Here is a 123,018-nt window from a genome sequence, read left to right as displayed (position 1 = left end):
TATATATAGGTATGTAAATATAATGCCAGAATACCATCTCAATATCACAGATTACTATCGAAGCTCAGCAATATTTTTTTTACAAATGCCCAGCCCACCTGTAGACCAAACTTAGTCCCACATTGATATTGCTTTATCATGCACACAGTGAATCTATATGTGCCTGAGCCTTGTGCTCAGGCTTCTGGAAGAGCTGTACAGTTGTTACAGAGAGTTGTTACAGTCAGGACGTACCGTTCATTTTGACTTGTCCGCGATGTACTGATCTGCCTTTTTAGAGCAAAGTATTTGTGTTATGCAGGATGAACTTTTTAGGCCGATTTTTCCCAGCCCACCTGCAAACCAAAGTTAGTCCCACATTGATACTGCTTTATCATGCACACAATGAATCTATATCTGCCTGGAGCCTTGTGCTCAGGCTTCTGGAAGAGCTGTATTGTTATTACAGGGTCAGGATACGCTGTTTATTTTGACCTGTCTGTGATGTACTGATCTGCTTTTTTAGAGCGAAGTATTGGGTTATGCAGGATGACCTTTTTAGGCCAATTTTTCCAAGGTCCCAAGACTGTCAGAGCACTCCATATTCTGACCTCAGGAGTCTAGTGTTGGTAAAATACTAGCGTGAACTGTGAGATATGGTGTTTACTATTCATGGCGCGTTGGTATTTCTGTTGCTTGCCAAAGATCTTATGGGAACCTGGAGCTGGTATTGACAGAAAAACAAGGGAATCTGGGAGCTGAAGCCAGGTGGTTACAAAATAACTGATGGAAAGCAAGATGCAGGTCTTGTGTTGTCAAAGAAACTGTGGGAACCAAGATCCAGGGTGTTGTTTTGTGCAAGAACCAATGGGAACCAGGATGCAGCATAATGCTTTGTCAAAAGATCCATTGGGGACCAGGATCTAGGGTTCTGGTTTTGTCGAAAGAACCAGTGAGAACCAGAATCCAGGGTCTTGTTTTGTTGAAAGAACTAGTGAGAACCAAGATCCAGGGTCTTGTTTTGTCCAAAGAACCAATGGAAGCCAAGATCCAGGGTTTTACTTTGTCGAAAGATCCAGTGGGAACCAGGATTCAGGGTCTTGTTTTATCAAAAGAACCAGTGGGACCAAGATCCAGCATCTTTATTTGTCAAAAGATCCAGTGGGAACCAGGATCCAGCGTCTTGTTTTGCGGAAAGAACCAGTGAGAACCAGGATCCAGCATCTTATTTTGTCGAAAGAACCATTGGGAACCTGGAACCAATGTTAGGAACCAGGCACATGTCTGGGATCTATGATATTTTACTTCAAGTAGCCAGGCCGTCTCTGCTGTCTTGCTGAAAGGCGTTGATGATAGCAGCAGCGGCCCGGTTCGAGCCAGCGTAGCTGTCAACCGTTAAAGCGGGGTTAGTCAGATCGTTGACGTTATGATCTACAGTGACAGTGGTCTCAACCGGAACGAACAGTCGGCGCCGTCGCCACCTTCTACCATGTACGGAACCGGGTAGGAATCCGTGCTCTCGGCTGACTCGCCAGCGCTGAGACCACTTGGTACCGGAGCAGGCTCGGGGTCAGCACTAGCAGCCAGCACTGGCTCAGCAGGCGGCGCAGGCCCAGCAGTCGGCGGGGAAGGCGACTCAGGTTTAGCAGCAGACACCGCCTCACTGGCATCCGAGCCACTGACGCCCCTGGAGTTGTCTGGCCATCCTGCGCACCACGCGAGCCTCCCTAGTCACAATCGCATCCCGGTCAAATGACCCCAGGGTGAGCTTTCGGTGCTTGCACTGGTCCTTCATGGCAACCCCCTCCTGATACACTGTGCGGATAACTGGGTATGGAAAGCTGCACTGAGGCTTGCACTTGCATTTCGCGACATAAAGAAGCTGGAATTTCGCCGGCGGCGGCGTTGCTGTGTCACTCTCTTCCTTGGTTTCTTGCTGATAACTCTGTTGGGGTGATATCAATCCCTCTCGATCAATTTTGTCACGTATTTGAGATCATGAACAGGGATCACTTCGTTGGCCCACAGTACCCTGATTTCTACCGCCGCGGTCTTGAAGATGGCATTCGTGCGATTCCTCTTCGACTCGCTCAGCCACCTGATGTACCTCAATGCTTTCCCGTAGTTGGCAGTTGGTGGTGGACAGTAGAGCCTGGTGGCCTATCGCAAGATGTTTGTGCGACCGTGTAGCCGTCGGCATGCTTACGCTAGTAATTGTTCGAAAGGAATGTTTCAGTACCAGTAAAACTAAAGCATAACCCACATCTTCCACGCAAAAAAGCGCAGTAAATTGCAAATCAACATAACAATGATGCGTTAGCAATAACAAACTTGAACCCGACCCGGTCTGTCATGGAGCATTCTCATGGACTGCACAGCTTTGGGCTGCACCAAAACTAATGTTCTTTACTAAAAAGTCAGCTTAAAAGCTGTTTGGCAATGTTTTGCTGGTGCTCTTCATGATATCTCTTTCATACTTAATCCACCAAGTACCAGTAGTGTGGAAAGTGGCTGCTTTAGAGGCTTGTTGGAGGATGATCCCAGTGCTTAAAATAGGTGGCGTTAGTATCGAAAACGGTTTTCTTGGCCTATGAAAGAAAAGCTGCTATCGCCTCACGAATATCAGCATTGGTGCGATGCGACAGAACTGGAAGTTTATCATTAATCCGTGTGCCAAGGAAAAACTTTGTCTCAGATGATTCCAAGAGATCCACCCCCGCGATGACACACCCTGTTGTGCATGTTAACAGCAGTTTTTACGTGCGCAGTAACCTTTCACAAGGCAGAACAGCTCATTCAAAAAGCTTAAGTCACCCCTATCCACTGTAATTTTGCGGGTGACTACGGAAACCGGTCATGTCAGCGTGCCTCTCACTGACACGCACCGCTGCTGACTTTGGCGCCTGGCCGCGTGCTGCCAGAACATTAAACGCCACTTCAGCCCGATGCCGACCGACGACGCGACTCGCATGCGGCAACCGCACACCACTGACATGCATGCGCACTTCACTGATCACTGCCTAGGTTCACTTGTGAACACATTTTCAACGTTCTCACGACATTTTGGGCATGTTGTTCCGTGGCAACTGCTGTCTCCGATCACAACGGCGGTGCTGTACACGATGTTTACTGTCGTCGGTGGTGTCAGCGAGGTCCGCGGGCTCACAAATCGCTTGTGACCTTGAGTCCACGGCCTTTGACCTAGCGAGCCTGCCCACATTGCAGGCCACCATGAGCACGAGAGCCGCCGCTGCCATCTACGTCGAGCGCTGTGCCCTCTCCGCCCGATCAAAGCCCTCGACGACCGTGCTGATCACGAAATCGATGGTCAGCTTATAGATGTTGTCCATATTGTCCGTATAGGCATCGCCAAGCGTGACCTTCACTGCTTCTAAGAACGGGTTCTTGATTTTCTGGAACAATATGGTTAAACTGAAGTCTGCAACAGCATGGTGTTCCGTTGGGCGGAAAAGCAGGCTGTCGACGAAAACACATTGGAAATATTGGAAATCAAAGACAGGTGAACTGTACACGGCAAATAATGTCATTGTATACTACCAGTTTTGCGACAGCCTGATGCGCTCAACTTGGGAAATATGTCCCCTACAACAGTGGGTTGATCCTCCTTACAAGGTATCCTTGCACACAATTCCCGAACATACATAACATGCTGATAAATTTCACGCACAATACCTTCACGGAAATGGATACTGTTCCAGGCGCATTGAAATAAACACTGCAAACCTAACATAAAAGCCCATGACAGAAAAACAAAACACTGAGCCTGTGGCCACTCACCCAGAAGAACTCCTTCTTGAAGCCGGGCACCTTAGTGTGAGCGCCGCCTATCTGATGCAGGAGCGTGAAGAAGTAGTCCATGTCCTCAAGCGCCTTGATGCCCTCGTCCAGCGAGTTCATGACGATAGAGGCGTGCTCGGCCAGCTCCAGGCTCTCGGCCTGCGCGTCGCGATTACGCAGCTCTCGAAACTTCTCGAAGAAGTTGATGAGCTCGGCGTGGTCCTCGAACAGTCTGCGGGAGACGGGAGGGAGGGGGTGTGGGGGGGGGGGGGGCAGCAGGAGAATGGAAAGTCGTACTAGCATCTACACAAAAGTCACACACAAAAGGTCGCACTACCGACTTATACAGCGTGCGTAGGAGCCCGACATGCCGCTGTTGTTTCAACAAGCGCTCTCGCGCATGCGCAAAAATCGCCTGTTGGCGGCAAGGCGCAGAGTATGGAAGGCTCCTGCGCAGCAGGCACTATATGTGGTCTTGATATTGTTAGAAGCGACTGGATTTGAGTGATGCGGAATCAACGGCCGCATTCAGTTCTCGGAAAGGGTCAAAGATACCAACTGTTGACATTCAGCTCGAGACGCTGACAGTTCTTTAGGCCGGTACGTTGAGAGTCCGTGAATCCTTTCCGCTCATTACTCTATCACTGAAATACTCCCTGACGGTCGCGAGAGCCGGGTCTGGGATCCAATACCGCATCTTGAGCCTAGCGCACTTGGCAGAGTAAGTCAGACCGGTGTAAAAGCTGCACGAACCCGGGTGTGCTGCCGCTATAGCCACACCCTTTCCCAACGCTCGACACTTGGAGCTAAGATATTGTTACTCTGGCTCAGACTAGCATTTGCATATTTTCGCCCAAGGCCCACAACAAAGGCAAACTCTTCACTCATTGAACTCCTCCACAAGAAATACAAGGGTGGAACAGAATGCAATGTTTGGAACTTAGTTTGCATTGGTTGTCTTACGGAAATGTCGTGGTCTATCCCGTCCAGATAACGCTATACGCCTGAGAAGAGCGCAGAAGGCCGACGCGGGGAGATCGATGCGGTGATTGTCCGTTAGTACCGCGCCTCTGACTGCACAGCCCGCACGGCCTGCGCCATCCTGCCTCTGCGCGAGTTATCGGTGACATGATTTAATCAAACCAATGGTTGGATGGAAGGGTGAGGATGAAGTTTGCATTTTGAAAATAAGGGCAACCGACGGATGTTGTTTTTTAGCCTGCCCGGGCGAGCGGGGCGAAGACACTTCGAAAGCAGCCCGACCTGTTGCTGGAAATGGTTATATGCCATGTCGTCAAGTACGCTCAACATTTATATTAGGTGGGCTTGAGCATGTCTGCTATTTTCTACAACGGTCGTTTATTTGCATTCACCGGCATGGAATCCAGGGCATGCCCGACCTATTAAATAAATCCTATTTGCTTATCGTGAGTGCGGAAGAGAAGATCGCTCCTAAGACCGGGGCCACGAAAAAGTGGAGGTTTGTGCGGGCGATGGGTTCGGATCGATGATGGGCAGTGATTTGTGATGCAGCAGAGCCACGGATCGCAAAGGTCAGTGCTAAAAATTCTGGTGTGGGGAAGTCTGGCTTCAAACGCTCCTTTAAGCTTTCATTCCATCCAGCGGTCAATAGCAGCATCGCCAACAGGTTCTCCTCTGGCGTACCTGTGGCCAGTTAAGTGGAATGCCCCACATCTGAAAATATTGAAGAGAGCATTCGATATGATGAAAAAAGCTCACTGAGAACTATTGATATATTTTTAAGTGAAACAGACTGCTTTAGACAACACAACTGTATGTTTAGTAAACATGCTCCTCAGTACGTCACTGTTTGAATGCTTCGTCGTACCTAGCACAACATAAATTGAGAGTCAGTTGACGGCTCGTACATCTGGTGGTGGTGTTCATGAACGCCAGACATGAACGACTTGACAAATATATATTTTAGCATTGATCGGTGCATACCCCGTGGAATGGCAGGATTTAAATGGCGTTATTATGGCGGCAGGGATGCGTGGGTGACCTTAAAGTAGTCTCCCCGAAAAATATGCACATCTTCGCGCGCGTGTAGCTAAGAAACCAGAGAGGTTAAGGACTTGAGAAGGGTAGGCCTCCGAACTGCACCGAATGGCCTTCAAGATGGCTATTTCGGTTCAAAACCCCATACAAATGTGGAAATCTCCCTTCCAAGGAAATATTCTTCACGTGAAGAGCAAACTGTCTGAAGCAAAGCAGGAAGCAAACATAAAGAAGCGTGCTTATTTTCATCATTTGGCATACTTTTGAGTGGAGAAGACTACATTAAACAGACAAATTCATCTAGTTGGTAAACATGCTTCTCAATATGGCGCCGCTTGATTTTAACCAGAAACATTTTTTATGATGTTGATGCGCTGCCAAACTAGCCGTGCGAAATTGCTACCCTAACAGTTATTGTGGTACTTCTCGCCAAGAGATTATAGTGGTGGTGTGGGAAGTGTTGGCTGCGCCAAATATCGTTATGTGCTCATTTTTGGCACTTCTCATGGTGTTCTCGCATATTACTCAGTGAGTCTAAGGTGTTTGCTTGTATTCGCATACTCGGCTACGGCGTTATTCTTACATTATTTGATTGCAAGTCTTGTTTTCGTGATAACTAGCAAGTGAAGAAACGACGCCCAGCTTCTAATATAATGTAGCACAACAACTGATTCGTGGTTTAATTTCCCACAGTTTTCTCAACCTTGTTTGAGAGCCAGCTGACGTCAACCATGTTTGAAAATTGCTCTCACGGACGCCAGACCTGAACGGCTGGATGATGACATTCTTCCTGGCTTTGAACGTCGTCTGGCCCATGGGGTGAGATAATTTAAATGATGTTGCCATGGCGTCATGCATGCATAACTGGTCTTGAAATAGTCTACACGAAATAGTCTGCACATCTTAACGGGCGTGTAGCTCAAAAGCTAGAGAATGTTAGGTCTTAAAAAGGGCGGGGCTGTGAAGTGCATGGAATGATCTTCAAAATGACTAATTGAGCTAAAACGCTATACAAATTTGGAACACTCCCTTTCACGCTCATCTTTTTGACGACATTCTTGAACCTCAGCTTGATGAGCAGATAATTGTGTTTCAAATTCAGGTTGTTGAATTGAGCCAATAAACACAAAGAAGATCCCCCACTGGCGAAGATGTCATTCATCATGTGCAAAGTTGTTATCCCACAACTTAACTCTTAAAGCTTCCAAGGCCTTGAATTGTTCCATTGGTGCAGACAAATCTCCAGCCATGATGCAAGAATCTAGTCTGAAATGCCATGCTATAAAATGAATCGGACGTAATCTAAAAGACCTCGAAAGAAGACCACTTTAGCCAGGCCTACTGCAGCTTCACTTGTGCCACCAAATGGAGCAGTTTCGGAAGCGGGCATCGGAAGTCGTTGAGCACTCATCCAGCTGCGTTTTTGCTGACAAGCGGGTCTTGTTAAAAGCACGCCGGCCTTAGTAACAGGGCTGGAAATTATTCGAGGAACTGTTGCGATGCATAAGATTACACTGTTGTTCAACGACGTTCCAAAGAGCTGCGTGGGCAAGAGCAGTCTCGGATTCATTCTTGTCGTACTACGCCATAGACTTAATGGCAACGGCGAAAGTTTTGCAAAGCTGATGAAGCAAGGGGGCGCATTCGCGGCTGCACCAGCTCCTTACCAACTCACTCACGGTCACCCGGCGGAGTTAAGTCTTCATCGCGGGTCGCGTCAGTGCACCCACTGCGCCCAGTCACGTACTTGACGAACATGTAGACGCCGGTGGGCTCCATGGCGCGGCTGATGCCCTTCCAGGACTTGACAATGTTGAACTTCTGGCGGATGGTGAGCGGCATGCGGGGGTCCTTGGGCAGCGGCGGTGGCGGCGGCGCCAGAATGGAGCGTCGCCTCCAGGCCGGTGGCCTCTTCCGGCTCGCCCCGGCTCCCATGCCGGCGGCTCGGGCCCGGCCGCGTGGATCGGCGGGGCTGCAAGACGGGGGCTAAGCCAGTGGAGGTCGGCCATAGAGGCACCGATCGGGACTGGCCGGGTCAAGCCAAGGGGGAGTCAGCCAGCGGCAGCACCGGTGACCAATCTGATAGGAGTTCGTATCAGGAACGTCAGGCTTAAGTGACATGTATTGAGCAGAAGATGACATACAGCAGCACGCATGCGCGGCATCGACGTGGGCCATGGACACCAGGTCCCAGCGGCGCATCACAGACCGACAGGCAGCGATGATGACACGGCCAGTAGACCTCGGTAATGTGCAGACTCCAGTAGACCCCAGCTACACTGGAACAATAACTCACCTCGGAAAATATCATAGCAGCATGCCACGCACAGACCAACCGCGTGACACGAGCAACAGGTAGCATTTCGACGCCAGAGACAAACATATCGGCGGGGCTGTAGATTGCAGTTAAGTGTAACAACCGCATGTCATAGACGTGCAGTGATACGTCCCAGAGGACAACTCCTACTCTATAACACTGTAAACGAACCATGTAAGTCGTGGCACGACTCAGGACAGGACACAGTTCACTGTTATAAAGAACCACCGCGATGCAGACGACATTTAACGGAAGGTAAACAGACCACCGAGCCAGAGGCCGCAGGGCGCCCGCGTTAAGTGAGCAAACGGACTGAACTTAGTTACATCAAACTGGCAGGCTGTCTGTCAGTGTCACGTAAAACGCACCTCGGCCGCGATTAAACTAGTGACGAGTCGGCGCCGCTTGTGTCCTTCTTCAACATAAACAGCGAGAAACGCCAGCAACACACGAGGGAAGCCCAGTTGCCGCACACCCCTCGACCCCCGTAACGCAGCCGGGCATGGACACTGTCGCTCGCAGCTCTCTGGTGTGACAGCCCGCCACTTGAGCCCACGTCACTGGGCAGTAGCCTTCTCCGATCATCCCGCCGCACCCAATACTGACCTGCTCCACGGACTGAGTACGTTTCCGGCTCTGTCGGCTCTGCTTATGTAGAGTGCCAGGAGGCTTAACGGGCGGGGACGGCAGGAGTGTGACTTCTGTGACGTTTGCCTCTGTATTTTCAACCGTGGGTCTTTGGACCGAGCGCGGCAAAATCAACATGTTGACATGTTTTGGATGACTCAAAAATGGCGAAGCACGAGGCCAAATACCCATGCATGTTCGAACAACAGATAACAGTCAATCGCCTAAACCATGGACTTGTCCAAGAACAAATCCGATTATCTTCCAACCCCATTTTGTCTGCCATGTTATCGTCCCAATGTGTAAGAATGTAAAAGGAAGACATTTATCTGAATGGAGACATCCGAAATTGCCGACCAAAACTTTTGAAGTTATGACTTCACATTGGCGCAAAGGCTTTATGAATCATTGGAAGCACTCAGAGGCTTAGCTGGCTTAATATAAGTTGACTCCTATGTCACTACTTGGAGTAAGATGTCATTCTTAAGCGTAAGCCATCTCAAAATGACGCCGATTATATGCATACGTTTTATATATATATATATATATATATATATATATATATATATATATATATATATATATATATATATATATACATGCATGTATGTTTGTGTGTTGGTATATGTGTGTGTGTGCGTATGTGTGTATATATTTATACACATATCCCGGTAAAAACTGTCGTTTATCAAGGGAACGGCAATGTGAGGGATTTCCGAAACGAATTCACGTGTCGTCGGGTCAGAAACAGATGGGCGCCGTTTACACACCTACGGAAAATCTGATAATGGTACTTGTGATCATTCAGAGAGCTGCAGTTAAAGGAATGCGGCAAACTGTTGTGGTTGAGAGAGTAATGTCACCCTCACGGTAATGACACAAGTAGTTCACAGCTCTCCCGGAAAAACTACGGAGCCAAGATATGACTTCACCTTCGTCGAAAAGTCTAAGTGCTGAAGATTTCACAATATTTGGTGATAAAATATAGCATAATATCGGGAAGTACATTAGAGTTTGAAGTCAACCGTGCATTGTCTTTTTTACTGTTCCACGAAATCTGGCTGAAAGCATGCTAGTGTGGGCAACAACACGTAACGAATTTTTGCCCTTGGATGGCGCCATGGACAACCCGGCTTGTGAACAGGTCCTGCAAAGTGATGGATGACACGATGCTGGGGCGGCTCTCAAGCCGCGTGTAGCGCCTCCCTCCGTGAGCAGCTTCACTTGTCCTGTTCGATCGGTGTTCGGCGACTGCCGAGATCGGAATTTTGATTATGGGCGAGTTTTGATTGGGTTAACCGCCCAGGAGCCTCATTCTGTCAAAAATAGAAAGCCATTTAGTAGATGTGTGGGTTTGCTTCACCGGACTCCCAATTCATCGTTAAATCTTGGTGAACGTTTGCTCTTCTCGGAAGCAGAAAAAAACCACTGGTATTTGCGGGAAAATCGGCCATGGTACACGCGTGGCAGTTGAACATTTTGTTAAGCTGTGCGCCTGGGAGACCTGAGATACGGACTTCGATTTCCTGCGGTACCCGCCCTTCCTGCCAGGACGGGAGGCAGGTAACGCCATATAGCCTCAGTAACAGAGTGTGTCGTGATGATGATTGGGTTTTTTAGGGCGCGTCGACTTCTAGGGTCATTTTGCGCCCATCAGAGTGCGTCGTACAGCCCCTATGACACACACATACACACACACGCACACACGCACATACACACACACACACACACACACACACACACACACACACACACACACACACACACACACACACACACACACACACACACACACACACACACACACACACACACAAACACACACACACACACACACACACACACACACACACACACACACACACACACACACACACACACAACAATCATCATCGCCGATGATGACGCCATGGCCCGAGCTGCAGGCTGTGGAGCTTCGTGAATGACAGCATATTGCAGTGGTAATCATCGTTAAATGTACGTCAGTTGACGTGGGGCCTCGATGTTATATCACGTTTGGTGAAAAGCTGAATGACGGTCATTCCTTCTATCATAACCTTTGGCTTAATAACCTTAACCTTTAATCTGGATATTCCTGGCGACACCTTTAGCCACGGTGACGTACCATGATGAAACCCCATCTGAAGCAATTCAAACGTGAGTTCAATATTTTCCTAATTTGAGGCATTATCTTGGCATTGCTTTTGTTCTGGAATGGCATTTGGCCGTGTCTAAAATAGTTTAATAAGCGTTGGCACGTTGACAACAAACTGTCTTGGGCTTTGAGTATTACCGACAAGTCATGCCAGTGACAGGAGCAGCGCGGCCATGGCTGTGGGATGCTTGGCAATTTCTGTTCCCTGATGCGTCTTAGTGGCTTTGATTACATTGATTTCAATATTCTCAAAGGGAATGTATTGCTAGCGACAACAATTTTCGGACAACACAAGAGAGGACACTTTGTCTACCGAGCATGCGAGCGAAACCCTACGCACGCCATGCGGAACTCGATCTTTAGAGAATTTTTAGAAGTTGAACACCTGATCACATGAAGTAGCCGGATATAGAAAAGTACATTGAAGACAGACTCCTTCTGCACCATTTTTGGTCGAATGAAACGGACGTTCTGAAATGGTAAAGCAAGAAATATTGGAAGTGCTATGTTCTTTGAGCGGCAAAGAGCTTTCTTTGAAAACTCTTTGCCGCTATCAATTTGATGTGGAGACTGCGAACCTTCGACAAAACTAGTCAATTGTCCAGGTTGTTTAGTCGGTAATGAAGTTTGCATATATCTTGTAATTATCCTAATATATAGTCTGAAATATACTCAATATATGTGGCCGTGGTGAAAACATATAATGCTTGGTCCATGGGAAAGAGCGAATCGCTGTGGGTTTTTTTAGACTTTCTGTGAAGCATGAGTTATTTTATTCAGTTGTATGTGATTAGATTCAACTGTCAAATGTGCCGAATTTAGAACAGCAGGTGTTCCATTGAAATAGTGAGATATAATATTGTATCCCTGCCCTAGAATGGAAACTTGAGCTTGGAGATGGTTTATCTCGGTGGCTGTTTCAAACAGACAGATCAGACCGTTACCAATATCACCGATGAGCCCCTGACTTGGCCGTCAAGTATATGGTTTCTGTGTAAGCTGAGGAAAAGTGTCATAGGAGTAAATGGTTTCATCATGTAGTCCTGGAGTGGCCTTCGTGAGGCGTGTTATCGCATGATCCACTAGTTCTCCGGCTTTACCGACTAATTGATGATTAAGGTAGTTCGCTAGGCCCTTTAGGACTTAAGTATCTCTCTCAACTGGATAAGATGGTATCTTAATCAACGACATATTTATGGAAAGAGTGATTGCCCACGAACTGTAGCTTGAGTTCATCTCCCCCATGGGTAGAAAGAAGTTACTGGGGTCGCCAGAGGTTAGAGGTAAGGAATAACACATAGTACATGGCACCAGGATGATCGTCGACTGCCAGGGTATCTTGTAAAAGCCAGAACCTTCTTAGGAAATGAGGATAAACGACACCACCAGATATATCGCGAAGAGTGCAGAGCTTTGCAGTTTTTGCAGGCCAAAAATTGGTGTCTGAGCACTGGTCCTCATATGACCAGCGTCAGGGTCGTTTTTCAACTAAACGCCATAAATTTGAGGCTTGTTGCCCGCGTGAGGGATCATTAGGTGGCGGGCTGCTCATATCTCTTCGTTTGCGACCAGCTAGACAGGTCCAGAAACCATCTTCATGTTGTCTCGCAGGTATCTGCGATCGCAATGCGTAGCCGTGTGAGTGCACAGGATTGCTGTCTTCTCCGTCCGGTAACATTGCAGCTATCTGGTCAGTAGTCTGTTCCTCATAGGCTGCTTCTACGTGAACAATCATATTTTGATGCATATCGAATGATTCGTCAGTATAATCGTCACTTGCCTGTGGTAAGACTGTAACATGTGCGGCTTATCCGCGTGTAACTGTCGGTAAGTGACCGTCGTCGAGAAAAGCTGATTTCGTAGTCTAGGAGGTTGGGGACGAAACGGTTTGTTTCTGGCTTTACGCAAATTTTTATATGATGTTTTGCGGTTATAGCTTCCGTTTCATGCGTCGTTGATGTCCTTTATTATGAATGTTCTAGATATCTTCTGAATGTACTAGTTTCGTCCCATGTGTTGTAATATTTTTGATGATATAGTTCTCCTCTCCGATTTTAATTAGAGTACGAAAATATGGTTTTCAATGCAAAGTAAGTTTGTATGAAAAACCGATCTTAATTGTAGGGCTGTTGTCAATTATATATAGCTCGATAGGATCGTCCATTGGAAATGAGGATGCGAGTGCGCCTTTATCAACTAACCTTTTGCTGTGACCTCGTCTTTGTTGGATGTTTTCTGTCACGTGTTTAAGTACGTCGAAAAGGCTTTCAGATATTTGAGGGACGTACTCTTCACCAGAGTTTTAACAACGGGGTAGCATCGAATTGTCCACTGGTAAAACTGGGTCTCGACTCTTCATTGGGAAGTACGTTAAGTACCTAGACTTTTCATTTTGCTTACCCTCTGTGCCGCCAAACATGATTGAAGTATTTTTCCCATTTCGTGCAATCCTCATTCACCTTTTTGTGATCAGTTCATTAAACACCTGGTGAAATTTTTTTCGTTTTCTATTGGTCTGAGCATTATAGCTACTAGTACGCCCCCTAGCAATTCTTAACGCCTTGCTGACGGCGTCAGTGAGGGCATTGCAGAATTCGGTTCCTTGATCACTCAGGATTGATCGAGGACATTCTGGGCGTCGTATCACTCCGTTAAAACGCATTTGAGCCATTGCGTTCGTTTTTATGGGAATTTGAATAACTTTCTGGCCATTCAGAGAATAGACAAACTATGTTACAAATTTAGGGTTTTGCTTTTGGGAAAACTAGACCAGATTCGGTCAAATCAATGTCGAGATCGGTCATAGGGGCAGTAAGCATTGACATTTCTTGCAACGGGCGTCTTCCTTTTTCGAGCCTTTCAGATAACATTTTTTACAAGTTTGAACATACGTGTCTATCTCTTTTAACATATCTAGCCAAAAAATGGTTTTAAAACCGCGTCAGTGGTCTTTTCAATGCCTAGGTGTCTTCCTAAGCATTCATCATGCGCCTCGCCTTAGCATGGCGCGTTTGAACTTACAAGAATCACTAGTTAAGCAAGGGTTAGCGGACGTTTTTGAGTTCCCGAGGCCACGTGGTACAGCATGTCTTCTTACAAGTAATGTTCTTTCGCTTTCGTTTCAAATACGCTTATCAAGTGCAAAGGTTTTTTCTAACTAGAAATCTTGTTTTTGTGCCTCCCCAAGCTCAGGTTCTGTCAATGCCATAGTAATACGTTCGGTATATATGACATCCTTTGTGGTCTTGCTTTGTGATAGTTGTGAGCTCTCGTCACATTATTTTCTTAAGTACAAGCCTGCTGGTCACGCCAATATAACCGTTCGCCAGTTGATATATTTGAACTTGTTACTATCTCGAAAGTTTTGATAAAAGAGCTGCAGTTACGTTTTTTGCAGCACCAATGCATCAGTATTGCAGCATATATTATATGCTGCAATATTGACACATCACCAATATTGCAGCCACGCTCATTCATCACAATACCCATCTTCGGAAAAGGATTTTGGATTTCATCAGCGTAAATACGTTGTAGGGGCTTATGATCCGTATACGCTCTGAGCTTTGGTCCTGGAATATTGGACAAAGTTTTTCTACGCTGTACACGATAACAAACGCCTTCGTGTTCGATATTCGGCCATCCCTTCGCGCGTCCGTAAATTGATGCGACACGCTTTGCATCACTCTTTCTTGATCGTCCTGTTCTTTTTCATGAGAAATGAGAGCAAAGCGCATTGTGAAGCGTCTGTACACAGCGATGATGTTCGAGTAACGCCTGGCATGGCCAAAATTGAGACTCCTACCAATCGTGTGTTGACAGCTTCACAGGCACGTTGTGTCTCATCGCTTCATTCAGATTTCGCGCTTGTTCTCGTATGTACCATTAATGGTCTAGTTATATCATTGAACTTAAGTGTATATTACCGATAGCATGCCATTAAAAAAACAAGCACTCCTCTGAGATTTCGAGGCGGTTGCACATTGTTTATGACTTTGACTTTGCTTGGGTCCACGCTGATGCCTATAATAGATGCTATGTGCCCTAATTTGTTCAATTTATCCTTAGAAAATTAACGCTTTAATATTTTGAGTTGGAGGTTAGCGCATCATAATTGTTTAAAGACAGTCCAAGGTGTTGCACGTGCTCCTCGAAAGCGCGTACTCCTTAAAACTAGTCGTTTTCGTTTATGCTATTTTTTATAGCAACTTGGCAAAATTCAGCCTTCAAGTTCAAACAGATCTGGAACGTGGATATTTTAACGACTGAAGAATGTCTTAAGCGTTTGGAATGCTGAGAGTGGGCACAACTGTGGTGACGTTTCATTTTCTAAAGTTAACTCAGGCACGATGAGAGTCCTTTTTTGTGCACCAGAACCATGGGAATCAGCCAAGGGGTGTTACTCCAACGGATGATACCTGCTTTAGGCATATCATCCACATGCTTGCTCACGATCGCTTTTTGTGTCAGAGGGATCTCATACGGCTTTTGTTTAACAGGTGGATTGTTTTGTGTGTTCATAAACATTTTAGTGGTGTGGGTAGTCGTTAGCTCGGAGCTTTTACTATAATTAAATCAATGTTCCTGCCTAACGCATGTTCTAGAAGCATGTGCCGTTCACCCAAAATATGAGCTTAGATTGAACATTTTCAATTTTTCATTCGACTCTGATGGCCACTCCAGTTACTCGGTTACGTTGTTAATTTCAATCTATTGTTATTTTTGTTTTTTAAAAGAGAAATGCTTTAGCCGGGAATGTAACGCTTTCTAAAAAGTGTCTGCCTGTCTCGCTAACCAATGCCCAATGAACGCACTTGTTTCCAACATTTGAACTACCGCGTTGTGTAAAAGATTACCATGTTCATCTTTAAAGCATGGGATGACGTCATTTGTGTTGAAATGAATTGATTTCCAGCAAACTTAATTTTTGACAGTTGGCATTTAATTTGGGCCGATAATCTAGGGGTCAGGTGAATGTTTTCTGATAGCTGCACTAGGTGTTGTTCCTCGTATCGACAGTTTTGCATTTGTTTTTGCAGGAACAACAGCTTACCTAATTTCAGTAAATGGTTATCATGTCTGGAAGAAATTGTCTTTCATAAAGAGAGTCAACACCTAAGATTATGTCGTGGCATAGTCCCGTGGCTGCATAGGCTGAAAGATACATTTGAATTTTGCCAAGCGTGATGCGAATGTTCACTCTTCTTGTGCCTTTCAGTCTACGGCCCGGAGGAAATATCAATATTACGTTTTGTTGACTCGCTTCTTTTACTGAAGCACCGTCACGTAAATTCAGAGTTTTTTCCAGCCAAAACTGAACTACACTATCCAAAAGAGCACAACATCTTTTTACTTACGCAAACGTTTGTAAATGGACACTTCTTGTTGATGTCATAATATCATATCATAAATTTCATAAATCATAATATCATATATCTTATAAAACCATACATATCATAAATTTCACCTGCTCGACTAGATGGAGGTCCTACTAGGTTCCCGAACGGTCAATTTTACCTGTGCCTTGGTTTCGTTTGCGTAGCTGTGCTGTAGTTTTGCGGCACACGCGCTAAATGTGACCTGGAATATGACAGAAGTGGCAAGTGGGTCTGTGATCTTCTGTAAATGATTTAGGTCAACATCGTTCTCACCAGGTAGCCCGTGTCGAGTGCTCGGGTGATCAAAGCTTTCAACGTTATAGCGGTCAGCCGTCAAGGTCGAATCCAAGATAATAATGATAAACTCCACAGTAATTTAACAAATCAAAATAGAAAACCTTAAGTGCAGCCATGCAGATCAGTTGTTACAGTGTGAGCAGCCCTGGCGAAAATAGCGCTAATCAATGCACTTAAATGCTGTTTTGATCCAGACGAATGTAAGGAAAGTTTTTAGTTCTACGCATACCTGATATTTTGTTCACTGATCTGTTCTTTGACCCTGAATCAGACGCTGAGGGTCAACTGCCATCACGACGAAAACTGTCATCACTTTTGAGCTTGACGCGACCTATTTGGTAATAGTGGGTTTGTCCCCAAACACCAGTGAGTTTTGGCGTTGTGGTGTTCGCTGTCGTTTGAGCCTGAATTTGACCTTGAGGTTCGATGTCCGTATGTAAGCAAACCTCACTCGTCTCTGGAGTTGGATGTTGGTTATTTTTATACCAATTTCACTTTCTTGCGTCGGTAAGTTTGGACGTCACAACGTCCCTCGCTGTGTGACCTTGGGTTGACCTTGCATTTCAATGTTCATAAGCACGAAGACGCTACCGCCCTCACGTTTGACACGTTTTACCATTTAAGTTCAGTTTTGCTCCATGTCATTGGCAATTTTGGGCGGGGTGACGTTCCCTGTCATTTGATCTTGAATTTGACCTTGAAGGACAACCACTGTAGCAAAGAACCCCACATTGATGATGAGCTCGGCGAGAACTATCCCTGAGCACATTTTTGGCGACATAGTCGGTGTACTTGAATCCGAATACGCTTTCACGGCCCGACAGGGTGGCCGTGGACAGACTGCAGCGACAAATCAAGTCGTGGTTACCGTGTAAGGGCCACAGTGGTATGTCACGCCAGGGTTGTCATGAGCTCAAGGTGACAGGTCACGCCAAGGTTGTCATGAGGTCAAGATGACAGGTCACACCATGTCATGAGCTCAAGGTGACAGGTCACGTCATGGTTGTCATGAGCTCAAGATGACAGGTCACACCATGTCATGAGCTCAAGGTGACAGGTCACGTCATGGTTGTCATGAGCTCAAGGTGGCAGGTCACGTCATGGTTGTCATGAGCTCAAGGTGACAGGTCACGCCAGGGTTGTCATGAGCTCAAGGTGACAGGTCACGCCAGGGTTGTCATGACCCCAAGGTGACAGGTCACGCCAGGGTTGTCATGAGCTCAAGGTGACAGGTCACGCCAGGGTTGTTATGACCTCAAGGTGACAGGTCACGCCAGGGTTGCCGTGAACAGACAGCAGTGACTTGGACCACGACAGAGCAACCATAAACAGACCACAACGATGCGTCACGGTCACCATCACGGTGTCACCGTAGAAAGGCCAGTGAAAGACCACTGCAGGGCTCCCTTGAACACATCAGCGTGACAGGCCACGGCAGGGTCAGAGACAGGTCACGGCGGCGTTACCTGAGACGGTCGGGCGGCCGTCGGGTCGGCGTGGCTCGGCGCCGACTGGCCGACTGAGCGGGTCCGGGCGCCGCCCGTGGCGCCGTCTGCCGACGCGAGACCACCGCTAGGTCGCTGGACAGCGGGGCGGGCCAGCCAGCGATCGGCGGGATCGGGGATCCCATTGATTGATCAGCACGTGGGCTGTACTAAACGCCTGCCAGAGAGACCGTGCCACTGAATCGAGATCAGCGTAGCGTCCAGCAGCGTCCGAGGCCCTCGAGAAGCGCCAAGGGCTCGTGAGTACTGAAAGAGCGTTCGTGGGCGCTGAAGTTTGAGCGTTTTTAGGTGGTGATATAGTCACTGTAAGATCTCGGTGCTCCGAAGGAAAGCTGCGCTGGCCTCGTCAGAGGGGCCACGTGACAGCCCACTGCCGCTCATCATGCTTTTGAGTGGAATGCTCATTCAGCATATCGCCGGCGATGAATCCTTGAGAAGTTTATTATATTTTAGTGTCTGGAGGAGGGAAAATAGGTGCAAAAGGGTTAAAAATGAAAAGTATCCTCTCGCCGGGCAAGGCGCCATACGTATGCCGCAACATGCCCATCAGCCAGGATTGTTAGTATAGGCGACAGAACACTGGTGATCTGCAGAGAGTCTGGTGACGGGATATTTCAGTCATTAGTGATGAAGGTGCTTCAACTCGGCTTCTTGCGCATGAAAGCCAATAGAGAATTACCGGAAAGTTGCTTTCGCGGCTAAAGCCTTGCTTCGTGAGCACATGCTGAAAGAGTAATTTCTCATTACCTTCCACTTAAACGAATGAAATTTATGCGTAACTTTGCTCGCATAAAATCTCCATTAACGTCGTTTGAATCAATGCGTTCGCTGAGTGACAGCTTGTTGGCCGAGTTGCTTTATCCGCTAAATGGTCTGAACCGGGGTGACTTCGCCCACCCAAGATAAGCATCATGCCACCACTGGAACGACAGCGACGTGATGCGTGTGGCTTGTCGTGCCAGTGTTATCCTCCCTGTCAGAGGAAGCTTCATGCCCTGGGTGAGAATCATAGTCACGTGATCAGCGTAGTTGCCATACCTTGCCCTCAGAAAAGCAGTTAACATTATTTTGTCCGTTTTGAATCAAGCACATCATTTTGTTCCAAAGCTCTCCGTCTGCTGATCCACTGCCACTGGTCCGTACGTCGCCATTTTGTTGTACTGCTCCAGCCCTCCCCCAAAGTGGAGTAGTGAGCACATATTAACGTTAAAGCTGTTCAGGGTTCTTTACAACTTAAAACGAGCTACTACGCAGAAATTGAACCTTACTGCTTAACACAGGCGGGGTCCAGTCGGCCCCAAACCTTGAGCACCGTGTATGCCAATCGGTGGAAAACCTCCGATCGCCGGCGTCCGCAGCAAAAGACCCAATCGGCGGAGAACCTCCGATCGCCGGCGTCCGCAGCCAAAGGCCCAATCGGTGGAGAACCTCCGATCGCCGGCATCCGCAGCCAGGGACCCAATCGGTGGAGAACCTCCGATCGCCGGCGTCCGCAGCCAAGGACCCAATCGGTGGAGAACCTCCGATCGCCGGCGTCCGCAGCCAAGGACCCAATCAGTGGAAAACCTCCGATCGCCGGCGTCCGCAGCCAAGGACCCAATCGGTGGAGAACCTCCGATCGCCGGCGTCCGCAGCCAAGGACCCAACGGTGGAGAACCTCCGATCGCCGGCAGTCCGCAGCCAAGGACCCAATCAGTGGAGAACCTCCGATCGCCGGCGTCCGCAGCCAAGGACCCAATCGGCGGAGAACCTCGATCGCCGGCGTCCGCAGCCAAAGGCCCAATCGGAGAACCTCCGATCGCCGGCGTCCGCAGCCAAGGACCCAATCAGTGGAGAACCTCCGATCGCCGGCGTCCGCAGCCAAGGACCCAATCGGTGGAGAACCTCCGATCGCCGGCGTCCGCAGCCAAGGACCCAATCGGTGGAGAACCTCCGATCGCCGGCGTCCGCAGCCAAGGACCCAATCAGTGGAGAACCTCCGATCGCCGGCGTCTGCAGCCAAGGACCCAATCAGTGGAAAACCTCCGATCGCCGGCATCCGCAGCGAAGGATCCAACCTTGGGGTGCGCCAGATGCTGATGTTGCTGTGGTACCTCTGGTATGAGGCGCAGCGGTAGCCGGAAACACTACACCCGCTGAGATCGAACCCTACGATCCAGCCATCCTGACTTTACGCTGACAGGCTGATGATCCTGCTCCCTCACACACATTTCTCCCGCACCATCGCGAGCGAGGAATCGTAGCAGAATGAACTAACGTTTATCTGTCCTTCGCCGAAAACGGGTGACGTCCGTAGTCACAAGGAAGGCCTTGTTGAGACGCTTCAACATTGTTAAAGCCCTTGTTACAAGTTCCCGGTTTTTCGGGATGAGAAAGATAATGCGCAGGGCACTAAAAACCTCGAAAATGTTAGCACACGTACGCATGCTGTTGATACCAATGTATAATTGATACTAATCTAATTGCTGTTGTACCATATCTGTTCACATAGCGCAAGTCATTTTGCCAACAACTGTGCGGCCAGTGTCGAATAAGCGATTTCCGATAAACTTTTCGAAAATCTGGTGCTTTTCGGTGATGAGGTGGCGATGCGGACCGAGCCTGACAGGAATAACGCCAACATTTGAGGCAACGAAACCACACACTTATGATACATACTGACTTTCAACGTAATCCAAATAACTCGCGTCAAATAATAAGATTGTATTTATCTTATATGTTCATCAAATATACACGCATAGCACAAGGGTATAAACAGAGAATATTGACGCCATTTTGCAAAGCAAGCACAACCATGGAAGTCTACACCTACCGACGTAGACAGAGCACGCATAGTTCACTAGGAAATTGTGGCAGTCGGATACCTGTCTCAGTAGCCCGGTCACCACGGCTGACCCTGGCAACGCTCTTCCCACGCTAACCCCAGCACAGCTCATCGAACCTCGCGCGGTTCGAAGAGACACGGTGCAGATCTCTCCCGCTTGAATATTCTGCAGTTGGCAGTCACGAATAGCGAGCACACGGCGGGGCGGCCCCTTAGCACATCATCCCATCGGTGACCGCGGTGAAGGTTTGCCGCGAACACACGGGTGCACAGTCTCGAAAAGTTCGGCAAAGCGTTAAAAACAGCCTCCCAACTGCGGAAGACCAGGCGCCAGGATCTGCGATCCGTACGTGATTGGCGGCAGAAATCCGAGCAGAATGGCGAATTACTGTTCGAAGCGACAACTTTTAAATCGAATAATTCTTAGCATCAATTAAGTTGAAAAGATGACGCCATTATCAACTATAGTGACCAGCTAGTGGCTGACAACGCAAAGTTTTCAGTCCCAGATATTTACTATGTTTTTGTCCATTAAGTAACCCGTTTGTGCGGGGCCTGCAACGCACATTCAGATGGTCTATAATAAGCCGCACTTTTTAGATAGGCCAATCGAGCTAAATATGTCAAACTATTGAGAAAAACAAAACACCAAAAACGCTTTCCGTACTCAGCTGCGGTACAATCAATAGAAATCATAATGCGCATCGACAATACCCAAATCCAAAATTTATAAGCAGGTCAGATGCTTGGACAGCAAAGGTCGCGCAGTCACAGGAGTGGCTGCCAAAGCCGGGTCCGTCAATAGGCGTCCACGGTTGGGGCTGGTCACTTACGGTTTATGGCTGAAGCTTTATGGCTGAAGGCGACCATATTCTCACTTTTCGGTTAACCCAAAGCCGAGCAACAGTGTCTTCGCGGCACAGTTCAGACATCGGGCGCACACATGTGGACAACGAAATGGCGTTCGCAATGTGCGAAAATCAAGGCGGAAAAACGAGGGTAAACAACCTTCCCTATCAACATAAATTTAACTACCGAATGTTGGTTTTCCTGTATTAAAAACAAGACATCACTAGTAAAATTCGGCAAGTATCAAACGAGCGTCATTGGTCCCAAGACAGTACGGGAATGCAAAGAAAGATGACTGTTAAACATAACAAAACGGTTCCTGTTGTGATTTCTTGAGCTCGTGTACCGGTTACGTCATTCATTGTGATTTCTTCAGCTTCTACATGAGGAATCGAGCCCTTGCACGGATGGTGCTTCGCCAGTTATTTCCAAAAAATAAAATGTCCGAAAGCACAAGTTATATATAATGCCCTCCGCACAACTGATGCGAACCAGGCCAACGCAAACTTCATCAGCGATCTGCAGTACGTGAAAACCAGTCAAGTACCATCCAGTTGTGCTAATGAGTACGCCGTCTTCTACAACCTCATTTGCTGAATAAAAGAAAACAAGCCATTCGTTTACGCAAGGAAGACCGACATTTTCTTCGCTGAGCGAAACCTATCCACGAGATCCGTCGTTGCCAGACAACAAGAGCACACAAGCTGTCCTATAAATACAAACACTGAGTACTGAGCAACAGTGGACCACTGCAGAAGCATTGGTCACCGAACGACTCCCGGACAGTGCGAGCGAAGTCGCAAACACAGGTCAAAGATGAAATGCAAGCAGCACACAGTCACAGGAGCGCCGACGCCGCAGCGCGCCCCACCAGGTCACACTGACGGGCACACCGGCGCCACACAAGCCAATCTCATCTGGCAACGCCATGGAATCTCCCATCTAGCATTCATAATGACTAGGTGATATTATCATAGATTTGTTTCGCTGCTGGCGGCGGCGACTGGCGGCCTCCACGCTGAGCGTGCGGCCGTGCTCTCGTCCAAAGTGCCTCTACCTAGGGTCGTTCCACCCAGCTGAGGAGCGGGCCACCACCCCTACACCGGTCGCCCCGTCCCTCGAGCCCGCCGTGCTCGCGCGGCCGGGGCGCGGCACCGCCCGCGGCCGAGCCACCCCTGACCGCGGTGCCGGCGCCGGACGGGTCTATCTGAGTGCGCCGTCGCCGACCGGCGGCGCCGGCCGCTGCAGGATGCTCATGGGCCGGGCGGCGGCGCCCGCGCCCGCCCGCAGTGACGCCTGCTCCCGACACTCAGGCTGCAGCCGCTCCTTGATCAGCTGCGTGTAGTCCTTCACCAGGTTGGCGATCATGAACGCCTGCCGAGGCAGGGCGGAGGGTCAGCGTCCGTGATCTCGGCGGATCGAAGGGTCAGCAGCCGTGACCTCGGCGTGTCTAGGGGTCAACGGCCGTGACCTCTGCAGGTCGGAGCGTCAGCAGCCGTGACCTCGGCGAGTCTAAGGGTCAACGTCCGTGATCTCGGCGGATCGAAGGGTCAGCGGCCGTGACCTCGGCGTGTCTAAGGGTCAGCGGCCGTGACCTCGGCACGTCGGAGCGTCAGCAACCGTGACCTCGGCGAGTCTAAGGATCAGCGGCCGTGACCTCGGCGTGTCTAAGGGTCAGCGGCCGTGACCTCGGCAGGTCGGAGCGTCAGCAGCCGTGACGTCGGCGAGTCTAAGGGTCAGCGGCCGTGACGTCGGCGGGTCGGCGGCGGGAGAGGACGGGGAAGGGCTGAACGCGACCGGCAGACGCGTGGGTCGGAACTGGGCAAAGGAAGCCATTCTGACTGACTGAAGCCAGTCTGACATGAACGAGATGATTGCAAGCCATGACTGATGCAATTTAAAACGTGAACAATGATACTGCCAAGAAATGACAGCTTTACTTGCATATTGCGTCAAAGAGGGGCTGATTACAGGACGTTAAGTGAGGAATCTCCCTAATCCAACCAGGTCAACTTCTGCCGTTCACGTGGTTTGAAGTGCAGAAAAGATGACATGAACAACGGATACCAAAGACATTCCTCGGGCTTGGTGCCTGTCATCCTCAAGCATCCGCACTGTCAAAAAAAAAAAACGTAGCACCGAAAGAAACAAGCCCAAACACATTCCTCCTCCCATTTTCCACAATTCCACAGCCCTTTTCCAAGAAACCCGCCATATTCAGCCACATACTTCTCTGCCCGCTGAAGACCCCTACCTGGCCTCCACCCCAGCACGTGCGGCCAGCCGTCGATCCTGCCCCACCAGCAAGCAGCGCCTCACCTGCCCCGTGTTGAGGATGATCTTGCTCTGCTTGCGCGTGCTGCCGGTGATGATCATCAGTGAGTTGATGGCCGGGCTGTAGTTGACGATGTAGTCGTACTCGTACGTGCAGAGCACGTTGCGGCTGCGGAAGTCCAGCAGGTGCACACCATGCTCGTCCACGGCCAGCCAGAGCATCTTGGGCCAGTTGGACGTGAAGGATTGCTGCCGCGCACACACAGGGACTGATGTTAACAAGATGGACGGAGGACGGTGAGTGGCCCAGCCCGGGACAATGCGCCGGGTAGTCAGGGCATTACCTGTCATGACGAAATGCGAAAAGGTTTACTTCGCGCAGACAGTGCTGTAACGACCGGCTGACATTGCCACAATCGCCTGGTATTGGCCTTGGTCAACGGCATTGGTTACGTAGCGTTGACGATGGGGAAAATTCGACAGCTGGCGAGTGGTGCCCATCTAACGTTAAGTGCAGCGTAATAGACTCCAGACACGCACTCAAAGTGTAATAAAGCCTATTAACCAACTAGGCCGACCCATAGTGTAATTGTTTTCTTGAGGCCTTCTGTGACGCACAACGTCGTGGCGAAACCCAATGACTGCGATGCTGATGATCAAGTCAGCAAGACGCGCCGCCTCAACGCAGTGTCCGGGTGGCGGCTGTGATATCGCAGATTTGAGAACAGCCGCCAGTGGCGCCTGGATCGTCTTGCCCTCGTGACCCGACGGAATTTGACGCTAAGACTACAGCGCTTCAAGCACTACCAATTAGGAGAATCTATAGACGCCCGCTGCTTCCTTGCGGCCAACAAGGCTAAACAGAGGCAGCCCTGCTGATCACGGCAGCGACCCCTCCCTCCCCTTCCGCCCAACGATCTCCATACTCACCACGACCTCGAAGATGCTGGCGCGATAGAAGGGCCACGACTGGATGAGGTTGAGAAAGGCCTGCTTGGCCTGGTCGGACGACATGCCCTCCAGGCTCTGGTGGTGCACGGTTACGGTGTGCACCGAGGCGACGGACGCCACGCGCGGGGGCAGTGTGTACGCCATCACCTGCTGATAATCGATCGCGGCCAGATTGTAGTCGCCCAGCTCTATCTGCGCCCGCAGCGCGGTCAGCATCACCTGCCGGGGCACCGATGACGTCAGACTGACGTCACGGCGGAGGTTTGTGGTGATCCGCCGTCTCTATTTCGGCCGGCACAGCCACATATCACGACACCTGGTAACACCGTGTGGAGAACGGACACATGTGGCGTCACAGCACGGCAAGTACGGTAGGCAGGTAAAAGTAACAGCTGGCGATAGCTGACGGAGTGCCGGCCCCACGAGCAATAATACGAAACTGCACACATGCGGCGTATTTGGCAACATAACAAACCTTTCCCGGCGGAAAACTGCAGTTCTGAGGGAGCTAGATCACCTACGCACGGATCCGTCTTTAAACTGGTACCCAATTACATAGAGTATCACTAACAGCAAGAAGGTCGAGAAGGCAGTGTCAACACCGACTCTACTGACGCTGCTGCCATCAACATCATTCTATGACATATTCATGAAACCAACCAAACACACAAGAAAGCTCACGAAACATAAAGAGCGTGTGTTTTGCTTGATTGGCTATCCGACAGAGCGCAAATGCTTTATCCGCGGTTGTCAATTAATCCAATGATTTGCGCTGTAGCAGAGCAAACTTATCAATGCATTGGAATAAAGCAGGCCACTAGTGCCGTTGCGGCCAAACCCAGCTACGTGGAGGCCACGAACTAAAGGCCAAACTGGAACCGAACACGGACCCTTGGTAACACGGCACCATACACACTACCCGCCCACGGCTAGCACGCGCGGCGCACAGTCGGATGGAGAGGTTCAGATCGATGCCGGACGGTTCGTAGCGTAGCGAACGGCGCTTCGACCCTGTAGCAGACCCCGCAGCGTAGCGTAGCGGACGGGCGGTTTGAGCCCGAGGCGTAACGTAGCGGACGGGCGGTTTGACCCCGAGGCGTAGCGTAGGGGACGGGTGGCTTAACCTTGAAGCGGACGGGCGGTTCGACCCCGCAGACAGGCCGCTCTGGCTCAGTATCCTGATCAGTCACGGTGAGATAAGCCAAATTTGAAAATATATTACAGTGGCGCGACAATGCTGACGTCGCATACGCTGTCTTTATCAGCAAAACACTGAGAAGAAACTCACAGACTACGTGAACAAAAGAAGGACGCTTATTGAATTCAACCCACCGAACACAAATTTGCAATGAATGAACCTCTCTCGCGAAAAGGAGCGTCAATGCGGCATTGCCGCTTACATCCAGGGCAGCTGGCGACAGCCGTGCGCATAAAAACGCAGACTATATAAACAGCTCAATAACCGGTGTTCTTAGGAGTGCCAAAAAGTCGGCGAACCACCGCCTCTTGCTGCCTTTTCCGCGTAAGAGCATGCCTGACTGCATGACGATTGAACGTACAAAAACAGCGATTCGAATGCCCGGCATGTTTCTGATAGTCTAGGGGTGGTGCGTCGGTGGAGCACGCGGCGCTCACGCATTTCTCATCCAGGACTTTACAAGAGATACGGCTCTAGCTCAAATCGTGTAGTTTTTCGGCCAAAATTCACAGACGGTGTTCTCATCTCTTGGTGAGCAACACCGTTTCACAATAATTCCAACAGGCGAATGCCCTGAATGGGTGCACAACCGTTGTGCTACGCTCCAGCATTCCAGTCATGACTTCATAGATGCGTTAGGCATCCGAGCGAACCTTTGGCGAACGGCTGTTTCTTTTCTGTGCGATTGCATATCGGAACACAGCAACACGGGTCGTTGGCACAGGTAAGGCTCAGGCTAAAGTGTAGAACCACGGTTGGGGGTCAAAGGGACCAATGACTCCAAGGCCGCTTTCACTCCTCATGCAAATTAAGTGTAAATCTATGGCAACGCAAGGTGTCCAAAATGGCGGTGAACTCCTTTTTAACGTTTCTGTTTCCAGATCCCTTGAGTTAAACGCTAGAAGTTAGTAGTCACTACAACTGGCGCACCACCGAGCGTGAGCTTTGAAAGTTGTGCAAAAGCACTGTTTGGGGTGATATGGAAGACATTCCTACAGTTATGGCATTGCCCCATTGCTTATGGGTATGGATGGAGAAGAAGCCATGAAGTGGCCAATGTCCGGAGAACGCAATAACCCAAAAAAGGTTTAACGTAAACATAGGACGGAAAACAACGAAAGGTAGTATATCCCAGATTTGCCATCAGCCATCAGAAGTGCCATCAGCGCATTATCCTGCTAAAGAAAGCGATGGTTAGAGTCATCTGAAAAAAACTTTTTGGGTATGCAGGTGAGTTGAAAACCCTAGAAAAGCATACGAATGAATATCTTGCAACATAGTGCTTTTTACTGAAACCAAGATAAACTCTGCTTACGTGAAAAGGATAGAGCACATCAAGACTCTTATTGTTTTTCGAAAAAGGGGACAAATCTAGTTCCGTGCTTCCACTGCAACCGCAACCGTCTCCACACTGCCGCCCGTTTAAATTTAGCGTGTGGAACCTGCTCATTTCACGTATCTGCGCACGTGTGTGTGAATCTGGTGAATCCATTCACGCTGATGCAACCGATTCCTCGTCCACTGTTATGCATTCCCTCTCCCCCTCCCCCGAAAACCCGTGTATCTAAACGGACGCAAAGGAATTGCAAAAGGTACATTTCAACCCCGACAAATTCCGAATCGACCAACCTTATAACGCCGCTTCTGTGCGCTGCACTAGGCCGAAACGTTACGCCTTCAAACGCTGCTGCGTTTTGACCCTCAACCTTACGCGCTGCTGCGCCTTTCAGACGGTGCTACCGCGAACTCGCCGCATTTGAAAATGGCGAGACGGCCCACGCATTTAGCCTGACACGACTGTTCTGCTGACGCAAGCCTTTTAGCTGAATGACGCCTCGCAGACGAAAGACAAACAAGGATATTCTTAGTGTTGGCTCAAGGTGAAAGGGAAAAAAGACGAAAGACCCTCGCGCAACCCAACGCCTAAGGCTGTGGATTCAGCGACCAAGTACGAGCTCGCGTGGCTCGCTATTTAAAGTGACGTGATTTTGAAGCCAGTCTCGTAACATCCCGGCAATTCAGCAAACAGCAACCAGCGCAGTTGCTCACCGCGACCAGCCACCGCCAGCCGCCCGACGGACCAGCTGCACTCCGACATTCACTGGCAGACGAGCGACACTTCGGGTCTCGCCAGCACACGGGCGCCACTCCGGGTCTCGTCGGCATGCAGGCGACACTCCGGGTCTCGCGGGCACACGGGCGCCACTCCGGGTCTCGTCGGCATGCAGGCGACACTCCGGGTCTCGTCGGCAGACGAGCGACACTCACCGCCTCCATCGTGGTGAGAGGGAACTTGTCGTTGCGCACGTTGTGCAGCATCTGGTGGTAGAGCAGCTCCTTTTCCACCCGGTCGTCCAGGTCGAGCGTCTCGTCACACAGCAGGTGCTTCTTGAAGAGGAAGATGTGCTGCTTGCGGGCCTTGTCCGTGCCGGCCGTGGCTGTCTGGTACCTGGGGCAGGGACCCTGGGTCACGACCGGCCACTGAGAGCGGGGACGGAGGTCAGCGGTCAACGGGGGGGGGGGCGGTCAGCGGTCAGCGGGAAGGGGGCTGGGGTCAGCGGTCATCCGACAGGGCAAGCGGGGAGGGCGGAGGTTGGGGGTCACCTGATATGGCAAGCGGGGGGAGGGGGGGGGGGCGGTGGAGGTGTTCGTCATTGATAGCGGGTGTATTGGAAAAGCTTCTGGAAGAATCTGAGTGAAAATATGTTGCTTGTCCGCCGACCTAGCAAAAAAGACGAGTTTGATGATGAAGCTGGTGCATTGGTAGGGCTGCGAGGGTAAACCATTGTTGCTTAACCAACCCCACTCACTTCCACTTTTTACACCTGGTTCAGTTCCAATTATATTGCAACATTAATTGAGTCCTATCACGTGACACTTGTGATTGCTGGCACTCGTCACCGCGTCGGCAGTTTGACGCTGTGACGCAGTGTGACGCTGTTAAGATTATGTCGCGCAGCCGAGCTCTCGAAACCCGCCGCGGCTCGTCGATCGTGCCGATCTCCTCAAGAGACCACCCAGACGCCAGCTGGCCGGCCTGCGGGGAAGCCCGCCACATGGCCAGCACCTTTGCTCAAGCCAGCGTAATACAGGCGGAGTTCAATGTTCCGAAGCACCATCGGCGCCGCTGTTTGGAGCCCCGGCCTCACCGGCTCAAAATAGGTCTTATGAGAGGGCTTCGATTGGTTGGCCAAATAACGGGCGTTCGACTCAGGAACAGATAAACTGAATCGATTGTTTGCGCCCTCCGATCAATGCAGCCCGCTTCTATCAGGGACGAGCATCCCACGCCGGCGCCCCGCGCACGCTCCGGTCCACAGCGGCGCTCTCACGCGTACACACGAGCGTGTACACGCTCCGGTTCATAACAGCACTGATACGCGTGCACACGAGCGTGTACACGCTCACGTCACGTCAGCGCCCTTACGGACCAGCGTTCGACCAGAAAACCTGCACTACAGCGCAAAAGGCTGCCATTTTGGCTGTAAAACGTGCGCACCTCCACAGCTTTTCCCGCCGAGCACATGGTCTTTAACAATTGTATCCTAACTTTTTGAATGGATGCATTTTTGGGATCAGAGCTCACACTAAGCAGTGCTTGTTGAGCTGTGCAAAACGCCTCTCCGTCCCCACCGCCGGCCCCGCTGGCCACCGCCCAGAGCGTCCTCCACAGCTAGCTCTGAGCGCCTATCCGTCACATCGCCGGCTCTGAATGCCTCTCCGTCTCACGCCGCCAGCCCTAAACGCCTCCCCCCCCCCTATCGCCAGCTCTGAATGCATCTCCGTCCCCCATCGCCAGCTCTGAACGCCTCTCCGTCCCCCACCGCCAGCTTGGAACGCCTCTCCCCTCTCCCATCACCAGCCCGGAACGCCTCTCCCTCCCCATCGCTGGCTCTGAACGCCTCTCCCTCCCCCATCGCCAGGTCTGAACGCCTCTCCCTCCCCATCGCCAGCTCCGAAAGCCTCTCCCTCCCCATGGCCAGCTCTGAATGCCTCTCCCTCCCCTATCGTCGGCTCTGAACGCCTCTCCCTTCCCATTGCCAGCTCTGAACGCCTCTCCCCCCCCCCCATCGCCAGCTCTAAATGCCTTTCCCTCCCCATCGCCAGCTCTGAATGCCCCTCCTCCCCTCGCCAGCTGGCCCCCATCGCCAGCTATGAACGCCCCTTCCTCCCCGATCGCCAGCTCTGAACGCCTCTCCCTCCCCATCGCAGCTCTGAACACGCCTCTGGTCACGACCAGATGGTCTCCCACAGCAGCTGAACGCCTCTCCGTCCTCTTCCGCAGACTCCTGAACGCCTCTCCGACCGGCGGCGCCGGCTCGTGAACCGACTCAGGGCCAGCAGGGGCGGGGGCGGCAAGCGGGCCAGTGGGGGCGACGGGCCAGTGGAAAAGGGGGGGGGGGGGCCCGGTAGGCCGGTGGGTGACCGATAACACGAGAGGGGAGATGATACAGGACACGGAAGCCCCCAGACCAGGAGCTACCGGCTGCAGCCCAAAGTCGCTCCGGACAGAGGAACTAACAACCGAGCTTGAAAGCACCGACTTTCAGCTCTTTAGTTTACTTTACTTCATGAAGACGGGTAAAGGCACTGATAATTCACCAGTATAGGGTAGCTTACCAGTCAACCCATCTCTGAACTTGCAAAAATTACCTTTACATATATATATATATATATATATATATATATATATATATATATATTTGCATAACTTTAAAATCCCGAATTCTGCCGCAAGCAGTATCTCACCGACGCTGAGCAAAACGTGCCGAAATAGGAACTACACTCATCAGCAAACAGCAGCTGTCAGGTCATGGCACATCAGGCACGCAAACCACAGCTGAGCTCGAGGTCTGGGGGGGGGGGGGGGGGCGGACTCACCTTTCCCACTTGGACATGACGTCCGCCAGAGTCTCGTCCGGCAGGAGGTTACGCTCGCTCTGACCCAGCACCTCGTAAATAGCGTACCCTGCGGGAAAAGGCGCACGGTGTCGTTGATTCAGTGCAGCCCAAGATGGCCATGCCCACAAGTATGCACAACACCCGTATGCACATAGCATGCCGCCACTGCGTCAGGCTGAGCTTGTTGCATGGCGGACTAATCCTGCCACTTTCTACAGGACTTCAGAGGAATGCTATTTCGTTCCACTCAAGTACGGCTCTACGACAAGACTGACCCACAACTTGCCGACGACCTGCCACATCACATGACATTTTAGACTTTTGATAGTCTGGGCCATTTCTTATTACGCCTATCTCATCGGATATGAAAATCCTACGCCAGTGTCCAGGGTTTTGGGCTAGCACGTTAAAGAGCACGTGCTAGCCGGATGTCACCAGTGATCTCGGGTGTTATTGGGGTTAACTTGCATTCCTATTCTTACAGAGCAACACTGCATTAAAACCCTTAATCACAACATAGACTCGACATTGCAGATATTGTCCACTTCTCCCTCTCACCCTCACACAGACACAGCACGCACTTCAGGGCCCCCGCCCGGGCAAGCGCGGCCACTCGGTCCTTATGTCGTCATCAACTGCGCAGGGAGCAGTGCGCGCGCATCGTCGGGCCGCCCAGACTTTATCACGCGAGTCATCAGGGACGGCCAATTGCAGCGAACTTGCAGAGTTGATGACGTAAACAGCCAGAGGGGTGACTGGGCAATGGTCACGCGTTCAGACTGGCTCTAACAAACGATGGATGCCATTTGTCTGCGACGCACACGCGCGGCTGATCCTCGTTACAGCGCCGCAGCGTAGGGCGCGACCCGAGCTGCAAAACGAGGTCGCCTTCCAGTGTGCGAATCCCTCTGTACTTCGGACGATGACATCTTACATCGAACGCTCGTTCAGGACGAGCGTTCTGGACAGGCTAAACCCCCGGCTTTCCTACATCCTGAACCATTTGTGCTCTTCAGATACAGACAATGGTGATTCATATTCCCGGATGTACGATTCGCGCAGTCTGGGGATCACTCCGCGTCGATGGCCGATGGCCCGAAACGTGAGACGGTCCCCGTGCGGTAATCTGACTTCGGGAAATACCAATCTGACAGACCGTTCTCAGCGTCCGCGATGAGCTCAATGCCCGCTGGGACGAGACGGCACCATTGCAATGAGCACAATGGTTAGCGCTGATCAGTTATTAGCAAATCAAGCTGAGCAATGTCAAGCCCAGTTAGGCTGCGCGCTCACAGCACCTCGCCAATGGCCGGCCCTTAGCCAATGGCAAATGACAAACGTATCGCCTGGCTGAGATGTCCAGTCACGGGAAGACGCTGAGTGATGCCCTCTCCCCAAAACGAGAAAACAGCACAGGCAATTAGACGCAGGTATCGGGGGATTAAATATTCTATCAGACCACGGAAGGAGAAGGGGGGGGGGGGGGGGAGACGGGGGAGCCACAGGGTCACGATATGTAATACCTATCAAGAGCCTACAACTCATAACAGCATAGCTAGCCCCGGCCCCGTGTCGAGACAAACGTCCAGAGGAGGGGGCTTTGGAGCTCGCGTTTTTAGTTTGGTCACGCACGATGTAAATGCTTTTCAGCGAGAACGCGTTTCGAGACGCTTTGCTGCTGCGCTCTATCTCACAGACGAAACACCAGCAAGCGTCCCGTTTTTACAATCCACAAAGCCTCTCTGGCATCAGCACAGCTGCATTTTGATTCGAGCCGCGGCGCCGCCGCCGGACGCCGGCGATTTACAGCAGGCCCGTAAAACGTCCGCGCTCGACACATCTCGCGACGCTGAGCAGCAGCGCGCGGCCGTGCAAGAGAACACAAACGGTGTGTCGGGACTCCGCTCCTCGCCACGCGGCAGGCCCGGCGACAGTGAGCGCAAAATGGCCTCGACGCCGACGCGCCCTTAAACTCCAAACCACTTCCAGGTCCGGCGTCAACGGGTGTCGGCGGCTGACGACGGCTTGTGGCAACTAAGCTGATACTGCGTTCGGTACAGGCTGCAGCGGGGAGCTGCGAAGTTACGGGACGGTTTCTGGCGACAGGACTCGTGTCATGCCCTCTTTTTTGTTCCATACCACTGTTACATTAGCAATAAATGATGAGAATACGTGACTTTCAAGACAGCTGCGGAACGAATAAAAGTAGTTCATATGAAAAAGCTTTCATCTATAATTTGGGCTGGGCTGAATGTGGGCTGAATGTGGGCTAACTTCCGCTACATTCACCTATAGAAGGCACCAGTTCCGATGGAAGCACATCGTGCCTTTATAATTTTAACAAACGTAGGAAAATTCTCCGCACTTTATGAAAAGGTATTATCATCGTTACTTATTCGCAAAAATTGGCAAATAAAACAACGGGGTTTCAGATGTTTCTAATAAAATGCATCCGCATGTCGACATACGGATCAAGGCACGGCAGGCGACATTCCTGTCTGAGGTCACCGACCCGTCCCGCTGGCACCGGACATCCTGGCCAGGAGGCGGACTGTGGCAAAGTGTCCAATAACCAGCTAATGGCCACGCTCACACGAGGGAGCACTTGTGGTCGAACTGATGCAGCCCAAGAGGCAGGAACAGCAGCGGGCACACTACTGGTCCATCCGTGTACTGGTCTTAGCAAGCGTGGTCCAAACGTTGGCAGCCGGTGAACATCTACTGGCATGCCAAGTAACGTCACGCAAGGCAGTGGCCCAAACCGTGGAGGCCACGGCCGTCCTCAGCCGGCCTCGCCAACCAGTGACGGACTCACCTTTCGAGTCGGCCTTGAGGCCGATCTTCTCCTTGACCAGCTGAAGAACCTCGCCGGCCGTGGCCGCCGCCTCGAATTCCACGCTGTGGAACTGGCCGTCCATGAAGTGGAAGCGCGCGTGTATGGGTCGGCAGTTGACAGTGCAGAGCACTTCCTGGCGCGACGGCGCCCATTGGCGACGCCGGGAGTTGACCGTCTTGTATAGACACTGTTGGACAAAGACAAGGTCAGAGTCCTATACAGACACTGTGGGACGGAGACAAGGTGAGAATCCTGTACAGACACTGTGGGACGAAGACAAGGTCGGAGTCCTGTACGAACGCTGCCGGACAGAGACAAGTCCAGAGTCCTGTACGCACACTGCCGGGCGGAGACAAGGTCAGAGCTCTGTCCTGTACGCACACTGAGGACCAGCGGCAGGTTCACCGTTTACCACACACCACACCGGAGGCTCGAATGATTCAGTTCAGTTATTCAGTCTGCATCACGCGGTTCCGTGCCTGATATAGACACTGTCGGAGGAAGAGACTAGTTCAGCGCCTAGTACAGACACTGCCGGGGCGGACAGTTCGGCGTCTGGTACACGGTATTCCGGCGACAGATAAGTGTCTTGTACAGACAATGTCTGGGGTCTGGGGGAGACAAATCAGGCAGACAAAAGTTTTTTTTGTAAATTCAATAACCGCAAGCGCGGTACACGCGGTCGAGGGGGACCACTTCAATGCTTTATACGGCTGCTATCGAAGCAAGCCAAGCACAACTGCTGTCTTGCACAATCAGCGTCGTTGAAAGAGACTTTCAGCTTTTTGAACGCACTTTTGGATGAGGAAGACTCAGCGTGTCGCACAACGTATTCAGACTAACATACCAAATCACAACAAATCCTTTTACACCCTCATGCCACTGCACCACACTGTCCCCCGCGTGAGGCACTGATGGTCGCTGATGGCGCTGACCTTCTGGCGCTGACTGACCTTCTCTGCGAAGCGGGCGTACTTGCCCTCCTCGGTGACGTAGTCGCTGGCGCATTTGGTCAGGTGAGCAGCCAAATACTTCTTGGTGGCCAAATTAGATGGTACCACCGTCGAGCAGAGCAGCGCCATCAGCGACCAGTGACGCCGGTTGACGCGCGAGTTGGGGTCCGGGTGATCTGCCCGGGGGGGGGGGGGGGGTCAAGCTCAGCCGCGACGGGGAGGCGAGGTGTCGCGGTGGCAGCGCCGGTGTGGTATACACCTACATATCAACGCCATGAACAACGCAACGAATCTTTACACGCGATAGTCAAGTGTGACGTTTGTCTGCCTGTCATAGATCCGCTTTTTCAAGTGATTTATCAGTGCCCAGCGAGTATCCCGTGCACTACGGGAGCAGCTCTTGAGGGCAGTCAAACGCTTCATTCGCACGCATCCAATCGTTGACTCAGGTATGACATCCCGTTAGCCTTGCAGTTCATGCTCATCTGAATCCCGCCCGGGCAAAGGCTTCCACGCGTCGCCTCCAGCTACGAGCCTGACGCTGATGATATGCCAACTGCTGTCAGTGGCAGCCTGGCGGCCAACTGACGCTGTCCGGGCACTGACCCGTGGTCTGCTTGATGAGCTGCAGCGCCAGCTCGTTCAGCAGCGTCTCGTTCTTCATGGCCCGGTCCACGATGCCCTGCACCAGGCGCACGTTGTTCTCGTCGCTTGAGTTGTCTGACAGCTGGTCTGTGACGTCACGAGAGAAAGAAAGGCATCAGCTGTGCCCTCCGGGCCGGGGGCAGAGAACGAAGTGCGCTCGATGAGGATGGCTCAGACTGCTAAAAACAGGGCTATTCACTTTCATCTCAAAGTTTGGAGGCATCATGCATCGGAGTTCTTACAAAACCAAGAGAACAAAAAGGAGACGCTGTTTTGACGGCTATTACGCATGTCATGTCCCGTCATGAAGGGATATGGAGCCTGGTTGTGACCACTGCTTGCCAAGTATACACCTTCAGCAAGTACTGCCGGCTATTCTACCACCACCTGAAGCAACACTTACGTTAGCATCACTAGTCGCAACACCGACAAAAACGGCGTTAAGAAGCGGGCACACCGCATATCCCAACAAACGCGTCCCCGCACAACCCGCGAGCCTCCACACAACCGGGCATCGTCTGGGTCAGTCGTGGGTCACAGACCGCTGGGGTCGCCCGGGCCGCTCGGACCGCCCGGACCGCCCGGACCGCTAGGGCCGCTGGGGCCGCTCGGACCGCTAGCGCCGGCCGGGCCGCGCGCCGCCGCTCACCGCTGTGCACGAGGCCGGAGAACATGAGCACGGCCTGGAAGATCTGCACGGCCGTCTCCTCCACCTCGGGCTCGGCGATGCGGCTCAAGCCCTGCGAGATCGGCTGCCGGCTGAAGCCCCAGAAGACGCGGTCGAAGCCCTTGTAGGCGTCGGTGCCGTCGCCGCTGCCGCCGCTCGGCGCGGTCTGGCGCAGCTTCTCCAGCTTGGCCTTGTTGAACCTGCAGCGTCGAGCGGCAGGAGGGCACGGGTAAGGTGCCGTCGGGCGGCAGGAGGGCGCGGGTAAGGTGCCGGGGGGAAAATACGTTGAGATACATGTAAAACTGTTGACTTAATGAGCCTGATCCCGAGGCAAATGTGAATGTCGCGTAAAAGTGGCCAACATTGCTCACTGACTTACTCTCAACGTCTTACGGGGCACTTGAAAGGTCAAATATGTGAAAGACGTACACTTCGCAGCTACACATTATTTGTAAGCAGGGAACGCGATGAGCGCCGCTGGCTCACCACTTCCCTCTTGGGAGGGGAGGGGGAGGGGGGGGGGGCAGCGACTGCAGGGCTATATTAGCGCTCAGGGACTCTGATGTAACCGGGATTCGAACCTACACCCACACGTGGGAGCCGAAGATGCTGACCATTTGGCCATCACAACTTTCGAAATCACAGCGGGTCATGAGAGGCTCATCCCACGTCCAGGCAGCATTAACTGCTCCCACACCAGCGATGCAACCACAGGAGCACAACTTCCAGAAACCCCATTCGATATCGGCAAAGTGGGCAAAAGACAACGACGCACCTTCTCAGCGTGTTCTTGAAGAAATTGGACGTTGCCAAGTCGACGGGTTTCCTCATCATGTCAGCGTCGACCAGATTCCTCCGGCACTGCACCACGTTATAGTGCAGTCGTATCCGGTCGTCGTTTGTGATGTGCTGAATCTGCGGCGCAGTCAGTTCGCCCGTCACATAATGACAGTGGCTGGCAGATAGAAAAGTAAAGGCGCGTTTCAAGCTGCGTATTATTATTATCATTGTTTATATATATATATATATATATATATATATATATATATATATATACATATACACACACACACACACATATATATATATATATATATATATATACATATATATATATATATATATATATATATATATATGATCATAATCAGCAGGAACCTCGTAACACGCGTAGTGTTTTTATCTCCATCACCGTCCGTCCGACATCGCTATCCTGTTTGCATCACAGGTTTCACGACTGAAACAGACCGCCTAACCCCGCGACCAGGTCTGCCCCCCCCCCCGCGACCAGGTCTGCCCCCCCCCCGCCCCTGACGTCTGCAGCACCGAGCCCTACCGAGCGCTGTGACGGCTGACCCCCCCCCCCGCCCCTGACGTCTGCAGCACCGAGCCCTGCCGAGCGCCGTGACCAGGTCTGCCCCCCCCCCCCCCCCGCCCCTGACGTCTGCAGCACCGAGCCCTGCCGAGCGCTGTGACGGCTGACGCTCACCCTGCGGCTGATGTTGTCCACCTCGCGGATCCAGGTGGCGTGCTCGGGCGAGTAGCTGGCGATCAGCGCGCCCATCTCGTCCTTCCAGCGCGCCTCGAACACGAACACCCGCTGAGCGTCGTGGTTGCGGTGCAGGTTGACGGTGATGAAGTCGTCCGAGGGGTCCAGCAGGATCGACTCGACGTCGCCGTACGGGAACTCGACGATGACGTACTTGTCGTCGGGCCGGATCAACAGGATGCCCTCGCAGTTGATGCCCATGTTGAGGTTGTTGCCTGTGAGTGGTGACAACGGGGGGGGGGGAGGTGTCAGATTCTGACTGACACGCGCGGGAGATGGGCTGCCGGTGTTCCCTCGTTCACAAACTTGGCGGCTCGCATGGAACGAGTTCACTGACCATGATTGTAGCACAGTCGTGCGCCGCGTCAAAGTGATGCACTGCCCATCTACGAAGCAGTTACTGTAGGTCAGAACGCAGACGTTTAACATGACGGCAAAAACATTCCGCAACAATCCCAGAAATAACTCAGGAAAACAGTGCGCCATATTTGATGGGCGCTGTCTTTTCCCATGCGAGCGTCACCCACCGTACGGCCAGTAGCCTTTGTACTTCACGGGGAACTGAGTGGTACCCCACACCGGGTACTGCATGACGCAAGACAGGTACCAGATCTTGGCCACCAGCTCCGACTTGCCCGAGCCGTACTGGTGGTGCGCATGCGCGATGATCGGCACCTGCGGGACAGAGACACCCCAGTTAGAGTACCGTCAGCCATGGACGTCTCATCCCCGTAGCAATCGAGGGAGACATTTGGACGTTAAGTGACCTGAGCTGTTGGCCGCAGCCCTTCCCGCAAAAAAACTAACGGTTACGGAGCAGCTTGCGTATCGAGCAGCACATGTATCGTGGCAGCTGGTCTGCTGCGTCGCGACTGGTTGAACGGTGGGCTGGTCGTCCAGCGATACTGACCCAGTCGGGGCGCCGTTTGGTGGAGGCCACGCGCTGCGACAGGAAGGTGGCCACGTCCGAGTAGTGGTCGTACTTGTCCTTGGGGTCACCCAGCAGAACCTGGGCCTGCAGACCGGCCAGCTGCAGCGCCACCTTCTCGCTCACCGGCAAACTGTCACTCTGCAAACGGGCGGGGAGATGGCAGCACGGTCAAACAACACCGGCGTATCGCAGGGGTGGTAAACCCAACATAGTGATCGCCAACATGCACCGACTACAAACACTCTTGTACAAGCGCTATGCGCATTATAACTGCCCCGCGCAAGATGAATTGATGCGACTGATCTGATACGATAGAGCAGCAGTTTGAGAGATCATCGTTGTCCTATCATAAGACAGGCTCGAAACCGGGAAGGAATTCAAGAATGTAATGATGATGAATTCAAGAATAACATGCCACTGCACAACCAATCACAATCGATTCATGAATACGCCGCGGGCAAAAATTAGCATCAGTGCCATGATTCACAAATGCGACTACGACTACGACTGCGGCACAGGCAGAGGTCGACCTCTCGCCACAGCGGACCCAGCGCCACCAAACCAAACACACGACTTGCTTACCGAAAACAGAAACACGTGGGCCGAACCACGACGTCGGGCGGCTACTGCCGTATTTCTCAAGCATGAACCCTCTCCAATCTCACGGCTTCGACTTATGCAAATGGATCGAAGAAAATCCAACCATTTAAATGGACTATTGAACAAAAGAAGCACCTTGCGCTGGGACCGCGTTCATACCTGCACCACCGAGTACACGGCCTGCGAGTAGAGCATGTGGACCTCGACCGGGTCGTTGGGGATCTCGCGGGTGGACTTGAAGAGCCGCTTCTTGAACAGGAAGCGGTTCTCGCCGGCGCCGACGCCGACGGCCGACTGGCGGCGCAGCATGGGCGAGCTGGCGGGCGATTCGGCCCGCGTCCGCTGTTGCTTCTCACTGACCGGAGGGCAGGGGCGTCAGAGAGCGAGGGGGACCGGAGAGGGTCCACTGCTGCTTCTTACTGGCCGGAGGGCGGGCAGGGACGTCAGAGGGCGGGTGGCTGGAGTGGGCCACTGCTGCTTCTCACTGACCGGAGGGCAGGGGCGTCAGAGGGCGGGGGGGACCGGAGAGGGTCCACTGCTGCTCCTTACTGGCCGGAGGGGCGGGGCGTCAGAGGGCGGGTGGCTGGAGTGGGCCACTGCTGCTTCTCACTGGTCGGAGGGCGGGGGGGGGGGGGGGGGCGTCAGAGGGAGGGAGCTGGAGAGGGTCCGCTGCTGTTTCTCACTGGCCGGAGGGCGGGGGGTCAGAGGGGCGAGGGGGGAACGGAGAGGGCCCGCTGCTGCTTCCCACTGGCCGGAGGGCGGGGACGTCAAAGGGCAAGGGAGCTGTGGGAGACACTGAAGAGAGCCCACGACACAGGATGGCCGCGGGGGGAAGACAGAGGCCTCATCTGCACACATCTCGTCGTGCTAAGTTCGTTCGCTGCGTGTTCACAGCAGATGACGCGGCTGAACGTCAGAAGGGATTTAGAAAGAAGGCAACGATCAGTAAATGAATGCGCGATAAGGCACAATGAAGCAAAGGCTGGGGGACCGACTCACTCCACTACAACACTCATAATATGGGGCCATTCCAGGAACAACACAAACGAAATCGTATATCGCGTAATAAGTGGATGGATGACCTTAATCTGATCCACCACGTGTCATCTGTGCGTTTCAGAGGCACACGGCTAGAGAGCCGATGTCTCGCGCGCGCATCCGACGCCACCGACTCACATCTCCCATGAGGAGATGACGTCATACAGGTACTCGTGCGACTTGACATGATGCTCGCCCTCCGCCGTCGCTTGGAACACCGCCCAGCCGTCCAGGTTCCAGAGGCCGATCCTGCCACCAGAGGGAGTGGCGCACGTTACGGGGCAGCTGGTCACGGCAGCAGCGGAGGGCGGAGAGGGGGGTATGGTGTTGGCGGGGCGCGGAGTTAGGGCGAGAACGCTGAGTTGGGGGGCGACTGGCGCAAGGTACAGCAAGACTCTTCGCCGTGCGGCACAGTGCCTCCTTTGCGCGGAATCAAGCACAACAGACCTTACTCACGCAACGGCTTCGCATGCAGCCAGCAAATCTCTTTACACCGTTCAAATTCCCGAGAATCGTCCCGATGTGTGTAGCCGGCGCTTCGCCTCAAAGGCGGGACCAGCGGCTCGGCCACCCACCTGTCAGCGATCTTGGTCATGGCATCGGCAGCCGTGTCCATCGGGTGCACGTCCACCGCCTTGGTCATGCCGTCCAGGAAGAAGAAGCGGCACACGATGGTGCCCAGCCTCTTCATCGCCTGGAGCGAGCCGACACTGTCACCGGACCCACCACTGCTGAAGGTCAGTGTCGGCTAAGTCGTCCACAGCCCAGCAACGCCCAGCACCGCTGAGGCGATCGGCGAGCATGGCGTCCACGACAGAACAACCAACGACATCTCTTACAGCGTCGCCTGCACGTTACGAGCACGAGCCCACGGGTAACGGCGCGGCAGCCTGCCACTTCGACAGGGCGGGTCAGCACCAGATCCCAGACACCACGGCACATTGGCGGCCGGTGACGGGGCTCACCGTAACCTCCACTGCTCTGGGCGGGTTAGCGCCAGACACCACGGCACATCTGGCGGCCGGTGACGGGGCTCACCGTAACCTCCACTGCTCTGGCGGGGTTAGAGCCAGACACCACGGCACATCTGGCGGCCCGGTAACGGATCACCGTAACCTCCACTGCTCTGGGCGGGTTAGCGCCAGACACCACGGCACATCCGACGGCCGGTGACGGGATCACCGTAACCTCCACTGCTCTGGGCGGGTTACGCCAGACCACCACGGCACATCGCGGCCGGTGACGGGGCTCACCGTAACCTCCACTGCTCTGGGCGGGTTAGCGCCAGACACCACGGCACATCGCGGCCGGTAACGGGCTCACCGTAACCTCCACTGCTCTGGGCGGGTTAGCGCCAGACACCGCGGCACATCGACGGCCGGTGACGGGATCACCGTAACCTCCACTGCTCTGGGCGGGTTACGCCAGACACCACGGCACATCCGACGGCCGGTGACGGGATCACCGTAACCTCACTGCTCTGGGCGGGTTAGCGCCAGACACCACGGCACATCCGGGCCGGTGACGGGATCACCGTAACCTCCACTGCTCTGGGCGGGTTAGCGCCAGACACCACGGCACATCCGCGGCCGGTGACGGGATCACCGTAACCTTCACTGCTATGCGGGTGTTAGCGCCAGACACCACGGCACATCGGACGGCCGGTAACGGGATCACCGTAACCTCCACTGCTCTGGGCGGGTTAGCGCCAGACACCACGGCACATCCGACGGCCGGTGACGGGATCACCGTAACCTTCACTGCTCTGGGCGGGTTAGCGCCAGACACCACGGCACATCCGACGGCCAGTGACGGGGCTCACCGTAACCTCCACTGTGCTGGGCGGGTTTTTCCGGCAGGTCACGTGCGTGTGCTTGCAGTTTCTCCAGGGCACCACTGGACGTACTGGAGCGCTCGGCTGTCCGATGAGTACTGCGACTTGCGCAGGAAGCACACGAAGTACTGGACACGGGAGAGCGGGATGATCAGTGTGGCAGCCCACGAAAGGCCGGTGCGAGCAGCGACGCCAAGTTCTTATGGAAGCCAATCAGTCGGAGCACGTAGGTCTGACGTGTCTGGAAAGTTCCCGAGCAAACAGCCGCTCCTAAGGCCGGCGACCGACAATGCAGCACTTGAGCTAGAACTTCATCCGGGCGCGCGCACTTCAGTGCACGGCGCAATACGCACTTCAGGGGAATGCCACGTACCTTGAAGAGTATTTTGCCCGGCGGAAACGAGACGACGCAGAGCGACAGGAGCAGCCAGACCCGGTCCAGCGACTCCTGTATGGGGTTATTGGTGATCTGTCGTATACACTGCCGACAGACAATGACCATATCATCGGTTAGTCATTACAAGCCAATCCGCCACTCCAGCTGCGTGTTTGAAGGCAAACACTGACGGCTAGTGAAATCGATGCATGAAGATATGCGCTTCCTACAACAGCAGGTCGGCGGTACACGTGACACAGCCTGTTATTACGACTGGTCTCGCTCGGTGGCCTCAAATCAATAACAGGGGTTAACCTTGGTCCGGGGATCTTGCGGCGCACTCGCGCAAAGCCGACGTGACGCCTCACCAGCGCACCAATCAACACACCACGATGCCTACTTTCGGATCACTTTGTCGCAATCCGCTGTGCAACACGGACTGTCTTCTGGTTCAAAGGCCCACAGTCATCACTGGAGGGCCGCCTGCAACATGCTTCAACCGAGAAGCCATATGGCGGACAGTGAAAACAAATGCTACAATGTAGGAGAGAAATTACCTGAACGTAGATCTCATTCCTGAGCTCCTCCCGCTCGATTCCGTGCTGCACGATTGTCTGAATGGTTTTAATCTCCGTCTCCGGCTTCATATCGCCCTTGAGATATTGCTGCAGGTCCTGGAGACATCACAAAACGTATAACTGCATCAGTACCATGCGGCGCAAACACAAGCCGCCATGGTTTTTTCGCAAGATCGTGTCGAGGCTGTCCTTCACAATTGTCACGCGCACCCCGAAATAGGGCGTCTGACGATCACAAAGAATCTGAAGCGAGTTCATCCAAAACTCGATATCATCACCTTCTCTTCCACGGAAGGGCATCTGAAAACATTACCTGAAACTTCCAGACTCTCAGCACTGTCAAGAGCCGCCAGCTCCTTGCCACCACAACCCAATACCAGCGGGCGCTTCTCCCTTCCCATCAAGTCCACTACCGCACGCCACCGGAGCCTCAGTCCGGAGCCTCCCATCGCGGTGACGTGGAGGCGCGTACCTTGAATATGGCGCAGGCAATGTCCACGTCGTCCGGGTCGTACATGTGCACATGCGAGGTGGGTATGTGCGGCGCCTTGGTGTACGTGATCATCTCATACTTTGGCAGATAGTCGACAGAGCCGCCGGCGCGGCTACGGCGGCTCAGGGTCGAGATGATGGCGCCTGTGGGCAGCACGGGGACGCGGTCACCGGAGCTGGGGCGTCACCGGCCAGTCCCCCTGATGTCGCATACACCTGGCTGGCTCGCAAGGTCACGCGCTCTCCGCGAACGTCACGAAACCCGGAGGCCGTAGCTGTAGAACAAACTCAGCGCCACGCGAGTTACAAATACGCGCCTGCGTTTTATCGTGTTCGGTTGCTCACATGTTCGTTTTATCCTTTGTTTGCCGTTCGCTTGCCAAAAAATGTCATCAGCAATGGATCGATGGCCAAACGCGATTAATCGCTGAAACCTCGCCGCATGGTCCCTCGGTAAATCACGTCAAACCACCGATACTCCACAGCGTGATCTCTCGGCAGCTCCCGTCATACCAGTGAAACCTCGCCACGTGGTCTCTCGGTGGCTCCCGTCATCGAGCGGTGCCCGGTCGAAGAGCGGCCTCACCCTCTGGCACGCGCTCGTGCATGTTGAAGTAGCGCTCAGCAAACTCGATCATGTCGTGGTGCTCCTCCTGCTCGGGCTTAGCGTCATCGAGCCGCTCGAGCTCCTGCAGCTCCTGCAGCTTGCGCTCAACGCGCTGTCGGCGCCGCTGCTCGCGCTCGTCCTCCTCCTGAGATATCTGCGACAGGTCAGCGGGGGTCAGCGGGATTACCGTCCCTGGGCCCAGGAGGACAGGTCAGCGGGGTTACCGTCACTAAGCCCAGGAGGACAGCCGTGCGGGCGGTAGACCGACGGCAGGTGTGGGGTAAAGCAGGCAAAGACATGCACATGTGATCCCCGACACAATGGTCAGAAAGACGCAAATGAGAATCACCTTGATATTTTACGACGGCGCCCATCGGCACTAAATTAATTACCATTACGCTTATCCGGGCGGAAATCCTGCAGTTTCAGCATGAAACGAAACAAAATGAAACATCGCCGCCACTCGCTACAGCCCCACTTACCGACGCGCGGCGGCTGCCGTTCCTACTGCCGTTGCGACTGCGGCTGGGACTCTGCGCCTGGCTAGCGATGCGGGCGCGGCCGCCCGGCGAGCCGCTGCGCAGCCGGTGGCGCGCGGCGCGCTGCACCTTCTCCAGACCGGCGTGCGCCGGCAGACCGGGCGGCGGCCCCGGCGGTGGCACCGACGGGATGGCCGGCGGCGCCGGCTCCGGGTCGCTCGGCGCCTTCTTGTTGTTGACCAGGATGCTCTCGTAGATGGGCTCCTTGGGGATACGCTCGACCGGCGGCGGGCGTGGCACGCCGCCCGGCCGGTTGCCGTACAGCTCCTCCCCGGGCGGCGGCAGGATGACGTCGCCCAGCTCGGCGGCGCTGCCGGGCGCCGCCGGCGGCGGCGGCGGCAGCGCGCACGGCTCGGCCGGCTCGGCGGCGCGCGCCGGGGGCTCCGACGCGTCGTCCGGGAGCAGCGACGGGTGCGGCAGCGTGGGCGTGGAGGCGGCCGAGCGGCGCGGCTCGGCGGCGCGCCGGTCGGAGAGCTCGTCCATCTGGCGGCGGGCGGCGGCGGTTAACGGCCGGCGGACGCCGCGGCCGGGTGACAGCTGGGCTCTGAGGGATGGCACGAGCCGAACACCACCGGCCGCTCGGAAGACGCCCCGGGAACGATCAAACACTGTGTTATGTGTGGCCTTGCTGAGGCCAGCTGAAACTAGGCTCGGGTCGTGCCGATCACCATATTTTCCCTTTAACGGCTACCCCCAGCTCTTCGCCTCCCTCTGCTCGTCTCAAACGCTGCGTCCTACTAAACAATACAGGCCAAATCGTCGCTCGACAGACGCACCACGCAACACGCAGCAACATGCAGCAACACGAGAATACTGGGCTCTGACCACTCCGTTATTATGAACTTTATGGCACATTGCTCTGCTTGCCTTGGCCAGATCATTTCAGTCAGGCTTTTCTGATAACACGCGCATCTCAGTTCCCATTTCATCGACCTTCGCCAACCCGATTATACCGAACTCACTGATGATTCGACTGATCTACGCCAGCCCCGCATTAACTCCGCCGACTTCCCCCAAGAAGTTCGATTGTCTTTGACCAATTTAACTACAACTTCAATGACTTGTTTCCCATCCTGCTACCTCAACCGACCCGTTCTACCGCCTCCACCGGCCTATTCTACCACCTCCACCGGACCGTCTACTGACCTCCACCAGCACGGTTTGCTCCAGCTCCTCCAGGTTCTCGCGGATCTCGTTGACAACGCTGCTCTGTCCCGAGTTCATGTCGCTGAGGAAGGAGAACAGGTTGTCCAGGTCGACGGAGACCGAGGACTTGGCGCGGCCTGGCTGTGCCTCCGCCGCCGACAGCTTCATGTTCAGGTGGTCGGCGATCTCGGTCATCTCGTCGATCTCCTCCTGGATCAGCCTGCGACGAGCAGCGAGATGTTGCATTGCGCGGCGCGAATGGCCGTCGGTTCAGCGGTCCACCCTTCCCGCCCGTCAGAGGGGGGCGCTTCGACAGTGAGCAGACGGGGAGCAGACGCGGCGGCGGAAAAGACCAATCACGTCCAACAACGTATTCACAGCTGTCCTCAAGGTGGGCGACAAGTATCATCGAGTTCATGGCTGATCAGCCTACGCTCAGAGCTCAACTCTGGCGCGCCGCTAAAAAAAAGCAAACCACCTCGAGATGGGCATGCCTTGGTCGTGTTAGTCCATTGCGCTTAATGGTGCCGCCAGCTTGTTGTGGTAAGGTTGGGAGCTTCGTTGGAGGAACACGGTCATTTTTCATATTAACACCAAGGATAATGAATCATCAGGAAACCAGCAAACGCGCCGCTTCGCTGCACTTCGCTGCAGTAAGCGCGATAAGCCACCTTATTAGGATAGGCTTGGGCTTTGTCCAGAAATCATAGTTATTCGGTATCTTTTGCATCACGGAATATGAATCATGACAAAACTACGATGCGACATCATTTGCACAAAGACTGCCAAGTCGTCAACGGAACCCTATACAGCATACAAAGAAGTCATACATTTTTACCATGACTATCTACAGGTTGCGCAACACTCAGAGTATCTTGTAGTTATATATATATATATATATATATATATATATATATATGCATATATATGTATATATATATATATATATATATATATATATATATATATATATATATATATATATATATATATATATATATATATATATATATTGTTGGATATTACATCGTATCTGAGACAGATACTATATAAAAATAAAATTATCACGTTTTGTCATGCAGAGGCCATCAAACACAGTGGCAGGCTAGATCGTCATTTCAACATGGACATCGCCGTCCCCGTCACCATTGCAGTAACACTCGGTCCGTATGGCCAGAAGCTGGAAGCCTCTGCTGCGATTCTCCTGCTCCAGGTGCACTTACTTTCCATTCTGCTGGGCCTCGGGCGGCGGCGGCCTAGAAGCAGATCGAGGACACACGGTTACCGTGCGCTCTCAATGAGAGAAGCCCGCCAGTGGGCCTCGGCCGTGTCAGCGATACAACCTTTTAAGCCAGCGCGAGGCGCAAGCAAGCGGTCTTAGCCGGGCGGCGGTGGGGTTTCCCGACGCTCCGCGTCACGAACGTAGCGCACCAGTAAAACACTGGGCGGACTCAAACCGGGCAACGGCCCCCAATCGCGCTCCTGAAATATTTTCGGCCGGCCGTATGGCAACGTTTGCAAGCAAAGCAGCAGTCAAGTTCCGCGAAGCCTGTCATACTTTTCCTCGTCTTCCAGCCGTTTGCGCGCCTCCTCTTCCATCTCCAGGCGTCGCTCCTCCTCTTTTCGTTTCTCCTCCTCCAGCTTTTCCCGCCGCTGGCGCTCCTCCTCTATGGCTCTCATCTCACGCAGCGCGGCGGCCACCTGCAACCCAGCCCGGGTCGCCATGGCAACGGGAGCAGGCTGTGGCGCCGAGCTGCCAGCTTGTGGCAGAAGGTCCGCGGACAAGGAGCATCAAAACTGAAGTGATACAATTTGCGTCTACGTAGCGTGAATACCTTATCGGCACAATTCCAGAAGCGCTAGCACTAGGACTACCACCATTTTGGCGGCAGCAGTGCTTCCACTTATTTACCACAAACACATTTGACCGGGCTGAGGGCGACATGAACCGCACTGTCGCCACGTTGGCCATTCGGCTGAAGCTTTTACTGGGTGCATGTGCTGGCGACAACCTCCGCGCGCCGAAGTCTGCCCGACAGACCAGACCCGACTGCCGCGGCTAGCTTCCCCGCCGGCAGCCAGCCGCCGCTGCCGTGCCCCGTCCCCGCGCGCCGCTGAGCTGTCAGCGCCGCCCGGGTGGCCCGCTCACCTCTCTGGCGAACATGCCTCGCAGGTGGCTCTGCAGCACCACCACGGCGCGCCGCTGCCGCAAGAACAGCAGCCGCTGCCGCTTGGCGCGGTAGTGACGCTGTAGGCAGCGCACCGCCTCCAGCTTCTCCCGGTACGCTGCGGCGGCCGGGCACCGTCAGGGGGGGGGGAGGGGGGGGGGGGGGCTCCCTGGACAGTCCGTACAGCAGCACCACCGCCGGTGGGGGCGGTGCCGAGACGTCTCGTCGGTAGAGCACGCACGCCATCAGCGCATGAGCGCAGACCAGCACGTCAGCACACGCCACTGCCGTTTGTGGTACCATGTAGAAATACGTTTGAGGACGAGCTTTTCTGAGACTCATGTTATTATTACGCATGGACGCTATATTTTGAATAATGATTACTGACATCAATCCCATAGGTTATATGGTAGGTAGCATAGCACTACATTACGTGTCTCTCACAGAGGCTCCCGCAGAGGCTTTCGTGTCGGCTTGATCCTGACAAATACCTCCAAAGTCGCAAAATTCTGACCAATTCCAAAATCTGAGGCTAGACTGTCGCCATTCCAGCTTAACAGTGCGCATTTCTGCCTCCCGACATCACAAAAATGAGCAAACGCAGCATACAATCAATGCCTGCGATTGATGAACTACAGTCATGCCAACCCAACCAAAACACCATGCAACCCTCTACGCGCCACCCGGCTGGGAAACGCCGCACCAGCTCCTTGCTCCGCAGGGCATCAGACGCACCTTTCCGCCGGACGTAGCCGCGGTAGATCTTCTGCGCGCGCACAGCCGACCGGTGCACCAGCGCCGTGCGCTTGTCCTCCAGCGGCTCGTGCACACAGTGGCGCAGGAACATCTTGGTCTTGCCCATCTGCCACTCCCGCTCCGGCAGGTCGTGCTGCTTCATGATGAACCTGCCGCCCGCCGAGCGCAGTGGTCAGCAGGCGGGGCGGGGTCGCGGTGCGTGAGCATCGACACGGGACACCGGCTCTGGCTTCCGCGAACCTCGCTAGTTGTGGGACCGCGGCGCTACAGCCGAGCATTGTGCTGGTCACCGCTGAACACGGGCAGGCTGTAGACCGCCTACAGCGTACCGGATGCGCTAGTGATGTTTTGCGATGGAAACTTTCTGTTTGCGCAAGCTGGTGTCTCCTGAAAGTTTCTTTGAACAGCTCTGTCACCAGGTTTTTTAAGTACATTGGGTAAAACTCGTGGATAGCTATCTGTAAACGAGTCGAAGCTGCAGTGTGGCGCCACTGGTACCTTGATAAACTGCGGCCCTCCCGTCACGAATTTGTAGTGCGGCGTTACTCAGTACAAACCTGCGGTCCACTGCCGCTACCTGCTGCCCCAATCGGGGTCATGTCAAACACTGGCATCCCTGGCGCAACTCCAGACTGACCTGCAGCCCTCCGCCGCCGTCTGCTGCTTCCACCGACGCCCCGTCAGACACTGGTACCGCTGGCAGAACTCCAGCAGCGGCAGGTGGATGGGGAAGCCCTGCTTGCGAATCTTGATGATATCGAGCATGCCCAGGTACTTGAGCTGGTCCAGCACCAGAGGGTCGTCGTAGCAGTGAGACTGCTTCTTGCCGTTCGGCTTGATACACCTCACGTACCTGAAGCCAACGTGCCGGCTGGGTAATGGCTCTGACCCAAAAACAGTCTAGCGGCGCCTGTCTCTGACGTGGATACACAGCTTTCCAGGCAGGGCTCGGATTTAGGACATCAATGATCCTTGTGTTAACACAAAGCCATTTGCGCGGTTACCTCATGTGTTGATTACAAAACAACGGCAGAAGTTCACACATGAGGTTCAATAGCACAAGAAGATGAAACGAGAAGCGCAAGCATTGTCAGTGAAATACCTCTATCAAGCTTTGAAGACTTAAATTTAATATTCTAGCCTTTAAACATTAAAGTTTTGATGTCAACACGACGTCGACATCGACGAATACTCGCTGCGATGCAACAAGGGCAGAGGAAACTACGAAGCAGCGGTTTTCCAGTCAGTATACTACGGACAGAACGCCTACGGCCAGTGTCTGTCCTGTCCGGGCAGCCGCGCCCCTGATCAGCATCCCGGGGTCTCAGTCCCGACCCTGGCCGCGCACCAGGGGTTGCTGCTCTGCAGGAGGTCGACCAACGCCTGCAGCTGCTGCCTGAAAGCGTCGCTGACAGTCGGCTTGCCCTTGGAGGTGCCGCGCGACACGGTGCTGCTCATGGTGCCCGTGCGCGACATGCAGCTCAGCAGGTCCTGGCGGAGGTGCGGGACCAGCGTTAGGTGCCGGCGGCCGGCGCTGACGAGACGCTCCGCCGCTCGGCCGCGGTGAGGGAGGCGGCAGGAGCACCGAGACAGCGCCGGGTGCGCCAACTGCCGGCGTTACACGCGCCCCGCGAACACGGCATATGACGCGCTCACGGGCAGCTGGAGTTAAGACTGTGCCGGTTTAAGGTGCTTTAGGCAAGCGCATCGGCAAAAGTTGGCGTCCTACTTGGACGCACTGTCGCCATGGCAACAGCGAAGAGAGATACTGGCACCCGACAGCGCGTGCCTGTCCGCCTTCTCCGCACCTGGAACTGCGCCAACTCTTCCACAAACTTGTTCTTGGAGCGGCTCATGAAGTCGAAGAAGAGGTCCTGCTGCGAGTCGCGGTTCTTGTCGACGAAGCCGGTGATGTTGTAGGTGACGCGGCCAGCATAGTGACACACGCCGAACTCCGACTCCCAATTTCTCCTGTCCTCGCCCTTGATGTAGTACGGATGCGCCTCGAACTCCTGGTGCAGCTTGGAGAGGTACGTCTCGTCCGAGCCCTGCCGCGCAGCGGTGGTGTCAGCACGGTCGGGTCAGGGGCCAGCACGGTCAGGTCAGGCATCACCACAGCCGGTTCAGGCGTCAGTACGGTCGGGTCAGGCGTCAGCACGGTCGGGTCAGGCGTCAGCACGGTCGGGTCAGGCGTCAGCACGGTCAGGTCAGGCACCAGCACGGTCAGGTCAGGCGTCAGCACGGTCACGTCAGGCGTCAGCACGGTCGGGTCAGGCGTCATCACGGTCGGGCCGGGCGTCAGTACGGTCGGGTCAGGCGTCAGTACGGTCGGGTCAGGCGTCAGTACGGTCGGGCCAGGCGTCAGTACGGTCGGGCCAGGCCTCAGCACGGTCGGGTCAGGCGTCAGCACGGTTGGATCGGGCGTCAGCACGGTCTGGGCAGGCGTCACCACGGTGGGCCAGGCGTCAGCACGGAGGCGGCCTTTCACCGGTCGCCCGCCTGACTTGCAATCCGAGGTACCTCTTGACACCGTTGTCTGCAGCCCCTGACACCCTCGCCCCTGGCCGATCTGCTGCACCCGTCGCCCCCGAGCCTGGGTACACCCCCTGCGTCTTAACCGCGTCAGGAAGCGCGGGAAGTTGCTAGAAGTTGCCAGTCAGGCGGGCGACCGATGAGAAGCCGCCTCTAACAACCCAGACCGTCTTAATCCATCCATCTCCCACGAATTAGTGACCACGAGAGCCCGGCCGTACTCGCCGCCGCACAAAGAACCTACAATAGCACCCGGCTGGAGGCTGAGTCACAAACCCGCGGCATTTCCTCTACATAAATGCTGCTAATAAACTGCCGAGACTATCCACAAAAGGAAGCGGCATGTACAATACGATGAAATAAACATGCAAAATAGTTGGGGTAGGTCAGTAATGCTAAGCGAATGTGGGCAAGCGGAAGGTACAGTGATGTGGCCAGAGCCAAGTAAGGCCAAGTGTAAAGTAAGTTGGAGAAAAGCAACATCTGATACGGCGGCGGCGCATGCAGGTGGTCTTACCACTTTTCGACCAGGCACGATTGTTATGAGCAAGTGGCAGCGGTGGCAAAGCAGTCTCATTTCCAATAAGGCTTTACATTTAATGAGAAAAGCCACCGCCTTACATACTTAAGCCAATCGCACCGCAACATGACCAGTCTCACCCGCTGATGACCGCTCCATTTGGCACTATGTACGCGCTTTATTTACCGGCGGGCACAGCAAAAAACTGGTCGAGATCGCCTCACAGACATCTCCCTGCTTTGACCTTGGCCCGATCTTCCAGACACCGTTCAGCGCCCGAGCGTCAGCTGGTTTTAAATCCTGCCCGATCAAACCACTGGCTCCCTCCCCACCGCCGTCCGTCCGGCGGCGGAGCTCCGCGGTGCGGGTATGAGGTGTGCTGGTGGGATGGTGGGGGGGGGGGGGGGGGGAGGGGAGGGGCTGCACATCGGCTGGCCGGTCGATCCGCCCACGCCGGCCGGCTCAGTTCAGACAGAGCTCGCCCGCGAACGGCCGGCTCGAGCCGAGCTCGGCTCAGCAGCCAGGCCACCGCTGAGACGAGGCTGGCGGTAAAGGCGGCTCAGAGGAGAGGTCGGCATTGGGGCTGGGAGCGCAGACGGCACAAGGCGGAGGCAGCGGCTGGTTTGGGAGCGAAGACGGCACAAGGCGGAGGCAGCGGCTGGGCTGGGAGTGCAGACGGCACAAGGCGGAGGCAGCGGCTGGGCTGGGGGTAAATACGACACAGAAGAGGCCCTGGTGCGACGGGAGGAGGAGCAGGCGTGTGACAGGAGCGATATTCGGAGGCGCACGACAGATGTGCAGGCAGAGGCTGGACACGGATGGGACACAGTCGTGTCGTGAGACAGCCGGGGAACACGAGTGGAGCCGATGTGTGGAAAGAGATAGGACACATGCGTGGAGCAGGCGGGGCGGGCAGACAGCACGCGGACAGCAGAAGTCAGGACAGCAGCAGAGTGCAGTTGGCCTGCAGCGTCACATACAGCGGGAGGGTGCAGGGTGAAGCCCAGCGCACGAGCGTGCCAGCTGCCACCGAGTGCCGACGAGTGACGACGTGGATGTCACAGGCAGGCATTGGCAAATCAGAAATGTTTGTGGATTGTGAAAACGTTGAGTAGTAGCCGTGTTCAGAAACAAATATTGCGAGAAATGCATCAACAGTCCGACTTGTTTATGCTCCCAAAGGCCCCCGCCGCGAACAAATTGCGATACTTTAGCGAGGCGGTGGTCTCTCTCGCATCTAGTAATGCTCCTCATCAACAGCTTTCAACTGTGCCGTAAAATAATGCATGAGAATTCGCCTTTCAAGCGGTATCAGCCAGTTCTTTTTTGCTCGCGAATAGCTTACCTGAATTAGAAAAGCACCTATGAGCACACAATAGTTTATGGCAGCGACTCATAAATATTAATATCCAGTTTCCCAGAAAACAAACATCGTACAATAAGCCTCTTGTGCAAACGTTTCAAAACTCCTAGAGAGAATGAATGCAAGGTAATGGCGCACCCAACATCGGTGCTTCTTCGAAAGTTGTTGTCAGCAGTCCACAGGCAAACGTCAAAACACTCACGACTGCATCGAGAGGCAATGAGAGGCACAGCAATCACAAATGCACAGCACGTTTCCAATCAACCAACCTTTGGCATTCGGCATTCTTCCGAGAGAAGCTTGAGAATGCAGCGAGGGGGCTTCTCTATCAACTCCAGGCATTCGGAGTTGTCGGAGAACTTGATGTGAGAAAACTTTATCTCCTCTTGTCGATACTGAAAGTGAAGACATGGATCAGCGGGAAGAGAGCAATTCTGACAAAGCCGACCGCCATGGCGGCCGCCCCAGCACTTTCAGACCCCAAAGCCCAAGCGATCTGGCCCTATTCGAACCCATGCATGCGTGAACTTAACAATTAAAATCCAAGGGGTTTTAATAGGGGTTATGTCACATTAAGTCCTGGGGACCAATACACCAGCATGATAATCTAAAGTAGCTGACGCAGGTGAATAGAACATAAAATGCGGTGGCAAGAGAATCACTAAATGACCATCAAATGACGTCATGAAATGCATCACTACCCGTGACAAATCACACGACAAAATCCATACCCAAATTGTCAATGGTGGTGGACAAGACATGCACAAAGATCTCCCGGGCTTTTCGCGTTTAATTTGCAATCCAGTTAGTTTGTGGACATTTTTGCAGTTATTAAAACATTTATCTCACGCGTTCGCTACTTCACAGGATGTTTGTGACACACGATATTCATATCCAGATGCATCGAGTCTCTTTATGAAAAAACATTCTTATTTTAGTAAAAGGTACGGCGCACAATTCGTCGCAGTCAAAACTAGTTCCATTCACGCTTCAAAACAATGTTTTAGCCCCGTCAACGGTTGATAATCCGCCCCGCATGGTCAGCTGGCTGAGTTTGGGGGTCCGTTCGTCTGGCGCTACAAAGCGCAAAAAAAACAGCATGTCTCACCAATCAGACTGAGCAGAAATACAAACAAACCCCTGGCAAACACACCAACCCACACGCATGACAAAACGCGCGGGGTTGGCTTTACGGCAGCCGACAATTAAAATGTGATAAGGGAGCAGACGACGAAATGATTGATAGGGTTTGTCAGCCCTCATGAGACAAAGAGGACATCCAATATCCCTTCGTTTCCATTCACTATTTCGGAGACGGAAATTACGCCCGCACCTTCAAAATACGTTCCGTTCACACATGTAAAATCCAAAACAGTTTTATATTTTTACAGATGAACGTCTAATGTTGCTGCTGAACAAGGATATTTGTATGGTCTGCTGCGAAACCATTCCAACATGCCGTATCATATATCATCGCCAAATTGGTCGGCCGTTTCCTCCCAACGCAAACACCCCATGTAAACAAACCACCAAATTACAAACATTCCGCCCTGTGGCTTCCAAAGCATGAAACGCCACGATGCCGGGAGTAAGACATCCACCCAAGCAGCAATGCCTACGTTCTGACGAAACAAAGCAACGTCACCCACCGCCTCCTGCTCCAGCGCGAACACGTAGTGGTTGAAGAACGTGTGCAGCTTCTCGTTGGTGTAGTTAATACAGAGCTGCTCGAACGAGTTCTTGCCGAAGTTCTCGAAGCCGAAGATGTCCAGCACGCCCAAGAAGGCGCCACTGTCCTTGCCCGGGTTGGTGCAGGTGTTGATCTGGTTCACCAGCCAGGCGAACGCGCGCGAGTAGAGCGCCTTGGCCATGGCGTGACGGTTCTCATCAGCCTGACGGTGGCGAGGGTGGCGGTGACGGATGGCGTCCGGGTGTCCCGGACACATGGATGTGAGGGACGCCCGCGTCCGGCACGGAATAGTCAAGCGCGCTAGATGAATGCGTTGCTGTTGACGAAATGCCAGGCCCGCTCGCTCTGGAGATGACTGCCTCAGGCCGATGCCAGTCACACAAGCAGACAGGCTGAAAACAGCGCTGCGATTTGGTAGGCGTCCCGCCTGAGGGCCATACATTGTCGGGATTGGGCCACAACGCCGTAAGGAAGCGCCGCACGCCCCGTCTAAACCAGAATGCACCTAGTATCTTATCGACTTTGAGAGAATAGCTGAACGGCCGCTGCCTGTGCGACAGCACAAGCGTCATCGCTCCCCGCCGGTCACACACCAGGCCTGTGTTTTGCTAAGCTGTTTTCATCATTTCGCCCGAGGCAGTAAAAACGGTCGCGTTCATCCGCACGTGCACCGAGCTCGTCGCATAAACTTGGGCCGTCAGACGCCCTTCCAGACGAATGTGGTTGTTTTGAGGCCGCATGAGGAATGGTTGCGCCGTCCTTATTTCGCTGGCTCGACGGCCGCGCCGTCGCTAATCCGTTTCCCAGCGAGGCCGCACGATCTATTACAAAGATTACGTGGCCAAAAGTGCGCCGGAGGGCATTCGCGCGGGAAAAACAGGCGCCACGTTCGATGCGTGCCACGTGACTGCCGAGGTGCCTGAAACAGCTGGTGCGCGCCGGAGCCAGCTTCTATCGTGTTTCAAGGCGGCCGACTAGCGAGACACGCCGCACAAACAGCGCGGGAGGGCCGGCGTTTCCGCCCCCAGACGAGGCCGGCCAGCCGGCGGCGGGCGGCGGCAGCAGCTGACCTCCTGCGGCTTCAGCGGGATCTCGGTAATGTTGCCGCGCACGTTGATCTGGCGGAAGAGCAGCACCAGCCGCACGTCGTCCACCTCCAGACCGAGCAGCTTGGCCACCGTGGTCAGCACCTCGGCGTCGGCGGGCGTCAGCTCGGTCTTCTCCCCGTCCACGTCCTGCGGCAGCGGCGCACGGGTCGGGTCGGGTCGGGTCACGAAAGTCCGCGTGGGGTCGGTATACCGGCATCGATCGACGTCAGCTCGGCCTCCTCTCCCCAACCGTCTCCTGAAGCTGTAGTACACGCGTGGGGTCGGGTCGAGTCAAGTCAGGCCGGGGCAGAGGTCACAAGATCACGTGATACCGGGTCACAAGGGTTCATCATATCACGTCTGACCTCTCTGGCGACTCTTCGGTCTCCACTTCCCCAATATTTTGAGACAAAACGCACGGGCTTGGTGCCAGCCCACGAGTTAAGCATCGAGACCCAGCTAATTCCCACGGCAATGCCAGACAGAGTCAACGTCAAAGATGGAGCCGAGCACGGGCTGTCCCCGATATTACAAACGCGGAAGATATGTGACGCAATGCGCGGCGCACTCCACCCCACGCACGTGCCGAACCGTGCGCCACTCGCACGCGAAGCCGATGTTGGATAGATCCGTCAGAGCTGGAGGCGATGCTGCGCGCAGGCACGCACGCGCGCGTGGGATGTGAGGGACAGCATCAAACAGTGCGATTAAGATCACAAAGAGCGTATCCGTGAGCCTAGCCACCCGTCTAAATTCTCGCAGCCAAGCGCAACAGGATTCCACACATGCGCTGATATGCACCGATGGCGGCTTTATTTGAGTGCTATGTCTTCTCTGCCGGTGGTAATGCCGAAGGCTATGAAGCTTTGGCACATGGCCAACCCGCAGGGGTAATCCAATAAAATAACAACGATTTTCTATTGCAAGGCACCTGCCATGTTGGCGCTCTCAGAGAAATATCGCTACCGCCCAGTCAATGAGTTCTGATAGTCAACTGTACTGAGATCTATGATCTAATAGTCAACTGTAGTCCGGCCAGTGAGGTCTGACAGTCAACTGTCGTCTGATCATGGCTAAACTAAATTTATATCCACGCGTCGGTTTTCAGTTTTGCGGGTTTCAGGTACTGCTGAGACGCGAGCACTTCGCATCCAGACTGCTCTACCCTCGACCGAAAAACGCGCCGTCCAGCCACAAGCCACGCGCGGGCACCGTGACCGAGAGGTCTCAGACGACCGCAAAAACGTACTCTGGCGATCGAGACTCGCATTCGTGCCTCTAACCGGGCAAATTGTGGACCAGAAGGCCACCGTCGCAAAAACCCATATACTTTGCGAGATGCCCTCGAGCAGCACGACACGCGCTGTGGCAGATAGCGCTGGCCGTATTCGATACTGACGAAACAGCGCGTCCGTGTCGCAACCGCAGGGGGTCAGAGTCCCAGATGCCCGGGCGGTGGCAGGGGAGGGGAGATCGGGACCAGTGTCCAGATCGCCCACGCCCTCCTCGCGCCACTTGTCACATCCTTTCCCCTCCACCAGTCTCATCGTCCATCTCCTTTCTCCACGTGCTCGTCAGCTCAGTTACCTTCCCCCTCCCCCCCCCACGCACACACACACCCGGCCTTACTCTGATCCGTATTTACTCGCACACGTCATATACTTGTTCTGAGCCGGCGTGGCTGATGGACGGCGACAAGAAAAAAACTGCTCCCGATCGTCTACTGTTTCCCCTCCCTCCCCCATACCCGCACAAGTCACCCCCACCTTCCACACACCCTCCACCTCCTGTCCGCGTCCACGCCGACGCCGGCCGCCGTCCGCGCACCTGGAAGTTGATGTTGCCCAGCCAGAGGATGGCGGCCAGCGTGGCGTAGAGGCCGTCCGAGACCTCCTGCGGGATCTGCAGCACGCTGAAGGCCAGCCGCAGTGCGTCGAACCGCTCAGCGTCGTTCACGCCATCCAGCCGCACGCAGCCTGACTGGTGCAGGTAGCTGTAGTCGGCGGCCGGCCGCAGATGGAACTGGGCCGCCAGCTCCGCGTCCCGCTGGGGGAGGGGAGGAGCCGTCAGGTGGGTTAGTGGGGGCTGGCCGCAGCCGGAGCTGAGCGGCCAGTTCGGAGTTCCTCTGTTGGCGAGGAGAGGGCCGGGGTAGCTGGAGCCAAGTGGCCAGCACCAGCGCCGAGCTCCGGTCGGGGGAGCTGGAGCCGGGCGGTCAGCACCAGCGCCGAGCCCCGGTCGGAGCTGGTGCTGGTCTCTACGCCACGCGCTACGGATGCCGATTGCTTTGGCCTGGGTTATGCATGCACCAACCGTATTTATCTGACTTGCCAGCTATTTGCTTTTGCGAGCTTCCCCACAGAGTACGTCAAACTCCGGGTGGCTACAGTAACGCGCGTGTCGTCCGCAGCGAATGCCAAACAGCGTCGAGATGCAAGCCTCCACATTCCGCACGGTGCGCGTCGTTATACCCATCCCAGCACGGCCTCGGATTGTAGTCACCGGTGGCGGGGCGCGCAACAGCGCAGCGATGGCTCCCGGCCCGCCCCGGCCGAGGTCAGCGCCGCTGGCGGGTCCGGTAAGGTCCAACAGTCTGCCGAGGCTGCCGCCGAGCATGGAGGACGCACAGGGGCCAGACGCGCAAGCTCTGGGCTGACCCCGACGTATAACCGCAGGGCATTGATCACCCTCCCTGATGGGCCAGTGCTACAATGCGCAGCGCAGGCTGGTCAGCGAACTGCGCATCATGAGCGGCTTGCTGCCCAATTACGTGCTCCATTGCAGTAGTGTGTTCGTACTAACGCTCAAACGCTGCGCCTATGCCACTGCATTACAGGACTCCATCTGACCAACGCATCCCTTGTAGGCACCCGTTGCTGACCGTACTTCGCTGTGGGCGCTATCACCAGCTGATAGAACATGCTTCGCTAGAGACATGCTTTATCAGCTGCCAGCTTGTACAACATGGTGATATGAACGTGCTCACATCATGTGACATCAACTAAGGGGTCACTAGATCATAGAACACGCCGCAAGTGAGGCATGCTTTATTTACTGGTGGCGGTGATTTCAAGCGGGGGGGGGGGGGGGACGGTCATCAGTGACACGCCCGGTCTGGCGGCACAGGGTGAACCCACAGGGCTTGGCGGCAGATGCGTAGTGTCCACGTTTTAATGCGCTAGATATTCAAGCAGCATGCTGACCACGTTTTATAATACCATGGCATTATACCATGTTTCACCAGGCCGAAAAGTTTTATTATTTTATGCTATGACATGGCATGTTCTAGCACGATTCACCAGCACGTGCTAAACGGGTCTCACCTACGCCGCCGTCACCAGCTGGTAGAAGACGTGGTAGTGTCTCACCTGCACCGCCGCCATCAGCTGGTAGAAGATGTGGTGGTGTCTCACATGCGCCGCCGCCATCAGCTGGTACAAGATGTGGTAAGGTCTCACCTGCGCCGCCGCCACCAGCTGGTAGAAGACGTGGTTAGTGTCTCACCTGCGCCGCCGCCACCAGCCGGTAGAAGACGTGGTTAGTGTCTCACCTGCGCCGCCGCCACCAGCTGGTAGAAGACGTGGTTAGTGTCTTACCTGCGCCGCCGCCACCAGCTGGTAGAAGACGTGGTTAGTGTCTCACCTGCGCCGCCGCCACCAGCTGGTAGAAGACGTAGTTAGTGTCTCACCTGCGCCGCCGCCACCAGCTGGTAGAAGACGTGGTTAGTGTCTCACCTGCGCCGCCGCCACCAGCTGGTAGAAGACGTGGTTAGTGTCTCACCTGCGCCGCCGCCACCAGCTGGTAGAAGACGTGGTTAGTGTCTTACCTGTGCCGCCATCGCCAGCTGGTAGAAGACGTGGTTGGTGTCTCACCTGCGCCGCCGCCACCAGCTGGTAGAAGACGTGGTAGTTGCGCTCGTCCGGCCCCTGGAACGTGATGCGCGACTGCTCTAGCAGGTAGTCCTGCATGATGCAGCCCTTGATGTGCCAGTGCGAGTCGAAGCACACCTGCATGAAGCGCCCGAAGCGCGACGAGTTGTCGTTGCGCACCGTCTTGGCGTTACCTGCAATGCGCAAAAATAGCTGGTCCGGACGAGCGAATCGTGATGGCGACATTGGAATGGTCTCCGACTTCCACGCTGGAGACCCGGGTTCGATTCTGGGCTCAATCCTTTGTTACAGGGCCCCGCACTGCCCGCAGGAAGCCCGTCGCGGTCGCTGGTGCCCCATAAAAAGGTTGCGCGAAGGCATGCGTTACATCCCTAACAAAACAGCAAATGCACGTGCGCTGTGCAGTGTGCTGCACTGCGCGTACCAAATCATTCAGATGCGCAGTGCGAGGCGTCTAGAATCCACACCGTTTGCCCTGCATCAATAACAGAGAAGGCTTTCAAGTGCTGGCTGTGAAAAGCGTCGGATTACCCTGCTCTTGCTGCGACTTGGTTTGAGGGAGTCGGCACAATCCCCATAAACCCTCTGCCGGCTCCACTTCAGAAATATTCGTCGGACCCGGAAAGGGTAACGACTACACCGGCGGCGTCGTTTACGAGGCGGCAGAATTGCCGCGGGCGAGACGTGGAGATGAGGCTGCAACGCATCATTGCCGCCAGCGCCAGGTCATCACAGCCGCGTGGCTTGGCCTTTACGAGGCAGCCGAATGTGCTACTGGCCAGGCACAGTGTAGGCTCCTAACAAGCCGATCACAAGCTCTACTTCGCCTCACGCGCGAGACCCGTGCATCCCAACGAGCCGTCGTCACCACGGCTGGCAGAGCGCCTCCACCTCCACAGCGCCTGTGTCACACCGCCATAGGTTCTGCTGCGGCATGACAAAAGAGTGGCAGATACATCCCGTGCCTGCTAGCCATGCCTTATCACCCCTTCTACAACCTTGAGACTTTCACGCGTGGTTGCACTGAGACGCTCGCCTTGCCGGCTTTGTCAGCACTCCCCAGCTCCGCGGCACCGCGTCTCGTCGCCACTGCCTCGCGGGGGGTGTTTGTAGGCGCCTCCCGCGCGCGCAGCTGACGACCCTGCGGCGGCGTCGGCCGGCGTGTCCGACGAGCCCGACTAATGGCAGCCCAGCGAACACACCGACCGGCGCTGAATGAGCGCGATGATTGCCCGTTATCACGGCCGAGACTGCCGGGCGGGCCAGGAGTGGACGGACAGCTCCCGGCCGCGCCAGCCGGCAGCCGCCGGCGCCAGGGGCTACCGTCTGTCGGCGGCCGGGCGTGCTCGTCCTGGCCTACTCTCGTCTGGTTCATCCCGGCCTACTCTGGTCTGGTTCATCCTGGCCTACTCCCGTCTGGTTCATCCCAGCCTACTCCCGTCTGGCTCATCCCGTCATACTCCCGTTCCGGACGTGCTTCATGCTTGCAAGCTGGTGGGCTGAAAGGGGACGCAGGAATTTATTTCTGGATGCTCCTCAGAATAACTCATTTCGATTACTTTGGCGATAAAATGGCCATAGATTACGTTAAGCTGTTATTGCAATGACACTTTATGGTTATCATAGTTTTCAGACCCAAGGACTATAAAGCATTCCATCGGTCGGATTTCCCGAACGATGGAGTTTGCCGGGCCTCCTGGACGGGATCCAACTTTTCCCCTAAGGTTTATAAGTTTGCAGATTACGGACATTCAGGTGGCACATGCTATGAAATCTGCCTTCACGGCCCGACGACTTTATTCTTGCGCTGACTATTCCGCAGAATTTCATTCCGGGTCTGTTTGAGTTCTCTCAAAGCAGTAGACAAAAATTGTCGTGGCGCGGTTTGTTCGACCTAGTTGCAAACATCGCCACACTAACGTCACACGGCACTGACACCCCTTGCCTCGAACTGCAGCCTTAAGCCGAGCTGACGCCCAAACGATAGCGCCCCTACTAGCATCAGAACGTGCTGCCACAACGCGAGACCCCGCGGAGCCGGCGCCAGGCTCAAGCTTCCTTCCAATCTCCAACCCATGCGTCCCATCTCTGGGCTTCTCAAGTACGTGAGTCAGCGTTTTTTGGCCGCTTTTTACCGTCCCAGCCGTCTCGTTAGCTGGGGCGGGGCAGACCGCAGGCATCACACGGCCCGCCGTCGTCCTGATGCTGGCTGCAACAGAGCGCCGTCGAACCCCGGGCTCCAGCCTGTCCTGTCTCCGCCTTCTGCAGTCGACGGCGGTGTCGGTGGGCCTTGCCAGCGTTGCGACTGCTTGCACGTATGACGCGCACGCATGATCTTGTACCTGAGTGGCGTCGCGCGCAGAGGTACCTCAGCACTGCCAACTGCAGTGCAAAGCAAATGTCGCCCCTATCATTTGTCACGGGCTAACATCGGACGATTTATGCTGAACCGTTCACCAGTGCGGCGTGAATACATATTTCGCGCAAGGGTCTGCGAGCAGAAGCTGCTGCATCGCCACCACTTGTAGCGGAACGCGACCTGCGAATCCTTTTTGAGCTCACGCCCAACCCCGCAGCCGCGAGCCCTCCACATCGCGGCAAAACATTTTCGTCCCGGATTTACTCGGTCATTCGATAAGGCACGGCACCGGTGATTTGGTGGCCTCATTTCCTGCCGGCGGCGGCGCGGACGAGTCGTCTCCGAGGGAGAGGGGGAAGGGGAGGGGGCGTCTCTGGCTCTGGCCGCCCGTCGGACGGCGGAACGCCCCCGACAGCAGCCAGGCTAATCAACTAAAACCGAGCCGCGTCTGGACTGCCATCTTCCGCAGGGGTGACGGGAGCGGGAGGGGGGGGGGGGAGGGGGCGCACGACTGACCGGAGCCTCCTGATCAAGGCAGAGCCTGGGACCGAGCGCCTCGCGCACCAGGACTCTGGAGCATCAAGCCCTCCCATAGGGCGATCTAGTTGTTCATTTGATTGGAATCAAAGTAAGAAGGGGACGCGACACACCACTCCAAGAACTACTGTGGCCCCTCTTCGTTAATCGAGTTGGCCCAGTTCTTGTGCTCGCGCAAAGGACCCATTCGTCCCGAATCACAGCCGGCGCTATTGGAAATCGGGCGAGCTTTTGTCATCCCGGACAACCAACAATTCAGTGCGACCAAACCATTCCTGGAACCCAGTTCCACAAACGCCTCTTGTCACTGAAAAGGAAATCAGATCCCATAAAGTTTTTTTGTCTGCCTGGTGGACTGACGATGCCTCAGCGAGCTTGACGGCCGGACGTGTAACTGCTTGACGGCCGGACGAGTAACTGCTTGACGGCCGGACGTGTAACTGCTTGACGGCCGGACGTGTGACTGTTTTAGGGCGTCGCGTCCAACAAAACAATCTTCAGCGATTCTCTCCACCCTTCCGACGATTCGTCGGCAGGCAGCAGGCAGGGAGTTGCGGGCTAGTCACCGTCTTGATTAAATTGCGGTAAAAGTGGCATCAATCTTCTTTGCAGGCCGCGGCACGCAGCGAGACTGTAGAGGACATAGAAGCGTGCAGATCCGCAGCTCAAAATCACGGTCACTCGTCGTTTGGAGAAGGATCAGGCAAAACTACCTGTTGGCGTCAGGTTTACAATCACGCGCGTGCATAGTACTGTTTGAGAAAAACCCACACGCCTCGGCCTGCCGCACTTCTTGTCCGAGCTGAATGATGGAGAATGCATCCCTAATAAGTCAGATCATACCGTTGTGTGCCCACCAACATCAGCCACATGACCTGCTGCCGACCTTGTGACCTTTCAGAGCCGCGGCTGCCACCTCGTGGTTAGGCTGTTCAACAGCGGCAGAAGATGGGGAACGCATCCGCCGCAGACCGGGGGTTGCTGATGGTTGTTTTGAAGCCCTGACCGGTGCAACAAATTGCTTACAGCCTCGCTGTAAGTAGTTTGCTGGCCAGATTAGACCCTCCTCAGAAGCGTGGTAATTAGAGCGCCTCGTAAACCGAGAAAGTGCTGCTGCCTGCTGCATCGCTACCTGGTTAGAATAACATAGACGCATGCGTCGTTTCTCATCGCCACTGCAAGTGCAGTGGGACACTGGGAATTCTCAATCTCGCAGGAATCAGACAATCCCTCGCTAGCCGCTGTTATATCTTGTTCACCAACGACAAAACCAAGCGTTTGAAAACGACTTCGTTTCACAGCGGATGCTGGGTCAAAGTGAGCCTATCAATTCACAGAAGCCTAGCACGATGCTTACACCACACTCGGATGACTCAAGGGTTTCAGGTGATCAAACACAAAGCGGTTGTTTGCACAGCAACGGCCACACACTTGAAACTGACAGTTGACAGCCACTCGTACGTGGCCATGCAGGCACCAGGCGCGAAGGAAGCCAACCACACGAAAGATATCCAAACGATACAGGCGCAGTCTTGCAGATTGCGTGCGCGCCATTATGAGACACGGCAGAGAGCACTTTCAAGGCACGAATGGGAGGCAGTTCAGCAGCATGGCCCAGATTCCTGCGCGCATTTCAGTCCGTCATTCCTGTCATGGCGCACCTTGCGAAAAGTTTCCTCGAACAAAGGCCAAAACCGCTATTACATCGTAGCAGGAAACCTAGGGAATGTGCCGCTAGATTTATCACTGATAAAACTACCACGGCAACTGGCTTGAAGCTGGAGCTAGCCAGCCAAGTGATGGAAATGCGTCCATGAATGAATGAAATTTACACGAATGAAAATGACAAGAGGCTCCAAACTGGTGTTGACTATTTCAATTATATTTTCATACTGAATATTGAGCAATACTCCGCAACAAAGACTAGAACCCCGTTCCATATTGTAAGTGGAAGTGCGTGCACTGCACACAAAGGCTACATGACAGTGGAAAGAACTAGATTGGAAAGCAGGGGTGCCATTTTCTTAAACCGGTTGGTGAGGCTCAACCAAAAAGACTAACCTAGCCTACTCCCAAAACCTTATGTCTCCCAGGATTTCGGCCACCTTAATTCGCGTTACCGATGTTAAGCTGAAAAAACTATTTCGTGCCTCGCATATTGGAAATTGATTTTCTGCAGAGGAATGACTTCCCTTTGAAATAACTGAGTTGCCTTTTTGTGAAAAGCTTAGAATAGGGTGTAATTCACAGCAAAATATTTCAGCAAATGTTGGTGAGGGATCACCCACGACTACCGGCGTCGCTAAACGTGTTGGATAACCATCATAGCCACGATTATGTGCTAAATACACCTGCCACCGCTTAGAAAAACATGCGTTAACTTTTATCTGGGCCACCCTGTACCTTTAACAGCTGCCGCATATTGCATTCATTTGTTCATTATCCCGATCCATGCGTTATCATTTGAAAACTTGCCAAACGTTTGCAGACTGGCTTAACATATCAATGATCTAGCATGACAAAATATTGGGTACCTGCAGGATACTATTTGGTAAGGAATGAACATGAGACCAATAGCCCAGCCCAGCACACCAACAGCTCAGGTAATTGCTCTGTGTTTATTTGACCCAGAATTCCCTCTTTGCCAACATGCATCCAAGGCAGTAGTGGGGAGGTGCTCAGGCCCCGGAGGTAAATAAAGTTACGCCTCTAGTAGAAATTCTACCACTCCGGCTTCCATGCAATGCGGGCGCACGCCTCCCCCACGAGGTCCACCTTAGCGCAGCAAGCAAATGGGCGCACTAAGTTGACCTCAGCAAGTGCGTGTGTGTGAAACCGCCCGTCATTCCTTCACCCTCACGGATTCACACCCTCTGCGCCTCCTTTAACCCACCGAACCGGAGCGGCCAGCAGTGTCGGCGGGATCGCGCCTGGCTGAGACGGAGACACCTTCTGGGCAGGCCTTGACTCGCCCACCGCTAACTCACCGAACGCCTCCAGGATGGTGTTGGCCTCGAGGATCTGCTGCTCGACCCAGGTGCTGACGCCGGAGGTGACCGAGCAGAGGTACTGCAGGATGAACTTGGTGGTCTCCGTTTTACCGGCGCCGCTCTCGCCCGAGATCACGCACGACTGCCGCCGGCGAAGGTCACGGGTCAGCCCGAGCGGAGCGCATCGCACGCGAATGTGGAGGACGCAAGGAGCTACGATGTGGTTGGGAGTGCTAGGAACAACAGGTGGCTTCAGACGATGGTAATTATCACGCACTGCGGGGTTAGGGAGATGGCCAGGTTTTGGTATGGGTGAAGTGACTCAAGAAGCCTCCAATATGTGAAAAATGGTAACTTGGTGATGTACAAGACCGATTACAGTCCAGCGAACGCCAGACACGAGACCCAGCCAAACGGACCGTTCGCCTGTCACACAGCTGGATGCGTTCATACCTGGTTGCCGTCGCCCCTCTTCAGAGCCGTGTACGCTGCCTCCGCCAGCGCGTAGATGTGCGGCTCCATGGAGCCCAGCTTCCGCCCGCGGTACGAGAAGATGGCGTCCTGCAACGGCATCCGTCGGTGAGCAGACGACGACACTCAAACTGGCGCACGTGAGACGACCGCAGCCCGTGAAGCGCTAACCAGCCGCACAAAAGACGGAAATGACCAAACGCAAGCGAGGCATACATGCGCAGGGGCCCAGTCATTTACAACGGATACCAACGGAATGGAGAGTGGGTCACGCGGTCGGGGTGTGTTTTGATGATGCAGCGGGGCATGCCGACTTTCCAGTCACGCGTCGGCGTGAGTTGCGGCGCTCGTGGAGCGCATGCGCGTTCGGAAGGCAAACAGCACGACGCAAACGTTCACTCCATGAATTCATTCAACCGGCTGACTACACAAACGATTGGCCTGGCTCAGAACGCTCAACATTGAGCAAAACAACAACGACGCTTCAACATCTGAGCGCACGGCGCCCGCGCATGCTCATGGCTCACCTGGCCGTAGATGCTGAGCTCTCGGTACGGGTTCACTGCTACTAAAATTGTTCCGGTGTACGTCTGCAAGTTTCTGTCAAGGAATTTCCCCAGGGCCGAGTTGGCGACAACATCGTTCGCGACGGGACAGAAGATGGACACAGCCTTCGGCGCAGCGAAGGGGCGTAAACATGATGCTGTTGGGAAATGCAGCGGCGCCAGTCGGCAACGCGCTTCAACCCCCTGGACGACAACTGTTGCGTCTGATATACATCCCCAGCGCGCCGGCACCGTCGCGTCGCTCCCCAAGGAACTGCAGCCGAGTCGATAGACTCGGCCATGAAATTCGGGACGACAGCGCCCAATTAATTCAGAGCCATTGGAATCAGATTAAAGTTCTGGGTGGCTGGCGGCTGGCGACTGGCGATCCGCCGCGAGCGCTCTAAAGCACCGCTGGATGACGCTCGTGCCACGCCCACCCGGCAGCGTTCGAGACGTGTCTGGTGGCGTGTCATGCGACGGGAACGACGGCCGAGCGAGGACCGACGAAGGCGCGAGGGCCCTCGACCGCGCGGGGACCGACGGCCGCGCGGGGACCGACGACCGCGCGGGGACCGACGACCGCGCGAGGACCGACGACCGCGCGAAGACCGACGACCGCGCGAGGACCGACGACCGCGCGAGGACCGACGACGGCGCGAGGACCGACGACGGCACGAGGACCGACGACGGCGCGAGGACCGACGACGGCACGAGGACCGACGACCGCGCGAGGACCGACGACGGCACGAGGACCGACGACCGCGCGGGGACCGACGACCGCGCGGGGACCGACGACGGCGCGAGGACCGACGACCGCGCGGGGACCGACGACCGCGCGGGGACCGACGACCGCGCGAGGACCGACGACGGCGCGAGGACCGACGACGGCGCGAGGACCGACGACGGCGCGAGGACCGACGACGGCGCGAGGACCGACACCCCGCCGGGGTCAGCTGCTCGTCATGGGGTGCGTGCAGCAGTGGCGGCGGCCGGCCCTCTAGTCAGTGGCGAGGTATGCCGCCACTGACTAGCACGTGTGCTCAAAAGCATCATAGCTTCAATTTCACAAAAGCAACTGCACTGCAGGCATGAATCTTCCATGATTGTCTGGGAATGCGTGGCGAAACCGGTGAATGGGTGAACTTCCCACCATCGCGCCTAACTTTTAGCCATTTGCTAGAGTGGAATCGCCAGATAATTCCATTCACTCCGGCATTTTGGAACTGCTAGATGGAGCAATCACGCACTAGCCATGAAAGGCGAGTGTGTTAGCGTCACCTGAGACAGAGTACCAATCCCAAACCTCCTTGTTACTTTGCCGGTATGTGGCGCAAAAAGACTGCAGAAGAATTTTAGTCCTCCCGGATGGCCCTGTGTCAACAGCCTCCTAAAACGGATTCTTCTTAACCACTGCGCATTGCCTTTCACAACACAGCAAAAATGCAGCAATATCGATTAATCAATGGCATAATCGCTGTGCGTCAACCTCGATTAGTACGAGGAGCATCCTGTGTTGGATAACCGACGCCACCTGAAGCCTCGCGACGGGTCAAGCGTGGAGAAGGCGCGATGTTCACAGACTGATGCTACGAAGTCCACCATAGGGTAGCATTGGCCCGTTGTCGCAGGACGAAGTAAACAAAACGAGGGCTACATAAGTTTCCAACAGACGTAGTCCCTGCATCCGACGGCTGTTGTCGTCATGGCAGGCAGGCCAGCATTCAGAAGTGGTTCAAAACCAGGGTCACGCGTCATGCAATGTCGATGACAACGTCTGATGACAAGGAAAGTCCTCCGATGGCAGAGGGGGTCATCCGATGCTGTCGAGAGTCATCCGATGGCAAGACGAGTCATCCGATAACAAAGGGAGTTATTCGATGACAAGTGGAGTCATCCGATGGCGAAGTGAGTCGTTCGATGACAAGGGGAGCCATCCGATGAAAAGGGGAGCCATCCGAACGACCAGGCGGATTGTCGTGATGCATGGAGCACTGGGTAATTCATTGAACCTCATACAATCCATCCGTAGGCTCCTATGACGTTTGGAGCCTCTGGAGTCCAGGTGCGCCTAAAGCCCGTGGTAGAGTTTGACGAATTTGAGATATTATTGAGCCACTGGTAACGTTTGTCTCAAGGTTTGGATAACAACAACGTTGTTAATAACCTTTTGAAGACGACGGGGCCTCTGATAACGTCTGGAGTCTCTGGTGGCTAATGAAACGCTGTCAACGTTGTAATGCGAGGGTGACGCCCAGGGTCTCCTAAAGGCGCCACAAGCACGCACACCGCGCAAACCACGCCACCGGATCCTGCAACACAATCGGCTGTTGCGCAACCGATGCCGGCGGCGGTGTTTTACGATCGTGGCGCAGCGGTGACGGCTGCTTGCAATCGTGGCGCGGCGATGAAAGGCGCAGTCACGGCACGGCCGCTGTTTTTGCGCGGCCTGCAGCGGCGGATCAACTCGGCCTGCAGCAGCGGATCAACTGGGCTAGATCGCCGAAGCAACGCGTGTGGTCCGCAGCTCGGCGTGGTTCGTCCCCAGCTCGGGCCAGGTCGTCCCCAGCTGGAGGGCGAGCCGCGGTCGGCTGCCCCCCCCCCCCCCTTCCCCTTCCATGAAACGTTCCGAGCCGCGAGAGATCAAGTTCAGCGTGACACTGTCGCGGCAGGTCAGCGTCACCGCAGGGCAGGAGAGGTCTCAGAATGGACACCGCAGTCCACAGTGCAGCGAAAGTGGTATCGTGACATAGCGCAGCTGGCGGGACGCTTGGTGGTGACGGCGGTTTCGCGTTGGGACAGCAAAACGCTTGCAATCGGTCGATTCCAGCTCGGAAAAATACTGCGGGTTTGCCGGTGGCATGGCGTCGCCGTCAGGCTGGAGCAATGCGAAGGAAAGCTTTGCGCATGCGCTTCTTGCTAGAACCAATCCGCCATAATTCTGCGTCATGTGCACAAGATCTACACGCATCACTTCCCGTTTTGGCCAAAGCAAGACGGCGCACATATGAATATTGCAGGAGTTTGTCTCATGCCAATATAATGATGTGTACTTCTGAGTAGTGGATTTATAGCGGTATTCCTAAACGAGCTTTAGCATATATAACTAGACGTAGACCAAGTGAATGTCCAGTTCGAGGCCCGCGGCATTGGCGCAAGCAACATTTGGCCGCAGGTCCACAGTTTTGCGGACCTGCTTATTGTTTCAAACGGCTATCAGTAATTCAATTCTCGGCCGCTCACCGCAGAGCCGAGACTTGGGCACCGCAGGGTCAGTTCGTCCGCAATTCATAAAGGACAGGCCGGAATGTCACCCGGAAGGACGTCGTCGCATGCCGGCATGTCTCGCACCCAAACAGGAGGGTAAATATAGCCACTATTCGGGCCAGGCATGCCCTGTACGTGATGCCGTTGCATACTACAGGCGGCCACCGACCACAGCTCAAGCATGTCGGCGATCAAGAGGTGTGCCGGCGATCACGAGGTATGCCGGCGTTCAAAAGGTATGTCGGCGATCAAGAGGCTTTAAAAACGGCCATCACGCCAGCAACGGAAACAGCGCTTGAAGCGAGGGGGCGCTTGATGAGCCTGAAACTAGTTTCCCATCAACCCAATTATCATCCATCAACTTCAGTCAATTTGCGCGACTGGCTGGGCTGTTTACTCTGACTGGTTGGAGGCTGACGAGCAATGAAACTAATCGCACAGATTACGCTCGACGCAAATGGAGCTGGGGATCATGTTCGCCACATATGTCGTCATTGATTATGCCCAACGCAAATGACCTCGTCTTGGGTGACCAACAAACATAAAATCGGTACCTACTAGGCAAACAAGCACCGGATGAACCACACTGGTCATTGCACACAAAGAGGTCTAATAATGCATCGATTAGCAATACATACTGATTTCAGATACCACTTAGACTAAGCACCCAGCATCTTGATGCTACCAATCACACTTATCCAGCAAACCCACACCTGCACCCTGAGACGTCACAGTTTTTAATCTGCAATGCCTCCGCGCGTCTAACACTGACCGACTTGGAACGAATGGCCATTAAACGATTACGTATCAAGGTTAAAATCATGCCGCAAATGTTTCGTTCAGAGTCCCAACGGTTTCAAAACCGTCTCAGCGATGCCTGCAACTCCTCCCCCTCCCCCTCCTCCTCCCTCCCTACGCGAGGCACCACACCGGGCGGCCCCTCCCCCCCCCCCCCCGTTCCCATCCCCGGCGGAAACCAGTAGCGCTTCCGGCGAGAGGCGATTCGACGCCCGAGACGGCTTCCGCTCCAGCGAACGGCGGCGCCGCCGGTGCGGAGCGTGCGCCGAGCCGACGGGGAAGAGCCGGTGTTTGTCACAATCGAGCCACCTCCCGCACATCTCGGTTCTGAGGAGGTGGCGAGGCAGACACTGTCCTTTCCCGCCCGCAGCTGCAGTGTAGGACGGGTGCGAGTGCGATGTTCCCAGCAGGGCGTACACAGTCACGCACAGCTCCACGCGTAGCACCTGCGAGTGTCTACCTGACAACTACCACCCCAATTCAGTGACCGTTGGCAGCATTGCCAAACAGCAACAGCCGAGCTGTTGAAGCCCGTTTGTGAATGGCGACATCCGACGGCTCGATCGATCCGCTCCGGCCCTGTCACGGGCGTCACCCCGCCGCTGACGGTGGCCGAGGTCCGAGACCAAACCAACCGGCTCCAGTCCAGTTTGATGCTATTTCGGTTGTGCAAAACGCGAGCACAGGTCGTCGAGCCTGGTGTTGGCCGGGGCTCGGAGCCCGCCGACCCCGGTGGTGGCCGCGCCCCTGCGGCAGACCACTCCAATTGATTCTGTGAGCCGCTCCAGACGCGGCGGCCGACCTTGACCTTCGCCGTCCGACCCGTCCCCCCCCCCCCGCCGGCCGACCCCCAGGACTGAGCGTGACGGATGCGCGGCCCCCGCGCCCAGACCGCTGCCGGCACGCAGACCATCTGTGACCCGTCCGCCGGCGACGGGCGGCGATGGTGACGCGGTCCCGCAGACCGAAATGAACTGGAGTCCGGCAAATAGCGTGCAGTGTTCAAAGGCAACGTTCGAAATAAGCCTGCCTTCTTGCCAACATTTCCCACTCGGGGTCTCGCGTGTATGGAGTCCCCGCACTGCGGCTGAAATGGCATGGTCTACTTGCTCCACCTGGTGGGCACACGTACGTGATAGCCTACATAGGAACGCACTTAAGTCTCCAGGTCGGTCTGCACCGGGTGCAGATGTATGAGCCAATGACGACCGCCGAATGTGCCCGAGAGTGAAGCTTCCGGTCCCAGAAGGCGTGGGAGGTGCTAATCGCCCAAGCGTTTACGACAGTACAGCATCGACGGGGACTTGTTGAGTGAAAGACAGAAGGAAAGTCGTCGCTGGCAGGCCGTAAAGCAGGCCGGCTGGCGCGCTCAACACTAAGCGGCTCATTACGAACGACTCGACGCACAACGGCGCTACGAATCAGCCAACTACGCGCGCTCTCCTGCGCGCCAAAGGCGCCTACGGCAATACCGCCGCGATCCTCCGCCAGATAGTCATTTCCTCTCAGTCCAAGGCGAGGCCGTCGCCAGTTTGAATGAAAAGGCCCCCCAAGCAAGTTGAGCATACGTACAGAAGTGACAGTGGATGCATTTGAATAGTGCGTTTGGCCACACTGAAGGGAAACGTTGAGTTACGCTCCTCCACATCGAGATGCTGCACATGGTCTTAACCGCTGACGTCATCCGACCAGTGGGCAAAATAGCGATCGGCTCCGATTTTAACAAAAGGCGCGGGCACGGCCGATTCGGTCACAGCGCCGCCGGCGTCACCGGCAGTCAGCTGGCGGGGGATCCAGCCGGCTGCCGCGAGGTCGACGACCATCGATGACGTCACGTGGGGGAGAGGGGCCGTTCGGACGGTGGACGACGCAGCCCGGGCCGGGCCGGCCGACGGCAGCGCGTCCGTCACTCGATCAGCGCCGCCAGGCCAGCGGCGGCGAGTGACAGGCGGACGGGGCGGTCCTTGGAGGCACGCCAGGGGACGGCGGCGCTCGGAGCAGCGTCCGGCGGCGCCCGGGCCGCGCCGGGCAGCCGGCGCCCGGGCCGCGACAATTACCGGCGCCGGAGGAAGCGGCCACCGACCGGCCGGAACCACCATTCGCGGTCGGGCGTGACCGGAGCCGGCCGCCGCTGACGTACGGCACGGCCGGCCGCCGACGACGCGCAGGTCATGCGAGAGTTATGGACGGCTAATGGCCCTGACAGCGGCAGGCGGTATGAAGTTCGTTGGTTGCGCTGTGCCCAGCCCGCCGTCCGCGCGCTGCCTGGCTCAGCCGAGCTGAGTGCGGCTAATGCATTGGTTAGTCCGGGATAAGCGTCATTCGTCACGGATGTCAGACGGATTTATCTGCCCAAAAATGCCATGAATGGTTTGTTCAATGTTTATGGCGCTGTGAGCGCCATGAGAGTCATTTTCATATCTTGGGTCGGAAATATTAGGACACATCCGTTAAACCTGACTCCATCTGGCGATTCTCTAGTCGGTAAGCAATGATACTGTGCATGCCATTGTTTACATCAACATACCATTGTTTCAAAAATCTTAGTGCTGCAGTGGAAAAATATAGACACAACATGTAAGCAACACCGGAAGCAAAGGAGAAAGACCCATGCACACCGTTCTCAAGAATCGCTGCTCATAACGCACATCTTGCCGTTCTTGTTTTCCGCCACCCTCGAAAGCCGTGGATGACGGGACGTTTGAGCCGCTTGCGCGCAGCCAGGGTGGCTTTAATGGCCGCCAGATGGCGCTCGAATTAATCCATAAATTAATGCCGCCGCCAGTAATCGACTGCTCGCGCCGGATGCCCCGACAGACAGACGGACAGACAGACAAACAAACGACGCGTTCACGTCAGCCGCCATCACATGCGGCGGCGCCGCGCGGGGTGCGCGACTCGGCGTCCTGCGCCGGTGCCAACTGATCTCCATCCGACGCGGCGTCGCCCGGCGGCCGCCCGAGGGCCAGCTCGGGTCAGCGCCAGGTCAGCGACCGCTGCGCTCCCATCGACCACCCACCGCCGACCTCCAGCCGGGTTAAACGAGCGCGTGACGTGCTCGGCGACCCACCGCGAGGACCGAGGCTCCGCCGGCCCTCAGCCGGATCTTGAGTGGCGCCAAAGAGACGGCCGGCGCCAATTAGCACGCATTGTGTCAGTAACTGGCGCACAACTTGAGTCAACAGCCGAACAGCAGCTGGCGCAGGTCGCCGTACATCAGCAAAGGTCTACAGTAGCTGACCTGCGGGGCAGGTCCGCGTCAATGGAGTCCGGACCTGCAACGAACGTGTGGCAGGTCCGGACTCTGACCTGACCAAACGTGTGGGTGTTTACACAATGATGGTGCTCCACTGCGTCGCGGGTGCCGCTCATGCGAGGTGTGGAGCCTGTCCCCAGTGACAGCGCCAGCCCACTGACACGCGGAGTCATCACGACAGCCCTCCACACCGGCCCGTATGTGGGCCGGCCCCGACCATTACCGCGCTGCCATGCCGCGATTAAGGTCGCCCGTTAACACATATCGCGGCAGCGAGCGCCGACGCCCAGGAGGACGCCGTCTGGCACCAGGCCCCGGCGCCCAGATGGGCCGGCGCTTTGTCCTCTGCGTAATGCGCCAAGCTAAGTATGGGCAGTAGAGGCGCGCCTGGTATCAATCGCGCGAGGAGGGTTCAGGCGACAGGACGGCCGCCGAGGAGGCCGTCAGATGGATGTGGACTGCTCTAGGAGGGCTCGGTGCGCTCGGTTCGATATCGCTGTGAGATGTTTGGCGAACCGCGAGTCCCTTACGTTCCCGATGCATGATGTGGCCAAAGACGTGGGGAAAATGAGCTCGCAATTCCGTCGCACTGTCGTCGTAGTGTAGCTCCACGCGTTTCAATATTTAAGCTCCTCGAAGCCAAACTGGCGCTTCCAGGATCCTTTCTAGCTCATTACCGCAAATTTCTGATGTCTGTTGTGGTCACCTCACGGTGTGATGGATGCTGACCCATTAGTTAGACCTAGTCGACCCAGTTAGACGTGGTTGAATAATACGCTACCGGTGGCAAAAAGGTGCTATCACGAAAAACGTAATAAATCTTCAACGTCTTAAGTACGGCTGGACGTTACCAGAGATGACATTCATTTTGTGCTCCGTTACAACATCACAAAGTGTACAAAGCCAACATTTCCGTAAATCGAAACTCACGCATTACGTGGTGAAAGAACCTGAGCCTTGTGAACAACAAAAAGTGAGAAAACGAAAAACCCACCCCGAAACTGCACCAACAAAAAATGGGTCTCTACCCTGGATTTAGCCCACTTGTTTCTCAATGTTGGGAGAATCTGAAGCCCAAGTTGGGGTGGGAGAGGGGCCGGGCCCCTTCCCTGCACCAGAATAGCAAAATAAATCCCTGACACACACGGAAAAGATATATTCGGTTTACACAGAACGGTGTTAATTAGTCACGGGGGCGGGCGCCTGGTGACAATGGGAGAACGACACCCGGCACTCGCCCGCCTAGGTCATCCCAGACGGGAGCGCCGCCCACGCCTGCCGGCCCGTCCCATTCACATCCCGGCGACGTTGCCCCGGGCAACACCGCCCTAGAGTTGCCACTGTGGTAGGCCTCCACCGGCTCTCCTCTCGCTCGCCGGCGGCGGCGGCCCGGCCGTGTGGGGCTGAGCCGCCACCGCTGGCACAGCCAGAGCGGCAGTGCGATTTGGCGCGATCAGACGCCGTTCTCACGACTCGTGGGTGCGTTGCGAAATTACGGATCGTATTGTGAGAGTGGTCCATGGCATTCCTCATGTCTCAGGCAATCGTGACTTCAGCCACAACGGCTGGAACTATCACAGCTTCTGATAGCAGCGTCATGCAGCATGCCGAAGGAGTACTCGGACATCTGAACCCCGCGCATCGTGGCGTCATTCCCGTCCAAACGGGCCGCCCCCACGGTCGATGATACCGAAGTCAAATAGCAGTGCGGTCGCGCCTTTGGAGAGTACTGAGAAAGGGAAAAGGTGCTGAGATCGAAAGCACGGCGGAGGCCAGGAGAGAGCATGGTTGATCACGTCTCTCGCGAAGAAAAACCGAATCGACCCCAAGCAACACGCATGAGCGTGTTGCTTGGGGTGAGCGCTGAACCAGCTTCCCAATGCCGCCCTTCGTAACGTCAATAGTGGCACCAGACCCAGAACAGCCCCAGTGCGATCAAGTACATCCGCAACAAAACACGCCTCAATGAGCGCCACTCTCCAAACGGTTCACCCAGCGATGCAGATCGCCACGTGGTGGCCGCGCCCCCGCCACCGCAGAGCCTCGCGACAGCTGACAGCCCTGAGCCGGCCCGCAGCTCCCCTCCCCCCAACCATGCAGGCCGCCGGCGGGCCAGCTGCCGCCGCTCCAGCGGGGCTGGGGGCTGACTCACTCCTGACCGCCGACGCCGCGTGTCCTATCGGTGTCCGTCACCGGGCCTGCGGTCGGCGCCAGCGCCCGCGCGCCGGCCGCCGGCGCCGCCGCCCGGAAGCACCGGACCGGCGCAGGGGCCGCGTTGGCACACGTCAAACAGCGCGTGCCCGGTAAATACGGACGACCGCCGAAGGGGTGAATAGGTGAGGGCTGGCCGAGAACGTTTGTGGGACAGTGTATACACCAGAAATGTCCACCGACGTGTGCAGAGCAGAGACGTGACGAATGTGCGCATGCGTTACGGCGGCCTGATCATGCTTGCGCTGTCACACCAAGCCTGTAGGCTCAGGAGCTTGACAAAATGTGTAAAAATTCATTTAAGCTTCGTGACGGACACTTCCAGTCAGCAGCTACTGCGGGCTAATGCAACCACGAGAAAGTTCACGACAGATCCGCTAGTTCACAAATGCTTCCCTCGGATTGCTATGAAAACCAGGGACCACGTTAACTGCCTTCGTTATACTGGCCCTTACTTCCGGTTCGTTCAAAACCTGATTCAACCTACAGCGTGCTTAACAGGAAGATATTTGGGCTCTGAGATACGTCCAGCCATGTCATCATGGGCCCAACGTTGTTTCTTTCCCGAAATCTGAGCCCCAGACAAACACACACACGACAATAAGCACGCCGCCACCACTCGCGCCGCGGATTGGAGAATCGGCCCCACACAATAGCACGAGGCGGAGGGCGGGTCCCCCAACCTCCGGCGATCGATGCCATCAGGCACAGTCAGGGTCCCTCCCCTATCTGCTGGTCTCTGACCCCTCCGCGGCGGGCCGCTGCCACCGGGGGACTGGTAATCAGCTCAGCACGGACACCGCTGGCCAGTGAAAGGTGAGACAAGAACCAGGGGAACATCCAGATGTTCGGTGGACACGGCTGTCCCGCCGCTGACGTGACCCCAAATACACCCGCTGTTATGCTAAATACGCCGGCGGGCTGCGCATGCCTGGGGAGTTGGCCAGGCCGGTCAGAACTCACTGCTCGCGTGGTAACTGGCACCTCATCGCTGCGTTCTGAGGTGGGTGGTGTCCGACAGTCTTATCTCAACAGCGGAACCCGACCGTTCGCGTGAAGTGCGGCTGAGCACCGCAGTGCGTGCGACAACGCGCCGCGAGCCCGCTAGAAGTGAGGCCTCCCAAACACACGCACACGCCAAGATGCCTCAGAGCCAAACAAACACGAGTGAGGATCTCTCTCTCGCCCTCGCTTTCGCTCTCGCTCTCTCTCTCTCTCTCAGTGCCACGCTTTAACGCCCACAGAACAAAGCCACTCTGATCGGTGGCGCGTGCCACTGGCCCCGCGCGAGCGGTGGGGAGGACACACGGCCGTGCCGCCGCGCCGGAACATAAGGTGCACGGCGCAGGCGGCCACCCGCCACTGAAGCCGCGCCTGTCTGCTCAACACCGAGTCAACGGACACCGCCGCGCATGCACGTGAGGTGCATGTGCTGAAACTCGATAGGTAACAGCGTTGCATGATTGAATACGGCTGTGAGAAGGTTAGTTTTCCACGCAAGCCGCGCGATTTCACGCCTCCTGATATCCACTCGCGTACGAGTATTGGAGTAATTGATCATTCACTCCAGCTCCTATCGAGCAGACCTGATTGCGCTGTGTTGCACGGTGATCTATGCTCCTTGCGTGACTCAGTTCAAACCATGAGTCATGCTCGTTTATCATATCTGGCAAACGGCCCGCAACACTCAGACGGAAGCAATCGTGACAGGTCCGTCATTGGATGCTTCAGAGCAGTCTGTCACTGGTTCATGTCCGCTTCGCACCCAAGCATGGGTGGCGAACGCGGTATGGCAAGTGTGGCAGCGGCCACATCAACTTTCGCTACGAGCACACAATGTTAACATTCCGACACTGCAAGGCGCTGATTCCAGCACCGGCAAATTCACACAAACATCTCTCAGCGTTTTCCATCCGTCCTCCAGATGACGGCAAATTTGACGGAGGACAAACATTGGCTTGATCCGAGGTACTCGGGGGGGGGGGGGGGGGTATCGATCAACGTAGGGTGCCACACAATCAGGTCAGATTGGCTCGAGTGAATGACCAAATTGAATAATATTGAGTGGCTAACGTCACCTAACGTCACCAAAGTGCTGGCTACGCAGAGCACAAAATACATTTTCAGTAGGAACCCCACATGCGTGTCCGCTAATCTTCCAGCAGAAGCGCCATGAGCCAAAGCTCATGACGCCTCTGCTGAGGATGCGGTGAGGATGCGACGAAGCGACGAGGATGAGCCAAAATAGCCACACTTTTCATTAACATAGGGGGGAAATCTTTTAGCAAGACCCACGCAAAGACCTGTAGTTTTATTCGATAAATCTAGTCTGAACCATTTGCAATCAATAGAATTCAAGGTTCCCACCTCACGCTAAGCAGCAGGAGTGCTGATTTCTGTAAATAGCTGGCAGGGCCGACCTGTGGGCCCACGATCCCAAAAAATCGGCCCGCTTCTTGACGGACGACACTGCTTTTTTTAGATTTTATCATTTATCAAACCGACTTTTATTATAGCACCATATTGCCAATGGTCAGCACATGATGGTCAAAACGATGACCGCCGTGTTTGTGACATATGCCGTTTCCCCTCAATTACAGGGTCCACAAAGGTGTATAAACCTACACCCCCTGCTGAGCAGCATTTGTGTAAACCTTAACTTAATCGTCCAGTTCAACGGCGGTGCACTTTTTGTGGCAAAGATTTCACGCGCCGCAGTGGTTGGACGGCCCTGGGAGCCAGGAATGGGCTCCTGAGAAGAAGTCACGCGGATCAGGAGCGCTCCTGAAACCTTTGCTGATCTATTCTCTAAACCTGACAAAGGTGAAATCCGTGACCCAGGCCATGATCTATGGTCCCAGCTATGATGGCGCCGTTATCGTATTGTGCGCTGTTTTAAGCCAGGCGGTTGTGAATAATCAGCAGTATTTCCTGTCATGCTGTACCTGCGGTCGCGCCGCCGGGTCAAACGCCATTTTTCCGAATCCTGCGTCACATAAGAACGTACATGTGCAACCGGCTGTCCGGGCCATGGGAGTCCCCGCCATATTCAGAATGATTTTCGGGTCATTCTACCCGTCCAAAATCTACCCAAGATTAGAGTCGGAAGTTGTGAACCATGAACACTGCCGTTAAGCACCCATTCGCACAGCCGTTGCGTGGATGTAATTGCAAGTGTTGCATTGCAAACGGTGAGCAATCCCCAAAATGGCGTCCACCGTCCACCACGGTCTCTGGTAGTGTCAGCAAGAACTTTGTACATCCCGTCTTCACAGATCCACTAAAACAATCAATGGCGGCCTTCCTCTGACACCATTCAGAACTCACTGGTGAATATTGGACCGACGTCAATGGGAAATGATAAGATGTCGTCGACGAAGGCCGTGAGAGAGTTGTTGAGACCTTTCCCAAAGAACCTGTCGCCAGCACTAAAATAGCCGGCAATGGACACGGCGCCGCACGAATGTACAATAGCGTTGCCGGGCAACACGCCTCCGAGCGTACACGTCCCCACCCCTCGCGCGCCGACATTCCGATACCCCTGAGCTCAAGGTCACGCTCACGACTCCGGACATGCGGACGTCACGGCGGGCCGTGGCACGCGGTGTGACCTGAGCCGCCGGAGTCCCAGAGTCACGGCGGCACGGAGTCACGGCGGCACGGAGTCACGGCGGCACGGAGTCATGGAGTGATCGAGTCACGGAGTCACAGAGTCCCGGAGTCATTGAGCCTCGGAGTCAAGTCACGGATTTCCGGAGTCTCGGAGTCACGGAGTCGGGAAGTCACGGAGTCACGGAGTCCAGCGCGGCCCACCACAGCCGTGCGCCGGCAGGCAACGGGCGCAGGTGCTCGGAATCCATTCCGGACTCGCGACCATTTCGGCTGCAGACCCCAATGAATCAGTTTTTATCGCAGCTAAATCGGACTCAGACCGGGGAACGGCAATGAAAGAAGCCGCGGATTCGCTCTCGGACTCCGACAGGTGTCTCTCCGCGCGTGCGGACCGGGCGGTCCCACCCTGTCGGCACCGGCCGGGGACCAGGGCTTCTCTGGGACACCGGTGGGGCCGAAGACGCGTGCAGCACGCATTATCAGCACGCATCCCACCAGCATGCGCGCACCGTCGCCGCTTAATGTAGCACACATTATCGCTGCTAAGCCGCATGGATTATCAGCGAACTTGATGAGTGCCCGTGACCGGAGCCTGCGGAGGTATCACCGACCGGGGCAACATTCACGCCCGAAGACACCGACGCCAGCCTTCAGCGTGGGGCGACCTTCTCGCTGCACAGGCACTGAAGGTCCCCCGGATGCCTGGATGGCACTGCTCGCTGTGACCTCACCGCCCGCTGTGACGACAATGGCCACTGTGGCGTCACCGGACCGTGGCGGCGTTGCCACCGGCGGCTGCCGGGGACGGCGGCCTGCGGCAGGCTGGTGACCGGATTTCCGCCCGGACGGAGGCGCGATACGACGTGCGCGCGACGGGACAGGACGTGCGACCGCTCCGGGACGGGAGCCCCAGGACGGGAGACAGCTCCGGGACGGGAGCCCCGGGCCGTGGGACGGCTCCGGGACGGGAGCCCCGGGCCGCGAGACAGCTCCGAGACGAGAGCCCCGAGCCGCGGGACAGCTCCGAGACGAGAGCCCCGGGCCGCGAGACAGCTCCGGGACGGGAGCCACGGGCCAGGAGGCAGCACGGGACGGGAGCCCCGAGCCGCGAGACAGCTCCCGGACGGGAGCCCCGGGCTGCGAGACAGCTCCCGGACGGGAGCCCCGGGCTGCGAGACGGCGCCGGGTCGGGTCACAGAGCTGTACCTGCGCCGCACTGTAACACGGCGCCGGCTGGCTGACTGCCGCAGACGACCGGGTCGTTTGTCAGCCGGCGCTCGAGAGGCATGCTAACCGCAAATACCCATCCCATCACGGCCAGGCAGATGGAATCCCACATCGATCGCGTCACTCGCTCCGGTGATACGGGACAGCGACAGCGTAAAAATGGCGCGCAGATAGTTGGGAAGTAAGACCATCGCTGCACTGGCACTGCTATTTGGGCCGTGTTTTCGAGGATCACGTAAATACAGGCGGATGTACCTTGACTTAGAATGTAAAAAAACAAGCAAAGCCAAGGCTATCGTTATGGAAAGTACAAACGGCCGGCGGCAAGGTCACGCACCCAGACAGCGTGCGCTTCCATCATCAGGGAAGCGTGAAATGCAAATTACGCGAAGGGCCGGTAATTCGAATGTTGCCGGGAATGGCTCCTAACGATATTTCACGCGCCAGATGGTTGCAGGCAAGATCCAGGCTTTTCGGGACAGTTTTACCGCCTTGCTCTCACGTCATTTGCATGTGTTGAGTGACGATGTAAACAGTGAAAGCCGTGAGTTCACATTTCAGGCTACATCAGTCGTCGGCGCATCACCCAGCGTGCGTCCAGCTGTAGTGACTGTTTGAAGCCAGATTCAGCCGAAACAATCCAGCTTCAGCGATCACGGACAGCGCGCCGCGCGTGGGCAGCTGTAGTGACTGTCTGAAGCCAGCCTCAGCCGAAACAATACAGCTTCAACGATCACAGACAGCGCGCCGCGCGCGGGCAGCTGCACACTGCCTGACGAGGCAATGCGCTTCCGATGACAAGGATATCTTGAATGGCCTTCTGGGAACGCAGGGATTGTTCGCCAGTTTGTACTCCGAGCTGCTAGGTTTGCAAGTCAGCCAGGGCCGCTTTTGTTGAGCGTTCATTGCCTTATCAAGATGTCACCGGGATGAGTTGCAATCAGCTGATAATTGCGCTGCCACCTAAGAATGAACTTAGCCGGCCACGGCGGGACAAAATGCCACCGCGGTGAATGACGCACAAAAATTGTGGGAATTTCGTCAGCACGCCGATCGCGATTATTCACACGCCTTGCGTCATTCTGCTCGATCGGGCAGAAACAGCGATCGAGGTAAGGGTACATGACAACTGACAGATGGGTAAAACAAACTGATCAACCGGCGTACATTTGCACATGATACAGACATGTAGTGACACTGTTGCAGTTTCACGATCTCCACCCTCTCCGTTGTTCCTAAACCTTGAGACAGGCAGCCATAGATAAGGTGCGCGATGTCGCACCGTTGAAAACAGCGACAAAATAGCAAACTGTCTACGCACAATTTAGTCCAACAAAGAACTACACGGGCCGAAAATCGAGCCAACGTTGTAGCCACTGGCATCAACACTCCCTGCCACCGCCGCCTGGAACCATGTCAGCGATCTGCACACAGCCCACCCGCTGCACCAACAACTGCTGGTCCCGCGGTCAACCCCGCCATTGCGCGCAATGGCGCTGTCACCCTTTTTGCCAGCCCGAGATACTTCCGCTTGAACGACACCGCACGCCCACCCACGGTCAATGGCCTGATCTTTTAGCGGTCATTGAACACCGGCGCTGAAAATTTAGCTCATGACACCTGACGGAACCACACGCGCCACACAACACGCCACAGGCTAGTCTCATTACAGGCCCGAATGGGGCCGGCTGCTCACAGCGGTCCCTCACAATCTGGCGCCGATGTCGGCTTTCGTTATGAAACGGGACCGGTCTCCGCGGGCTTCCGACCGGGGCGACAACTCATCCAATCGCCGAAACTTCAGCAGAAGCCACTCACCATGAATCATGTCTGGCGTGTGACGGGAGGCGCATGCATAGTTATGAGACCGGAGTTCCCACATGCGCGCTGAGACCATGCCTTACGGTCATCCCCGCGACAGTCAGGGGAGGCACAGGGGGTGAGCACGAGGGGAGGGGAATCGGCCGCGATGACAGCGCACCGCTCAGCGCGGCGCGGCCGCCGCCCCGCCCCCAGCTGCGTCCCGGCGCGCGCAAAGGACAGGCCGCAGGAGCAGCTCCGCCGCGCGGATGAAGCGTTGCTGAGCGAAGGGGGTTGAGGCCCTGAACGGGCCTGATTCTGTCATCTCACGCCCTCGTTCACGGACCAGCGGAGTCGAAGACTCTTTTTGGGGACGTCGACCCTCGAAGCCGTTCATCCATCTCGCCCCGAGATTCTACGCATCCATAAGGCAGATGTTTTCGGGCCCTCGTGCTCAGACAGCGTTTTGCAGAGCTCCTTTCTCGATATTTCCTTTCGAAACGACGCTCTCAGTAGCTGTTGCCGATCGCAGCCTTCGGTTATTCCTCCGACCACCAGTCGTCCCACTACAGTGTCGCCCTAGGCCGTCCCGCCCTGTCGCCCATCTCCTACCCGCATCCACACGCCCTCACTGCCTTGGCCTTACTCCCCAAACCTCGCTCTGCTCCGCTCCACATTCTCCGCTGTCCAACTGTTATCTGCATCGTTGTTTTTCCGGCCTCTGTTCAGCAACCCTCGTTGTTCAGGCCTTGCTGTCTGACCTTCGCTGTCCAAACCCAGTCGCCGCGCTCCACTTCGCCCTCCATCCCTTCCTCTTCAACTTCACCCTCGCTCTCGGCCGTGACATTTCAACGTTAGCTCTTTTTAACACCGTTGTTCAGTCTTTGGTCCCTCATCCCCGTTATCCAACCTTCGCTCTCCATCCTCGCTTTCCGTCCCTCGCTCCACAACCTCGCGCTCCCACCCTCGTTCCCCACCTTCACTCGCCCGCCTCGCTCTCGCGCTCTGAGTCCCGCTCTCCGCCGCCGCTCTCCAGCCCTGGCTCCCAGCGGCCGGTCTCGCCAACCTTGCCTCCAGCGGCGCATCGATCGCGGCCCCGCGCCGGCCGCGGCCCGGCGCCCCGGGCACGCCCGCCGGCGTCCGCGGCGACGGGCGACCCGCGCGCACCGCCCGAATTAGCCCCGCGGCCGCCCGGTCAACAGCCTGCGGCGCGAGACGCGTCGCGCGCGGAGGAGGAGGGGGGGGGGGGGGGGCAGGCCGACCCGCAGGGCGAAGCAGACACGTGGAGAAGGCCGCATGCCAGGTGAACGACGCCGGTAATGCAGGAGCCGGGTGTGCGCTGTAGGGCACGACGTTGCGATGATCGGGGAGGATCAATCTGCCGGGGGTGGGGCAAGCGGCGGATATCATCAGGAAGGACAGCCATCAGACAGCTAGCGATAGGGCAGTGTTCTCGGGGAGAGATGACGTGGCGGACCCAGTAAGGGAGAGTGAGCGAGCGGGAGAGAGGCGAAGGGAACGATGTTTACGGAAGGAGCGTGTAGCCGACCGCCGTTGTTTGTGCAACAGACAAGCGCAATAAAAGCCGCATCGACAGCCTCCGGTGCGTGCATCGAGTATCTGTGTCAGCGTCGATTTGTGGACGTCTGACTACACAGGACGCGCGCCAAACACACGCCAGCTTGGGTGGGCATCAACAAGACCGAGCGCGACACGGCATTTGCATAATTAATTTCTGAACACAACTCATGCCAGTTGCATTCAGCTCCAAACCACGGCGTTTAGTGCGTGAATTAGACTCCAGAAGGCACGTTAGAGCTCGCCAATTCAACCCTCAACGGTCGTCACTGCCACGGCTGTTTAATCGTCTGGTCGGGCGATGGTCAGGCGGTGGATGAGCCACATGACGCACGCAATACCATTACAAGCATGCATGTGACGGAGGCCGCCGGTGGAAAGGTCCACACCTCGCACAGCCCCATCATGGTACTGATGCTGAGCCCGAGCCGGTGGTAGCTAGCCCGCTACAAGTCGTCTTTCCGCGATGACAACATCCTGACCATAGCGACGTTCGCTGGGGGGCCGCCGCAGCCTGTTTGTTTACACGAGGCCGGTGGTCTCAGTCCCCGTTCAGCCAGTCCCGGTCCGCTGGCGTGGAGAGAGCGAACGCGCTGCTAACTGTCCGCCGGCTCGCTTATTTACACAGGTTTTGTGAGCCTGTGCCGACCGGTGACGACCCGTGACGGCTTGTGACGGCCCGTGACGGCAAGTCACAGGCCCGTTGTGAACGCTGGCATCAATCGCTGCCCCACCCCGGGCATACAGAGCAGTATTCATGGCGTGCTATAAAACACAATGTCACTGGAGGTTTTTTGCTGTTGTCGGAGCCTCGCCCACTTCGCAGTAGACCACATAATAAACTGCTGACAGGAAAATGCTGCACGGAATGCCTGTCTGACGATGATTCAATCGTCGTCACCGAAGCTTTCGTGAAAACTACGGGCGGCTGAGTGTGTCACGATTGCAAAATGCGAGACTTTCGCTAGCAAACAGGCGGCTGACGACGGCTCTTCGGCGGCGCCATGACTCAGGGGGAGAGCCGAGGTGCACCACCGTGTCACGACCGCTCCACGCCCAGTGCTCCCCAAACACAAACACACAACCAGACTCGCTTTTCGAAGCTCCGTCTTGAAGCGGCATGAGTCCCATCCTCGGGCAGTTCACAGCTGGCGACGCAAACAGACGAACCGCACACAGAACACAAATACTGAAACACCGAGCGACGACGTGTTTTGTTGCCGTGGTGTTATGGTGCCCTGGTAGAAGGTACTGCACATCACAGCAGACAAACCATCTTAGCAAAAACAGCGAATCTTGCCAACGAAGAAACGCGGAGCAAGGGGCTCGATCGCGCTAAAGCGCTACAACACAGCGACGCGAACCGCCTGTGAGGCCTCGGCGGCGTCAGCGGTCCCCTCCCGCCGCGGGTGCTGCAGTCTGGCGGGGCAGTGGCCACGGCCCGCCTGAGCGGCCGGCCGGCCGCGCCCGGCCTTGGCACCCCGGAGACGGTGTATCCCGTCGACAGCGGCGCCGCATCCGACCGCGCCCGGCCTTGGCACCCCGGAGACGGTGTATCCCGTCGACAATCGACCGGCCCGCTTGGAGAGCGTGTATCCCGTCGACAGCGGCCGACCGACCGCCCGGCATGGCACCCGGAGACGGTGTATCCCTCGACACGCGAACCGAGCGCCGGCTTGGCACCCCGGAGACGGTGATCCGTCGACACGCGGCCGCATCGACCGCGCCGGCTTGGCACCCGGAGCGGTGTATCCCGCCGACAGGGCGCCGATCCCCCGCCCGGCCTTGGCACCCCGGAGACGGTGTATCCCGTCGACAGCGCGCCGATCCGACGCGCCGCTTGCCCCGGGAGATGTATCTTCGACAGCGCCGCATCCGGTCGCCGCGGCGGGCCGCTCGCGTGGGGCCGGCAAAACACGACACGGCGGCCGATGACTGAAGGTCGACGGACTGGCCGCGGCGCGCCTGATCGGCTCAGATGCCTCCCGCGCAGGGGCCGGCGGCGGCCCTCCGCCGGCCCCGACTCCGGCGAGGTGAGCGGAGGTCACTGGACCGGCGTCACAGGCGTCAGGCGTCGCTGGAATGCAGGCCCGCCGCCAAACGCCTCGTCCGCGGTCGTCACGGACGTGACGATCGCGATGCAGTGTTACGGGCTGTGCTCACGGCAGGTGACGAGGCGGGCGGCCCGGGCGCGCCGGGTCCGGGCCGGGCGTGCCGGGTCCGGCCAGCCCTGCAGGCCTGGGTCCTGACCACGGCCGTGCTGGGTCCGGCCAGCCCTGCAGGCCTGGGTCCTGACCACGGCCGTGCTGAGGTCCAGCCAGCCCTGCAGGCCTGGGTCCTGACCACGGCCGTGCTGAGGTCCAGCCAGCCCTGCAGGCCTGGGTCCTGACCACGACCGTGCTGGGTCCAGCCAGCCCTGCAGGCCTGGGTCCTGACCACGGCCGTGCTGGGTCCGGCCAGCCCTGCAGGCCTGGGTCCTGACCACGGCCGTGCTGGGTCCAGCCGGCCTGCAGGCCTGGGTCCTGACCACGGCCGTGCCGGGTCCGGCCAGCCCTGCAGGCCTGGGTCCTGACCACGGCCGTGCTGAGGTCCGGCCAGCCCTGCAGGCCTGGGTCCTGACCACGGCCGTGCTGAGGTCAAGCCCTGTAGGCCTGGGTCCTGACCACGGCCGTGCTGAGGTCCAGCCAGCCTGTAGGCCGGGTCCTGACCACGGCCGTGCTGAGGTCCGGCCAGCCCTGCAGGCCTGGGTCCTGACCACGGCCGTGCTGAGGTCCAGCCAGCCCTGCAGGCCTGGGTCCTGACCACGGCCGTGCTGAGGTCCAGCCAGCCCTGCAGGCCTGGGTCCTGACCACGGCCGTGCTGAGGTCCAGCCAGCCCTGCAGGCCTGGGTCCTGACCACGGCCGTGCTGGGGTCCAGCCAGCGGATGCACTGAGGTCCAGCCAGCACTGCAGGCCTGGGTCCCGACCACGGCGCGGCCAGCCGAAGCGAAAGTATCAAGGCCCGAATATCCAAAAATTCACCATTATGACCGGGAATCAAGAAATGTCCGAAACATTTTCCTTACAATAAGCATAAACTGTCCGGAACTATTAAACCTTCTATGATGGATATGTTTTGCTCTATGCACATTTTATTATTTGCTACGTGGATCAGGTAAGATCAAGTTTCTTTAAAATTCATATAGCAATGCATAGTGATCCGCTTCACTACATGCATATATTATACCCATCGCTATCACGACGCGGAAGACGGCCAGACGCCACGAGGCCTCGCATTCCGTTGGCTCGTCGCGCGGCCTTGCCGCGACTGCCGGGGCGTCCGGATCGGCGCCGGAGATCGAGACAAAGCCTTGATGGTGCTCGCAGTGCCCTGCCGCTGCTCGGGCAGGCTCCAGCTGCCAGCTGACAGCGCCGTACCGCGTCTCCCTCGTCTCGAGTGGAAACCAGCATCGACGTCAGCGTTGCGGCCGGCGGAACGCCGCCGGTCGCGTGCAGTGAGACAGCCCCGGATACCGCACACGACGTCGACGGCGTGACACGGCGTGACACGGTCGCACCGGATCACGCCGACCGCCCTGGGGTGTCGGTGACGGGCTGGCGCCGGAGCAGGTCGGACGATTGATGTCTATTGTCGACCGGACCTCGTGGGCCTCGTCTCAGGTCGACTGTCCAGATTAGAACGCCGCTACGTGGTGCAAAGGCCAACTGATTTCTTCTCCGTCTTGTAAGTCGGTCGTACTGGTTGCGACCAAACGTCAGCTCCCACGCTAACGCATGGTTTTTTTTGGACGACCGGCCCATTGGGCTACCTCGCGGACTTCGCAGCGACCTTGGACGGACTCGTTCCGCGGCGACCGGACTCGTTCCGCGGCGACATTCTGTGATTCCATCGCATCCCATTCCGCCAGTGGCCGTGTCCAGGCGGTCAGAGCATCAAGTGTCCAGCGTCCAGCCTCCACCGCCGCAGGAGGACAGATCGCTGCCAGCCTCCGCCGCCGCCAGAGGACAGATCGCTGCCAGCCTCCGCCGCCGCCGGAGGACAGATCGCTGCTAGCCTCCGCCGCCCCCGGAGGTCAGATCGCTGCCAGCCGTCCACCACCGCCGGAGGACAGATCGCTGCCAGCTGTCCACCACCTCCGGAGGACAGATCACTGCCAGCCTCCGCTGCCGCTGGAGGACAGATCGCTGCCAGCCTCCGCCGCCGCCGGGGGACAAATCGCTGCCAGCCGTCCACTACCGACGGAGGACAGATCGTTGCCAGCCTCCACCGCCGCCGGAGGACAGATCGCTGCCAGCCGTCCACCACCGCTGGAGGACAGATCGCTGCCAGCCTCCGCTGCCGCCGGAGGACAGATCGCTGCCAGCCTCCGCCGACGCCGGGGGACAAATCGCTGCCAGCCGTCCACCGCCGCCGGAGGACAGATCGTTACCAGCCTCCACCGCCGCCGGAGGACAGATCGCTGCCAGCCTCCGCTGCCGCCGGAGGACAGATCGCTGCCAGCCTCCGCCGCCGCCGGAGGACAAATCGCTGCCAGCCTCCACCACCGCCGGGGGACAAATCGCTGCCAGCTGTCCACCGCCGCCGGAGGACAGATCGTTGCCAGCCTCCACCGCCGCCGGAGGACAGATCGCTGCCAGCCTCCGCCTCCGCCGGAGGACAAATCGCTGCCAGCCTCCGCCGCCGCCGGAGGACAAATCGCTGCCAGCCTCCGCCTCCGCCGGAGGACAAATCGCTGCCAGCCTCCGCCGCCGCCGGAGGGCAAATCGCTGCCAGCCGTCCACCACCGCCGGAGGACAGACCGCTGCCAGCCTCCGCCGCCGCCGGAGGATAAATCGCTGCCAGCCGTCCACCACCGCCGGAGGACAGATCGCTGCCAGCCTCCACCGCCGCCGGACCGCATTCAGCCGAGCGTAGTGGTGGCGCCGGCGGCCAGTGGCTAGGCCCGTCGGCGGCCAATGGCTAGGCCCGCCGGCGGCCAGTGGCTAGGCCCGCCGGCGGCCAGTGGTTAGGCCCGACGGCGGTCAGTGGCTAGGCCCGCCGGCGGCCAGTGGCTCGGCCCGCCGGCGGCCAGTGGCTAGGCCCGCCGGCGGCCAGTGGCTCGGCCCGCCGGCGGCCAGTGGCTAGGCCTGACGGCGGCCAGTGGCTAGGCCCGCCGGCGGCCAGTGGCTAGGCCCGCCGGCGGCCAGTGGCTAGGCCCGCCGGCGGCCAGTGGCTAGGCCCGACGGCGGCCAGTGGCTAGGCCCGACGGCGGCCAGGCGGCAGCCCACGCCGGACGCGGAGGCCTCCGCGGGTGCGTACGGAGGTCGCGGTCCGCGGCGGCGAGGGGACGGGTCAGTCCGTGGCGGGCGGTGGGGAGCGCCGCTGCGGACGCCGAGCCGCAGGAGACACGGTGCGCTGACCGGGGACGAGGTCCAGGGACCAGGGAGGACCGGGCACCGGGGGGGGGGGGGCGGGGACGACGACACGGGACCGGGGATGAGGCGCTGCGCTGCCCGCCGCTGATAAAACAGACAGTGCAGCTTCGCCAGATCAGATCAGCTGACGACCTCGGGCTCAGCTGGCTGCGAGTAGGCGTCGGATCACGGTCCGTCAGGCGCATAGATCGCGGCTCGTCCGCCCGCCGGGGACACGCCAGCAGTCGGCCTCCAGCGCTGAGCGGGCCCAGGCAGCGGTCGGCCTCCAGCGCTGAGCGGGCCCCGGCAGCGGTCGGCGTCCAGCGCTGAGCAGGTCCCGGCAGCGGTCGGTTTCCCTGACGGGTCCCGGCAGCGGTCGGTTTCCCTGACGGGCCCCGGCAGCGGTTGGTTTCCCTGACGGGCCCCGGCAGCGGTCGGTTTCCCTGACGGGCCCCGGCAGCGGTCGGTTTCCCTGACGGGCCCCGGCAGCGGTCGGTTTCCCTGACGGGCCCCGGCAGCGGTCGGTTTCCCTGACGGGCCAGATCCGCCGAATCCCGGTCCGAGCGGTGCAATTTGTTGCGCAAAAAAAAACGTTGCCACACTGAAAAAATACCTCTCCAGGTCTGTCTCTTTGCGTCACTGAACTGCGGTACGCGTGGTTAAATTATATCCTGAATGAGTTACTGTTACTTCCGTGCAAATTTCACACAACTTCCACGCACAATTTACTATATCGGCGGAAAGGTTGTAGTAATCGCTGCTTTTGATGGACTGCGCATTCATTTGTAACATTATGACATCTGTTACTTCCATTTTGTAATTCGTTCAACGGTTTGTTTAAAAAATCCTCACAACTGCACTTATTGAACGAGCCATTCACGACATGTTTACTCCCCTGTAACAACAACCTGTACCTTCCACCACTCCAGCACCCCGAACTCACACTGACCGCCGTCCCCCTCCCCCGTACACGGCCGTCGGTCCCTCCGACTGGCGCCAGCCCCGCCACCGCGCCCGCAGATGTCGCCCTGGAGCACTGGCGGCCGGCCGCGGCCGCCGCCCGCCCGCACTCGGGCCGCGGCCGCCGCCCGCCCTCGGGTCGCTCTCGGAAAGGATACGTATATCCGGTCGTGGTCGTAGCGCACATGCAGCGTGCGGTTGATGCCGGCCTCGTCGATGTCCGAGATGACGGTCATGTCGGGCACGCCGTCCTCTGGCCGGCACCCTGCAACGACCCCGGCGTCGGTCATGTCGGTGGCGCCGTGTGGGGCACGACGAACACGCACGAGACGCTGCCCAATCTGCGACAAGGTCTCCTGAGGTCATGCTGAAAAGGGCACGGGTTGTCACCGCCGATAAGAAAACGCATGCCATTATAAAACAATGCCAGTAAGGGTCATTTTGGGAACAGTATACAAAAAAGGTAATTTTTTGGGAACAGTATACAAAAAAGATAATTTAAACGATGAACTGCGCGCTCCAGATATGATCCCAAGGGCAGCTGGAGCCAATGGACTTGATGCAGCGGGCGTCCCAAGAATGCTTTCAAAATGCCTTCAACTGAAGCTAAAATGTTCCCCATTGTGGGCACTGTGTATTACATTTATCATTTCTGACTATTGGCGCATACATTGTTAACTGTTATGTACACTTGTATTATGTCTTCTTGTATATCGTCGTTTCATTTAGGTCTAGCGCCACCGCCTAGATAAAAGATACCGTTTCCGTCATGTTGAATTCACAGAAAGCCTCGCATCAACTTCACTAGAACATGACAAACGAGCAGAGTAAATCACGTCTTAGAACACACACAGAATATACTGCTTCTCAGGTCAGTATATATAATGTACTGCTTCTCAGGTCAGTGCTCGCGAATAAGCCCCTCTCACCCGGATCACGACAGACCAAGCGTCGCCGGAGGGAGCCCAGAGCAGAGTGGACGGAGAATGCGAGCCTGTCTCTGCCGGCGCGTGGGCGCGCCCTGACAACAGCTTCGTCACGGCGACAGCCCGACTGGGGCGCAGCGGGAGACGAGGCACGCAGATGTTGGAGACCGCGCCGGCAAAAAATCGGCCCCATTTATCGTATGTTCCGCACGCGGGCAGCTACCAAGGCGTGCAGGGGGAGCCCGGCACAAACGCCCACATCAGAGGAGCTGGGCAGTGAGGTATTATCTTACACATGCGACGCATCCCCGCACGGGTGAGCGTATCACATCCGTCATCAGAGGACCGCGCACGCGTGCCAAGCCGTCTGCATTGTCCTCGCGCCAGCGGGCTCCGGCGGCTGCCACCAGCGATTAGGCAATGCCACCCGGCCGCTCGGAGTGGCCACTGACCCGGCGACTGACCTCCGGCTGACCTCCAGCGGCACATCTTGCGCCGCCCGGCGCCGGCGGTGCGGAGGGCGGACACAGGAGCTACACCAGCGGCCGGCGCGGCACGAGCCGCTGGTGATGGTGGTGACAGTGCCGCCCACACGGGCTGACAGACTGGCGAGGGCGTGGGAACCGATGGTGAGGCAAGGTATAGGGACGGTTGCCCCTCCCCCCCCCCCTCCCTCCCACACACACACACAACGTCGGGAACTAGCTCCTCCAACAAAAGCTTGGCAATTTACTGTACCGAGTACCGTACCTCGGAGAGATGGATTACAGTCTTCTCTCCTTCACTGCAAAGTGCGTTCCTGGACTCTGCCACCGTGCAACTGTGGCCGGCGGTGTGACAGCGTAACTATAGCCCACACTGTGACCGTGCAACTATGGGGGAAGCAATGTGGCTGTGACCAACATATATTGGCCGGCGGTGTGACGAGCCTGCAACGCAACCGTGCAACAGTGGCCAACAGTGTGGCCACACGGCTATGGCCGGCAATCTAACCGCGCAACAGCGATCCAGAGACCAACCGTGCGACTCTGGGGCCGACAGTGTGACCGTAGCGCTGTGATCGGCGGTGTGACCGTGCGTCCGTGAGCTGATCGGCGGTGTGACCGTGCGTCCGTGAGCGTCGGCGCGGCCGCGCCCGTCTCCGCGCCTCCTGCTGCCGACCGCCGGCCAAAGCCAATGACGGCGCGTCCTGCGGTCGGCGGCGGCCAGCCGGACCGGAACCCCGCCGCCACCGGAAACCGTCCGTGATGACGTTCAGAACCACCCGACGCGTGGACGGCCGGCGGAGGCGGCGCAGACAGCGGTGGCGGACATGACGCAGTCGCCGGTGGAGCCTTGCCGAGTTCGGACGAGCCGGCGCTGGTGGCGAACGCCCCATGTCGGCTTCCGTTGCGAAACGCGCCTCCCAGACACGGGCGGTGATTCAGGGATTCCGGACACGTGAACACGATCCGGCGGCCCGGAGAGCAGGGTTGGAGCCCCACTCCGGTGATTCACCGCGCGAGGACGCGCGTCTGTTGACGCACAGTCACCGCCGCTGCCTCCCCCCCAGCTGAGTCAGCCACCTGCGGCATCGCTCCGCGCTATGGACCGATACGGTAGCTTGTCTGACCAGCCATCGACCCAACGACTGCACCTCGAGGACTTTTGCGGCTGCCGGGGAGTTGGGCTGTGCTGGAGTTCATCGGCTTGGAAGAGCGGCCGGACCCCGCCAAACCAGCCGGCAGACAGGGCCGGGCCGCCGGCTGGTGACGCGGCGGTTGGGTCCCGGGCGCCGATCAACTCCGGTCCCGCGGGCTGAACAGCAGCACCGCCAGCCAGGCGCTGCCAAAGAGCTGGCCGCACGGGGCGAGCTCACATCCGGTCCCGCGGGCCGGACAGCGGCGCCGCCAGCCAGGCGCTGCCAGAGAGCTGGCCGCACGGGGCGAGCTCACATCCGGTCCCGCGGGCCGGACGGTGGCACCGCCAGCCAGGCGCTGCCAGGGAGCTGGCCGCACGGGGCGAGCTCACATCCGGTCCCGCGGGACCGAACAGCAGCGCCGCCAGCCAGGCGCTGCCAGGGAGCTGGCCGCACGGGGCGAGCTCACATCCGGTGACGTCGGAGCCGGGCGAGACTGAGACCACGCCGTGGTGGAGAGGCAGGGAAACACAGAGCAAGAGGAGCAGCGACATGGACTCGCGAATGCTGTAGGTAACTGCGCATACAGGGATTCACACACGGTGGCCAGATGGTTTTAAACGATCGATCATCATATACGAATGTATAGCGCTTCGGTTGGACGTTTCACACCGGTGACGAGCTTCACTATGCGGCTCCAGTGGCGTGGTGCGCAAGACGCGAGTAACTAGCAATTTCCTCACTTCGACCGAGCTCCTGCGACTTCTACCGAACTCCCGCGAAATCGCTCATCTACCATAAACCACCTGGTACATGGCTCTCTTGCACCGTGTTTCCTCTTCCCATGGCTACGTGTCTGGTGTGCTCTCCGCCTGGGGGAGGGTTCTGCAGTCAAGCGTGCACTAGGGTGACAGCAGCGTTCACCATAAGCTCACATCGCGATAGAGCGAGGAGACACGCGGTACGTGACGGGTTCACAGCGCACGAGCCACTGTTCGACGTGTCGGCACCCATCCAAACCAATTGTCGTCAGCATAGGGCCTCGCGGACCAACTGCGCTCGCTCAGCGCCCGCCTGCGAACATCCCTGGCCGCACCCCACCGGCTGGAGCACGTGGCGACACCCTACCCGTCTGCAGCAGTGCAAGCCCTGGAAAAAGCCCATGAGGCACAGCTCGATGCAGTCATCGCAGCTCCCTCGTGACTACAGCTAGAGGCATCCATATGCGCCTACCTCATGGGTGGGGAAGCTAGCGAGTAGATCGTGTGCGCTCTCAAATTACTGCTGTTGATGTTGCAGCAATTTGAAAAAATGTCGTGAGGCCCACAGGTATATCCCGTCCCACTCGACAACCGCAGACGCCTACGCCTTGCGTGCTCGCTTCCTGACCACTCGGCACGTCTCTGAGCCGCCCGGCCCCGGTGGCGGCTCCGGCGACACACGGGAGGTGGCCGGCGAAGTCTCCCGCGGTCCCGGCCGTCCGCCGGGCCGGCCGGGACCGCGGCGCCAGCAACCGGCCGCCGCCGCCGCCGCCGCCGCGCCTCGCGCCCAGGCGCCGCCTTGTCGCGCGCGCCGGCGCCTTTCCGACGGGAATGTCCGCGGGCGCGGCCCCGGCCGCCGCCGGGCCGCTATGATGGCCCGGCCGCCGCTGAGGACGCCGACCGGCGCCGGCGCCGCCACCGCTGCCGCCGCCGCCGCCTCCAGGACGGTGGAGGTGCGGCAGAGGAGCCGAGGGCGCAGGAGTGGCGCGATACGAGCTGAGATGGTGGGATAACGGGTAGGGACGGCAAGGTGGAACACAGGACAGGTGGGACACGGGAACGGGACGAAGCTACGCAGGAAGGGAAGGCAATACGCGACCTAGGGGCGGGCAGACAGGACAGGCACGACGGGGTGCGAAACAGGGACGGCGGAATACGACGCACACACTTCACGTGCCGCCGGCATTCAGCCTCAGCACACCGAGCCCGCGCCGACAGCCGGCAGCCGCGCCGGATGCGCCGACCCGGCGCTGGTGAGAGGGAGAGAGTCCACTGAGAGGCCGGCGGTCGCCCGGCCGCCGGCACAACACGCCCTCCCCGGTGAAAGGCGCGCTGAACGTGGAGGGCGATCGGATGAAGCACGGGAGGCCCATTTGATATAGTGCTCCACACACCGAGACTACGTTGTTACGCTATCCGCCTGGGGGCCATTCATGAGACGCCGGCTGTTCCACAGCCGCCCTGTATCTTGGCTCGCAGTTATGTGTGGGTGGAGGCGCTACGGCCCGCTCGGGACACGCACACATCAGTCACATGTGTGCGTGCCTAGAGCGGTGGCCACATGTTTACCCGCTCGCTTGCACGCCTGCGAATGCGTACATGAGCAAACAGAAGTGCACCAACGTCGTTAAAAACAATGGTTTCGCGTGTCAATGCGCCGTCGGGTGAAGAAAAAATGCTAGTGTTTCATGTTCGCCGTTCAGTTCGTAGAATTCGTCTTTCGGCTGATGCGTAAGTGCAGGAGAATTAAACGCTGTCATCTAGCGGCACACGTCCAGTCGGTGGAGCAGCTGGCGGCGTCCGGGTCAGTCCCGGGACGTGTCCGTCCCAGGGCGGCCTTGACCCATCATCGGACGCCATCTGATGCCGGCGCAGACTGCCGCCGGCCGAGCCTGTTGACGAGCGGCGCCGCCAGCCGGCGCGGCGGGGCAGGTGGGGATCACGGGCATCACCTGCCAACTGCCGCCGACCACCGCCTCCTCCGCCCACCTGCTGCCGGGACCACGTGACCCCCTCCCCCTGGCGGGCGCGTCTGGAGGCCCAGCCGACAGCTGGCGGGGAGGGGGGGAGGGGGGGGGGGGCACAGGTCCAGAGCCGTAACCGCGAGACAGCGGCTGCTTTGCACCGCGGTGAACACAGATGCGTTTGTGGTGAGAATCCGGCAATGGGGCAATGATGTGGCAAATGAACCGACGTATTGCATCACCGCGGGGAGTTCCACACAGAAAAGCCGTGCAGGATCCGACGACAAAACATCGCGACAGTTCGGGCGCGGGTCGGTCCGACCGCTATGGCGGGGTTCGCAGGTGCGTGCTGACACGCGGGTGTGACCACGAACGGTCAAAATTGGTCAGTCACAGTCAGGCGTCACGGCAGTGGGGACGAGGAGGACGGTCGTCTGCAGGTGCTCCTCGCTTCTGCGTCGCAAGGAGGACACGAAGAGGTGGGGGGGGGGGGGATCGGGAAGGGGTTAAGGCTATCGAGTGTCTGCCGCCGACGACGACACCAGGAGTCAGCACCCTGGCCCCGCTGCGTCGCTAAGAGACGGAATTCCGAGGTTTCCGACAGTGCCCCCGACAGAGCGCCGTCCACAACAGCCCTGTACGGACGGTCTGCTGTTTGGGGGGGGGGGGGGTAAAAGGGGCCGAGGCGACGGCCCGAGGCGGATCCAGGCTGACTGATTGGTCGGGGCGGCTGTCGCGTGGGGCGGACGGGTTCCGGTCTGGCCACTCAACTTGTGCGCTGCCGTCTTCCCCGCCCCTTCTTCCAGCTTCATCATGACACAGCAGCTGAACAACGACAAGACGCGTTTGGGACGGAGGTAGACTTGTCTGAATCTGTACCCTCCCCCCCCCCCCACGCCCTCAGTCGTTACTGGACTTGTCTCGCCCCACCCCCTCAGCGGCAGGTGCCACGTTCGGACAGGATACAAGGTGAACGAGGTAAGTCGGCCGGCGGCGGGCCTTCAATTACAGGGGATAAATCGACGGAGAGGTGACAAGTGGACGACGTGCGCGGAGACAGATGGCGCTCTGTTTTGAGCCCTCTCTCCAGACCAACTCCGGGTTCACGGAGCGACCAACGTGGGCAATGGGAACAATACCAGGTAGCTTCGCTGCTGATTACTGCGTAGTTGGCCACAATATCCCTCATGATGAAGAACTTCGGAGTAAATGGCCTAGTACAATGTGATGTGATATGATAGCTTAATGATAATTGGATAGTGCTATGATAATCTAGTGATGGTAATCGGAGGCACGTGATCAATGCATCGAGCATAGTTAGCGGACACCGACAATATCTTTTCGAGGAGGAGGCAAACCTGTCGAGGTTTGCCTCCTCCTCGTGGCTCAATGTGCCTCCAGACCCGCACCAAATGTACGCGTTGGAATGGTCAAACATTTGATAACTACATTTCAGGAGCGCTTTGGTCTCCTTCCAAATCGCAGCCTTCACTTCCAGTAAGCATCCCTGTAATCTAATGAGAGCGATCCAATAAGTCAACCACAGGATAAGTGGCGCGATAAAAGTTCATTACGCTGGAATGCCATTTATCACGAAACGGGGCTGCACTTTATTCGTGTGCATTCCCCACATCGTCCACGTGTGAAGCGAGCTACTGCAGACGTCAAGGCCAGCTTTGTTGTGTAATCCGGACGTGGCGAGGCGTCCGGTCCCGATCCTCGGACCAGATAGACGGCCGCGCAGCCGGCCAGGTCGCCAACGGGACGCAGGTGGCCGGCTAGCACTGGACTCACGAAGGCGCCACCTCCTCCGCCTGAACGCACAGCAGTTCCCGCCTTCGGACAATGCTGCAACGCAAACTAATGCCCGCGCCAGACCTCACTGCCGCACGAATGACGCCTCCACGTCATCGGCGTCTCGCCTCACGAGCCAACGTTGCACTCCCCGGACTGGACTTTCACTTATCTGAACACCACAAACCGGTGTTCCTGTAACGGTGACGTTCGTTTGCGGTTCGGTACCGGATGCCGCACTGGCGCCAGATCCCTCGTGACACAAAGCTCCCCTCGCCCCGCCCGTCCCATCATCACCACGCGGCCAGCACGCCCCTCTGGTCCCGCCCGGCATGGTTCACGTGCCACTCCGGCTCCCCTCGGAGTGCCCAGCGGGTCCCCTCGGAGTGCCCGGTGGCTGTCCTCGGAGTCCCAGCGGCTCCCCTCGGAGTGCCCGACAACTCCCCTTGGAGTGCCCGGCAGCTCTCTCGGAGTGCCCGGCGGCTCCCCTCGGAGTCCTCAGCGGCTCCCCTCGGGTACCCGACAACTCCCCTCGGAGTGCCCGGCAGCTCTCTCGGAGTGCCCGGCGGCTCCCCTCGGAGTCTCCAGCAGCTCCCCTCGGGGTGCCCGACAACTCCCCTCGGAGAGTCCGGTGGCTCCCTTGGAGTGCCCGGCGGCTCCCCTTGGAGTGCCCAGCAGCTCCCCTCGGAGTGCCCGACAACTCCACTCGGAGTGCCCGACAACTCCACTCGGAGTGTCCGACGGCTCTCTCGGAGTGCCCGGCGTCTCCCCTCGGAGTGTCCGGCGACTCCCTCGCAGTGCCCGGCGTCTCCCCTCGGAGTGCCCGACAGCTCCCCTCGGAGTGCCCGACAACTCCCGGCCGCCTTCCGCTGGCGTCCGGCCGCGACCCGCCGGACAATGGCGCGGTAAAAACGGCCTGCGGCGCGCCGAAGCGAGCGTGCAGCGCGCGCCGCACGCACGGCACGGCCGACCGCCGGCCGCGCAGACGGCGCTGTTGTCCTCCGGCGGAGGAGAGCGTCGTTGTTGTGCCCCGGCGGAGGGGGCGGCGCCGGCAGCGGACGCTCGGCAGTCCGGGCACGTACACGACGGCGTCGGCATGGGAGTAAACCATACGCGCCGCTCGTTTGGGCGAGGCGGCGGGGCTGCTGCCCGCAAGCCGGATCAATTCGCGGCCTGAAGGGAGATGATCCGAGCCGGTAGCACGTGGCAGCTGCTGCAGGCTGCAACTTCTTGCACGCTTTTCAGTTCGTCACGAGCTGCTGCCTCCTTTGGCTTCGTGGAGAGGCTGCTAGGCTCTCTCAATAAGAACAGTTTTAGGTGGCTGCGCAAGCTACGCTTCAGTTTTCCGCTACGGGCATGCATGTGCGACTGGGGGGGGGGGGGGGGGGGGTGAGCAACCAACGGCTACCCACCTGTTTTGGAAGTCAAACATTCATTAACCTCTTCATTTTACGAGTCACTGTATGCTTATTATATATATATATATATATATATATATATATATATATATATATATATATATATATATCTTCTCTCTGGTATCTCTGTCTCTCTGTCTCTCTGTCTCTCTGTCTCGCTCTCTCCTCGTCTCTCTACCATCTCCGCTCATCCGCATCCTAAATCTCCTCCACTCTCTCTCTCTCCTCTCCTCTCTCTCTCTCTCTCTCTCTCTCCGCCTCTCTCTCTCTCTCTCTCTCTCTCTCTCTCTCTCTCTCTCTCTCTCTCTTCTGCGTGTGTGCGTGTGTGCGTGCGTATGCATTAATATGGTGTGGCCAAAATAATATGGTATCTCCCAGGTTTTTATGTTACACATGCTACGCTTTGTTTCTCCTACAAAACATATCCCTGGACGGAGCATGCAAGATATCTGAGATACTGCGTTTTTCCGCCTGCCTTCCGTCCTTTTAGTCGATTAGTGCATGCGTGTCAAATCCTACTCCCTGCTGGACGCGCCAGGGTCTCCATGGCTGATCGACCTAGCATGGACACCAAACCAGGACCGCCAGTCCACACGACCCTAAGACCGTGCAAACTGCTCGAAGGTAGAGCGCCATTGACCTGTGTGCAGGGGGGCCGCCACAGATTCTGAGTTGGGGCAGGATCTTCCAGGGGCCTCCTGAAAAAAGTTGAGTCCTATCACAGGGGGTGTACTGGACAGTGTCATATTCTGGGGCGGGTGACACAGGGGCCAAGTGACCCTTTATAGAATCATTTCACATGTCAATAGTCGCGTAAATTAAATGCTGACCACCAAAAATTCAGAGCAGGAACCTGTCCAGGGATACAGGAGTCTTCCCGGTCCAGGAAAAGACCTTACGCAAACACAGGGCCTCCTGTTCACGAAAGGCCCCCTGATGCATAATGGGACTTATGCATCCAGAACAGGATGCCTGCGATTTACACAGTAGGGCTCCATACCTAGCAAAGATTGGTGCAAAGCGGTTACCATCGCCACATCTTTCGTTTGTCTGCACGCCGAGCTTCCAGAGCCCACTGTGTTATTGTTAAAAATGCGTTCGTAGTTTTGCAACTGTTTGGCAGTGCGACATGAAGGCCGAAGAAGGGAAAGCAGAGTGCCCGCAGAGATTCGGGACATTTTCCGGATTCAGGTATGTTGGTTTTTAAATGTGTGTTACAAGCACCTTGGTTACGCCGTGTTACAAACACCTCGCGGTATGCTGACGGTCGACGACTGCCAGCACGAGAACTCTGAATTCATGTCGAAAGCCAGGAGCGAAAAGCTTAAGACCTTTCCTGGTTATATCAAGCGCGTATAAGTTTCAGCACGGAAGCTGGCGTGCGCTGCTCGATCCTCCTTCAGCCCGCAAACTGACCCAGCTCGCGGGCCGCCTGGTGCAACTGCGCGGCCCCGATCACTTCTTACCCAGCAACGACGACACCGTGCTCGTGTGGAAGTGACACCGAGCTGTGGAAGGTCCACTCACTTCCAGCGCTGGCCTCCTCCGATCTACAAAAATTGTGACGCGTGTTTGATCGAACTTTTAGCATGCATCTTTCCACAGGAAACTCAGGGGTCGCAACACGGACTTACCGTGGCTGCCGAAGACCGCCTCCATCCTGGATGGTCTTCGTCCTTTCCCGAATGTAATCCGATTAGCTGGTCATATCCGACCACGACAGGCACTGTTCAGCCGCTGCTTCCACAGGCACACTCCTTACGTACTGGTCACTCGCACACACAGCACGGGCAGCGTCGAAACTGGCCCAATCACCGCCGCACCCCCACCGCTCCGTCCCGCTCACCGACTGAGTCACTGGACGGCGTCAGCTGATGACGCCTGGCGCCGGCGCCACCGACGCTGCCGCGACTTCCGCGACTGCTGCGACATCTAGCGACCGAATCGATAGCTCCTTGGTCGTGACGTCATGTTCCAGCCCAAGGGACCATTGGATGATTGGAGACCAGCAGGGTTATACTGCCATCTAGGAGAAAGACCACCAAGTGATAGTTGAGCACAAAAATCATCGTTCGTGGGTGATTGAGCGGCTGCGCGTTGATGGGCGAAGTATCCCCACCAGGTCCTTCCGTACTACAGTCTTCTACGGGAAATCGGTCGTTATCATAAATTATATCCACGTGAAAAGAGCATTTTGTTTGGTGCGCGAACGTGCTTGCAGTTATTTACAAGTAACGAATTCTGCGCCATGTTTGTCGCAGTACAGGTTACGAGAGAAGTGGGGAAGCGTGAGAGCGCCGTCTGGCGTTCCGCCGTCAATAGCTGCGCGTAATAGTTGTTATTTGTGAGCATTGCTGATAGCTACTTGGCAGCTCAGCCAGTATTGGACGTGGTACATCGGAAGCAAGACGAGGGTTGCTGCCACCTTTCACATTGAATACCTGTGTTGGCCAGTGATTGCGAGGTTCCAGTCAAGAATGCGGATGTTGTTCATTGGTAAGGTTAATGATTGGCTGTTGAAGATGAGTGTCATTGTATGTGCATGGTGTGATAAACATTACCAGAATGTGCAGTCAGCTGCTGTCGCGTAGTTTCCCAGTTGGGAATGGGCACCTAGCAGCAGTTTTAAGGTTTCCCACAACAGGGTTTAGGGAGTATTTTTCCTAGAATTGGCAAAAGACTTGCCTTCTGGGACAGGAATGTAGCTCTTGTTCAGTTCTACATGGAGGGCTCCAGTCTCAGGAATACTGAACTGAAAGGATACTGTCAGGTAAAAAGGACTTCTAAAAATTTCCTCATAAGAGATTCAGCATAGTTTGGCCTAGCCTGAGTTAAGCAAGCATCAGAATCATTGCATTCATGTCACAGTGTCAAGTGCATTGGATGTTTTCTGTGTAGACTAGTAATCAGATCCATGATACTCACTTATGACCAAACTTATATGTTCATTGATGTACAAAGATCATGACACCTGGCACAAAATGGCCATTGAAGTTGATGTGCACTAAAACACCAATGAACAACAAGAGATCATGACACCCTTTGTTTTGCTCATATGAGAAATTAGGGTGTATGTGCTATGTTGGGGCAGATGTAAATGTTTGAAATTCCATGATGATTTGCTTGGATACCTCCCTTTAATTTAGGTCAGAACATGTCAGTACTAAATGACCCATAAAGTTGATGCACCCTAAAACCTAAATAATCACCAAATACCTAGAAAAGTGTGTTAGGTAAATGATGTTGACAAGCACTTGAGTTCTTGGATTGGGATTGTTTATGTGTTTTCCTATGATCAACATATTTGTAAATGGTTTGTTCCCTTCTGTTATGTCATGAGGGCTTTTTTGGTTGCTGGCATATGGGCACTGCATGCTGCATAGGTTCTATGAGTTCATGGTAATTATAGTTTTATTGTGCTATAGGACAGTGTTGATCATGTGGTTGCTGTCATGATGTCCCTGTGGCATGGGTGCATATGGCCCCCAATGCCTCAACCAGAGATTTAGAGGAGAGAGCTCCTGGTGCTTCAGAGCAAGGTAACCTCTCTAGGGAGGGCTGAGTTGCTGGACTGGAGCTCTGATTGGAATAGCATTAAGCTTGCAATAAGATGGTGATTCCCTAGTTCTGCTCTCATCTGGGTGGGATCAACTGAAGAGAAGCCTACCAGAATCAGGTCTAATCCAGGGACCTTCCATCTATATGAACATTCTTATGAACTAACTGCTACTGCTAGGCCATTGGTGGTGCAGTCAATCTTTTTGGTTTTGTCCTGAACATTTTAATCACTGGTTGTTGTTGTTACATGCATAGCATTGCTGTTGGGGTTGGTTCAGATATAAATAGTACCCCATATGCATCCCAATGGTATCCCAAGGGTTACATTTTTGTCTGACTATTGATATAAACTATGTTGGTGTATGACTTATCTTGTTCATAGAGGAAGCTTGTGCAGAACAACCTGCATTTACAATTCATGAGGATATAGCATGACTGTATTCACTCTTGTATGTTAAATCAGCAATAGTGTGATGTTTTTATGTTGTGTTGCTTGTAAATGTTCTATGGCCAAAGGTCAGCTCATTGGTCTGAATTTTGTTATGAAAAATTAGCAATCCCGCTGTTTCTAAGCAGTGCATGATGATATTGCATGGCCACCTTGTTCCTGCCATCTTATCAGGATGCAATTACATATTTTACTGACAGGCTTTTCATGGAATTCTGTCAGCATTCTTTCAAGTAGGGGTGAATGAATGCTCCTCAACTGGAGACCACTTTTTGACCCAGGGTCCAGACTGTGGCTTGGAAAATACTATCTGATCCAGGGCCTAAACTGGGGATGGGAAAATGCAGTCTAACCCAAGTCCCAGACTGTAGATTGCAAAACTATCTGACCCAGAGCCTAGATTGTGAGTTGGAAAACGATGAAAGCACCATCAGGCTGTGGATTGAAAGACACTGTCTGACCCAGGGCCCAGACTAGATTGGAGAACACTATCTGACCCTGTGCCCAGACTACAGATTAGAAATCACTGACTCAGGGTCCAGAAAACATTTGGTAGGCATTGGCACATGCATCCATTAGACTTGCTTATCTTTGGGTAGAGACTTCATGGCCTCTGGAATCAATCAATTCTTTTAAACCATGGTGTAACTAATTCCTCTGATTTTTGTTGAGCATAAGTCATGGTTAAGTTGTTTAAGGCTTACACAAATCAACTATATATATACATATATATATATATATATATATATATATATATATATATATATATATAGGAAACAGAATGTGTACATAGCCTGACATCTTCTTGTGTCCCAAATGGAACAACAGTCATACAATCTATATCATTGTCAAAATAAGCAACCTAGTTTGGTTTTTACCAAGCTCACATAGCTGGTTGTCCTTAAACAGTTGTCACTGGGTCATGTTATGCTTAGTCACAATAAAAGGTAGCTGTCATTTGTGTGCACTGCTTGAAGCAAAGGTTTAGGTCATCCCCAAGCACTGCAAATCAGAGGTAGAATGTATCTTGCTGAAGCAAAAAGTGGGAAAGCTGTAAATGGGATAAGAGGACTGTTGGCCGCACACGTGGACCGTCGCTTCCATGGGAGGGTTAAATTGGGGCCATGTGAGGAGTCTGTCTGCATACATGGCAAATTAGGCTCAGACAGGAATGTTTCTGAGATGCGTGACATGGGGGTGAATGGCGATCTGTTAGAGCCAACGATCGTGGGATTATTTGCGCGGATACTTGCGCAGCGTCTCCAACGTGTCCATGTATGCTGTGCTCAAAAGACCACCGGCGGCGGCGGTCGACTATTTTTGAGAAGGTGCTAGTCGGATTTAAGTAAGTTACCACGCAGCGACTTTGTGTAAGTTTTGTTTTCTGGCAGGATTGGTGGTACGGGTGTCCTGTGTGTTGCTCTTTTTCATCCATCAAATGATGTATGCAACAGCGTGCCTATATTCGTACGTGAAGTGTGTCCACCACACATGCAACGGCCAGCGCGGATGCCCTCTGCCTGCAAAGAACAGTGCAGTCCACTCTGGTAGCACGTAAAACCTGCATTGTTTCCTGACGCTTTGATCCAGGAGCATGAGTATAGGAATGTTCGAAAAGATGAAGCGGTGACGCAGTTAATTTCCTACGAGTATGGTTGAAACAACAAGGAATTGAAAACATTCGTTACAAAAACCGTACACCATCACAGTGTTGACCTTTGGCGATAAGTTTGCACAGAAAGTTTACCCCCCCCCCCCCCCTTTGTCACTACATGATTGTTTCAACAGCACACTGAAGCGAGGCACGAACTACAGCATTTATTCGAGAATCGCGTGTTTCTTGCAGCGGGTGCAGCACATAGTGATTCATTCATCGCCGGCCGGGCTCTCGCAGCCAGGGGCGCGTCCAGCAGCGGTTGTCGTCGGGCGGTCCCGCGGTCCTAACAGCTGCGCACCGCCGTCGGTCGCATCGCACCAATCTGCGTCGACAGGCCGGCGGCCGGTGCGCCCCGGGCGCGCCCCTGCGCACCGCAGCGAAAACCCGCCGGGCGCGCGTAAGCCGCCAACTGGTCTGGTCGCGTGGAGCGCGGGCCGGCGCGGCGCTCCGCCGGCGGCGCGCGGAGCGCGGCGGGGGCCGTGTCGGGACTTGTCCGGCGGCCGCCCGGCTGATTCAGAGCGCCGCCGGCGGTCCCCGGCGACGGCGACGTAGCGGCGCGCCGTCGTGAGTGGCGCCTGGGCGTGACGCCGCGCTCCGACGCTGTGTTCGCCGACGGTGTGTTGGTCGACGGCGTGGCAGGAGTCGGCCCGCAGGAAGGCTGCCGGTAAGTGGTGTAGGCGGGCTGACCGCTGCTCAGCTGGGGTGAAGGCTCATGGCATTCGCTGGGGGCGATTGTTTGTAAACCAGCGGATAGACATTTTGGTTTTGGACGCCCTGTAGCAGATCTTGGGCTAGAGCTTCCTTGCCCGGGGGTCGAGATGTACTTCGGGACAGCCCTTCCAACAGATACACAAAGCTCCACCCAAGGCTATCAGCTACATTTGGGCATTCCGTTGCTGGGATTGTGGTCGCGTACCGTACATCGAGCGCGGAGGAGTGTTGCGTCAGCGAGTCGCGGTTGTGGTCCGGTGATGTGCGCACTCACCTGGACCAGAGTTCCGTGCAGAGTGACCGAAACGCCGGATGGTATGCGGATTTGCGGACAGTCACGGTCCGAATGTTCCCTTCGGCCCAGCGGTTAACACGGCTGTGCCACGACACAACACCCCAACATTGTGTTTACTTGAGGCAAGTCGTGTCGGGTCGTCCGCCGTCCTGTCTAGCCCGCAGCGAGCGCGTGTTTACTATGTACTCCGTGTTTGCAAGCTGTATGGCGGCGAGGCCTTGCTCTTTTCCTCTGCTCGGTCGTGTCCCGGTGTCATTTCTTCGGTTGTGAATTCGTGGCCCGGTTAAGCGTCGTCCCGCGATAAGCGGTGACGTGAACCGTTGGCCGGGCGATGGCGAGTGCACCCGTGGGGCAATGGCGGGTGCGTTCGCCGGACGATGACGGGTGCTCTCGCCAGGCGATGGTGGGTGCGTTCGTCGTCACGAGATCTGCCGCCATTGTCGCTGACTCGCGTAGTGCCGGAAGTCTGCGGTTTGCGGGCAGGAAACCTCGATGGCTCACCCCTTGTCACCGGCACCACGTCCCTGCTTTAAGGCGAGGGAGTAACCGCAGTTGTGATGTCGGGTAACGGTCGTCGAGCGCGGCTGTTGAGTCAAGCCTGCCGCCGCACCCATGTCGAATCGAACCCACGGCCACAACCAGTTGGACCAGAAAAAGCACCGCGTCCGTTGTGTGTGACTCGCCGGTCGGTCGTGGAATCGTGTTTGTGCTTCGCAATGGACGTGCTCCGATGGTCCCAATTTGCGTCGGATAATTGAGGAGCGAGGCTAACACGTTATGACTTTTGCTGCTGAAAATGACTGACCTTTAATATGACCACACTGCTCGCGAGGCATGGTTTCTCATATGGGGGTGGTAGACGCACCATAATCCTTTCAGGCTCCGTTCGTAATTCAATGTACTTACGTATGCGGGCGCCAGGAGAATGCTCGGTGTTAGCTTTCCCGGCCAAGTATCAGTCGACGAGTACGACTGCGTGGGACAAAGCGCTCGATGCAACCTTCTGGCTCACGGCTCCGCATGGACTTCAACGGCACTGCATCCTGATACTGATACTCGTACCTGATGATGATGATGATTTGGGCTTTGGGGCGCACCGACACGTTGGTCGCATGGCGCCCATAACCTACTTTTTATCTAACAGTTGCCTGAAAAAGCGGGGAGATAAGGTTTCGTTCGATATATGACATGAAATTGTACGTCTTCAAGACAACTAAAAATATGACCGTCATGTACTGAGCTGGAATCGTCTCCCAGCATACCACAGATACTGATACCTGCTATACGCGTCCTGGTCCTCCTGACGTGATAGCATGTCTCCGCTATGTTTCCTTATTCGGCTGTACCCCACGCTTTCAGCCGCACTGGATCCATCCTCAGTTTGACTTGCCGCCACAGCTGGCTACGGCCAGCCTGCTGCCGCGCGCGGCGCGCGCCACCCAGCTCCCGCTCCGCGCCCGCCGCCCGTCACGTCCATTCACGTTTGTCGGAACGCGCCGCCGCCCCCCCCCCCCCCCCCCCGACAGATCGCCTGTTTATGCTGCGGCGTCTTCCGGCGCGCAGCGACGGCGGCGGCGGCGGTCGGACCGGGCCCGCAGACGACTGCGAGGAATGCCGCGCTGACCTCAGTCGGCCCGGCTCCGGCGGCTGTCTTGTTTGTTGTGTTGCAGGCCGGGCCCCGTCTCGCGCGTTGATCAGCCCTGAGGCCAGATCAAATGCGGGCCCGACTGGGTCGAACTGCGACGAGCGTGGAACGGCTCGGCTCCGATTCGCCGATTCGTTCTTCGGGTGTGCTTTCGCCGTGCTTTCGTCGTCTCGTTGAGCGGGCTCCGTTGTGCCGTATTCGTGGAACGCGTGTTCGACCCTTGCCCGTTGATGACGTCCGCTGAGTGTCCCGTCTCATGCACTTCCCGCACCCAACTCGAGCATGTATGCCACGTGTGTTTTGCGGGATGCGATAACTCTGTCAGCTATGGGCGGTGGCCCGTGGCCCAAGTGGCGGCTCGTGGTGCCGCACCCGTCGCGACCTTCGCCCGGCGCCACCGCCCCCTTCGCTGACCGGCTCGTCTGCCGTTGCAGGGGGTCCGATATGAGCGACTCGCGTGGGGGAGCGGCGGGCGGCGACGGGCCGAGCCTGGCCCCGCCGCCTCCGGCCTGCGGGGAGCCGCCGGTGCTGCCCTCCGAGGGCGTGTACGGGACGCTGGCGGCGGCCGCCGCCGAGTCCGAGCAGGAACTGGAGGCCGCGCCGGGGTGGGCCGCGCCTCCCGGCTGGTCCGAGCCGTCACCGCCGCCGCCGCCGCCGCCGCCGCTGCCGCCGCCGGGACGCGAGGGTCGCTGGCAGCGCACGCTGCGCGCGCTGCGACTAACGCGCGAGCTGGTGTCGCGCTGCCGGAGCGGCCGGGAGCCGACGCGGCCGTCGCCGGCCGAGGGGCGCGCCGCGGCGCCGCCGGCCGCCGAGTCGCGCCTGCTCGTCTCGCACTTCGCCGAGCTGGGTCGCGACGGCTCGCTGGTGCAGCGCACCGTGCACACCACCGTCGACTACGTGCACCGGCTGGTGCCTGACCTGTTGCGCATCGTCAACAGCCCGTTCTACTGGGGCGAGATGGACCGCTACGAGGCCGAACGGCTGCTGGAGAACAAGCCCGAGGGCACGTTCCTGCTGCGCGACTCGGCGCAGGAAGAGTACATCTTCTCAGTCAGCTTCCGCCGCTATGGTCGGTCGTTGCACGCTCGCATCGAACAATGGGAGCGTCGGTTCAGCTTCGACGCTCACGACCCAGCCGTGTTTGCGGCGCCCACTGTCACCGGGTTGATTGAGCACTACAAGGACGCGGCGCGCTGCATGTTCTTCGAGCCCCTGCTGACGCGGCCGCTGCCGCGCTCGTTCGTCTTCCCGCTGACGCACCTCTGCCGCGCCGCCATCGCCGCCTGCGTCAGCTACGACGACGTGGGCCGGCTGCGCCTGCCGCGCCCGCTGCGCCAGTTCCTCATGGAGTATCACTACAAGCAGCGCGTGCGTGTGCGTCGATACGAGCTGCCCGAGGTGGCCGAGGCGGAGGAGCGGCCGCGCGCTGGTGCCGCCGCCGCCGCCGCCCCGATGCCCCGCGCCAACGCCGTGCCGGGGCTCGTCGTGTGGGATGCCGTCCTCCGGTAGCGGCCACCGTCGGCGCCGGGGATCACGCGGCGCACGTGCTGGTGAACCTTGTCTTGGAGGGGGGTGGGCGCCGAGTGATCCGGACTTTTGTACCGGTCCTGTGCCGGCAGACAGTGACGCTCGCTCTCGCGGGCTCGGTGCCTGGCGCGCTGGACGGTCCGGTGGGCCAGCGGAGCGTGCGACCTCCCGTCGCGGCCCGATCCGCTCGTTAAGCGCAGGCGGCACGTTGCCTAGCTTGACTGCGGTCGTGATATTTGACTCATGTGGCGCGTACGCGATCTGCAGCGCACGTGCCGATATGCGGTAGGATATGGCTGTTTATTTGTCGACGAGAAGAATCTGACTGGCAGGACAGAGCAGAAGACGTTGTTTATATTTTTTGAACTTATTGATGTTAGTCTTAAGGCGTGCCATCGCAGCGCATGGCAGGCGAGACGTGAAATGGCGTGTGCTATACAGGAGTTATTTGTGCTGCGTTGTTAAAGGACTGTGATACCAAATAAAGGTACCAAGCTTAAGCTGGTCTTGTGGGTTTCCTCGTGCCCAGGGAGGCCCCGGTTACGAATAAAGAGGCCCCCGTTCTCAGTTGGGAAGCACCCGCTATATTCAGGAGGCCCCTTCCGTGTATCAGATGGCCCGGCATCCGGATCAGGATGCGCTGTTCACTTGAAATATTTTTAACAGTGTAAGTTTCGTTAGAGTATATTTGAATCCATTGTCATATATTTGAACAAACGTCTTTCAAACGGCTTTGGTGTGATTTGTGAAGTTTCGACTTGAGATGAAGACGATGTCTCAGCCGGGGACGCCCCCGTGGTGGCCGCTCTTCCTGTCAGGGTGGCAGGCGGGCGACGCCATATAACCCCAGCGGGTGAGTGCGTCGTGAATCCCTATTAATGACGACGGCCGGGGACAGCAATTTGTCTTCTCAATGCTGCCAGCCCTAAGCAAAAAAAAAAAAATGTCTGGAATGGAGCAACGCGGAATTTTAGGTGCATTTTCTATTACCATACGTGTTGTGCCCCGCTAACATTCTGAGGCTTAAAGGAAGTCACTGTTCTGGCAGAGATTAGTCTGAAGCCGCAGTCTACAAGTTGGAACCCTCATAACTTGTTTAAGTGTGGACAGATTTAGGCAACATCACAGAAGTGTCCCATCATGTGTGTCATGTGCATGTACTGGTCATTGCACGTGGCTTTCAGGAAGCATCCCGGCAGTGACTTGCCGAACTGACAGAAACCAATAGAGTGTTGCCCCTGAGTGACCGGAGCCGTATGTTTTGCACGATCGCCAACCACACATACGTTATTCGCTGTAAATCTTTCAACACATTTTGACATCTACCCCCCCCCCCCTCCCCACAAGAAAGAGTTTGGTCCGGGGGTCTGAGGAACTAGTATTGAAGATCTCGTGAGCATTACGTCGTTACATTTTCACGGCGTGCTGGAAAATCTGGAAATTTTTCACTCTCTTCAGGCCTGCAACATTTTTATTCCAGGTCGCGTAGAAGCTGCGCATACCAACCCCACGTAAACGCCCAGGGACAGCGCCACCAGAAGAGCAGAGGGAACCGATCCTTCCCTCTTGCCAAGGGGGCAAATTAGCCCCCTGGTGATTATATTTACATACCTCCCCCTGTCCGTTCCTTGCAATGTGAGACACAACGCGCGGGAACCCATCCCTGAAGTCGTCAGACTTGATCGTCTTCTCATGGCCTGCCGCCAGGTCAGCCACAGCTGAGTGCAGTTTCAGCGTGCGACATGGGCTGAAAACTTGCTTTGCTTAATCGTGACCCAGAGGAGGATCGACCCAGCAGCAGCGTCTAACGTGAACGCCTTCGCCTGGATCAAATGGATCCAGTTCATACCGCAGACGCTTTTGCCAGCATAAACGAATTCGGCATCAGGGCACGTTTGGCGGCGCTTAGGACCGCATCTTGAACGGTGGTGGTGCGGCCCCGGAACGATTATGTGAACTCGAACTTGATTGTGTGATCCTCAAGACGTCTGTCGTTGGGATGTTTTATCGACACCGATATAAATAATCAGATTAACTTTGTTTTTACTTGTCCCGAAAAAAGCGTAAGCGCACCCAAGCCAAAATGTAGCTGCGGGATAAAGATACATGGAATATCCCCCTGAAACTTTTGCCATCCTACATACACACGTTTATGCACTGATACATCATATCGCCAACTGGTCTAGGCGGTAAGCTGCACTGAGCTGAGAATAAGTTGCGACATTACTATATGTTTCCGTCAGCATGGAGCAACCGTCGTCCGCTCCCGTTAAAAAGGCAACGGGATGATAGCCATTCAATTATTTCGCCGCCCCCCCCCCCCTTAGTTCCTGCGTCTCATGCTTCATCCTGGCGATGGTGTAACTCAAGACTCATGAGGACTTCGCACAACTACGATCACTTAAGGGAACTTCAGGTATTAAACGCAAGATTTCTCGCCCATTGCTTTTCATTCAAGTGTCGTGATGATATTGCGATTTCATCCCCTTCTCAAAAACTGGTGGCGCTGCCTCTGATGAAGAGCAAATAACTGTCCGGTGGACCAATTCATGCCCAGGGCATGCAGCTTCCAGGCAGGTTATCTCATGATGTGGTGTAGTGTAAGGGAAGACGGTTCGGAAATGGATGCCGTAGCAGGTGTCCAAAATATGGTTAACACACCAATACGTTGTAGGATTGATTTATAAACATGTAGCAAAGCAGCCATGCGATTAGTTTGTAGGCAGTCATGCGGGGGACAGCCGATCCAGGGCAGTTGCCGAAAGGGACCTTAATTCTGTGACTTGGTTTTTACAGAAGAAACTCCGATTTTATGGATTTTGTTACATCGTTTGTGGTTGTTAGTATCTGAAGCTTCCAAATTGGTTTCCGCCTAAGATGCTGCGTCAGTATTATCTCCTGAAATGTAGCCGGCGAAATCTAGGCGCATACAAACTGGCGCGCTTCTGACCATTGACTGGCATTCAAAATTCTGACCAGCCTGTGCCCCGGTCGTATTGTGGCTTCTACCGTAAGGAGGTAGATGTCTCCCCAATGACCCAAAACGCCTACCCGCGTGTGAAATTTCGCCCCCCTCCCTCCAGGAAAGCAATGTTGAAATGGATGAATAATCGCTGGGAGTTGGAAAGTGTTATTTGCTAAATGGCATAGATGAGTCGACTAGGCAAGATCGTGCACCGGCGGAAAGGAGCTGTAGATACATATCTAGCATAGCATCCATAATATGTAATAAGTACCAAAATGCGTTAAGTGAATTGAGAGCGGACAATGCCCTCCACCCCCCCCCCCCCCCCCGCCCCCCACCCCGGCCACCGGGCTTGCCTCCTAGTAAAAGTTCCTTAAGTGTACTTTGAGCTTTCCTCCTCCTCTCACTCTTTGGAACGTTCCTTTTCCCATGATTCAACCGACTTGCTTGATTTCGTTTCTCTAGGCGGCTGACGCGATCGCAAGTGGTGGTCACAGTCGAGATTCACCTCACGTTGCATTACCTCTGAAGTTCAAACTAGCCAATAGGCATGCCCATCCCGTAAAGTATGCTTGAGATAGGTCCAAACAAGTGTCGCGGGCGGGGGCACGGGGCACGTGTCCCTCCTCTTAGGTCCCGAGGGGCCCGAATGGTCCCTCAGTGACTGACGACGACGATCAAGGGCTTGATTGGAAAGCTGAAGGACCCGAAGGGCTGGCTGTGGGTCACATTAGGGATCCCCGCTCGTGGGGCCGTGGCCACAAATGTCTCAGAACCTTTTGACGGGTTGAAAGCCCCCTGGACAGCGCAGGCCCCTGTTTCGACCAGGTTCCACCAACACCGAACAGTTGGCCCTGTGTCGGCCTGGGCCCTGGGGGGCCCGTTGCTCATGCAGGATACAGCAGCGCAGGTACCTGCGATTTGCATTGGTCAGGAGTCCCTGATACAATGAAAAGGCTTCTGTGTCGGCAAGTGTCCCCGAGTCGGCCGAGAACTGTGTTCGAGGAGTCTCGAAGAGGTGCTCGAAGGGTCTCTCGGAACTTAAGATCAAGGGCTCGATTGAAAGGCTGAAGGACCCGAAGGGTTGGCTAAAGGTCACATTAAGGACGCCCGTCCGTAGAGTCGTGACCTCAAATGTGCTCCGATTCGGGAAGAGGAACATTTGCTGAATAGAGACAGGGATGGGACTCCCAATGTCAGATGGCCTCTTGCGTTGGTCGGGGCCCTCTGACAATTGAAAAGAGAAATGAAAACCCATTATGGGAGTCCACAATGGAACAATGGAGCGTCCCAGATAGGGCCCCCAGTACCAAACGAAAGGCCCTCCACCCCCATTTAAGCCAAAACCCGTCAAGCCAAACTTGAGTTTCGGTGCCCATCATTGAACCACCTGAGGCGATAATGGATCTTGTTGCGTCAATGAGGGCTCCTTCGTCGACCCCGGGGCCAATAAACAGGGTCAGAGGACCTCCAGCGTCAGGGGGACCAGTGTCTGATGTATCACTTCGAGGGCGTCCGTACTGACTAGAGGACCCCCCCCCCCCTCCATGTCTCCATGAACGGCTGTACATCCTCCCGACCCCAGAACCGTGGATCGCAGTCGTACGCTGCCGAGTCCCGTAGCAGCCAAATGTGCTCCGAACATACGAATGTTATGAGCACCACCTGTGCTCCGAACATGCGCATGTTGTGAGCACCAACTGTGCTCCGAACATGCCCATGCTGTGAGCATCAACTATGCTGTCAACATGTGCATGTTGTGGGCACCGACTGCGCTCCGAACATGTACGTTACTGACAGCCAATGCGAGGGCCGCCGCGCAAGCTGCCTTGCGCTTTTGCACAGACCGGAAAGCCCCCACGACAGCAGAACAGACTCTCCGGAACGAATACTCCACATTGACCAGTGAAATAAAAATCGTAGCCTTGACATCGGGGCCGACAGACTGGCCAATAGACCGGAGATGACCATAGACAACGCTAGACAGAGCCTAACCCGGCGGGTGCGGCGGCAAGTGCAGGTGATCTTCGACCGACTGGCCGGAGGCCGCGTCCGCCCCGTCGGCCCAGTCGGGAGCGTGCGGCCATCCCCGATGCCTGCGAGCAGCGGTGCGCCGCCACCGCCGGCACCGACGACCCAGGACCCGGCTCCATCCGCCACCATACCACGCCGGCGGCGACGGCGCCGCAGCGCCGGTGGCGCCGCCTAGTGGGAGATCAGTCGCCGACGGGCAGCGACCGGCAGCTGGCGCCACTCGCGCTCCATGTACGGGCTTTACAGTAGGTCTTTGGAGAAAGGTTCGCGTGGAAAAAATGCGTATGCATGAAGTACGTGCGCAATTGCTCATAAAAATGTGCATAAGGAACAAATTATGTATGGCGGAAGAGCACACGCAAAAATGCGTATGCAAATGTTTGCATATAAATGTTCTCACAAGTTATAGCGTAAGTAGGCGAGAGTGGGGTGAGTTGTATCATGTCCAAGTAGCATCAGAGTGGTTTGTTCCAAATCTATGCGATAGTTGGCAGCCTTAAGTCACTCAGCTGACGGGCAGAAGCTCCCTCTACGTTTTAAGGTACTTCTGGCCACATACGTGCGCGTGTCTTGAGATGAATGAGACATTTTTGTGCTGCATATCGTTGAAAACTGTTACGATCGTTGTAAATGTGTGTTCGAGGGCTTACGGTAAAACTAGACCAGCCTGAGTCCTATACTGAGTGTTGTTCAGTGATGTTTCAACCTTTCAAGACTGTGGCAAGCTGCGGCCAATGCGAAGTTCCACCACGATGTGTTATCGGAGAATTAACAGGCGCTCGGGCATAGGGCCAAGTTTAGTCCCAAGCCCCAAACGTTTTACGAAATAATTTCCGAACGGCCTTGCGTAGCCGCACCAAACTTAGCATGGCTATAGGCAATTAAATAGTGGGTTGTTTGGCATAAATTATATGTACCTTGTAAAGTCAGGGATCTGTGGCAGGTCAAAGTCAGACCGTCATTGTCAGCGAATGCAATTTTTAGGAATTCGTTCAATCTTGTGGGACAACGGAGTGCTAAACCAGGCCATACATCTTTAAGATAGTTTCTTAGACAAGTAGTTAATTGAATTTAGAAGACATTATTCTATTGACATTGGGTCAGCTAGCTACGAAGGTCAGACCGAGGTCACGACCAATATGTTTTTTTTTCTCGAAAGCTTGCTGTATAAAGACGTTTCTTATGCTCACTTCAAATATATTTACAACAGGTACTGCAAATGACATCTTCCCTAGACTTCTTAAAGGGATTGATCCATGCATGAATGCAATGAAGCAAACATCATACGTGACACAAAAAGCTCACTTATAAATTGTTGGTATACTTCTCAGTGGGAAGGACAGCTCTTGACAAAACAATATCTCTGTTCAGCAAATGTGCTCCTCAATACGTTATTGTCTGATCACGTTATCGCACCTTGCACAACGGTAATGGAGTGCCAGTGGACGGCCGGTATATCTGGGAATTGTGCTCACAAATGTGAGCGACTCGATAATCATATTTTTATTGGTTTCGACGCCGCATGGCTTGTGGAATGAGAGTTTGAAAGACGTGATTATGGCGTCAGAAATGCCCGAATGACAGAAATAGTTTCCTTAAGATAGTGTGCACCTATTCGCGGACGTGAATCTCAGCAACTAGAACGGTAAAGGTCTGAAGAAAGGCAGAGCTGTGGACTGCACCGAATGATCTTCGAGATGATCCTTTCAGGTCAAACCCCACACAAGTGTGGAATGCTTCCTGTGAAGTTAACTGACTTGAAATAATGTATGTGAAATTTATTTTCGGGAATAAACTGCTAGCGTAATCCTTGATGCTCATTCAAATGCAAGAATAAAAACAATCTTGTATGATTTTGGTCATCATGACGTTGTAAGTATGAAACAAAGGTCACTGAGTTTAAATGAGCATCAGTGACTTTTTGCTTAGAACCGATATCTATATCCACAGGGATTGCATAAGAGGGTCTGGGGCACTTTGGACGCGGAACTTGAATTTGATCTTGTGTGACCTAATCTGAACCAAAATTAAAAATGCAGCAGCCTCATGTCTTGACATAAGTGAGTCCACATGCACGGCAGCCCACCCTGTAAATTTTGTGTCTCTAGTTTTCTTGCTTCTTTTGTATTTCAGGGTGTCAAATTGACCTCCACCCCACCCGAATAAAGGGTATTCAACGCCCCCCTCCCCCCCGACCGGGCGCGTGTTGAACCAAAACCGGTCTAAAATTAGCACCCAAAAGCGCGACGAAGTTACTGCCTACTACGCTCAGAAGAACCCTTGAAATGTGCCAGCCCCCACCTCGACACAAATATTAAATGAAACAGATACGAAAACCCGACGATCGAAGCCACCCGACTAAACCTTTGGCGGTAACCGTCCGACAATGATCAGCGAACCAACGCTGGGCATTTCGAACATGCCTAACGTGAGTGCTGCACTACAGCCTGAAGTCCGCCTTACGGCTGCCTGCAGGGGTTTTCCGTGACAGCCTACAATAGTCGCGCACGTCATCTTACGCAATCAATTCTGAATCACACGCGTCCAACAGTGTCTAAAGCCACATAGCATCGACCAGACGTTGATTACTGAAACCCAGTTTCGTTCATTTAAGCTCAACAAAATAGCTAGCATCCCCGGCGACAACATCTCACACCGAGCCGGAGCGAGAAAACGTGTCTGAAAAAAACACCTGTACAGCTAGATGAGACTTCTGCTTCCAAACTCTGAGAGAAGGGTAGATCAAATCCGGGTAAAAGTATGTGTCTAGTGTGTTTAAGGGTCAGTTTGAGTTATTTTCTCCGACCAGGGCCCAAAATCTGTTTCGCTAAATTCCACGCCTGTGGCGGAAGCTTAATGACGTTTAAAGTACGCACTCAGTTGTTCGCAACCACTGGCACGCGCGCGGGATTTCATAACGGATACAGTACGTTCGACAAGAGTGCCTACGCAAAGGGGTTCGTATGCATTGATGGCATGGAAGTAGAGTTGCATGTCTGATAATCTTATGGGTTTGTTCCAGGAGAGCTCGGTCAACCGGATACAACACCACGCATCGTCAGCCCGTGAATATCGCTACTAAACGTGAGCTCCGCGGGGTGATCTAAGGAGTAGAAGTCAACTGTGCAACGTTTAGCTCCAACCGGCGTGCGGCTTAAAGTGATTGCCTTTGCTAATGCTGGACCGGGTATGAACAAGACCCTGACCAACGTGGACACGATAAAGCTTTCGACAAAGGGATACTGGATGTCATGTCGCACTAGATGTTAAACCGCACTAGGTATCAATTCGCACTAGATATCAACTCGCATTAGATATCAACGACCACTAGATATCAATTCGTACTCGTATAGTGGGTGTTAAGCGCGCGTCTGTGGCCGTTTCGTGCTGCCGCGCGGCTGGTCGGCCGTCGCTCGACTCGTCTTGCCTACATCGCGCCGTCTGGAGGCGCGGTCGTCGCCCTTAAGTGCACGCCCCGTCCCGCCAGGGCTGGTAAGCTCGGTACGTGCCATCCCGTAATGGGGTGCGGACAAAGGTACGCATAGAAAAGGATTGTCTGGAATTTATCCGTTGGAAAAGCTCGCATGGCTGATAATGTTCGGGTACACAAGAAAGCAAATTCGCGACATCAAAAGTTCGCTGTGTAAAACGGCCGTAAATGATAGCATTCGCATGGCAAATGCTCGTCGGGAAAAGGAGCCACGAAGTCGTTTACACATGCAGATGTCTGTGGAGCTCCTATGACAAAAGTACTGACTTCCGAATTACATTCAGTTCGCATGTCTATGTATGATGCTGTCACACAAATGTTCGCAGCAAACGTTCGTAAGAGATAAAGTTCGCTTGACAAAAGTCCATACCCAAAGGTTCGTGTGCAGATGCGTAAGGAAAGTTCGAGCGTCGGTCTCCATCCTTGGTGCGAAGTCTGAGGCGAATTGTCGTTGCGCGACCACCACATCGTGTCAACTGGAGACGGGGGGAATGGGTGGGGGGGGGGGGGGGTGGAGGGAGAGCAGAGGATGCCGGTAAAAAGCACAGGATAAATTAAGTTAAATGCTGCGACCATCTTAGCTCTTCATGACACGAAATAAAATACCCTCCGGTTGGCATCAAATGATCCCGAACCAATCGGAATAACGCTGAGGACAATGGGATAGCTGGGCTCAAACGGACAACATGACAAGAAAACATGCTCACCGCAGTCCAGTGTCCTACAATTGCCAACTTTGGGTGTAAAGCAACATTTTATGAGGAGGGATTTTTCACTCCTTTTCCCAATATTTTGTGTGAATTTTTACTTCTGTCTGACATTGTCTAAACGCACGTGGCAAACGCCTATTTCCCTTTCTGAGGTTTTCAAATGTCATCCAAAACCGAGCTCACTTGAAACCACCAAGCATAAACGAGGCTCCACAGAACCTGGACACCTATGGCTATGTCCTGCCTCACCTACATCTGAGTCATGTCTATGTATGCACAGAGCAAGGGCGCCAGGTACCTCCAAGCCCAAGAACCCCAGCGACTCCAGCCGCTTGCACGCATTAAGTTTGGTTTGTTGACAAAATGTATCACAACCGGCAGCTGTATGCCAAATACAAGGTTTTCACGCATCCCTTTTTTTGGTCTCACCACCACACCACGAAAGCGGAGCCTGGTGCCAACACCAGCAAGGCTCGGTAGAGAATTTCTCTCCGCGTATTCCTTTTTCCAGAGGAAACTTGACCACTCAATTGCATCACTTCCGAAATGCAGGAATGAAAAACTCCAAAAATGTCTTCTAAATCAGATTTACAAGATGAATATCACCATTTGAACACTCATGTTAGCAAACGAGTGTGATGCCACTTTATTCTTCCTTCCTTTTCGATTGCCTTTAGAGGCACCATCTGTTGCTTAAATGTTGATCAATTTCGCTGCAAGATGCTTCAAATGCAAACTTGTACGTATTTCATACATAAATCGGATTAATTCGCCAGCCGCCCAAACATGTTTCATATGCACCCAAGAGTGAACAATTCACAGGAAATGAAGGAGACAATCTGAAGCACGGAACTTTTTTATCGCCATTTTTGCCCTATTAAACCCTCGGTTAACCGTTTTCTTGGTTCATGGCGGTGCTCAATAATGATAAATAAAAGCCCTTCGAGTGTCTAACATACCAGCCTACCAGACATGACTATCCTTATGCTGCCATAGAAAGCTTTGGGACAGACCTGACGCAGTTAACACAGAAGTGCTTGATAGCGAAATTCTGCCCTCTGGAAATGTTTGTCATGCACACCTCTTACTTGTTTGTATTTTAATCTCGTAGGTTGGTGAGCATGATTGATATCTTTATTTGGGGGGTGAGTGGGATGACTCTGTCTGCTAGCAGACCGTGCAAAAGGTACTGACTTTTCGTTTTGAGGAAGCAGGAAGAAGCCAGTGGATATCCTGTGGACCAAGTAATTGCTTACCTTACATGCTTTCAACACATGATTGGTAACTAGAGTAAGCCATTTCCTGTTTAAATCCATCGAGTTTTGTCATGAGGCAAATTATGATGTCACAAGGCATGCAATGGGATTATTTTCTTCCATATTGTTGATAATTTACCACAAATTTCTTGAAGTTGTCCATCAAAGCTGCTTCAATCAATTGTTTTTTATAGTTGTCATGGTTTGCTGACTGTCAAATGACTGTACTGTATACATGCATTATATAGTTAAATATTAGCATGTAACAAATAGTCAGACCATCCCATTTAAAATGTGAAGCCAACAACCTAAACTGTGTCATTAAATATGAATAAACAAGCCTAAATAGACGTCTTTGCTGCAGCTGAAAAGCAAGCAGCAATACCAGCATGGTTATCTAAAATTTATGTTACCTTTGAAGAAGAGAGATTGTTTTGTGAAGCATACCCGTTATTGCCCTTGACATAGGTTAACCATGACAATCAAAATGAGCGGTTCAAAGTGATTTAAAATGTTTTGATCTGTGTGTTGTCAACTTTGTCTGGTGTCAATGAGCATACACAAATAAACTGAATAAAAATATAAGTTGAAACCAGCCAAAAATTAGCTGTATCTTGTTTTATCACAAGTGCTGCTGTCAACAGATAGATGTTTTGATATGATGTTCAACATATGGGCTACCCTAATTAGGTGAAGTTGGTTAAGTGCATGGCAAGTGGCAATAGGAATTGTGCAAGAATCAGTAGCTCACAGCTGCTGCTGTTATACAAGCTGGTTAGACAGGATGAGATGAAGTAGGGCCTCTTTAGGTCAGGCATAGTTAGGCTACTTTTATGGAAATAGCATTGACATTTTGTAAGAAACAGTGACAAAGTGTTTGTGTTCCCTGACCCCATCTTAACAGAAGCCAGAGGTATGTCTGTTGTGCTTGACTTGGTGATGGGCTGATGTGTAGGAGTCCAAGTTTTTGTTTGTTTGCGTGTTTCATGCTTGTTCAATTATCTGTTGTTATTTTGTTATTGAATTTGCTTGCTTTATTTTGTGTTAAAAGTGCTGTGGAAGGGATGTGCAAAGTGCAGCATCAAATTATCGGTGTTCATAATTTTATGCTCATTACACTGTCATGAAATTACTATGCTTTGATATGTTCTGTTTCACTTAAATGGCCTAAGATGTTAAAAAACAGAACAGTTTTGTCAGGTTTCTGATATAACGTCCCTGCCAACTTGAAATAGAGGTCTTTGTTTGCTGAGGCATCAGTCACGAGATCATAAGTTCCATCTTTTGTGAATGGATTTTTTCAACCCCGCACGGTCTTTCTGCGATGAAATTTTTCACTCCCACCCTATGCTCTGTTTATTTTAGGAAAGAACGGAATTAAAACTGGTCAATCAATTCGTCACGAGCATCACTCTGAAATCTTTTCAAGCTCAACAAAATTGATCGGAAGGCCTGCAGGACAGCACTGCGGATCTCTCGAAGCAATAGCAGTTTTGGATGTTTGCATCGCTTGCAGCAGCTTCATGTTCATATGGTTGGTTGAAATATATAGATATTTTTTGGCACTGGGGTTATTTTCGTTGGCAATTATTTTTACGTTCTAAATTCATTGCCTTCCTTCGAAGCAAGTTATGCTATACTTTCATTCGGTGATTGATCCAATCTGGTGCTGTTTCATGAATAACATGGGAAAATCCCAAACACAGAAAATTAATTCGCTCAGTTTTATTGAAGGTATTCAACAAAACGCTATACATTCAGCTACAGATATATGTACAACACATTCAGCTCAAACACCCCACACGTAACTACATGCCACATCCACGTAAACGCTACGAAATCAGTTGAAAAGAACGAAACGGAAACACTTCTCATGATCGATGTGTCATACTGTTCTCATTCATCGTTGTCGCTGCCGGAGTCGGTGCTGGAGTCGCTGCTATCATCGGTTGTTACGACAACCGGTGGGAGATCTTCTAGCAGCCCGTCATTCGTCCAGTACTGCTGCTCCAGCCTTTGGACGTGCTCACAGCACTTACTCCAGTCCTCTGGAGAGACAGCTGCGACACCTGCCTCCACCAGTCGTTCCACCTCCTCCATCCGCCCCGTCAAGTTCCCCCGTCTTATCACGCGCTTCATCTGTGCCCACACTAATTCTATCGGGTTCAAGTCGCAGTGATACGGCGGCAGGCGAACGATCCGATGACCATGATCTCTAGCAAGGTTGTCCAGAAAATATTCCTCCTTCCGGTTCTGGGACTTGACTAGCTCCAGCAGCTCCACCTTCCGCATGTCTTCGTCGATGGTCACACCTGCCTACTGCAACCACTCCTGGATTTCCGCTTTACACCAGCTAGAAGTTGGCACTTTTTGGCACAAACGGGAATGATATGAGGCATTATCTATGATGATCACAGAGTGCTCTGGCACGTTCGGAAGCAGGCACTCGGAGAACCACTTCTCGTAGCAGTCGACGTTCATCGACGTATGGTAGTCGGCGTTCTTGCCATTGGTCCTGAGGTGGAGAAGTGCGCCCGGTATAAATCCTTCCAAAGAGACAGCATGGACTATGATAAAACGTTTTCCTTTTCCAATGGCGTTCTTCCGTCCGTTGACTTGACTACCGTCCAGCCACGCCAATTTCTCCATATCGTACTGATTATACCATGTCTCGTCGGTATAAATAATTTTGCCATCGGGAACTTCTCTACGCAGCCTCCTCATCTCGCGCAAAAACTGGCATCTCGTTGCTGCAATATGAGGCTTCTCTATCAGGATCTTGCGCTTGTCGATCCTTCCGTACTTAAATCCGCTCGCGAGTAGGTGTTTTCTTGTGGTGGATCTAGACATGGTGACGCCGAGCTGTTCGTGAAGAGCATCCGTGATGGTGTCCAGAGTAGCATGTTTTCCGTCGATGTACATTTGATGTACCATTCTCCTCATCGCACAAACATCGAACGGATCTAGATCCACCCTTGGTCTTGCTGCCCCTCGGTCTTCTTAATAATGGACTCTCCCGGACGGCGTCGTCGTCTCCAGCCTTCAACTTCATGTCCCAGTCTTCGACAAAATGTTGATACACATTATAAACAATTTCCCTGCTCTGTGCCCCAAGAATCCTTCCAGACGCTTGATTAGATTTTTCATTCATTGGTAAGTAGGTACTAAAACATATAAAATATACAAAAAGACAATGAAGTATACAAGTAAAACAATATTAAAACTTTTCACTGCGTAAAATATTACCGCAACACCAAAGTGATGCCGGTCATGATGCCGGTAATTTTTGGGCTACAACACACTCGAATAATGACCCACGCGCAAAAGCCGTGCAAAATCGTTGGCAACACTTTAATTCCGTTCTTTCTTAC

General features: G+C 55.4%; 3 protein-coding genes across 3 annotated transcripts; 1 reads left to right on the top strand and 2 right to left on the bottom strand.

The window, feature by feature from the left end:
* Window positions 1–2,738: 2,738 nt before the first annotated feature.
* LOC119101847 (neuroglobin-like) lies at window positions 2,739–7,731 on the bottom strand. The gene is made up of 3 exons (XM_037225272.1): window positions 7,544–7,731; window positions 3,778–4,009; window positions 2,739–3,392 (listed from the first exon to the last, which is right to left on the bottom strand). The coding sequence occupies exons 1-3, from the start codon at window positions 7,729–7,731 to the stop codon at window positions 3,237–3,239; spliced, it is 576 nt and encodes a 191-aa protein (XP_037081167.1). The 3' UTR covers window positions 2,739–3,236.
* Window positions 7,732–22,583: 14,852 nt separating this feature from the next.
* LOC119101836 (myosin-I heavy chain-like) lies at window positions 22,584–101,195 on the bottom strand. Its single transcript, XM_037225263.1, is given in 43 exon segments — window positions 22,584–22,625; window positions 23,024–23,119; window positions 24,065–24,268; window positions 24,950–25,189; window positions 28,437–28,617; window positions 31,050–31,137; window positions 33,886–34,093; window positions 34,860–35,035; window positions 35,466–35,591; window positions 36,154–36,371; window positions 36,947–37,086; window positions 37,661–37,935; window positions 38,248–38,395; window positions 38,631–38,789; window positions 39,411–39,606; window positions 40,428–40,538; window positions 40,865–40,983; window positions 42,112–42,177; window positions 42,180–42,251; window positions 42,497–42,604; window positions 43,057–43,173; window positions 43,550–43,713; window positions 44,156–44,330; window positions 44,659–44,979; window positions 45,091–45,198; window positions 45,862–46,081; window positions 47,085–47,117; window positions 47,420–47,562; window positions 48,011–48,147; window positions 48,765–48,934; window positions 49,423–49,638; window positions 50,134–50,276; window positions 50,594–50,833; window positions 53,470–53,595; window positions 54,850–55,092; window positions 55,961–56,125; window positions 57,806–58,024; window positions 59,848–60,038; window positions 65,749–65,893; window positions 66,205–66,312; window positions 66,750–66,812; window positions 91,029–91,135; window positions 100,986–101,195. Coding segments are annotated over 43 exon segments (6,552 nt in total). The 5' UTR covers window positions 101,011–101,195.
* Window positions 101,196–108,460: 7,265 nt separating this feature from the next.
* On the top strand, window positions 108,461–109,692 carry LOC119111127 (suppressor of cytokine signaling 4; the record flags this gene model as incomplete). Its single annotated transcript, XM_037234960.1, has 1 exon — window positions 108,461–109,692. A coding segment is annotated over one exon (714 nt), but the record flags the coding sequence as incomplete, so codon positions are not given.
* Between the last annotated feature and the right edge of the window lie 13,326 nt (window positions 109,693–123,018).

The sequence above is a fragment of the Pollicipes pollicipes genome, unplaced genomic scaffold, assembly GCF_011947565.3.
Source record: "Pollicipes pollicipes isolate AB1234 unplaced genomic scaffold, Ppol_2.1 Scaffold_2555;HRSCAF=2994_pilon_pilon_pilon, whole genome shotgun sequence".
NCBI lineage: Eukaryota > Metazoa > Arthropoda > Thecostraca > Pollicipedomorpha > Pollicipedidae > Pollicipes > Pollicipes pollicipes.
The sequence above is the reverse complement of the archived record's forward strand: the minus strand, read 5'-3'. Positions and strand labels throughout refer to the sequence as shown.

What these genes read in the sequence shown, in the direction of transcription:
- LOC119101847 (XM_037225272.1), bottom strand. Translation starts at nt 7,731, where the DNA reads ATGGGAGCCGGGGCGAGCCGGAAGAGGCCACCGGCCTGGAGGCGACGC. An exon ending in GGCGTCTACATGTTCGTCAA is followed by an intron (nt 4,010 to 7,543) that starts GTACGTGACTGG and finishes CGTCTCCCGCAG; the next exon opens with ACTGTTCGAGGACCACGCCG. An exon ending in TCAAGAAGGAGTTCTTCTGG is followed by an intron (nt 3,393 to 3,777) that starts GTGAGTGGCCAC and finishes ATATTGTTCCAG; the next exon opens with AAAATCAAGAACCCGTTCTT.